At 35.5% G+C, this 111,902-nt stretch overlaps 13 protein-coding genes and 2 long non-coding RNA genes across 20 annotated transcripts; 11 read left to right on the top strand and 4 right to left on the bottom strand.

The window, feature by feature from the left end:
• Positions 1 to 566: 566 nt before the first annotated feature.
• LOC121239039 lies at positions 567 to 1,263 on the bottom strand. The gene is made up of 2 exons (XR_005935229.1): positions 1,132 to 1,263; positions 567 to 941 (listed from the first exon to the last, which is right to left on the bottom strand). It is a non-coding gene; the product is annotated as an uncharacterized LOC121239039 (long non-coding RNA).
• Positions 1,264 to 11,081: 9,818 nt separating this feature from the next.
• On the bottom strand, positions 11,082 to 12,770 carry LOC121241116 (thioredoxin-like protein HCF164, chloroplastic). Its single transcript, XM_041138738.1, has 4 exons — positions 12,471 to 12,770; positions 12,148 to 12,351; positions 11,940 to 12,043; positions 11,082 to 11,515 (listed from the first exon to the last, which is right to left on the bottom strand). The coding sequence occupies exons 1-4, from the start codon at positions 12,645 to 12,647 to the stop codon at positions 11,233 to 11,235; spliced, it is 768 nt and encodes a 255-aa protein (XP_040994672.1). The 5' UTR covers positions 12,648 to 12,770; the 3' UTR covers positions 11,082 to 11,232.
• A 252-nt stretch (positions 12,771 to 13,022) lies between these two features.
• On the top strand, positions 13,023 to 15,843 carry LOC121250189. The gene is made up of 3 exons (XR_005937727.1): positions 13,023 to 13,433; positions 14,347 to 14,356; positions 15,590 to 15,843. It is a non-coding gene; the product is annotated as an uncharacterized LOC121250189 (long non-coding RNA).
• A 3,470-nt stretch (positions 15,844 to 19,313) lies between these two features.
• Positions 19,314 to 20,067, bottom strand: LOC121265265. The gene has a single exon (XM_041168832.1). It carries the CDS (start codon positions 20,009 to 20,011, stop codon positions 19,499 to 19,501), a length of 513 nt encoding a protein of 170 aa, XP_041024766.1. The 5' UTR covers positions 20,012 to 20,067; the 3' UTR covers positions 19,314 to 19,498.
• Positions 20,068 to 20,174: 107 nt separating this feature from the next.
• On the top strand, positions 20,175 to 25,725 carry LOC121265258 (protein HGV2). Its single transcript, XM_041168822.1, has 6 exons — positions 20,175 to 21,481; positions 22,090 to 22,346; positions 23,846 to 24,046; positions 24,188 to 24,278; positions 24,460 to 24,727; positions 24,812 to 25,725. Exons 1-6 carry the CDS (start codon positions 21,165 to 21,167, stop codon positions 25,136 to 25,138), a joined length of 1,461 nt encoding a protein of 486 aa, XP_041024756.1. The 5' UTR covers positions 20,175 to 21,164; the 3' UTR covers positions 25,139 to 25,725.
• A 4,307-nt stretch (positions 25,726 to 30,032) lies between these two features.
• Positions 30,033 to 33,342, top strand: LOC121265275 (BTB/POZ domain-containing protein At5g66560). Its single transcript, XM_041168843.1, has 3 exons — positions 30,033 to 30,646; positions 30,755 to 32,077; positions 32,181 to 33,342. Exons 1-3 carry the CDS (start codon positions 30,533 to 30,535, stop codon positions 32,781 to 32,783), a joined length of 2,040 nt encoding a protein of 679 aa, XP_041024777.1. The 5' UTR covers positions 30,033 to 30,532; the 3' UTR covers positions 32,784 to 33,342.
• Positions 33,343 to 35,921: 2,579 nt separating this feature from the next.
• Positions 35,922 to 38,973, top strand: LOC121265293 (cold-regulated 413 plasma membrane protein 2-like). Its single transcript, XM_041168865.1, has 4 exons — positions 35,922 to 36,351; positions 37,807 to 37,914; positions 38,023 to 38,093; positions 38,563 to 38,973. Exons 1-4 carry the CDS (start codon positions 36,176 to 36,178, stop codon positions 38,814 to 38,816), a joined length of 609 nt encoding a protein of 202 aa, XP_041024799.1. The 5' UTR covers positions 35,922 to 36,175; the 3' UTR covers positions 38,817 to 38,973.
• A 1,656-nt stretch (positions 38,974 to 40,629) lies between these two features.
• On the top strand, positions 40,630 to 42,798 carry LOC121265285 (oxygen-evolving enhancer protein 1, chloroplastic-like). Its single transcript, XM_041168853.1, has 2 exons — positions 40,630 to 41,055; positions 41,827 to 42,798. Exons 1-2 carry the CDS (start codon positions 40,813 to 40,815, stop codon positions 42,580 to 42,582), a joined length of 999 nt encoding a protein of 332 aa, XP_041024787.1. The 5' UTR covers positions 40,630 to 40,812; the 3' UTR covers positions 42,583 to 42,798.
• Positions 42,799 to 44,594: 1,796 nt separating this feature from the next.
• Positions 44,595 to 46,444, top strand: LOC121249114 (putative nucleobase-ascorbate transporter 10). The gene has a single exon (XM_041147790.1). The coding sequence runs from the start codon at positions 44,613 to 44,615 to the stop codon at positions 46,233 to 46,235; it is 1,623 nt and encodes a 540-aa protein (XP_041003724.1). The 5' UTR covers positions 44,595 to 44,612; the 3' UTR covers positions 46,236 to 46,444.
• Positions 46,445 to 46,991: 547 nt separating this feature from the next.
• On the top strand, positions 46,992 to 50,810 carry LOC121242929 (CASP-like protein ARALYDRAFT_485429). Of its 4 annotated transcripts, none has more exons than XM_041140951.1 (4): positions 46,993 to 47,130; positions 47,227 to 47,435; positions 50,325 to 50,457; positions 50,544 to 50,810. In XM_041140951.1, exons 2-4 carry the CDS (start codon positions 47,305 to 47,307, stop codon positions 50,736 to 50,738), a joined length of 459 nt encoding a protein of 152 aa, XP_040996885.1. In that variant the 5' UTR covers positions 46,993 to 47,130; positions 47,227 to 47,304; the 3' UTR covers positions 50,739 to 50,810. The 4 variants fall into 4 exon arrangements, with proteins under 4 accessions (XP_040996876.1, XP_040996885.1, XP_040996893.1 ...); XM_041140969.1 differs by lacking the exon at positions 46,993 to 47,130 and adding an exon at positions 49,032 to 49,078 and having other exon boundaries at positions 47,297 to 47,435; XM_041140942.1 differs by having other exon boundaries at positions 46,992 to 47,435.
• Positions 50,811 to 64,689: 13,879 nt separating this feature from the next.
• On the top strand, positions 64,690 to 65,593 carry LOC121237033 (protein RGF1 INDUCIBLE TRANSCRIPTION FACTOR 1-like). The gene is made up of 3 exons (XM_041133588.1): positions 64,690 to 64,869; positions 64,984 to 65,121; positions 65,375 to 65,593. The coding sequence occupies exons 1-3, from the start codon at positions 64,690 to 64,692 to the stop codon at positions 65,591 to 65,593; spliced, it is 537 nt and encodes a 178-aa protein (XP_040989522.1).
• Positions 65,594 to 78,064: 12,471 nt separating this feature from the next.
• On the top strand, positions 78,065 to 78,827 carry LOC121246563. Its single transcript, XM_041144740.1, has one exon. It carries the CDS (start codon positions 78,199 to 78,201, stop codon positions 78,619 to 78,621), a length of 423 nt encoding a protein of 140 aa, XP_041000674.1. The 5' UTR covers positions 78,065 to 78,198; the 3' UTR covers positions 78,622 to 78,827.
• A 6,333-nt stretch (positions 78,828 to 85,160) lies between these two features.
• LOC121237114 lies at positions 85,161 to 85,577 on the top strand. The gene has a single exon (XM_041133696.1). It carries the CDS (start codon positions 85,161 to 85,163, stop codon positions 85,575 to 85,577), a length of 417 nt encoding a protein of 138 aa, XP_040989630.1.
• A 9,121-nt stretch (positions 85,578 to 94,698) lies between these two features.
• On the top strand, positions 94,699 to 95,455 carry LOC121266047 (STS14 protein). The gene has a single exon (XM_041169744.1). It carries the CDS (start codon positions 94,727 to 94,729, stop codon positions 95,342 to 95,344), a length of 618 nt encoding a protein of 205 aa, XP_041025678.1. The 5' UTR covers positions 94,699 to 94,726; the 3' UTR covers positions 95,345 to 95,455.
• Positions 95,456 to 96,395: 940 nt separating this feature from the next.
• On the bottom strand, positions 96,396 to 102,766 carry LOC121266026. 3 transcript variants are annotated; one of them, XM_041169728.1, is made up of 12 exons: positions 102,326 to 102,766; positions 102,112 to 102,187; positions 101,381 to 101,453; positions 100,657 to 100,737; positions 100,361 to 100,477; positions 99,371 to 99,787; positions 98,445 to 98,848; positions 98,201 to 98,300; positions 97,990 to 98,049; positions 97,824 to 97,910; positions 97,372 to 97,500; positions 96,396 to 96,954 (listed from the first exon to the last, which is right to left on the bottom strand). In XM_041169728.1, exons 2-12 carry the CDS (start codon positions 102,183 to 102,185, stop codon positions 96,652 to 96,654), a joined length of 1,845 nt encoding a protein of 614 aa, XP_041025662.1. In that variant the 5' UTR covers positions 102,186 to 102,187; positions 102,326 to 102,766; the 3' UTR covers positions 96,396 to 96,651. The 3 variants fall into 3 exon arrangements, with proteins under 3 accessions (XP_041025662.1, XP_041025654.1, XP_041025670.1); XM_041169720.1 differs by lacking the exon at positions 102,326 to 102,766 and having other exon boundaries at positions 102,112 to 102,313; XM_041169736.1 differs by lacking the exons at positions 100,657 to 100,737; positions 102,326 to 102,766 and having other exon boundaries at positions 102,112 to 102,313.
• Between the last annotated feature and the right edge of the window lie 9,136 nt (positions 102,767 to 111,902).

Here is a 111,902-nt window from a genome sequence, read left to right on the forward strand (position 1 = left end):
AGACCTGGCCGGGCCGACCCCATTGGTGTGCCAAACTGACCCGGCCCAGCCCATATCATTTGGGTCGGATTGGAGCAGGAGGGAGTGAGGCAAATGGAGAAGTACCACCAAGTGAAAGTGTGCAAATCTGGATGCAGGGTGGAGAAGCAACAGAGGGGAGCAGCAACAGAAGGTCAATGGAGAAGGAAGACGGAGAACATCGACGACAACGATGAATGAAGAATTATGGAGAGGGTGGCTAAGGTTTGAGGAGAAGAAAGGAAAAAGCTAATGTTATTGGTGATTGATTTTGACCGATAACGAGATGTTTAAACCCGTATTAGAGTTAGACTCGATGAACCTGACTTTATTCGGGTGGGCCATGTCGGATATCACAGACGGATCCAGTCCAGGGTTTTTTATGCACAGGCCTAAAATATAATACTTCAAAGTATCGAGCAAACAATCATACGGACTAGTTCATTTACAATTCTATATATGTCTAATTCAAATACTTGAAATTTCAAATAAATAAAACAACAATGACAAACAAGACTTCAATTTTAACCTGATCATGCATTGTTTCGGTTCTTTATTCATAGTCACTGAGACATAATATCCATGCGGTGTACATTAATATTGCAATGCAATAATTCTGATAAAGTGCTAGCTGGAGGATTGAGATCACGATGAGCTTTAAAGGGGCGGGAGGCGGCCTTTTGTAGAGACAGTAGTAGTACGACGACAAAGGTCTTCACAGGTTGCTTGAAGGACCCAGCATACGTCTTTGAACAGGCAGCACCAACAGGGTCCTATAACATGACAGTTAGAACTGTAGCAGAATGGAACATTTAATTTGCTTCCCCTAATCACGTCATGATCTCTTGCATGGACTGCATCGGCAACATCATGATTCCCAGGCGCACTACTGTTTGGAGTACCATTGTTTTGGTTGCCTGTTGCTGTTTGTGTCGTTTATTTCGAGCAGATTGGCCGGCCATCCAACATGTTCGATCGAAACAATTCAATCATGACATAAATAACTAAAGATGATATATAATATTTTTAAAATATATATGTAGAACACAACGTACGTGATAAACTGTACTGTCATGAAAGATCAGAATTTATAGGATATATAGACGTACAAACCTTCATGAAGAGCAAAGAGGGCAGCAAACACCAACGAAAGCAAAGCCAAACGAAAAACAATGGTTTTTGTGGCCATGATTCTTGAATATATTTGAGAAATCAAGGTAAGTATAATTGTATTGGGAGTTCAGAATCAATATTAGTCGTTTGACATACATATTATATATAACAATCCATCTTGTAACGTTCTTACTGGCAATTATGAAAAATATCAGCCTGTCTTTGGCAGGCTCGTGATACTTTGGATTTTGTGTGTAATGATCTATTGGATAGACTTGCTTAAATTGCATCCATTTCCTTAATTATTTTCCATTATTATTATTATTCTTAGTATTTTTTAATAAATAGAATATTGTAACCTTTTTTTTCTTTAATGTCAAATTATGGTCACTGAGTTGTACATATTAAAGTTGATTAAGTTATTTTGTTAAACAAAAAAGCTGGATACAACCGCGCGGGGGAACCGCGGCGTAACCGCATTCTACGAGGAAAAAAAAAAATGCATCACAGAGATCCAAAATCAGTGTTTTAAATTTCGTACCGTACTGGCCAGTACGGCCCAAATTTTTCGTTTCGGCCGTCCGGCCGGTACAGGTACTATATCTGTTCCGTACCGGCCAGTACCGACCTGAATTTCGGCCTGTGTTTTTTTTTTTTTTTTTCATTTTTTCAAACTACAAGCTTATTTTTTAACCCCCAATTCATATTAGACTATTTATAATTTTTATATATATATTTATATATAATTTATTTATATATAGACTATTATTTTAGAATATAATTTTTATATATATTTATATATATAATTTATTTATATATCGACTATTCCGAAACGTTATTCCGAAACGCTATCTCGAAACGGTACTGGTATCAAAATATTTCATTCCAGTGCTTTGACCGGTACGGTATTCAAAACATTGCCAAAAACCGCATCGTTTTCATTTCCCTCCTACCCAAAACCAAAAATAAGACAAAGTCTTTCGTATCCCCCAAATCACAGACCCCTTCGTCTTCCCCAACTCACAGAGCAGTCCTCCTCTCACGGTTCCGGTGAACCAGTCACTCGTCCACGCACGTCCAACGGTTTCAACCACTCCTCCACCGTGCAACGTCAAGATCATCCACAACCCCCGCCCTACACCGCCGTCGCCCAAGCCAACATTGGACGTCCAAGAGGCCCCTGTTTTTGCACCAAAAAACAGAGCACTGGGTTCTCCAATTTTGAGCCATCGTGAGCCACTGCAAACCACCATCACTGAGAGTCCAACCACATAGAAACCCCACAGAAATCGCCGACTGTTGCCACCTCAGGTCCGTTGTCCTCCTCACGGTAAGCCATTGTCATCTTCTCCATTTCTCTCCCTCACGCCATGTCCTCTCTCTCTCTCGTTATTTCTCTCTCCCTCTCATTATTCATCTCTCTCAGTGCCCAGACGCTCTCTCATCAATGAGAGAGGGCTTGGGCGACCACCATCGTGCTTTGTTTTTTGTTTATTTCGGTTCCTTCCAGTGTGCATGCGGAAGGAAAGGAAAATAAAAGAGATTGAAGCGAAATGCACGCTGGAGGGAACCGAAATTAAAAAAAGAAAAAGAAAAAGAAAGCATTCACTGGGAGAAAGATGAGAGGCTTCATTTCGGTTTTGTTAGAACAAGCTAAAGGCGAAAAGATGATTCTCCATTAATTACTTTTCTTTAGTGTACAGTTGTGTATTTATATACAATCAAAAGAGAGAAGAATGGAATATTGGTTGATACAAGATTCGTAAGAACCGTAGGGAACAATAACAGTTTTCTCTACAGTTTTATTCTAGAAGTTACTGCGTGGGATTCTGTTGTACATGGTGAGTGCTCTGTATTTGATGCTCTGAGATGGTTGTTGCTGCAGTGGTGCACGCTTTCTGTTTGTCAAAATGCACGCTTTTTGTTTGTCAAAATGCACGCTTTTTGTTTGTCAAAATGCACCAGAGGGTCAAATAGTCTAATAGGTTTTGAACATAAAAAAAAAATGAAAAGAAGCAGCAACGCACAGGACCATCCATTCTTGATGCAGAAAACCATCCATTCTTGATGCGGAAAATTAAATGTAAGGACTTTTCGGCTGGATGCAAGGCTTGGAAGGTTGACATGCAACACGGAAAATGAATAAAAACTCACGCACACAAGCTGCGGAAGATACAAAATGAGGACAAAGTTTGGAGAAGAAATTAAAAAAAAAAAAAAAGGAGAAAAGGAAGAGAGGGACAGTAACTTTGGTGGTCGTGGGTCTGATTGTGGAAGAGAGAATACGATTTGTCTTTCTCTCTCTCTTTTTTTTTAATATATCGGCTAACATGGTATTATGCCATGTCAGCCGATTCCCCAACCGTTACTCTTGCCGGTTGCATATAGAATAGCTGTTTTTTTAATCAACATTGATAGGGGACTAGTGCTTTAATTGATCTATTTCTTTCCAATCGCTATTTCTTTTGTTTTAAACGTCTAATATATATATATATATATATATATATATATTATGGAAATCCATAACTATATTCATCAGCTTAACTGGAAAAACAAAGTTACATAGCTACACATCCAAAGCCTATGTAACAAAAAACAGAAGAATAGACTACACCATTTCAGACTCAACAATTAGAGCAATAGGATCAGGAGTATGATCCTCCAAATTGCTAAAGTTTCCTGAAACCGTGCATATTTAGCCAAGCTATCTGCAGCTCCATTTGACACTCTATTAGCATGCTGTATTGAGACCTTAGGAAGAAGTTTCATTAGATACTTGATCGCATATATCAAGTTGCCCTACATTAACATAGGTTCCTCCATACTTTGAATTGCTTGAACACTTAGCAGAGAATCAGATTCCACAATTAACTCTGGAATTCCCATTGGAATGCATAGCTGCAGACCCCTCAATATGGCAAGTAGTTCGACTTCAATAGGATCTTGTACAACACACTCTCTACCACTTGCTGACAGTAGAACTTTTCCTTGATAATCTCGTAGGATCACACCAATGCCTGAAGAAGATAGGTTTGCAAAAACGCACCATCAATATTTAATTTAAAAGCTGCAACTGGAGGAGGGTGCCATCTATAGTTCATATCCAGAGCTTGAGCAGAGATTTTATAGGATTCTCCATATTCTTTATATTGGAGTAAAGCATATTCCATAGAAATAACAGGATTTTGAACAGTTTCTTCATATAAAAATAGATTCCTTCTATGCCAAAAGGCCCAAGCCATAAGAAAAAACTTTTCGAAACCACCAGTAAAACCATTCTGTAAAATCATCTGAGAGATCAGCAAAACATCCTCTTGGTCACCATCAAGATCCAAGAAACTAAATTGCTTCTTCCAATAAGGTTTCAACTATGCACAGAACCCAAGAAAATAAACTTATAAACTTGTATCCTCAATTTTATTCTAACAGAACTTGCATACATCTTCTGATATCACCTTCATTTTTTTTAGATCGTATAAAGTGGACAGCCCATCTTTAAGAGCCCTCCAAGAAAATACTTTCACTTTATTTGGAACCTGTAATTTCCACAACTTCTTCCAGAGGGAATAATGGACTTGAGCATTGGAACTTTCACCCTCATTGTTGCTATGATTCAGAGAGCAAATAAACTTATATGCACTTTTCAAAGTAAACATTCCTTTTTTCTCATAATTCCATATTAGTCTATCCTCTCGTGGATAAGACCCCAAATTTATCTGAAAAACATATGATGCTTCTTTGGGAGGCAGCAACCATCTAACAAAATCAATATTCCACCCATGAGTAGTATCATCAATTAGAGAATCCCTTGTTTCAACTTCCAAATTACTCAGAGAAAATAAAGGCCTAGGAATCGAATCCTGATTGGGCAACCATGAATCAGACCAGATATTAATGGACTTCCCATCACCTACTCTCCACTTGCAACCTCTCAACAGATAAGCTCTTGCTTCCCAAATACCTCTCCAAGCAAAAGAAGTGTTAGAATTACTCTATTTATTATATAGGAGCCAAATCTCTCTATTATCCAATGTTTAAATCTCTCTATTAGCCAAAGATCTTTGAGAATTTTATTAATTACCGATTTCTTAAAGCAAAGTGTGTGTTTAATTACTTTTGAGAATTTTCTAGACTAGAGAGATGTTTTTTCTAGTTGAGCTTTGCGCTTAACTAATTGTAGAGAGTTTATTCGAATTATATGACAATGATCAGTTGGGTTGTATTTTGGAGGAAATAAGTCAAAAGGAAGTCTGTTGTACCGGTTTATTTGAAATTTTGTTGACCACCGAAGGCTTGAATATCTACTTAAAAGGAGCGAGATCTCCGCATTTCAATATAAGCTGATTTCAATTCGTTTCAATTTTAATTTCTTTATAATTTTTTTTATTCCTATATATAATTTTCACCAACAATTATTATTTTAAAAAAGTTTCCCCAAGGATCATTAACCACATGATTCGACTTTAAATATAATTAAGATGGTCCAAAACTATATATATTCAAGCTAGCGAGGAATCCAAAAGATACACCCACATTAAGAAACATTTTCTTGCAAAATGAATTTTACGAAACCGTAGTAATTAATGACATGATATATATGACGTAGGATTTTGAGTTGTGATCTTGAAATAGTAAAGTATCGTATGATCTCCTATTAATGTCATTGCCATTCTGCATGACTTTTTGAATCACATTATTATTGAGAAATTTTCCATTTCTATGAGATTTTTAATTTATGAGCACTGAATACGTACGTTTAGTTCTTGTATTACTTCCACATGATCCATATAAACATTCAAGGATATCAACATGTATATAAGATTCTAACAAAATCAAATGCTCTCTTTTACCCTAACGGATGCATTGTTTGCATGTGTTCTTTATTCATAGTCACCGATACACACACTACAATGCAATACGTACTCAAACGCTGGAGGAATATGTAAAGAACCTTCTAGTGAATCTGTTGTAATGCTGAATGAGTTGCCGTAATGTATTAAGGAACCCAACGAGATGTAATAAAAGGTTTCAGAATGAAAATAGGAAAGGTGTTTGATAAAAGGCTTCAAAGAGCCACAAGTGTATTGACAATGGAATATTTCGAGGGATTCCAAACCTCCGTACAGGAGAGTAGCATTAACAATTTTCCAGATTCCAGATTATCCCTCCACTTTCCCCTCTGCTCTCCTATATACCCCCACCAGCTCGTACATCATAACCCATAACAGAAATAAGAACTGATAAAAATGACTGTAAAAAATAACAGTACCTAAATGACAGACAAAAATCTTCCAAAACGAACAGTTTAAACAAAACGCGTAGCTTAACTAATGACCCAAAACATTAGTAAATAACAGAATATCAAGCTAGCTTTAAGGGGGAGGGAGACCCATATTTGTAGAGACAGTATGGCAACGTCGTTCGCATTTTGCTTGGTCGAACCAGCAGCAGGGATTCGTTTTGGTTGGATGACAGATGTACATGCAACACCAACAGGTTCTGCCCCCATCACAGTGAGATCGAAAGCAGAATGGAACATTTATTTTGCTTCCGTTAATCACGTGATCACTTGATCTCTCATCTACATCGGCAACATCAATGTTCCCACTGTTGCCCATACAATTTATAAAACATCATTAATACATATTAGATCATCAGCTAAACAACCGTACGTTAATGTTTTCCAGAAGAATTCAATGACATAATTATAATCACACAAATAAAGATTGATTGAATTCACAATGAATGGTGATTTGATAAAATTTTAAGCATTTGATATCAAAGAAGAAAGAAACAGTAGTTGGGATTCACTCACCAAATCTAAGGCTGAAAGAATTTAGTTATAACATGAATTATGTATATATACAGAACAACGTGATCGATAAACTGTGACATGCATGAAAAATCAGCAGGATAGACGTAGTACGTACGCAGCTTCATGAAGAGCAAAGAGGGCAGCAAACACCAATGAGAACATAGCCAAACGAAAAGCAATGGTTTTTGTGGCCATGATTCTTGAATATTATTTGAGAAATTAAGGTAATTAGTAGGTGTGCGTATGTGTATATATATATATATATATTATATAATTCTGTTGAAGATAATTTCAAATCAATAATTTGATTTAATTTTTATAATGTTTATCTTCTCTTATCTCAATGTAATTTCCTTATAAATAGGAGATATATGTCTTGTATTCAATAACAATTGAGAAAGTAAAAATGTAGCCCTCAAAACCTCTTTCCTCTTTCTCGACTCTTCTTCATCTTATTTTATATTATATTTTATTTTCTATCAAATTGGGTATAGTGTCTAGAATCAAGAAGCTAGTCATTTATTATATTTATAACAATATTCCATTAATTAGTAACGTACGTTCTTAATGAAGCTAGCTAGGATCGACGAGTTTATTTCTAGTGCTATCACATTCAAATTTCAGTATTCTCCATATATATCATATTTAGCATCAAACTTGAATTTTAAAAATAAATTTAAATATTGACGTGGCAAACTCAATTTAAAAGCAATAACTAAGATTTTGAAGAGCCTAATAATTAATTGCCTGCAGGTAAATTAATGGAATAATATTTAATTATTTGAAAACATTTATACCACATGCCATGCTTCCATGTACGTGAGTACATAATTTATTTTGAAAGATAAATTTTAAAATTTAAATTTTATTTAACGACCTAGTATTGAAGAAAATAACATTTATAATGCGCTGATAAAGATAAACGACATCATTTTGCCAAACCCAAATGATAAAAATGAAACTTGTGTTTTCATTAATCCTAAAGGTATATACGGTTTGATTCGCAAAATGGTATAATTTTCATTCCTAAAGGAATATTGTCCATTCAATTAAATGGGAAAGAATGAGAATATTAATGGACGTTCTTTTTCTTCTGTTTCGATGACAACATACAAGTAAGAGATCCGTCATTAACATCCCAAGTACTACTCCCTCAATTCTTTGAGGAACAAAAAAACATTTTTAAGGTATTTTTAACCTTGAAATCTTAGAAAAATAGTCACGTTTTTAATTAGCGATATTCGATTAACATATTAGTTCTCAACAAATTAATTATATGATATTTTTATTAATAGTTGACTCTTTAATTTGTAATATATATCCAGATTAACTAATTTACTGATTTATATCTAGCAAGCAGATTTTTTCTCAACAGATCAGTCGTCTGATTTATATCACTCTTTCAAATGCTGCGTTGGGAAAAGTTAATCCCAACGAAAATTTTTTCACTTTGAATCATGAAATTTTATCGTTGCAAATTATATATATATATATATATATATATATATATATATATATATTATCGTCGGTATTGTGCCTATGGGTGATATATATCATGTATAATCGTTTCAACTAGTTCATTTACCAACAAAAGCATATAATAACCCTAAAAAATTATTGGAGTACGGCCATGCATGTACATTAAATGATTTGTCTCATTGATACGTACGTACATATTGTTAAGATATAAAATAATTAATAAACTTTATATCTTTTCGTTAGTTTAAATTTTTAAAATTTTTAAGATAAATAGTAATTTCACATGGTACCAGAGTAGAAATTCTAAATTCGAACCCTGACACTACACTTGACTCTATTTAATAAAATATTTTACATATTGGGTCATCCATTAAAGGGGAGTCTGACTCACACGTGAGAGTAGTGTTAAGATATAAAATAAATAATAAAATCTACATATTTCTATCAATTAAAATTTTTGGAACGTACAAGTGATGATTTCACACATATGTCTCTATTCACATATATATATATATATATGTATGCAGATCAACAACGTGATAAACTGTCGTGAAAGAGCACCATATATAGATCAACATGTACAACGTACGCACCTTCCGGAAGAGCAAAGAGGGTAGCATGTACCAGTGAAAGAATAGCCAAACGAAAAGCAATGGTTTTTGTGGTCATGATTCTTGAATTTGTGAGAAAGCACGTAAGCAAGTGTGGGTGTCCTGATCCAAGAAGTCGTTTAATATTTATAGCTTTCCATCAAGTAACGTTCTTAATTTTTTTTATAAAAAAAAAAAAGGTAACGTTCTTAATTATTACGGAAATTAGGAAAAATTAATAGCCTGTTATGGCATTATCCTGATCCTTGGGGGTTTTTAGAGTAGTCTACCCGATTGACTTTCCTAAAAATTTAACGCATTTAAATTTCAGGAAAAGCGTTAGATTGTAAATATCATTTCTCATCAATATTTACCATATTTAATTAAGACATTAAATTTGAATTTTAAAAATAAAAATAAAATATTGATGTGGAAAAATTTACGATTCATGAATTTAAAAGCAATATATCGTGTACACCCTGACAATATGTTCAAATTATTATGCAATATGACATTAGTTACATACGGCTTGCATTTCTCAAATTGCTCGGATGATCATATGGACATAATCACTACTAAGCCATGCGATCGATCGAATATATATAATATATATATATATATATATATATATCATAACTAATTTTCCATTTTATTGGCTAAAATGCTATTACTCTTGAAAGTAATTCCTCTCTGCATTCGAGAAATTCTCTCCAGCTTTATGCAGAGAGCAGCATATGAGTCGATCTGCAAAATGATCTATGTTGATTGTTCTTTGAGTATTTCGGTCTGTGGATTGTTTTTTTAAAATCTCAAGCCAACAAATTTATCGATTGCACCACACTCATGATAGAGACTGGCCTCCGTATTGACGAGTGCGAACGTCCTCGCCATCAACGTGGTCCGTCGCACACCGAGTCCCAGAACAGGATACGTGTGGTCAGTCCAACACCATCACCTGACCGAGGGGTTCGGGTTTACACCCCTCATTGCATACAAAAGGAATATGTAACTGACCAGGTACACACACAATTACAGTCATTCTCATTATTCCAAAGTTCCCTTGAGTTAACCTGACGTTCTTATAGTACTTATGGTTCGACAAGTAGAAAAAATGGGAAGTTTATAGAGATTTTGTTTTTGTTTTTCATGTCTTTTAGAAAGATCTCTAAATTAAGTAGTCTATTAATCCTAGGATTTTGAATTAGATAGTAAATAGATGCACATAGCAACTTATTTTCTCAAATAAGCCCAAATATCACACAGGACTAATAACGTGGGTGAGGCTAGCTAAAAGGGTCAATTTTTCCTGAAATTCTTCCTTCAGTTTCCAATATTCTATCTTTTCCTATTCCTACCAAAAATTCTCCCTATTAGTACTCGCTCCGCAAGGGAACTAGAGAGGCTTAAGAAAAAAAAAGGGCACTAGAGTGTTTTACTGGACAGTAACAACAGATTTCTTGTTCTTGACTGGGATATTCAAGAACTCGTAAACAGATTATCTGAGACACGGTTCAAGGAGACCAGAGAATGTTATGATTGATGAACAAATCCGATCTTTAGAGAGCTAGGAATCTGTTAAAGCAGGGCAACAACTTGCTTTAGGAAATAAACGATAGGAAATAATATTTCAAATGCGACATTTCAAGCTGCAGGTTAAAGAATAAAGAGTGTCAAGATTCAATCCCGGCCCGGATAAAATGTAGAAACAACTAAACTAGGTACCTAGACTTTTATGTTTCAACAAAAAAACAATGGCAATTCACTCTATTCCCATCAGACTTCAAAGGGGTTGCATTGCATTTAGAAGGAGGTTTAGTACAGTTCCATATCATGCAGTTACTTTTCACCAAAGATTCGGGGAAAAAAACGAATATCTAGAGATTTCTAAAGAAATATGGTTCTGGGCAGCAACAAATGAGTTCCCTCAGCTTTTAGATATTTATTAACCAGCATGGTCCAATCGGTTCAAATGGGTGCACTAGGACGCGACCCAAAGCAGCAAACCCAGGAGTTATGAATGGTGATTTCACTTCTAGGTTTCCTTGTATAAAAGACCTCTAACAGAATGCATAAAAGATTATTTTCCATAACATTACAAACTTGTTCACAATAAGTATAGAAAGTGTATAGAATGAGTAAATGGGAGACTACCTCCTACATGCATTACCAGTGATGAATTGACAGTTTGCATCCCGCAGGGGAAGGTAGCATCTGAGTCTACCCATGACTTCGAGGATCGACAACTTGGTGTGCCTTCCTTGATTCAGCACTCGAATACTGTCCCACAACACGGGCATGGGGAATGGATTCTTCCCCACGTGCTAAGGCATCCACATTCTCAAGCAGGTACCGACCTGGAAGCCTGCCAACTACATTACCCTCCTCATTCCCATTCCTATCTAGGAATGCAAAGTGAGGAATACCCTCAACGCCAAACTCGTCAAGCTCCTGTTCCCATTTCGTGTTGTCAACATTCAGCATAACAAAATTCACACGGTCCCTGCATAAGAAAAGATAAGTAGGAATTGGTTTCAGAAAAAGTGAGAAGTGATTTAAAAACCATCCATGAAAGCAATATGTAAATTTCAAGTATCATTCCCAAATCATATGTAGTAAATAAACATGCTATCCAAATATCCTAACTTTTTATAGTTATTGGAGGTTCACGTGCAATGAAAAATCCGAGAAAGAGTAGAAACAACAAAATTAGCTATTGGGTATCACATAATTAGTCTCAAATTGATTAAAAGCTTAAAGTTAAGGCTGTATATCCAATATGTAACATCAAGGCCTCATTAGCAGCCTTCTCGGTCCCAGCAATAATCTAAGCTTTTGCACAAAGATACTCGAGCAATGTATAACATGTGCTTGGTTGTTTACAGAAACAGAGGGAAAACATTCCAAGCGTTGAAGATCATTCTTACTTGAATTGTTGCTCAACTTTGTAGACATCTGGAGCTAATTCCCGGCATACTTCGCACCAATCTGCGTAAAATTCCACAACAGTGGGCTTCCCATTTGAAAGAGCCTGAAACACCAGCCAAAGATAATGTAAAGCAACACCATTCTGAACAAATACAACAGCAACAATATGACATGAAAGCCAAATAAATAAACATTACACAAAAAAACCTCTTCGTAAGGCAATGCGGCGGCAGATAGGTCCTTCAAAGAAACACCGAAATCTAGTCGGGCCGACAAGAAAAGCCCCAGCGCAGCGAGAGTAGAGACCACTGCTATCTGCTTGTTGATGCCCTTGTTTGGGAATTCCGGAGGACCATTCTCCACGGAGGAACTTGTTGCTTGGGCATCGGTATTGCCATCAACCGACTTTTCCTATATAAATCCACGAAAGCCAAACAAGTAAGGACTTTCCAAACGAGGATACGACTTGGGGTACCAGGAGGAGCGGGATTGGCAGAAGAAACTAAAGAAGGGGAAATTAAAGAACATACCGACGAGGAGGTCTCGACTGGGTCAGGCTTTGTTTGGCAGCAAGCTATGCCTCGAAGTTTATGGGTCTTGTTGGGGTAGTGAATACGGGTGGTCTTCATGAGCCGGGAAGATTGAGGTGTTCGAAAGGTGGGTCGGAATCTATGGAGGCCGACGGAGCTTGAGGCGACGCGAGCCATTGAGATAATTGGGTGCAGATTTTTGAAGTAATTAACTATTAAGAGCCCAAACCGCTAGCCGTACAGTGCTCTGTTTGTTTGGAGATAAGATATGTTTCAAAGGTTTTGTGGAGTTTTTGACCAAACGTACAGGGAAAAAAAAATTTTTACTTGTTTTAAGCTATTACGCTACTGTTTGTTTTTTCCTCAACAATTGTTAGACTAGCAAGGTTTTGATAGTCATAATAATCATATAATAAATGAGAAAAAAATATTTGTATTTTTTTTTATAGGTAATCAAAGATATTATATTTATAGAAATAGACAAAACTCAAGTACACAGGAAGTATACATGAAGAAATGTCGAGCTAGAAGTTACAATAGAAAAAAGAAAATCATGGACACTAAGTCCGTTACAAGCTATGGTCCCCGCCCATGAGAACAATAATTTAAAAAAGATAACTTTGAGCTCTTCCAGTATTTTCTCTTGATCTTCGAAACTTCTTGCATTTCTCTCCCTCCAAATACACCAACACAAACATATTGAAACCAACCTCTAAATTGCCGCTACCTGAGAATTGCCCTATAGTCCTCTCCAACTTGCGAGAAAATCCACCAATCTAAAAGGCATAACCCAAGACAATCCAACTCTTGAGAAAAAATCATCCTACATGCCCTTGGCCACCTCACAATGTAAAAGCAGATGATCAAACTGACTCTTCATGCTTCTTACAAATATAATACCAATCTAGGACAATAACCCGTCGTTTCCTCAAATTATTTATAGTAAGGATATTGTCCAACGATGTTATCTAAACAAAAAAGATTGCTTTTGGTGGGGCTTTCGTCTGCCATATACTCTTTCACGGATACATAAGCTTTCTGGAGTTCGTAAGCTTTTGGTAAAAAGAACTGACAGAGAAAATACCTTTCTTAGAATGATTCCAAAGCATCTTGTCTCCGGTGCTCCCTGAAATACCTACAGAATATAATACAGCAAAGAACTCTGTAATAGGCTCCAACTCCCAATCTTGGGCTGCCCTAATGAAGTCAATATTCCATTGTGGGGTGCCATTTGAAAAGACCAAAAGATCGACGATCGATGCCTCCTTTTCACTAGCAGCGCAAAGATAGCATGGAAGGTATCTCATAGACAATAATTACCCCGCCATTTATCAGACCAAAAGCAGACCCGCGAACCATCACCCACAACAACATGTTCATGTCCTCGAAATGTCCCCTAGAGACTCCTAATGTTTTTCCACAACCCCACTCCATGAGTGCCTCGAATCTCATTCGAGCACTATCCTCCCCAAGCTTTCCCGAACTGTAAATCTATAACAGACTTCCATAAGGCCTCTCGTTCGGTTTGGTACCTCCACAATCACTCACCCAAAAGAGCTGGATTGAATTTCAACAAGTGGTGTGTCCCCAAACCTCCCCTAGAAATTGGGGTACAAACTGTTGGCCAATTAACTAGGTGGAATTTGAACTCTTCCCCCAATCCCCTCCATAAGAAGTCCTTTGTAGTTTCTCAATGCGGTTAGCCACCTTTGTGGGAAGTGGAAATAGAGACAAAAAGTAGGTGGGTAAGTTTGAAAGAGTGTTTTTGATCAAAGTTAACCTACCACATTTCGACAAATATAGTCTCTTCCAAGTAGCCAATTTGCTCTCCACTCTTTCGACCACATCATTCCAAATCCTTATTGATTTATAGGAGGCACCCAACGGTAAGTCAAGATAATTCATAAGAAGCGAATATATCTTGCATCCCAAGGTAGTAACTAAAATCTCCACATCGGGGACAGCCCCCACTGGTACTAATTCTGACTTTGCAAGGTTAATGCTCAAACCGGATATAGCAGCAAAACAAAGGAGTAACGCTCTCAAGGCTTGAACCTGACTAAGGTGTGCACCACAAAAGATGAGCGTGTCATCAGCAAATAGCAAATGAGAAATGTTGAGGTTACCATTCCCCACCGCAAAGCCATGGAGTAACCCCTCGTCCACCAGACCCTTAATCATCTTACTAAGTGCTTCCATGACAAATAAGAAAAAAATAGGAGAAAGCGGGTCTCCTTGTCTTAGGCTGTGAGAGGAGTTGAAGAAGCCCACCGGTGTGCCATTTACCAAGTAGAGAAACGAGCTGAGGAAATGCAAAATTCTACCCATTTTTGCCATTTCCCCCCGAAACAACATCTACCAAGTAAGTAAAGTAAGAACTTTCAGTTGACATGATCATACGTTTTCTCCATGTCTAACTTACAAAGTAGCCCAGGTACTCTAGACTTCAATTGACCATCCAAAACTTCATTTGCGGTAAGTACCGAATCAAGGATTTGTCTTCCTTTGACAAACACATTTTGTGGTTTTGAGATTAGTTTTTCCACCACTGAGCTCAATCTATTTGCTAACACTTTGAAAAGAATCTTGTACACTCCATTCACAAGACTAATGGGACGATAATCTCTCACTTCCCTAGACCCCACCTTTTTAGGAATGAGGGCTAAGAAGGTGGCATTGAGACTCTTTTCAAAGCTAACATTAGTATGAAATTCAAGAAAAACTTGCATTATATCTTCCTTGACCACCTCTCAACACACTTGAAAAAATCCTATAGTAAAATCATTCAGACCAGGAGCCTTATCGCTTGCCATACCTCTGATAACCTTGCACACTTCCTCCTCTGTAAATGGCCTCTCTAACCACCTTGCACTCTGCTGGTCTAGTGTGGAAAAAGACAGACCATCCACTTTTGGTCTCCAATTGTGCTCTTCAGATAAGAGTTGTTGATAGTATTGTGCAATGTGATTTTTTATGACCAACGAATCCGAAGAAGTTGCCCCATCTATGAGAGTTGGCCATCATATGGAAGAATTTCGTGCATTTATCCCCTCCTTAAGCCAGAGCACCCAAGATTTCTGTCTCTATGAAATCTCTTCCATCAAAGTTAATCTTTCAAGATCAGCCACTACCTAATTCTGACGAGTTTTTTCAAGTTCAGAAAGAGTTCTGGCCTCCTCCTCGCCTTCCAAACCCTGTAACTCCTCCATAAGAGAGCGCCTCTGCTGAAACACATTGCCAAAAACTTGTTCATTCCATTGCTTCAGGTCCTGTTTCAGCGCTTTCAACTATTTTGCCATAATGAAGCTTGGAGAGCCTTGGAAAGTGTAAGAGGACCACCATTGTCTGACCCTGTCCACAAAACCGTTAGTTTTAAGCCACATATGCTCAATTTAAAATACCTTCTACCCCATTAGATGCCTCCGCAGTCTAAAATGATTGGGAAGTGATCAGAACATAAACGGGGTAATCTTTTTTGGACTACATCGGGAAGTGTGGCTCCCAATCGGGAGTTAGCAAGAATCTATCAATCCTCAACCAAGAAGGGCAATCCCGGTTGTTGGACCAGGTAAACGTGCCTCCTGATAGTGGAATGTCCATGAGCTCCTGTTCTGATATGAAGTCAGAAAAATCTCTCATGGCTGATGTAATGTGAGAAACCCCCGACCTTTCGCTTGGGAAGCGAGATATGTTGAAATCCCCCCCAATGCAACTTGGTATCTCTCACCAACTTAGGACTCCTGCAAGTTCTTCCTACAACAATCTTATCTCCGAGTCAATATTTGGGCCATACACACCAACAAAAGCCCATTTGAAGCCGTTTTCTATATTAACAAAAGAGCATGCAACCGTAAAATCACCCACACACTCATCCACCATTTCCACCACCCTTGTGTTAAACATAATTAGAATTCCCCCTGAAGATCCTTTTGATGGTAGGAAGGACCATTTGACATGTTGTCCTCTACATAGGCTACGAACTATTTGTCTTGTAATAGCTTCCAACTTAGTTTCTTGTAAGCATATGATATCCCCATTTCATTGGCGAAATAAATTTCTGACTTGGAGCCGCTTATTAGGATCATGCAGCCCCCTCACATTCCATGATATTATTTTTGGCTTCATGGGACAACTATTTTACCCCTCCCCTTACAACGCTCCCGATTAGAGCTCCTCTCCTTCATCCTCTTTCATTGCCCATGATAGCTTTTTGAATTCTCTTTCCTTATTTTTGGCCGAAGCCAAGGACTGATCAGATTTGGATTGAGCATTCATAGCCTCAACGGCTGTAAGAAGGGCCATAAATTTAGCTTCGAAGTCCCCGTAAGAAATTCCTACCATATGCTTAATGTCCATCACCCTCTGGATAACCCAATCTGACACGTTGGGATGAAATGAGTAGAAAGGAGTAGGTTCATCCTCCCCTTCCTTGTTCGCCACAAACAGCACCAAAGAACCAGCGTGCTCAGAAATCCTAGACTCCTCTGCCGTCTCCAACTCCTAACAACTAACTTGTTCTGACATCTGGACAACAACTTTCGCTGCCATGGAGACAGGATCTAGCTCAGAAGGAGCCAATGACGACGATTGTGCCACCACAAGCCCCGCCTGCCCAGCCAAAGTTGTGTTTACTAACTTCGAGTTGCTCTGAGCCAACGTCGAAAGACCTGACTTCACCACCAAAGACTCGGGAGGTAGGTTAGAACATGCTGGCGACCAAGTCTGTGCCACTCTTGGGATGGCGGCCCAACCGTGAGCTCCCCATGTACCATCGAGCAGATCTGCTCTTGCGAAAGGAGGGACTCCTTCACAATGGCTATCGTCGGAAGGGATGCCGACGCCGGGGTCACTGACGCATGGGTTGCAGTCGTTGGCCCAATCAAGAATGCTAGCCCACCGGGCAGGGATGAGCCCTCAACAGGCTCAGAACTTTCGACCTGGAGAGGGGCCTCAGACACGGGCCTAGAGGTCGAGCCCTTCTCATAACAAGGCCCAGTCTGTTTTCTCTTCCAGCCCATACGATTTGGGCCTCTCCAACCCATCCCCACCTTATTCTTTCCAATGACGGACCTGAGAAACTTCCGCCTAGCATGAGAGACCTGGTCTTGGCCCAGGCCCAAGCCCAGCCCCAACCCTTTATCAATATGGGAGATCAGGAGTTCTAGTTCCTTCCTAACTGTTTTTTATTCCTCCTTCACCCCAGTAACTTCCTCCTTCAAACAAAATATAGCCGTCTTCAAGTGGCTTTCCTCTGTGCAGACGTTGGACAGTGACCCACTCTCCATTTCGGGTACAAACCTGTCAACTTTTTCTGCATGTACGCGTGAGTGTACCCCTACTTTATTGTTACCAGACACTACCATGCTTCTCCCCACACCACCCAACACCGCCTCTGCATAGGACGACCCCACCTTTTCCTTCCCCTTAACATCGTCTCTGTCCAGTTGTGGAAAAGCAGGGACCTGCTTAGTTGATGCAATCCTAGGCAAAGCATTCAACAACTCTAACGAAAAAATCTTCCACCCCTTTCCTTCCACTCTTTCCGGGATCGCTAAGAGACCTCGCCCCCCTGTGCCACCACTAAAATTTGTGATTTCCAAAAAACGCCCATACGCATTGGAGCGCCTATGAACGAACATGGCTTTAGCACCATCTCGATATGTCTTATAAAAAACCTTCCTACCCCCTGAACGTAGACATTCCTCTACTATGTTTGCCAGCCAACGTGCACTGGCAAGGTTGAGGATTATCTCTTTTGGTAACATTCTTGCCCCTCTCTGTGATACGACAATGGTTTCCTCCCTCCATAGACAAACAAGACCTTTGTCTCTATTAAAAGATGCTTAAGGAAACCCATTCCAAACTCTAAAAATAGAATAATGAAAGAAAATGGACTTGATTTCGGCGATGAGTCACCGGAAATAGACTACTCAACCCAAAGTGTATGGAGAGAAGACATACCTATTTGCTTTAGATATATAATTTTCTCACATTTTTTTAAATAAGTAGATATATCTGTAATTCAAATGAAACAAATCATTCTTTTAATAATAGATCTCATATTTTTTTAAACGAAGTGAGAGCAACATACACGCCATAAAATTGTATATAATATTATTCATAATATAATGTTAGGATGATGATTTATTTAATTATATTTTTTATATCTAACCATTTAGAATTATTACATCTTTGTAGACTTTGTTAGGATCTTTTTTAGGATTGCCATGACATTATAACTCTATCTTAATAAGAAGGAAAATATACTTTCGGGAAAAAAAAAAAAAAAAAAGAAAATACTATTTTTATGACTATGAATGCAAATTTCAAGACAATAAGACAACCACTCTTAGTCATGTCGTCTCATTTCCTATGCGTTATTTTTTGTTTCCTTTTAATTATATCATGTTGCACTTGGCAAATTTTTGAATATATGTCCATCCATATAAGATAGAGCTATAAATAAACAAATTTGCATGACAAACGTTTAAAATGAACTTGATTAAATTTAAATTCGGCTCAATTGATATATTAAATAAATAAATAATATTAGATATAATTATGAAATGTTCAGATACTGCACAATTATTTTGGAAAAAAAAATTTATTATTAAAAAATTAATATTTTCATATAAACGTCATATTTATTCACTTTTTTTAAAAATGATTATACGGTATTTAGACATTCCACCACTGCAAATATCAAAGACTATTAAAAATCTGTAGATAAAGTTTATGATATAATCTATTTGTCAAAACTAAATAAGTAGTGGAATCAGACTCATTCAATATTCTTCATAAATATAAAATATAATTTGAGCAAAAAAATTAAGAAAGTAGAGATAATCAAAACAAGACTTCAAACTAGTGGAGCAGTCTCGTCGATCGAAGTACACAAATGTTGAAGATAGTTTCTTCATATACACGATGAATTTAGCACAACAAATTAACAAAAATTACAAACCACAAAAATAGTTTCAGAACTGATTGAAATTCAACCACCGATCATTCGTAGTTGCTTACATGAACTACGATTTCTGAGCCTCGGGCCCCAATATACCATTCACGATCGAAGTAGCAATAACTATCCCGACGACCTCCGCTCCCGCCACCACTCCCGCCTGCGCCAACCCTCCGAAACTCAGTGCCGTTTCGACCCCTTTCTCCGCCTTTTGGATTCCCTCCTCCGCCGTTTCTATCCCCTTCTCTGCCGTCACGATTCCTTTCTCCACCGTTTCTATTCCCTTTTCCGCCGCTTCAAATCCCTCCTTTACTATCTCCTCCGCTTCCTTCTCCGCATCTTTCAGTTTCTTCCTCAATCCAAACAGCGGAATGTCCACCGCATTCGATGGCCGCTCTATCGCCGTCAAAGCCGACGACGCAGCTAGCAGGGACAACAACTGTCTCCTTCCGGATGGAACGGTAGTTGTGCGACGTATTGGCGCGGGTTTGGAGTCTTGCGCCTTGCAGGAGATAAGGGGCGCATCGCGCAGACGGCCGTGTGAGAGGGTTTGGAGCAGCGGTGAGATTGTGGAAGCCATGGGCGCTGTGGTGGGACTATGCTGATCCTCGAGCGTTTATGTGGTCAGGCATTTTTTAAGAAGTCACCATTCCAATATTACCCTCGTTTTTCTGTGAACTAGCAGAACGAGAGTGGCGCGACATATGGCTGATATAGACATTTACATTTGTTGATTAATTATTTAAAAGAACACACAAGAAGCTTTGCTTATTTAATTCCGATCTAAAAATGAGAACTTACGAATCTATTGGAAGTTGGAACAATAGATATTGGTCGGAAAATGTTTGGAACAATTTGTTTAGATAATATGAGAAAAATAAGTAAATAAAGATTTAAAAATATTTATACAATTCAATTTTTATTTTTTATGTTCAAAAGTAATTATTTTTTATAACTAAAAAAACTACTCTCTCTTTTTAAGTATATTTATAGATCAATAACATTTGTAATTATGAGGTGTATAAGTCTCTTACACTTATTTGAAAAAGGTAAAAAAAAAAAAAATCTCAAATCTACATAAAAATAATGTTTTTTAATAATAAATTTCTTTTTTTTTTTTAATAGAGTGCTTGAAATTTATACATTTTAAGACTCATATTTATATAAGAAATAATATCAAAAAAGAACAAAATAACTATACCTTTTTATAAATGGTATTTTTAATTTACAAAATATCATTGACTAGAAAGAGCTCTCTTGTTTGTGCCTCTTGAAAATATTGATTTATAAATTTTTTTTTATAAAAATAAATTAATATTAGTCGAGACGGTATATCTACAATTATTCCAAATCTCACCTCTCATATTAATTAATAAATTTATTTTCATTTATTTTCTTTTTTGGCGTTCTAAATTTATTTTTATTAGGTGTCTATGTACTAAATAGATATAGATTTATGAAAAATTTTATTTATTATTTCTACATACTATATACTATACTTTTTTTCTTATCAAAATCTTAGACGAATAAATGATGAGTAAAAAAATTTAATTAATTTTAAAAAAAGTAAAATTAAAAAATTAAAAAAAAAAAAAAAACGTATAATGCGCGATGTGTGATGGCTGACGAGGATGAGTAGCAAACGAATTTATTTGCCCTTTTGCTTTTTCCGCTCAAAGGGTTTTTGAAGCAAAGAAAAGAACCCTCCTGTTTGCCCCGAATCAAACGTAGCAATGGCTGAAGAGGCTCCAGCATCAGAAACCTCGGTTACAATGGCAGGCCCTGAAGTGGACGAAGCCTTAGCTCCAAACGCTCAGGAGACCCGCACCTCGAACGAGGCAACCATAGAGTCCAACGCTCAGGGGGGCACCGAGTCCACTTGCAACAACAACAACAACAACAACAACAACGCAGCTGAGACTTCTTCCGAAGGAGATCGAGAAAAATCGTTGGAGTTCGCGGACCAGTTGATGGATAGGGGATCCAAGGCCATCAAGGATAACGATCTAGACGAGGCCGCCGAGTGTTTCAGCCGTGCCCTAGAGATTAGGTTTGGCTTTCAATTGTCGGTTTTCTTTTTCTTGATACCATTTGGTTGTTTCCATGGACTTTAATGGCTAAATCTACGTGAATATTAATGAAAAATTATTACTTACCAAAAAAAAAAAAAAAAAAGTGGGGGGAGGAAATAATTTGGTAGAATTTTCTGGGAAGTTTGAGGCGCGTGTTTCTTTTCCTTTAAATTATGTGAAGTTTAGTATAGGGTTTGTTTCTTTTGCTCAACGAATGGATTTAGGAAAGTTTCTTATGGGTATTGCACATGTCTTCGGTGCTTTTGTTCTGTAATTAGCGTCTTCGTTTATTTGTTGGTGAGTGCTCCTTTTGTCATGGGGTCTAATGATGTGTGATTCTTCTAGTATTGCTTGAGCTTCAAGTATGATAAAAGGTGGTATAACACATTTTGAAAGCGTTAAAGAGCTAAAATCAGTCTAAGCATAATCTCGAAGTCATATTTAATTGGATTTTAATAATAAATGCATCTTATAATGCTCCATTTCCTTTGATTCGATTTATTTGGGGGAGTTGCAAAGGAAATTTTTTCCGTCTTTATAATTCCTCTACAATAAATGGTTTACTGGCAGTTCTATTTGAAACTAGGGTCGCACACTATGGTGAACTTGCTCCTGAATGTGTCCGTGCATACTATAAATATGGATGTGCACTGCTGTACAAAGCTCAGGATGAGGCTGATCCATTGGGTGCTGTACCCAAGAAGGAGAGTGATTCTCAACAAGACTCTGCTAAAGATGGATCTGTTAAGAGTGCTATAAACAGGGAATCTACATCAGCTTCTGTTTTGGATAATGTTGATGAGGAAGCAAGTACGAATCATCAGGATGGAGCACCAGATAATGGTTGGTATCTTGCCTGTCATGTTCAATAATTTAATTTGGTTAAGATCAGATTTGTGGAAGAGTTTTCTTTTGGTTTTGGTTATAAATGAAGCAATGCACTAGCCTCAGTACATCGATGGTGCACGATTATGTGTCAAACTCATTTATGTGAAGTGATATCTAATGTATGACGTGTTGGAAGAAATTCTCATAACATATCAGCACTTGGGACAATTGGTTGTATCCATTTCTGTATTTCTGTCTGATATCTCTGTAGCTGCTTGCAAGGATTCTGGTCACCTGTTTCCCAAAGTTGAACTTGATGACAAACAATTTCTTTTAATATGGAATATTTTTTAGGGTTATCACCATGTTCACTTTCACATGTTTTTGCATGACCACAAACTAGACTGAAGGTACTGATGTGTATGTTATATAAGGTATGCTCTTATGCAAATAAATATGACTGTATCTCCAAGTTGAAGAACTTTCATCTGGCAACTGTTCTTTCTTTGTTACTTATAAGGGGAAAGAATCTGTTCTTTCTTTGTTGGAATGTGATAGCAATGTTCTTGTCTAATTTATTGCATTTATCTTACCTGATTTTTATCTGAGTCTTTTACAACATGCAACGTGCTTTGGACAAATGTGTTTCATTCAATATGATTTGAACAATAAACTTATATGTACATAATTGGAATGACTTGTTATATGTAAGGTACCATGCTATGCAAGATTATTAGCTATAACTGCATCTCAACTAGTTGTATGATGTCGATGAAGGGGTTGCACTTAGTGTTTGTATGCATGTGTGCGCACTGTTGCTTTGGTGGCTTACAGAATCTGGTTTTCATTAGTAGCTGGTGTCTGGTTAGCAACTCATCTGACAGTCATTCCCATCAGTAACATACTGAGAATATCGAGGAAAATCCACATGCTCTGTTCTGCAATTATATTGGCTAGCCAATTTGGATATTGCACCTTGAAAATACTGATCAAGTATGTGTAATGTTGAATACCATTTGACTCTCTACATCACAAAAATGTGCCTGCTTTTTTGCACCCATGGGCACACAAAAGTTACCCATGGAGAATATGTGTGACTAGCTGAAGTTTGAATGGATCTAGGTGGAGGTAGACTTAGATCCTCTAGCGCTTTTTTTTAAGGAAAATTCTCACACTCTTATCTCACTTTTGTCCTACTATGATGAGGTGACATTACTCATCATGAAAGTAAAGGATGATCCAAGGGTCATAAAAGTACCACATTTTACATAGTGGGGTGGGAGTTTGATATGTAGAATTACTCTTTTTTTAATGAGTATCTAAATTCTGTAACTAATGCTGGCTTACACAATATTTTTGTATAAGAAACTGAGATATGGCATTCATTTTTCCCATTATCATTTTCAGTTACTCTCAACAGTTTAAACTTCCCCTCATTTTTGTCACCATCGTTTGAGAGTGTCTACGGATTAGTGTTTTTTACACTCTCACAAGGTATATTTATTCTGGTGCAGTGTCAAGTGGAAAGGACCAAGAAGAAGAAGATGAGGATAGTGATGGTGAGAATCTGGCTGAAGCAGATGAGGATGAGTCTGACCTTGATTTGGCATGGAAAATGCTAGATGTTGCGAGAGCAATTGTAGAAAAACACTCAAATGACTCAATGGAAAAAGTGGACATATTATCAGCATTGGCAGAAGTGGCACTGGAAAGAGGTTTGTCTAGTATTTTAGGTTTGGGGATATCTTCATTATATTGCCTTTTTTCTTTTTGCCTCCACATTTTTTTGGTGGATTTCTCTGAAAGCCTCCTATAAGTCTTAATGATGGATTATGTCTTTGCTATGCTCCATGTAGAGGACATCGAAACTTCTCTCAGCGACTACCAGAAAGCACTATCTCTCTTAGAACAGCTGGTTGAACAAGACAGTAGACAGATAGCTGAACTGTATCCTTTTCATGATAAAAAGACTCCTTTGTTTTGAGGCATCAATTTTAGAAGTTGCTTCAGACCTTATTTTCATGCATAGATGTTTTCAATGAATGGATATATGTGGTGAGCTTAAGATTTAATAAGCACTAAAGCATATAAGTTCCCAATGAGTGACAACCTTAACTTTAGAATTCAGGAATTTCCGGATCTGTTTGTGTCTGGAGGTTGGGTCCCAACCACTGGAAGCCATTCCATATTGCCAGAAAGCTATATCGGTTTGCAAGTCTCGAGTGCAGCGTCTCATGAATGAAGTAAATGGTGCCTCGGAATCAACAATTTCCTCATCTGCTTCCGAGCTAGATCAGGGTGGCAACTCCAATGTTTCTCGTTCTGATAATTCTGCAACAGATAAAGGAGCAGAGATTGGAACACTCAATGACCTCTGTGGTGAGCTGGAGAAGAAGGTATGTTTATATTTGTGCAAGGAAGTCCATTTATAATTTCATATGTTACTTTATCCTGACTATCATCCATCCTTGGATTTGCAGCTTGAAGATCTTCAGCAACTGGCCCTTAATCCAAAGTCAATCCTTGCTGAAATTCTAGGGTTTGCATCTGTTAAGTCAAGTGGCAGTGAAAAGAGTGCATCTCCAGCAGTGTTGAGCTCCTCACAGATGGGTACTGCTAACAGCATGGGAGATTTTGACTCCCCAACCATTTCCACTGCTCACACCAATGGGTCTTCTGGAGTCACTCATCTGGGTGTGGTAGGAAGAGGAGTCAAGCGTGTGAACTCAGTCACTGCAGAATCAAGTCCAACGAAGAAACCTGCATTGGATTCATCAGAAAATAAAGGTGATAGAAAAACCTCTTGAAGGTTTTGCATTATGGTGGCCTTTGTTTGGGAAAGGTACTCCCAAAGTATGGATGATGCGGTACCTCTCGATCTTATCACAAAATGCCATGCCATTAAAATTGCTTACATAGTTATCTTTAATGATATGGCATCTTGTGACAGGATGAGAGTAGCACGTGTCCTTATTTCAAGACAACCTAATAATTAATCCTTTCTGTAGATGACTTGAATTGGTTGCAATGGCAAACTCCTTGATTCACGATAGTTAGTTGTGTGGTACGAGGGTACAATGCTTGTTTTGTAAGGTAGGATTCATGGGTGACCTTGCTGTAAGGATTTCACTATGGTGTTGAGAAGATACTCTTATTGTATCGTCCAGAAGTTTTGATGTCTTAGATTGTCAGTTGATTGTGCTAGTTATTGTTAGAAGAAAGTCTTGCAGAGCCATGACGTGCTGATCGGATGGTGCATGCTCTAACAAGCACTAAGCTTTCTTTTGTTTCAATTGCATCCTTCATCTTGACCTACTCAGTGTGATATATCCCATTAAGATATTATCATCATGTTTTGTGATCGTTTATGGGAGTTTCCATTATGTTTTTGTTTTGAGTTTTCTATTCTGAGTTCGGTACTGTTTTTTCTTTTTGTTGTTTTCCCTTCCAAAACAACTAAACCAGAAAATAGGTCGAGTTCCTGTTTTTTATTTTTGTTGTTTTCCTTTCCCAAATAAATAAACCAGGTCGAGTTCCTTAGATTTATCGCCACGCACTCGTCCATTGGATTTAGATTATGTTGCTGCTTGCATATAAGTTGTCTGCTTGAACATCCAAAGGGTAGAAGAGCATTTGTTTTTTCAATGAGATATTACCACATTGAAACAATCCAAAATAGTAGACCAAAATTGGAAGCTTTATATCGTTGTAGCCAATAGCAAAAGGGAATCAACTAGCAAGCGCTTTGGATACGAACAGATGAGTGAATTACCGTGCAGAGTGTTGCCTTCAACAGTAAGTAATCTGGTCCTCTCAGTAGGAGGACAGTGACTAGAGACAGGGAAAGGGTGAAGATGGCGGAGATCTCAAGGTATAGAGAGGGTATATATAATTCACTCAGATGGAAAAAATGAAGTGAAGCACCATTAATCCATTCCTAGAAACCTTAAAAGGTTGAAGAGTGTTCTCCCCCGTTTCAGGGTGGATTGCAAGCAATGTGGGTAATACTCCTGCAGTGGGTGTGGAAAGCACTTGACTAACCTCTATGCAAGCATCGATGAGGGTAAGCATTGCATGTGCCGCTCCTGGCCTGGAGTTGTAATCCCCTCCAAGGACAACAACACCAAGCTTCCATTGCAGGGATCTTGTTCATCCATCAAGGTATAACTATAATATCCAAGTAGAAAATGGTTGCAAATGTGACATTTAATTTGGTTATTGATTTGTAAGCGAATCAAGGGCTCTCAACCTTCTCTCCTTTTGTCATTTGATAATCAAACGATCGAGCGTAAAATATGGCATGCTTTGACATTATACTTCTAAATGTGATTATATTAGTAAGGGAAATGATCAAAACACTCCAAGATTCAACTAAATGCATACTATCATTTTCAAGTGAAATGGAGATGATTCTTATCGGTCAGATGATTCTTATCGGTCGTGGTATCAGAATGCATATGATATTAGAATACATATGATATTCTATGCCCTGAGATATGTAATACAATAGATCGTTTCTGAGTTATCGACATTCCCAGCAACATCTATGTGCACAAGAACAATACTAGGGGTAAATCTTTGTTCGAGAACGATGAAAATGTAAAGCATATTAATGAGGGAATTATCAACCACGCATCTTTAATAAATTCTAGTTTTTCATTCCATCTTACTTCTGAACCCAAAAAATAAAAGAAGCATAAATGGTAAGATGAGCTCTAAATTTGAAGACAATACTACGTTATTTTGTTGTTTGCCCTTCTACGTCGTTTAAAGTTACTGGAGTCTCCTAGAAAATTTCACGTTTCAAGATCAAGAGATCTAGATAGTTTCTCTAAGAAAATGAAGAGAGAGAGGAGAGTTTTTATCTTTTCAATATTATTTTTCACTTACTTTACGTACTCTTATTTAAAGAGTTTTCACTTTTAGAAGTTAATTAACTTTCTTAAATTTGTAAAAATTAAATAATTTTTTTAAAGTTATGATAGTGGTGAAAAATTAACAAATAACTTCTTCACCAACAAGGACACTACTTAATCATAGAATTTACCCATTACCAACGTCAAACCAGGCTATAATGTAAGCCAATAAACTCGAAGAAGTACTGCTTTGATTGGATAATCTGCATTTTGCTTTTTTCAAATATGGATTTGATAGCCCTGTAATTAGCTTGTTGATGTTGCTTTTTGCAGGAAAAGTAAAATCTGAAAGGTACCTTTGGATTCTTGGGGGGAAGTATTATAATTATTATTATTATTTATTTTCTAAAGTTAAAAGAGTCCATAGTGGGGGCTCTGCATAAATAATGCAGACAGTGGGAAGTCTCAGTTGGATGTAATCATGTCCTGCTAATAGTCTTTTTGCTAGAGTTCGGTCTCTCTCGGCTGAGATTGATATCAATAATGTAATGTGGGTATATGGTCAACAGTTGTTGACCAACTGCTAACCTGCATTTCCAAAGTGTGTATGGACTAAGTAATAAAGAATCAAAGATACTTCCTATAATCTTGTGCAGAGTGCTCAAGTGCTTCATCTTCCCGCACTAGCCATGGTTTTGGTGTTCTTTTCGATGCTTTCTCGTGGTATTTGTGCTCCCTTCCTTAATAACAGTGTCTTAGTTAATGTCTCTCTCTCTGTGAGTGTGTGTGAGAGATCAGAGATATTTTTAAAGTTAAGACATGGATTGGGTTTCTGAATTTCATCCACCACCATAAAAACAAGTGGCCTGAAATGATCTGTTGATGAGTCTGGATAAGTTCGGACTTTGATGCATGGTTTGGCTTTATATTGTGGTCTCTATTAAGAGAATAATTTTAGGTAACATCGTAAAGTATGTAAACATCATGTTATTATTTTTAAAAAAATTAAAATTTATTATTAAAAAATAATTTTTTTTATTTGACTCTCATATTTTATTTTATTTTTTTAAAATGATTACATAATAGTTACGTAACTAGGACTACTTACTCGTCTGCAACCTGTGCTTCCCTTTGCATTGTGTTTTAATGATTAGTTACCCTAACCACGTGAATACAGTGATTAATGTGGGACTTTTTTGAATCATCTCTCCATCTTTATAAATCCCATTCAAATTCAATTATGATATCAGAAGATTCAGCTTATAATGAGTGGACGTTTGTTTTCCATAACCACTGCTATTGGCATCATCATCGTCATATATAATTCTTCTAATAATGATTTGATTTAAAAATCAACAATTATCCACAGTTTTAAGATTATGAGGGAAAGTCTAACCAATCGATTATAGGAACGGATCTCTTTGATTATCCATAATATTTATAATCATGAGTTTTATATGCAATTATTTTCACGTATTTTTTACACTATTTTATTGATGCGATTAGCTAAAACAATTATTTTATATTAAAAAAAATAAATCAGTCAATCACATTAATGTAGTGCACAAAAATTATACAAAAATGACTGAACATAAAAATTTTTGTATAATCATTAAATAAACTTTAAAGGCAATATTAAGTTAAAGGTCATAGTGTGCAAATGCCGCGCGCCCTTATTGAAAAATATGGATAAATATGAGACTGACATAAAAAAAAATTATTTTTAATGGTGGACTCCACTCTTTTTAAAGTAGAGTGCGCGATGCTTGCATACTCTATGATTGTATCTAACATTATTCCCAACTTACAATTTTACATACAATATCCATTTTATCAATTTTATTTTTAAATTCAAATTTTAAATTTTAAATTTCATAATTGACACGTAGTACTATGTAAGTACAAAATTTAATAAAAAACTCCAATAATCTCAATCTATAGATGACATACCCGTTTTCTTTTCTTTTGAACTGTAAGCATATATATTAATGGTTCTAAACTTTCCAAAGAGGTATTTCACCTTATATGCATGATTTGATCTAGAGGACGTTACCCTACCTTCCATGTCACCTCATTAATATGGCTATAAATGCATTGGAAGGGCGGGGACACGGGTAGATATGTTGATATAAATGAAAGCAAACAGCTTGATTTTGTTTCAGACGGTTCAGACCAAGAAATTCAAAACCAGAGAAGAGCAATAAGAACTTATTCAGACTACAGAGCTCCCTCTTTGTTGAATCATGTGGTACATGTGACCCATCATTCACACGTCTGCTTCTTGCCTCTTACCACATATGAAGTTGTGAACATCTTTTCATCTTTTTCTAGGAGTTTTTGTTTTTAAATGTTACAATCAAATCATATAGGATATCATGCAAAAGCGGTACTAATATTTAATTGTTCTCTACTTTGTATTTAAAACTAGTTAATTCAAAAAATAATACCTATCTTGCATAAACCCAGAAACCAAGAAACCTAACAAAGCTGAAGAGAATTTGGGATCCGAGAGTCACAATCTCACAAATTACATCATCTTATTCGTTTAGCCGTGAATGGTGCCATGAGGTTTCAAATTTAAGTAGACAAAATGTGAGGTCGGTGGGTGAACAATGTGCTCAGTTGCTGAACATAAACTCTTCCTATCATATACATTTTTTTTTTTTCCCTTTTTCAATGCATTCTTGTCATCCAATACCACATGTGAACATGTAAAATGTGTTTTCTCGAGACATTGAGATGAACCCAGATCAGGCAAAATGAAATTAAAAGTAAAATATTCCATCATTTGCGCAAAAAAGCAAAGAGAGCTGGTTGGAAAGCAATTGTAATTTTGTATCAAAGGATTGTTGATGATAATAATGATGGTTCCTTTTTAGTCTCAAGAAAGCAACTCTTTCAAAGACATGACCTTTTTAAATTCCTGTTGTTTTTCTCTTCCTTTGACATCAGAGAGGCAGAAAGGAGAGAGATTGAGTGGGAGTGGGTGATATTCTAATCCGAGAGAAAGAAAGAAAAATGTTTCGAGAAAAAAAAAGGGACCATACGATACCCTTTTTCGAAGTTTGTTCAAGCTGCTCTCTTTGTCCGGTTTGAGTTTTAGGATTCCAAACTCTTTTAATTCCTCCTTCTAAATCTGCCACTTTTTACTCTTCTAAGTCCTCACCCACCTTCAGGGACTTTTGTAAATTAGGGTTCTCAAAGACATCCCAGTTTTCTGCTTTGTTTCTTTCTTCTGTCTATAAAAGACAGACAGCTAGCATTCTTGCCTTCTAGTTCTAGGTCCTTTTTTGTTACTTCCATGGATTTGGGTTTCTAGCTTCCTGTAGAATTTGAGGAAAGAAAATGGCGCCAGATGCTGAGAAGAACAGCTCCAAAGGGCAAGCATGGTTTTGTACCACTGGTTTACCTAGCGACATTGTGATCGAAGTCGACGACATGACCTTTCATCTCCACAGGGTATTGATCTCCATACCCTCTTTCTTCCTCTTGCTCATGCAGTTCTCGCAGTACATTCAGAACTGACGCAAGTTAATTATAACTTAAAATTTCTTTCTTTTCTTTCAGTTCCCTTTGATGTCCAAAAGTCAGTACCTTCACCAGCTCATAATCGAGCAAGAGATGAAGACAGAACGGCGAGAAGAGACTGACCGGAACGGTGGGGGTGAGGTTGAAGGAAATGAGATTGAGGAGGTACAGTGTTACATAACGCTCCCACCGGACTTCCCCGGTGGCTCCGAGGCGTTCGAGATGGCGGCCAAGTTCTGCTACGGCGTCAAGATCGACCTGAACGCTTCCAACGTGGCGCCCCTCCGCTGCGCCGGGGAGGTCCTGGAGATGACTGAGGAATATTCTGAGGACAACCTTATCTCCAAGACCGAGAGGCTTTTATCCCAGTCGGTGCTCAAGAGCCTCAAGGACTCTGTCAGAGCACTGAAATCCTGCGAAAAAGTAATGCCTTCGGCTGAGGCGCTGGGGATTACGCAGCGTTGCATCGATTCGATCGCTTCGAGAGCGTCGTCGGCCGATCCCTCTCTATTCGGCTGGCCGATGAGTGACGGAGCGAATACCGGGAACGAAGCTCGGGATACTTCTACTGCGAATCAACAGATCCTCTGGAACGGGATCGAGACCAGCGGGAGAAGAAAGGGTTTGCGTAGGGGCCCGAATGCTGAGTCTTGGTTGGAGGATTTGGTGCTACTCAGCCTGCCATTCTTTAAGCGTTTGATTTCCGCGATGAAAGCAGAAGATCTGAGCCCGGAGATCATCGAGAGCTGCTTGATTTTATACGCGAAGAAACACATCCCTGGCATTTCTCGTTTGAACAATCGAAGGCCGTCGTCGTCGTCTTCTTCATCTATAGCAATTTCAGAGAGTGAACAGAGGGAACTCTTAGAGACTATAATCTCCAATCTTCCATTGGAGAAGAGCTCCTCGAGGTCATCTTCCACGGCAACCAGATTCTTATTCGGATTGTTAAGGACGGTAAATATATTGAACGCGTCAGAAGACTGCAGAGCTGCTCTGGAGAAGAAGATCGGGTCCCAGCTCGAGCAAGCCTCGCTGGATGACCTCCTGATTCCGAGTTATTCGTATCTGAATGAGACGCTGTATGATGTTGATTGCGTCGAGAGGATCTTAACACACTTCCTCCATGGATTAGAGCTGCAGAGAATCCAAAGCGAGGATATAGACAATGGAGATGGAGTAGACAGAGTCAGATCTCCAGCGTTGATGCTAGTCGGAAAATTAATCGACGCTTACTTATCAGAGATCGCCTCGGACGCAAATCTCAAGCCAGAAAAATTCTATAGCCTAGCGATTTCGCTTCCAGATCAAGCTAGACTCTTCGACGATGGTCTTTACGGAGCCGTTGATGTCTATCTCAAGGTACATTAAAACATATACAACACTACATATTTGGTTAGCAATTGTGATCCATGAGAGCGTCTTTGAATGTTTAAATAATTGAATGTGTCCGTAACATCTATAGGCGCATGCATGGCTGCCGGAGGCGGAGCGAGAGAAGATAAGCGGAGTGCTGGACTGTCAGAAGCTCTCGCTAGACGCATGCACGCACGCGGCACAGAACGAGCGTCTTCCGCTCCGGGCAGTTGTGCAAGTTCTGTTCTTCGAGCAGCTTCAGCTTCGACATGCCATCGCGGGAACTCTGCTCGCCGCCGAAACGGCGGCGCCACTAGGTCCCGGAAGGCTCTCTGCCCAGCTCCGACGGCGGGAAGAGGACCAAGAGGATGAGGAAGAAGTCGACGCGGGAGATTCGGCAGTACATGCGGAGGGAGTAGAGTGCAGCGCGATCACGTGGCGGGCAACGGTGAGGGAGAATCAGGTGCTGCGGCTGGACATGGATAGCATGAAGACGCGGGTGCATCAGCTGGAGCGGGAGTGCTCCACGATGAAGAAAGTCATCGAGAAGATCGACAAGCAGGCGGTCGCGCCAGCAAATGGACGGTGGATGAGAGGCTCCTCGAAACTGACGAGGAGGTTCGGGTGTAAGTTCAAGACACAGGTGTGTGACTCACACGAAGCGACGGTCGTGGATGCTCCAAGAAGAGGACGACACCATCATCAGCAGTAAAGCCTCGGCGCATGAAACCGATTCCTCTTCGGTGGATTCCACGGTAGTCCGACGTGTAATCGCAATTGACGTAATAATGTATCGAGTCGCTGTAATAGTATGCCACGTGGAGTCAGACAAAAGCTGGGAAATAAAAATTCGACACATCTTTTGAGGAGGTGATGGGCACCACACATGAAATCATATATACACGAAACGTATGTATTTGTACGATATGATTCAGTGGGGGCACACGGAGAAGCGTTAGTGGAAACAGCTTTTTAATGACACGTGGCTGATTTTTTTTTTTTTTTTTCCCTTACATTGGACCATTGGAAGTAGGTTGGTTAAGAATAATAAGACCTGAAGATTATAATAAATATATAAAAATTTAATAATCCGTTTGGGTGTTTGTCTGTGAATGTTGGGGGGGTCGGATTTGGTGAGAAGTCGTAGTCAGACAAGGGCACATTTACTACCGATGTGTTTGTTGTGTTCATAGTTCATGCTTGCTCCATAATAATATGATTATTATATGTTATATAATCCACTTTCCTATGGCTTATTATCGAAGAGAAAAACATGTCATGGTTTTTTCTACCCTAACCAAATCATGATATAACAGTGTTTTCTAATACAAGTTTTACATTAGAAGAAAATGACTATTATAATGATTCGGTATTGACGAATATCATATTTTTCTTGAACACCTTTGACAATTGGAGTGCCAATTAAACAAATTATACATTAATTCCATAATGGATGTCTGCAACATTGGATGTCTGCATAATGTTGCGCAATAGACTATAACTAACAATACGTTTAGATGGATACCCCCTTATTAATATTCCACAATGTTTATTAGATTTTTATAGTGGCAAAGATTCAACTCTCTTAGTTTGTATTTTATTGAACAAAAATGCAGCTCTTTTTCCAATTTTGCAATCTTGCTTGAAAAGATTAGAGAGAGAGAGAGAAGCGTGAATACAAAGTATCGATGTAGAAAGCAGGAATCATTAGATAATCCTGAGACGATTCTAAAACTAAAAATTGAAACATGAATATTGTAATTGTTGGTTACAATGTAAATGTTTTGGACTGAAGGAAAATGAGCATATATATATATATATATATATATACATATAGTACTAATACAATAGGGAGTGTTTAAAACGAAGGAGAATGAGGGTACATACAATACAAGTACTGGTCCAAATTAATCTGAATTAAAAAAAAAAAAAAAGTTGGAAGTCAGACAAGAGCACATTTAAATTTTTAATGATTGTATTAGAAACATTGGGTTCATAATGATTGTATTGGAGAAAGTCCACCGCCTATGGTTTTTGGTTTTAAAAAAAAAAAAAAAAAGAGAGCAATGTTAGATAATGTCCCACAATTATTTTGAAAAAAAATGAGACTTATTATTAAAAATTTAATTTAATTTTTTTTTATATAAATTCCGTATTTACTCATATTTTTTTAAAAAAATTAAGTAGTATTTATGCACACACGACTCAAATAGAGCTATGGTACAGCACATCATGGCTAGCAATGGGTGAGATCCTTGTGATGATTCTGAACAAGTCAGGTTGTGACAAAAGTTTTGGGTGTGTAGCACGAATATTTAGTGGTCAAAAAGCTATATGACAAAAAAAATTTGTTCTTTGTATTTTATAGCCATCCGTAGGAATGAAAAAACACAAAGAGCAATGTAATGTAGTTGTTGTTTTATCATATCACAAGACACACTTGTATAAGTACTATATAACTATGAAATATCAATCGATCTAAAGCATTATTCAATTAGGAATACATATGATCGCCTTTGTTTTCGGTTTATTTTGTTACTTATTTGCATTACCAAGATTGTAATTTTGGCTGACAAAAATAAATATAAGAGAACTAGATACATAAAATTGATCTATAATATTTATTATTACATGTGTGAATTTTTTAAATAATATTAACTACTTAATAAATGATATAAGACGAACTTTATTGATTGATATCTTTAAAGTTTAAGAGAAGGTCTTGGTTTTGAAGTATTACTTCATTTAAGGTTCAAGATTCAACACCTCGTAGGTGCAAACTAGGGGTGTCAATATGTGACATGACCTGTTAACCCAATACGAACACGACACGATAATAACGGATTTGAGTTTAGTCTTAACGGGTTTGGATAAAAATGGATTAACCCATTAAGACACGATTGTTTAACGGGTTGATAACGGGTCAACCTGTTAAGAAAGTTAAACTTAAAATTATACCATTATACCTAAAAGTAAAATTTTTGAGATTTTTATTTCGATATTTTTATTTTTTGGATTGTAATTTTAGACTTGTAATTAGTTTTTTATTTTTTTTTTATAGATATTGTGATTTTAACATTTGTATAAAATAATGCTAAATTTAATAAGGCCAAACAGGTTAATTTTGGGTTTGTTCAACCCATTTACATAACGGTTTGAAACAGGTTGGGTTGGGTCGTGTCGTATTACTCTATTTCGTAGTATTCATTAATGTGTTGATATGACACGACCCGTTATGTTAATGGGTTGTGTTAGGGTTTGAGATTTTAATATGATAAGCTTAACATGTTGTGTTTGGGTTGACCTATATAGTATAATATATATACCTTAACACGACACAAACACGACTCGTTAACACAATTTGACACCAGTGCAAACAATTATTTGGGGTCACACCTTCTGGTGAAAAGTTAGCGATTTAACTAGTTCTGTGCAGAAAAACTTCTGAATGGCAGTGCACTGGATTAAAATTTATTCTGCAAGGATAGGTCTGAAGAGCCCTACCTTGAAGAGGTTCCCCAACATTTAAAAAAAAAGTTTGAGAGATTTTATAATTTATATAAGTTTTTATCCAATAAAATGTATAAATTTTTGTTGGGCTTGGAAAATCCTTTATTCGGGCATGTGATTGATCAATTGTCGTTCACTTTTGTTGCTCTTTTAAATTGGGCTAAAAACCGAGAAAACTTTTAAAAACTGGGCTGAAACTTTAACGAACCGAGCGGACTCCGTTCGACGGCGCTCTTGCATGACAACACGTAAGCAACGACATGACCGAGCAAAGAGTGTTGCGTCGGGCGTGGCGAACCGTGAATCCTCGGACCCCAACACTCGAAGCTATCTGAAATAGTTTGTGAGATCCGAAACTTCGCACAATTTTTTAACATTATTCACTTAACTGTGCTGTAAACCAAGCGCCCCAACAGTTACGATAACCAATTGATTGTACTTTGTAGAGATAGATCCAAACCACTGGTTTACAGCCACTTTTTTTCTGTACTTTATCTTCGTTTCGCTATCTTCTCTGATAATTTTTTTAAAGAAAATTATATCCCAGTTGGCTTTGCAAATTCATCTTCTTTTTCTGTTTGGACTTGAAGCGTAATGGGGAGGAAGGATAATTTGGCCATGAAAACTGATCCGGCCACGGCGGATTTGATCGACTCTGATAACAAAGAACTCAAGATCGCCGCAAAGAGGCTCATCAATCATGCCACTAAGCTTGGTGGCCTCGGCTTTGGGACTTCTTTTCTCAAATGGGTCGCTTCCTTCGCTGCGATGTGAGTGCTGTTTGTCGCCACCATGAATTCTATATCCGATCGTTCTTAACATTTGTGTTTTGGTACATCTCTAGTTGTTTGGTATTGGATAACTTTTAATGTTTCTAATGTAATGTGCATGTAATAGTTTTATATGTTATGCCTAGAAAAGGGAGAGTGATATTAAGGTCATTATCTTTGTCGTTATAGGGAATAATCCTTGTTGAAAATGATACTTATTGATTTTAAATCTCCCTTTCTTTTCCAAATAAAATTTTGCCGACGGTGTTTACCTCTGTCGATCTTCTTATTGTCAAGGTCAAAATGTGTACGGATTTGAATACTATTTTCTGCACTTTTAGGTGCCGGTTTGGTGTCATCAATCATTTAATCACTTAAATTATATTGTCTAATACAATTACCATGTGTGAGCTCATAGAAACCAACTTAGAAAAGGAATTTGACATTTTTATTTGAGATGTAGAGTAGAGTTAGGGTTCTAGTTCAGGACCCCTATTTTGGTACCATGTTGAATTACCAATTACCCAAAAAAAATGGGATAAGAAAAGGTTAATTTTATCAATTAAATAAAGTATATTGTCTAACATATCCTGTATATTCTGATGCTTTTAGATGGTTCATACTGACCCAGATGAATAAATTTGCATGCCTATAGTTTGTGAACTGGGGTACAACAAGGTTCTGATTGTTCTGCTACATATCCAGTTAATTAGTATCCATAGGTGGGATGGGATTGAGGGAGAGCTCAAGTTTGGAGTGCTATTTGCTTTCCTGAACAACCAACAATTTGAGTTGTTAGATTGTGATATTATCATTTCTCTTTCAACAGTTTGACTAATCAGATTTACCCTGACGCCATATGGCACCAAGGCTTTTAAAGTGTAACTGTTAGTAGCATTCTCTTTCAATAATCATGAGCCATGACTGGATACAAAATGTACTTTGTTTATAAATTCATCTTATGATAAAACTTTTGTTTCAAATATAGAAGTTACCTAGTTTGCTATAGACGTATGTAAAAAATCTCAAAGCTCACTTATCTCCTCCAGATTATGCTTGACAGCATCTTTCATTGAATAATATTGATACATTATCACCTCTACATTTTTTTTTTTTACGTGATGGAAGTAAATGCTTCAGTATGAACTGTAGTGTCTCTTTCACCTTGGGGGAGTATTGTATAATAATCTGGGGCCCATTTAAGAAGCAGGATATTTTCCTTTCAACTCAAATGTAGTTTTTTTAATATATTTTGTTTAGTATTGACTGAGCTAATTAAAGAATGTTGTTTTGGGGATGGCTCCCCCACCCCAAAATGTTGGTCCACCCCTGATGTAGAGCAAAATCTTTTTTTTTTCTGCATATGTGCTTCAGTTGCTTCCCCCACTTGTATATGTAACCACTACAGTTCCAAAGAGTACCATGTTTTAACATTTATTTCATTTTTTGTTGCAGTTATTTGCTGATATTGGATCGAACCAACTGGAGAACAAACATGCTGACTTCACTTTTAGTCCCTTACATATTCTTTAGCCTTCCTTCGGTGTTGTTCAATTTTTTCAGGTCATAATTCCTAATGGTGGCACATTTTTTCTTCCTTTTATTTTTCCTTTGTTTTTTAGTATATTCTGCTACTTTATTTCTTGATAAATTTTCTACAAAACTATTCAGAGGAGAGGTAGGGAGATGGATTGCTTTCATCGCAGTTATACTAAGGCTTTTCTTCCCGCGACACTTCCCAGGTATATGCTTCAGTCACCAACCATCCATCTTACATGTCACTTTTAAGCATATCTCGCTTTGCCACCCTCTTCACCATTGTCGCTTTCATCACTCGTCTTCCTAATTACTTTAAGCAGAAAAGGAAATTATTCTGACAGTTCTGGTGAAGGTGGCAAAGATGGGGTGAATGTTACCAGTACAGCCCTCCCTCCCTCTTACATGCGCGCACACATTCAGAAATATTATCATCTGAATTATGTTTCTTATAAATGTAACTCTAAATATCACAACTTGTGCGTGGGCAATATTGTTATGCCTGCTGGCTCCATGAGTTGTACACACTTTAATACTTCCTTAGACACTACTTAAGAAAACACAGGAAGATAGTGTTCAGTTGCTTGTATTTACTGTACGTGTGAATGACTCTAAACATGTCATTGTCATGGTCACTGTACTTGTTCACAAAGTTATTACTTGATATCTCTGCAGATTGGCTGGAGATGCCAGGATCTTTGATTCTTCTCTTGGTTGTGGCTCCCAGCTTCTTTGCACACACCTTGAAGGATAGCTGGGTTGGTATTGTGATATGCCTTATCATTGGTTGTTACCTACTGCAAGAGCACATCCGAGCATCTGGTGGATTCAGAAATTCCTTCACTCAAACCCATGGAATATCGAACACGGTTGGCATTATCCTTCTGTTAGTCTATCCTGTATGGGCACTTGTCATCCACTTCCTCTAGGCACAAGATTATCTATCTGAGTTGTGATTTATCTTCTTTCTTCCGCAACATCTAGCCATGATTTTATTTTCAACATTGTTTTCTCAGTTTAAAGTTGGATGGATTTTCAATATTTTCCCTTACAATTAATTTCCAATTTATTTGATTTTATTGCTTTTATGGCTTGTCAAGAAGGTATATTAGATTTTTCATGTATTTCTTGTAGCATTATTTTTTTATCCTATAGACCATTATGCTAGCCGCAAATAGGTTTTTTGAAGTTTTTCTTGTAGCATTTGTTGTCCCTCCTTTCAGTTTCTGACATCTTGAACATTTCATGGAACATCCTTTGAACCATATTTTTTTACAAGAAATTTGCGACACTTTAAATTTTAAATACGCCGGGGCAGGTTTCCTCTCGAGTCTAGAGGTCTCTAGTGAGGTGGAAAGTATCTTTCACTTTCGTGGAAGGCTAGTTTGCCAAGGGCAAGAGGTGGATGGCAATTATCAGCTGCTGGGTTAGAACTGAGACAAGAACAAGGTTGGCAATAGTGAAAGGAAGATGACAGATGTTTTAGCAAAAGTATGGAACAGATTATCATTAACAAAGGAAGAAAAGGATGAAGTTGTGATTACTAGGAAAGATATTGAACTGACTATGGAAAGAGGTAAACTATGTCTGGTGGGTAAACTAATAGCAGATAAAAAAATAAGCCGAGAGGCTTTCAAAAACACCATGTCCAAGGTCTCGAAATTCTGTGATGTTATTAAAATTATTGAAGTGGGAGAGAACCTTTATATCGGGGACTCGAGGCAAGTTGTAAATGCAGTGATGAGTGATAGAGAACAACATGGTATGTTGAGTTGTTTGCCCACTGGAATTATAGACTTAGAAAGTGTAATAGCATGTATATTGCCCCTTGTAATGGCTGAAAGCCATATAACTGCTTGATGAACGAAGTTGAATGGTTTTATTCAAAAAAAAAAATAATAAAATAAATACGCCATTTTGACAGGGTAAAGTCTTTTAGTTTATTTTATTTAAATACTAGACTTTAAAAAACACTTAATGTTAATAATTAACGTTAATTTGTCTGGAGGTTATAAATAGAAATGGATTCTCATTCTTATTTTTCTTTCCAATGTCAATACGTCTGAATCATTTTGGGCCTCTACTTTATTTTGGGCCGAATACGGCCCTGCCAGCTCGAAACTTATAGTGACAGTATATAGACAGTGAAATGGTTTTTGTCATGTTTAAACCAGGATATTATCCAGTTATTTGATGGGATTGAATAATCCAATCTATTAAATGCAAGGAAAATAATTTACTTACAATTTCCAGACTTTTTTTATAACTCTATATTAAATGAAAGATTGTTTTATAAAATTAAAATTCATTTCTAATAAAAATGGCATTCTTGCATTGATCTATAGTAAAAGATCAATCATATTCTCATGTCTGTGTATAGAATACATATAGTAAAGTATTTACAAGACATAATTTGATTTGAAAGATAAATTTTAAAATTTGAGTATTATAAATTAAATTTTATTATTTAAATAATGTAGATGATGTGTAGAAGTGATATGGATGGTGTATTTTATACACCCCGACTTGAAATAAGTCTATATCATAAGATTCACATTATCTATATTTTTAGAAATAAATCATTCAATTTTCAATTCAATTTCATTATTGTTAATGAAATTGCCTAGAACCTGTTCTCCGTCGTAGTCAGGCGAGACTGAGAATATCTTTATCCCAAACAAGAAATGTCCAGGTGGCAAACTAAAAACACAAGGGCATTAGCTTCAACCAACCAATAAGAGAGAGCCTTATCCTATCCCAGTATCTTACTCGCAGCAAGGCCACCAAATAATTCCTGTTGTCCCATTCTCCATTCTCCCACCACCACACAAAAACCTTCTCTTTTGGTTTTGCCTCTCAGAATATAGATAAAAACTAGTTTCTGAGGGTGAGTGAGAATTAAAGAGATCAGCTTTGAACACAACAATGGCAGCCTCCCTGCAAGCAGCGGCTACACTCATGCAACCCGCCAAGGTGGGTGTCGTGTCTTCTAGGAGCAGTCTACAGCTGAGGTCTTCACAGAGTGTTTCCAAGTCCTTTGGCGTGGAAACAGTTGCAGCCAGGCTGACCTGCTCTCTGCAAGCTGATTTCAAGGACTTGGCTCACAAATGTGTCGACGCTACCAAGATTGCCGGCTTTGCTCTTGCTACTTCTGCTCTCGTTGTCTCGGTATGCCTGTTTTCTTTTTGTTTACTCTTTGTTATACTGATCTTCATATAATTGTGACACAACAAATTTGAGAATGATAAATAAGGTTAATTCGAATTACGTAGAAGTTTTACAATACTTGTCTTAGATCAGCTCATATCAAGTTGTTGGATTGTACATTTACATTGCTTAGGAGGGCTATTGTCTAGAATCTCTTAAAATAATTTCACACTTCAACATCATCAAGAGCTTAACATGTTGCTCTAGAAAATTATAGAGAGAGAAGAGGCCTTTGTTGGAACACTCACTTTTTTCACACAGCACCAAACTAACGTGCGTAGAACTTTTATTTAAAGAATTTTCTAATGAATCGGTCAATTAATTGCCAGTAGCAGAGAGTAAATCAGTGGTGGGGAGTTAATTAACTCCTTAGAACTTCCATATCCATGTAGACACAACATAGACACAAAATATTCTTCGAAGAATATTTGCCGATAGATCTTTCGTGGAAGTTTGAATGTCATAAAGGACTAGGAAATTAAGGATCATATTGCATGCTAAAGATCCGCTGATTGTTTAATTGGTATTATTTCAGATCGTCTTTTGTTTTTCCTCCCTGAAGAAGGAGATGATTAAAATTGAGTCGAAACCAATGACAAGTCATATGTTCCTCTATTTTGAAAGGGAAAAATAAAATAAAAAAATAAAACAAGGTATCATGACAACTCGAGCTGTTAATTTACAATTCAAAGGAAAAGACATGAAATAAATTGGCAAATGTTAATACTTCAGGGAGCAAGTGCTGAAGGAGTTCCAAAGAGACTAACCTACGACGAAATTCAAAGCAAGACATACATGGAGGTAAAGGGAACTGGGACAGCCAACCAATGCCCAACCATTGATGGCGGGGTCGAGAAATTTCCATTCAAGGCTGGCAAGTACAATGCCAAGAAGTTGTGCCTGGAACCAACTTCATTCACTGTCAAAGCCGAGGGCGTGAACAAGAATTCCCCACCTGAGTTCCAAAACACCAAGCTCATGACCCGCTTAACCTACACCCTCGACGAAATCGAGGGACCTTTCGAGGTGTCCCCCGACGGCGCCATCAAGTTCGAGGAAAAAGATGGCATTGACTACGCAGCCGTGACTGTTCAGCTGCCTGGAGGCGAGAGGGTGCCATTCCTTTTCACCATCAAACAGTTGGTGGCATCAGGGAAACCAGATAGCTTTAGCGGAGAGTTTTTGGTGCCATCTTACCGAGGCTCCTCGTTCTTGGACCCAAAGGGCAGGGGTGGCTCAACTGGCTATGACAATGCAGTTGCATTGCCTGCTGGAGGTAGAGGAGACGAGGAAGAACTTGTGAAGGAGAACATCAAGAATACATCTTCATCAAAAGGGAAAATCACCCTGAGTGTCACCAAGAGCAAGCCTGAGACTGGGGAGGTGATTGGAGTGTTCGAGAGCGTCCAGCCTTCAGACACTGATTTGGGAGCAAAGACTCCAAAGGAAGTGAAGATCCAGGGAATCTGGTATGCTCAGCTTGATTGATCATAGGCCTTTTTTTTTTATTTTTTTTATTTTCCTGTTTTTTATTTTCTCACTTTTTTCTTTTAAAAAACATGATCATTTTCACTGTCGATTCAGATTTTGTTGTTGTAAGTTGAAGGTATTGCTAAACTGAATTCCCTGTTGTGACAAAAATGGAGAAGCAGCACTGAGATTATGATCCACTTTGTATATTAATATTATGATGGCTTGTGATAATGATGTTTTGAGTCTTCAAAACTCCATTCGAAATTAGTCGTAGGCCCCTGATCTTAAGGCTGCTACGATACTAATGTATACCAGGTAGTAAAAAGCTAGCAAATATGATCTGAATTCTTTTTCTTCTGCTACAACCGCTGGGAAAAAAACGTTCCCTTCAGTTTTTACTCGAATATGAAACTTTCATGTGTCTATTATTTCTTCTAGTTCGTGATCGGAATTGAAGGAATACACCACGATTTGAAATTAGAAGAGAGATTTCAAGAAATGACGAATATATCACCATCAATAATCGAGCTGAAACTGATGTATTATATCTTGCGAAAACTTATATTAACTTATATAATCGAGCTGTTTGAATACTGAGGTGAGATAGTTTTGGATGAAAATTAAATAAAATATTGTTAGAATATTTTTTAAAATATTATTATTATTTTAGAATTTGAAAAAATTAAATTATTTATTATATTTTGTATAAAAATTTGAGAAAGTTGTAATGATGAGATAAGATAGATTGTGAGTATTTTTCAATCCAAACGACTCCTAATATGTATTATTGTACAATGGTTTGGGACACAAGACAAAATACAAAATTTTCATCTCATCTCATTTCATCATTGTACATTTTTCAAATCTTCATACAAAATTTAATAAACAATTCAACTTTTTAAAATTTTAATTCAACTTTTTCAAATCCCAAAACAATAATAATATTAAAACATAATATTTTAAACTTTCAAACAAAATACAAAATTCTCATCTTACCCCCCAAATCTCATTAAAACACAAAACTCATTTTTTGTTTATCTATTTTTTTTACATCATTTAAATGTTATATTATTTAATATTTTGTTGGAAAAAAAGTATAAGGAGAGAAACTATTGTGGGAGACAAAGTACATGAAAAGAGAAAAAATAAATAAAATATTTTTATATTTGTGTACAGTTCACGTTACATGTAGCTGAACACTAGTAAAATAAAAAATAGATTTAAAAATACATGATCTGTTGGAGGCAGTAAGCTACTTTTATTCAAATTTTACATAAAAATAGATTTTACAAAACCAATTGGGAGTAATCTTAAAAAAGAGAGAAGAATTACCCAAAAAGGCAAAGGAAAAACAATTCTTCTACGTACAGTGTTATTATTATAGTACTCAAACAAATTATAGTGTTATTATTTATAAACTATATATAATTAGAAAAAAGATAAATACATACATATATATATATATATAATATTAGTTTGAAAGCTCTTAAATGAAAGTCCAAATAAAACATATGAAATTATTGCTAAAAAAAACGTATGAAATTAAAGAAAACGATCCATTGGGTAATAATGATACAAGGCATAATATTCAACTGTGAAAGTCAACATTTTTCTTTCATTTCGGGTAACAAAACTTGAAATCCGCTTGAAATATAACGAAGATATATGTACGTATTAAAAGATATAAATAGTAAAATCTACTTATATATATATATATTCACATATATACAGCCAAATACACATGATACATGCATTAATTCCTTACTAATTAATATATATATATATCTATTTAATTTGGTGAAATATTTTCATCATTAATTGTTATGATTCTTTCAAAGCTCAAGAAAATAAAAACGTACAAAGGAATTAGATAAAGAATTTAGTATCTCGCTCTTATTAGATTAATTATGCCATTAATGAAAATAAACTAATCTTTAATAGTGAATTTCAAAATAATTTTGCTTTATTTTCTAAAATTACTTTTGTTATTGTTGTAAATAATGTAGAAATGCACGGTACGTGAAAGTCTTATCTTTTGCAGAGACATGGCCCAAGGTGGTGGTGACGGCAATGGTATTGGAGGTGGCAACAAAATACCTGAGGAGGTGCAACCACACCCAGTGAAGGAACAGCTACCCGGCATTCAGTATTGCGTTAACAGTCCTCCCCCATGGCCGGAAGCTGTTGTGTTGGGTTTCCAGCATTATCTTTTGAGTCTGGGCATTACCACTTTGATTCCCAGCATGATCGTACCCCAAATGGGTGGTGGTGATACTGAGAAGGCAAGGGTAATTCAAACCTTGCTTTTCGTTTCAGGATTGAGCACACTCTTGCAGTCTTTGTTTGGGACCCGGCTCCCATCTGTGGTTGTGGGTTCGTACTCATATATTATACCCACAACTTCAATTGTACTAGCCCGGAGATATAATGTATACACAGATCCTCATGAGAGGTTCATAGAGACTATGAGAGGAATACAAGGTGCTCTGATTATTACTGCATGTTTCCAGATGGTTATGGGATTTTTAGGCATTTGGAGGACTGCAGTAAGGTTCCTTAGCCCCCTTTCTGTTGTTCCATACGTAACTTTTACGGGGTTTGGGCTTTATCATCTCGGTTTCCCTTTGCTGGCAACATGTGTTGAAGTTGGCCTTCCGGGGTTGATTGTTATGGTTTTCATCTCACAGTATCTTCCCCAGTTGCTGAAAGCAGAGAGGCCAATATGGGATCGATTCGCAGTGCTCTTCTCAGTTGGGATTGCCTGGTTATATGCCCAATTTCTCACTTCAAGTGGTGTGTATAGGAACAAACCTGCAAAGACTCAGATTAGTTGCCGCACAGATCGTGCTGGACTCTTGACCGCAGCTCCTTGGCTGTATATTCCTTATCCATTTCAATGGGGAAGCCCCACATTTCATGCCAGAGAAGCTTTTGCAATGATGGCTGCTTCTTTTGTTTCACTTTTTGAGTCTACTGGTACATTTTTTGCAACAGCAAGATATAGCAGCGCCACACCTGTGCCACCTTCTGTTACTAGCCGCGGTATTGGCTGGCTGGGAATAGGAGTTTTGCTCAATGGCGTGTTTGGTTCTGTAACTGGCGCTTCGGCATCAGTGGAAAATGCTGGTCTATTGGCATCAACGAGAGTTGGAAGTCGAAGGGTCATTCAAATATCAGCAGTGTTTATGATTTTCTTCTCTGTATTTGGTAAACTTGGAGCATTTTTTGCTTCTATACCCCTACCAATCATGGCAGCTTTGTACTGTGTGTTCTTCGGCTACGTTTCTTCTGCAGGTCTTGGTTTTCTCCAATTCTGTAACCTGAACAGTTTCAGAACAAAATTTATTCTGGGCTTTTCTTTCTTCATGGGCATTTCAGTACCACAATACTTCAGAGAGTATTATCGTATAGATCCAAGTTCTGGACACATTCGCACCCACTCTGGATGGTTTGATGATATAGTGACTGTCATCTTCATGTCTCATACAACGGTGGCTGCACTGGTTGCTTTGATTTTGGATTGCTCACTCTCTCGCGAAACTGACGCAGCCAGAACAGACACTGGCTTGCATTGGTGGGAGAAGTTCAGCTTATATGCTTCAGACATTAGAAATGATGAATTCTATGGACTCCCATGCCTGCTGAATAAGCTTTTCCCAGCTGTTTAAACCTACAGAAGAATATGATCTGCAACTATTACTGCTAGAGTTCTTGTTTTCCATTCACATTGCAAGAGGGAAACGAAAATGCAATGCTTTACCATTGTGTGGTTAATATAGCATGTAAGATTTGATGTGTTTTGCTACAACTTCTAATTTCATAGTCATGGGCTTCTTTTCAAAAAAATAAAAAATAAAAAAAATGCACGGAAGCAAATAAAGCGTTGTGTTTTCAGACATTATAAAAGGATATATAAGAAATTTGTTGGTAATTTGGTCGGTATATAAAATAGCAAGAATGGATAGTACAATTTCTAAATAGATAAGCAAAAGAAAATGTTAGTGGAGCTCCGTTAAAGTTATCGTTCAAAGTTACCGCTCGGGCGCGCTCAAGCATTTTAGTTTCTTTTTACTTAATAGTTAAGGAAATGATTACTGAAATTATATATATATATATATATATATATTTAATAATTAAGAATGTTAAAACAATATTAAAAAGAAAATGAAAGAAGAAAAGGCTTGAAATGCGCTGCAGTCAATTATAAAAAATAAATCTCACTAAAAAATAACTAAATTTTTTACACTTTGATTAGGGAATAATCTTACAAAAAAATTGTGGGAATTTATCTATTTGAACTTGTAGAATTCATTTTTTTAATAAACATTAATTTATATCTAATAAATAAATAACCAAATAAATATAAATATATATTAATAATCAAAATTAAGTAAACATAAATAAATTATATGGCGTGATGATGAAAAAAGCCTCGCGAGTCGCCGGTGGAAATCAAATCCCACCGAGGAATAAGATGATGCCAAGCAGCGTAGCCATTACGTTCTCACTCGCATTCCTCTCTTTTTTTCCCCCCTTCACCTGACCGATTACCATAAAATATCTGTATTTCCATTTTCATCTGCTCCGTTTTCGTTTTTTATTTTTATTTTTTAACTTTTTCCTTTTCTTTCAAAACTACTACATTCCCTGGCGTACCAGGATTCGTTCAAGGAATGGCTAAGGCCGCCGAGAATTGGGATTGACTATGACGAGGCCTTGCATGCGAGTAACCATAGCATGGACAATCTGCCAGGGGCGTTGGGAACCAGCGCCAGCTTAGCTCTGCGGTTGGGTCAGACTGTCTTCTCCTCTGCCTCCCTTCTCTTCATGTGCTTGAACGTTGATTTCTACAGCTATACTTCCTTCTGGTAAGCTCAATTTCCTTTACCTCGAACTTTAGAATTGTGTTTTGATCGAGCCATTTTGTGGGTTTTGGCTTATTCTTCAATACCCATCTCTTTTTGCTCAAATTATTATTCAATTTATTGGGTGTTACCGTGTGGGGTGGTATGAACATGGGGAAAGGAAAACTGCGATGATCATAAAGTCAATGAAGTATTTTTATTAGAGAGTTTGGTTGCTGAAAAGCATAGGAATTCAATATGAATTTTGGATTCTCTTGGTTGGAGGAATGGGAGATGTTCTTAGGTTGCGAATGCAATTGGTGGAAAATACATGAACATAAAAGACTCCTAGGAATTTATAGGAGGTGAAGATAGGAATATAGGGTATTGGCTTATAGGCTACTTCTTTTGGTTGGATGCAGCCCATTTCGAGTGAGTTTAAGTGGCTGGAGTATAAGTCAAGAGAAAGAGCAGTGAGTTAAAAAAAAATTCCAGGGTCTGCCCTGGTAGTACGTGCTCATGTTGTATGCTTGATTGTGTGCTCAATGTGCTTTTTCAATTTCAATTTTGGCATCTCCTAATGTCAATGAAAATCAACAGTTGTGACTAAGGTGCACAGTTTAGTTTAGTTAAGTTGAATTAATGGAAATTATAAGTTGAAGAGGGGAGTGGTGGTAGGAATTCTGAGGATCCATTGACCGAGCTCCAATGAGTGAAGGGATGGAAAAAAGAGTAGTTTCTAGAGTATCTACTAAAACAGATTCTTAGGAAGGTCTCGTTTGGATAGTGAGATGAGATGAGATAAGATGTTCTATGAATAATAGTGAAATGGTTTGTGGATAGTAGTGAAATGATTTGAGTTAAGATGTTTATACGGTTTTGAGAAACGAGAGAGACAGATTTGAATAAAAATATTATAAAGTTAAAATATTGTTAGAATATTATTTTTTAATATTATTATTTTTTTGGGATTTGAAAAAGTTGAATTGTTTTTTGTGTTTTATTTGGAAGTTTGGAAAAATTGTAATAATTAGGTACTGATTAGATGAAAAATTTGAAGATTCGAAATTGAAAAGTGTTTGTATTTGTGTTGTTTGGATATTGAGATGAGATGGGATGGGATGAGATAAGAGTATCTTGCTATCCAAACTAGGCCTTAAGGTTGAGAGCATTTCCTTCATAATAATATTGTGTTTTCCATTCGAAAGTGTTGGTATGGGGAGAAAGATTTCAAGGGGTCATTATTTTTGTGCATGTATTGGAGCATCGTGGAAACTTGGCTTCAATATGAAAAATGCTAAAAGGGGTGCATTTAATCAAATTGTTAGTAGTACACTGCTCTTCAGTAAATTGATGTAGGGACGTGGCATTTTATATGTAAGCAGGTATGTGATTTTAATTTTGAGTTTTAAATCTCTTGGGCATGTAAGTGCTGTTTGATTAAGAAGTGTCTTCTTTATCAATTTAACTCCAGGAAAAGTAAAATCAAAGTACTGCTCAAATGGTAAGGATATATTTTACGCGGTAAAATGTCATATTAAAATAACCCATTCCTATAATAAAGCAAATGAAGTGTCAGCATTAAAACCAGGCTGCATTAAAGATTGGTCTTTATTGCAGATGGAAGTGATGTTGATCAAGGAGGAGTGTGAAATGTTGCTTGGGAGGTAGTTCAAATCTATGATGAGTAATTGTTTAATTGTTGTGTTCTCTCTTACTGACCAAAAAAGAAATTCTTTTGTTCTGTCTTGGTGGTCCGTATTCTTGAAGCTTCATTGTGGTGTTGTTTCTGGATGCAACTATGTTGAAAAGTGCACTTGTATATGTCCTATGTACTTGGGCTATACCTATTTCTAACCATAAAACTTGCTTACTGATAAAAAAAAGTGCAAATTTCCCATGGTGGGTGGTATAGAGTCTGAATTGGTTTTGAGGTGGTACATATTGGTTTGATCTTCCTTTTAATATGCCTTCCTAGATGGAATTTGTTCTGTCCCTGATATCCTCTGGAAGTAGCATGACAATGAATTTCATGCACGTCTGTTTGAATGTTGGAATTAAGAACTAGGTAACTTGGCACATATGATTTCTGATGACTGCTTAATGCTTCATGCCTTGGGAGGGTTTAGGCTTGGGTTTGTATGCATGTTTTGACTAGGTAGATGTTGTCAACAGTTTCTTGTGCACTCATTTCCAGTTTCCTCAACTTTGAGTAAAACATTTTAAATCACTGGTTGCATCGTCATGGTACACCAATCTTATCATTTGAAACAGTTGAGAAACAAATCTGTCTGCCATCAGATTTTTATGTATACTAGTGATGCCACTCCTTGTGATAATGGAAGGTTGGCTCATTTATTTCATCTATTAACTATGCTAGGCTTGGTGACTCGATACAATGGGCAGAAACTCGTTTGCCCAAGAAATTACCTTCTCTAGATTAGATTCAGGGCAAAGTACAGTTTAACTCCAAATTACGAAAATTGGCACATTGCATCCTCAAACTATTAAAAAATCGCAAGCATATCATCTTTTAAGATTCGACTCATTTCACCAATTTTTCCTCCATCTTAATGGTCAAAATTGGACAAATGTGCTATATGTCAGTTTTTGGTAATTGGACAGTGCAATGTGTCAGTTTTTGTAGCTTGGCTGCAAAGTGTAAAACAACTGGTAGTTGTAGGGTACAGTGTGTATTTTTTTCCCAAATATGTAAGAATTTTCTTTGTCGATGACATTCTAGTTTTCTGTGTTGGTGTACCAAATCCGTTGCATTTCTTATCCATGAACTGTGAGTATTGTTTAGTGCCATTTCTAATATTTAATGACATGTTATGACATATATTGTGGCACTGTTACTTTGAATTTTCTAGCTGATTTCTTAACAATGTATTCCTTATGTTGATTTTACAGCTATTTGGTGACAGTCATGGGTTTGGCAATTCCCTGGAGCCTGACGCTGCTGGTAGTGGATGCACATTCTGTTTTCATTAGATGTTTACCTCGTCAACCAAGAATAATATTGGTCATTATTCTAGGAGATTTGGTACCTGCATTTTGAATTATTTAAGAACTCCATGATATCATCCTTGTAACTGCTTAAGAGGGATATAACGTTTTGTTTTATCTCAGGTTTTGTCGTTTCTCTTGCTAGCTGCAGCGTCTTCGACAGCTAGTGTCACAGATCTCCTGCATGATGCCGGAAGATCCTACTGCCCTGCAAACTTATGTAGTAGATATCAGTTGTCTGCTGCAATGGCATTCTTGTGTTGGTCCCTTTCATTTGCTTCATCTCTCTTCAATCTTTGGCTTCTTCCTTCTTTATGAAATTCTGAGCGGCAGTTGAAATTTGTACAAATGAAATGGGCAAATATCAACAGTCATGTTTTCCAAAATTTAATTTTGTTCAATGGTAGTATTTCTTATTCATAGAAAGAGCAAATGTTACTAACTTAGTCTCACAGCATTGGCTAGAAACTCATTTTTTTAAGGCATTAATGTTGGAGCGAAATTGTGATGAGAAAAAGACAATGGTTGTCTATGTCGATACCATGGATAAACCACTTCGAGGTCTTGAAAAATTTATTGGGAATCATACGTTCCAATGCTTTTCATACCATTCGCAAGGAAGCTTTTTGGGACAAGTGCACAAACACCCCTCAAATTTACCGTCGAATCTGCAACCACCAAAAACAATTATCAAAGTATACGTTGCTTTATTTTACTTCCTGATAATATGTATGCAAGGTGAGGTTGTTACGATCCTACATCGATTAAGTATGAGATTAGTTGGTAGTTTCTAAACCCCTAGGCATCCTTCCTTTGTAAGTCAGTTTTTAAGGGTGAATTCTATCTTGTGGGTTCATAATAAATAGTATCAGGGCCACCCCACGTATGCAGTTCATGTTGGCACAGTTGCAATCGTGTGGCACGGGGGGTGATGCCAGCATGGTAGTGTTGGTCCGGGGCTAGGAAAGACCTATAGCACAGCTAGCCTGTGCGAGCGCCTAGACTGCCATGGACATCGGCTGCGGAGCATGGTGGTTGTTACAATCCCACATCGACTTTGAGATTATTTATTTAAGAGTTAGGGTCTCATGTCCACGAGAGACCCCTCCTCAATTTTATTTATTACTCTCACTAGTGGATGAGGAAAACCGTGGTCTAGTCATGGACTCCGAGGAAATACAACCTAGACACAAATCTCGAAGACAAAATAAAGCCCAAACAAAGACCAAATTCTAAGACAAAAAACGATAAACAACAAGATATAGACGGCACTTCCGTAAAGCACCCTGAGCTTTATCAGACAACGCAAAAGGTTCCATCAAACCAACTTCTTTAATATCCCTTTCGAGGTACATAGACCTCGGATATTCCATGTCAAAGTTTATTAGGTCTGGCTAAAACCCCGAGACGATCTCCGAACCTTCTCAAAAATTTTCCAAGTACCCTTTCTTTTTTTTGGTTCATTCTCTTCATTCTCCATGGCATAATCTTTTCGAGTATCAAATATCTCAGCATCAAGTTTCGGATCAGGTTCAGAAACAGAGTTTCCAATGTGAAGAAAGCATCATCAGGCGCTAGTAAGGCATCATCATCATCAGTTGCCAACCTAACCTCTCCCACATCCTCCTGCGTATTTACAACCCTTTCAACTGAACGCTCACCCTCTTTTGATACAAACTCGTCCGCCGGTTTATCAGTCACATTATTATCCTCCACTCCGCAGTTATCCTACGTACCACCTTTGGACTCATTCACCGGATGTTTTGTGGCCACATCCACAACCTAGAGTTGCAAAATGTTACTAGTATTACCAATATCATATTCCAAAATAAACATTGCACCATTGCCTTTACCAACGTCATCCAATTTTTTTGCGTCTTGGACTTCTTTTGCAGTTTCAGTCTCTACTCCCTTCTTCCTCTCCCGGACTTTTTCGCCATTCTGTAGGATCATCATTTTACAGGTACGCACATTATGACCTTGAATTTTACACTGAGAACAGAATGCTAGTAATGTATCATAGATCACTTCCTGTTTGTGACCACTACCCGGCAGCCCTATCTAAAAATAAGGGATTGGCTCCTTCGAAGCGTCCATCTCCAGGCATAGAAGTGCACCATCTGTACGAGTTGCACAGACCGTCGGGTTATCTTTACGAATATAATGGTCTATCGGTGCAGTGAATATTTTTAAGAATGATTCTTGATAGAAATTGGGCGGGAACCTAGGCAATGCGGTCCAAACAGGAACCAATCCATAGTTGAAACCAGGTTCTTCATCTTCATTAAAATCAGGTTTCCAATGAAACAATCTGTAATGTATTCCATTCACTTCACATACTTCACGTGAAAGTGCTTTATGAGAATCTGCTTCATTTGACACACATACAAATACGTTTTTTGGACGTCTCATAGTTGAAACCACTGGTAAACAAGATAATCCCCAATGGTTGTGAATGTAAAGCCTGATAGCATCCAAAGAAGGCCTCTGCCGTAAGAATTTAAGAACAATGGAGAAACGGAAAGGCTCAAAGGATCGGACTATCTCCTCCTTAGAGAATTGAAAACATAGTTCTCCATCTACGTATTTTGGTCCTCGATAAGCCATAAAGATCTCTGGAATTGGTTGAGGTATTGCATAGACTAGATCAACATAAGAACGTCGACCTGCCTCTACATCAACAGCCATGCAGCCCCACGAACCCGAACGTCACAATCACAAGATCCAAGCAGAGTCTTTCTTGCGCTCCAAGAACCAGAGTCTTGCATCCATTAGTTGACTAAGTATGAGATTGGTTGGTAGTTTATAAGCCCTTAGGCACCTTTCCCTTGTAAGTCGATTTTCAAGGGTGAGTTCTATCTAGTGAGTTTATAACAGTGGTGCCCTTATGAAAGTAACCATGTGATCCAACTAGGCTTATCAGAGGTATGTCGATGGTGCCTGTGTTTATATAGTCCCTATGGTAATATAAAGATCAGGATGCAAACCCTAAAGCAACTTCTGGTTGTGATATGATGGTGCTAAGGGTATGGGGATATGGATGGTGGACTGAGCCATCTGTTTGCTCGTCAAACAGACAGAGTTAGGGAGTATACGGAGGTGTGGGCGGAGTACTCGGAGAAATTCTAGCCCTCCACCTTAATGGAAGCGGGTTTTGGGAGGGGTGATTGCTCACCCTATGGCAAAGAAGGTTTCGGGACTGTACATGAACATGTGGAACTAGCTAATATACATTGAAAGACATGAAATAGTATAAATTAGAAATCAAAGGCAATAATCGGTCCAGAATGCCATCCGTCCTAGCTGTACATTATGTTTCCTCTAAGCTTCATAATCATAGGACTCTAGTAATTAAACATTGGCTTTAAAAACGTATAGACCCAAATAATAAATCAGCATTAATCTCAAAGAAACTAACGAACACGACCAAAAATAAAAAAATAAAAAAAATCAATAAGACATGTGAACTTATTATTGGAAATACCTTAACATTATACAAACAAACACATCTTGCAGAATTTTAAGATAAAGTGGTACTACACATTTATCAATGAAATCCATTGAACCCAAATTAAAGAAAACATAAAGCTACATTAAAAATCTGCAAAAAATGGGAGGAATAATCGACCTACTTGTCCATGTCTATCACTACAAAAAAAAAAAAAAAGAAAGAGTTGGTTTATCGGTGTTCCATTAACACAATCAACTTGGAGCTAAACGTCGATACTATATTTACCGGCTTTTATTTGCCAATAGAACACATGGGTGGATACACATGGGACAATTACCTTGTTTAATGGCAACACATATATAATCCAAGCCTCCACCCTCAACGCTATAAGAGGTATTCTGGAAAGGGAAGTCTGGAGTTAATTTTATGAGAAGAGGGAATAGTAATGCTATTAATAGAAGGAAGGGTGAAATGGTGCGTTGTGACTTTAGTGAAAAGATGTGTTTTGCGAAGGAATGAAGGATAGCAGTAGCTGTGCAAAATGGTGTGTTGCGGCTTTAGTGAAGCGGTGCATTTTGTTAAGGCTGAGGGGCAATAATTGGTTTAATGAAAGCTAAGAATAAAGCTGAGAATCATGTGAAAGGAGATTCATTTTGGCATATTTTGAACTAAGTGGAGTTTGGAGATTACTAAAAAATCTCTTCCAAGAAATGACAGTTACATTCTTGGTTTTCTTTTGTTGAGTTTTTACATTCTTGTTTGGTTACTGGAAGGAAGTAAGCTTGTGAAAGTTGGTATTAGAGTGATCGATCCTCTCATGACAGAAGGCACATGTGCAGCAGCCTTGAAGTTACACCAAGAAGGCTCACAAAGATAGCAAGAAGCAATTCAGAAGCAGTTGGATGAACATCATCCTGCCATCCATGGAATTACCAATAGGTTAGATCAACTCACTGATATGATTAGAAAATTAGTTGAGAGTCAGCAAGTAACTCCTTCTAAGAATGGGCTCATGGGCCTAAAGTAATGAATAACGATGAGAGGGGATCCTTGCCAAGGGGAGTTAAGCTTGGATTTTCCCATTTTGATGGAAATAATCCTGTTAGATGGATTTTCAAAGCCATCCAATACTTTGAATTCCATTAAATATAAGTGAGTCGGAGACTTTTGATGGCTTTTTACCATATGAAGAGTGACACTCCGGTGTGGTATTAGGATGCTGTCATTCATGGTATCAGGATGCTATAGAATTATGGTTCTATAGCAGCCCCATTAACTAGAAAACTCATTTATTTGGATTGATAAAACTACCACATCATTTCTCCCATTGAAACAAGTTGTCACTAAACCTTTTGTTTTGAGGTTACCAGACTTTTGAAAGAATTTACCATTGAATGTGATGCTTTTGGGTTGGGTTAGAGGCTATGCTTATGTAAGAAGGCTAGCCTATTGCATTTTATAGCAAGTTTTTGAAGGGTAAAACCTTATTACTATCTACTTATTAGAATGAGCTGTTAGCTCTAATATTTGCATTTAGTAAATGGAGACCATACTTATTGAACCTTTAAGGTCAAGACTGTGCAACATGCTTTGAAATACTTGTTGGAATAGAAGGTGGGTATCGAGGCTCAGCAGAAATGGATATCAAAGTTGATGGTGGTTATGATTTCACAATTGACTATAAAATGGGCAAGGAGAATCAAGTGGTTGATGCACTTTCTAGAGGAGCTGAGGAGTAGACAACCATTATAACCTTAATTTCTTTTCCAACTCCACTTTGGATATAGGAACTTAAGCAAAGTTATTTGTTATGACCAAGACTGAGTGTATTCTAAGTTGCAACAAGGCTTTGTAGGTACAAAGCATTATTCATTGTAACAAAACTTATTGTTTAGGAAGCGAAAGTTAGTGATGGTTCCTTATTCACCATTTAAGGCCATGGTAATGCAACATATGCAACATATGCACCATAGCCCATAGGGCATGTGGGCTATCATAAGACACTTTAAAAGGCAATGATAGGTTTTTATTGGGAAGGCATGCACAAGGATATGAAGAAAATGGCCAAGGAATGTGATGTGTGCCAGTCTAGCAAGTATGAGACACTTCACCCACCTGGTTTACTACATCCACTACCAGTTCCTAATTCTCCATAGTTGGACATTTGCATAGACTTCATTGAAGGCTTTCCCTTCTCAAATGGATTTGAGTGAGGTGTTCACTGTGGTAGACACTCATAAAATTTGCCAATTTTTTCCTCTTTCATACCCCTACATAACAAGTAAAGTGGTTCAAGTGTTCTTTTCTAGAATTTTCAAACTCCATTGGTTTCCCTAAGTCCATTGTCTCGAATAGGGGCCAATCTTTCTTAGCTCATTTCAGAGGGAGTTATTTCACTTACAAGGCATATCATTGGATTTTAGTTCAACATATCACCCTTAATCCGATGGCCAAACTGAAGTATTGAACAAGTGTTTAAAAAGTTATTTGAGGTGCTATAGGAGTCATAAACCAAATGAGTGGAGCATGTGGATTCCTATGCCATAATGATGTTGTAACACCATATGTCACATGCACCTCCATTGGAATATCTCCCTTTGAGGCACTTTAAAGGTACCTTCCATCAAAGCTGCTGACCTACATTTTAGGAAAAATTTCTAATGTTGCAGTGGATCAGCAGTTGAAGTCAAGGGAGCAACTTATATTACTATTGAGAGAGAATTTGCTTAAGGCCTAGTAGAGAATGAAAATTTGTGTTGACAAAAAGAGGACATAAATAAGTTTTGAAATAGAAGAGTGGGTCTTTTTTAGGCTCTAACCTTACAAGGTGTCCTTTAGGAGGGGGGGGGGGAGAGAGAGAGAGAGAGAGAGAATTGTAAGTGCCTTCAAGTTAAGGGCCTTAAAGGGGAAGGGAATGTAAGATATGTTCTGGAAATAGAAGTCTGTAAATGATTTTATGAGAAAAGGGAAGAGTAACTGTATTAATAGAAGGAATAGTGAAATGATGCGTTGTGACTTTAGTGAAGCGGTGCGTTTTGCGAAGGAATGAAGGACAATAGTGGCTGTACAAAATGATTCGTTGCAGCTTTAGTGAAGCGGTGCATTTTGTTAAGGCTGAGGGGCAATAGTTGGGTTCAATGAAATGATGCATATTGAGTAGTTTGTAATTAAACGTTGCATTTTATTAGTAGTAGTTTGTGTTTAACGTTGAGAAGCACGAGAAATGAGATTCATTCTGAAATGAGATTCATTCTAGTATATGTTGAACTAAGTGGAGTTTGGAGATTATTGGAAAATCTCTTTCAAGAAATGACAATTTCGTTCTTGGTTTTCCTTTCTTGAGTTTTTACTCTCTTGCATTTTCTTGTTTCAACCTTGTTTGGTGACGGGAAGGAAGTAAGCTTGTGACCGACGGTTGACCTCATGTGTGTTGGGATAGTACATGCAGTTGCAAGCATATATTTTGACTATTGCCAACTCGGCAACTAAAGTTGGGTATACATCTATGCTGTTTACTATTTTTCCTACCTGATAATATGAGGCAAGAGTAATCAAGTCTCTCCATCGGCAAGTCTAGAGAAACCAAATGAAATGCTTCTCAACTTATCACAGTCTCCAATCATAACACCATAGTCTTCTAGATAGATTGTGAAAAGGAACAGTCGCCGAAGGCGGTTTTCCTTTAGCTTGTTCAATAATTCACGTGGGGATGATGATTAAGACCAACCTAGCTATTTTTCCTTGATCCATTTTTTAGTTTTATAATTTTGTAGTAGTTAGAATGACTAATAGTTGGGGATCCCAACTCTTTTCTCATGTGTCTCTAATCCTTTATGGTAAGAGAAATTCTATTTACAGTCTCCAAACGGGAACTGTATGTGTAAACTCTTCTTTAAATGGAAAAAAATGCCATATTTATAAGGATATTATTGTAATTTTAAAAAAATTTAAAGATAAAATTGACTATGCTTGCAATGCAGTTCTCAAATGAAAATTGTATATAGCATTACTCGATTAGTTAGTAATGCCTACTTAAAAAAAATAACTTTTATTATGTAATCACATTGTATTTTTTATATATGATAGCAATGTTATTGTCAGATGATTTTTGAAGACTGCTAATGACATCACGATTTTTGGAAAAGTAGATGTTTTCTTTGTATCGATGATGCCGATATAGACTCGCTGTCATTTAATAGGTCACCAATAAAAAAAATTGCATTAGAAATAAGTTCAATTAAAAATCTTAGTGACTGGTTAATTAAATTTACAACTCTCTCGTACTGTTGCAACTTTGCAAGGATATGGGAAACAATTCCACCTTGTTGGCTTCATATTCGCCTTGTGCTTTGTATGCATTTTTTCAATCTGGAAAACATAGTGACATTAACTATAAGATTCAACACGATTGTACATGATATGTGAAACTGGCCAACATGCAATTAAAGACACGTAATGATATCAAGTAATCACAGGCATCAATCAGTTCAGAATTCTAAGATGAGCACGTATGGCAAATTTATCCAAAAAATAAAAAATCCATTGACCAAATAACTATAAAGTTACATTAGAAATCATCAAAAGAACGAGAGGAGTTTCACACAATGTCATTTGGCTTGGTTTGGTTACTCAACTCACCTCAACTCATCATTATAAATTTTTTAAATTCTAATATAAAATATAATAAACAATTCAATTTTTTCAAATTTTAAAATAATAATAATATTAAAAAATAATATTCTAACAATATTTTATCATTTCAACTCAATTCAACTCAACTCAGTTCAACATCCAAACGCAACCTTAGGCTACGTTTGGATGTTGAGCTGAGCTCAGTTCTTTATGAATAGTAGTGAGTTGACTAGTGGAAGAAATTATGTAGAGCCCATCTAAACTAAGTTTAAAGTGTGCTTGGATGTTAAGATGAGTTTAGTACTTTTATAAAAATTTGAAAAAAGTTGTGGGTCCTATGTATAAAAATGTGTTAAGTTGAAAAATGTTATGGGTCCCTCGTGTGAAGAGGTTTTGAGTTGAAATGAGTTTAGTGATTTGAAAGTTGGGTGTTTGAATGTTAGACTCAGCTTAAAATTAGACTGACCTCAACTGAGTCTTGTAATCAAACGCAGCCTTAAATAGTTAGACTAGGACTCCTATATATTATGGAAATATAAGAACCCTACTTTGTCTATTTTCGACCTCCTAATCCAATTACGAGTTAAAGAACTTATAATATAAGTTCTTATAAGTAAAATGTTAACCCACAAAAGATTATTACCAACCTACTATCACAACATTGACAATGAATTCATTTTTTAAGGCATTAATGCATGAGTGAAATTCTGATGAGAAAAAGCCAAATGTTGTCTATATCGAAACCATGGATACACCACCTCGAGGTCTTGAAAAGTTTCTTAAATTTACCGTCGAATTTTCAATCACCCCAGAAATTATAAATTTTGGTCATCACTGCTTTAAACTACCAGGAGTACGTTACTTTGTTTTACTTCTTGATAACATGTATGCAAGGTGTGGTGCCCCTATGAAAGCAACCATATGATCCATTAAGTTGATCAGAGGACTGCCGATGGCGCCTGTTCTTGTAGTCCCTATGGTAATATAGAGGTCAGGAAGCAAGTCCTAAAATAGCTTTTGGTTGTCATACAATGGCGCTAAGGGTGGGGATCATTTGGATGGTGGCCGACAATGATACCCGTTCACCCGTCGTATGGACTGGACTAGGGAGTATATGGAGGCGGGGACAAGAAAGTACTAGGGGAGAAATTGACTGATCTCTGCCCAAATGGGAACCGAGTGCGGGAAAGGTAGCTGCTCACCAGTGTAGGGCGGGTAGCACCCTTAATATATATGGGAAACAAGGTTTCACGACTGTAGGTGAACATGTGGAAATGGCCAACATGCATTGAAAGGCACGTAATGATATAAATTAGTAATCACATGCATTAATGATCAGTCCCATTTGCCATCCGTGCTCGCTATGCACTAAGTAGCTCCCCAAATTGGCTTTGAAAACGTATAGAGCCAAGTAACCAACCACCATTAACCTCAAAGGAAATAATGAACAGGATCAAGAAAAAAAAACAAATGACATGTGAATTTATTATTGAAAATTATTCAAGTAAACACATTTTGTAGAATTTTAAAATAGTGGTACTGCGCATTTATCAATGAAATTCATTGAACCCAAATTAAAGAAAATATAAACGTACACTAGCAATCTGCAAAAAAATGGGAGGAGTCTCATACGGACTGTAGTTAGCATAGGACTCTTTCCTATTATGCATATTTAGTAATCAACCTACTTGTGCATGTCATATATTTTCCACCTCTTAATCCAATTAGAATTGAAGAACTTAGAATATTTCTTTTAAAGTTTTTTGGATACTTTTATCTCTTTGTCTCAAATCCATGCATTTAGAATATCTTTATTAGATATTGTACGTGAGTCATTTTAATTGAGTTTTGATCTGTTTTGACATTGTTTGAAGCTCTAAACCCATTCTTGGCATTTTGATTTTAGTCTTGTAGTTGATCAAGGCCATATGTAGCCTATTATCAGCTCAATCTTTCAGCCTATTATTAGCTCTTTGTTTGTTTTGGCTATTATTAACTCATTGTTGGTCATGACTCCGGATTTGATGTTCCAATTCATGCATGCCAGTCACTTAATCACCAATGTTATTTTTTTCATCTCATCGGCAACCAAATTAACGAATATAAAGGCTATACTCAAATTTCAAAATCAAAAATTCAAAATTCTCCACCTAAATCAGTACTTTAAGGGAGATGTCGGTGATAATATCAAGTCAATTAGAATTTGATTTGATTTTCATAATGATTAAGATCATATCTATCCTATCTTAATTTTTCTATGAATATAAATCTATGGTTTGTATTCAATAACACCTGATAACAATAAATAGGTAGCCCACAAAATCTTTCTCAATCCTCTCCTCTCTATCTCAAATTTTATTATATTTTATATTTCCTATCGGATGCCAACTTCCACGACCCGTGCAAAGAACACAATGATAAAGAATTCGTACGCTAATTTGCTTGGATTGTGATGGAAACTTCCACGACCCGGGTCGAACGCGAAGCCGGCTTGCGTTCCAAATTTTCTTTTAGATTATTATGTATGAAAATAACAAGTAATTTGAAATGAGCTATGGGCTCAAAAATTTGTTTTGGTAGAATATGGATTTTATCCGAAAAATTCCTTTAAGTGAGAATTTATCCGAAAAATTTACAAGATAAGTTGTATTATTTTTAAAGATTAAACCGAGACCGATAACTCACGGAAAGTCCAAACCACCACGTACGCTCAAAACTCAAACCAGTGAGAACAAGTCCAGACTCCACGCCATGCACGTTTCCCTCCCACAGTCCCACTGCATTCACGGCTACGGTCCTATATATATTCATGTATAAACTGGATGTTCAATTTTTCGCCAAGCTAGTGTTGCCGCACATAGTTTTTCCAGCAGGCAAACCCTAGGAAACCACCACCTTAACACACCGCTGCTCAGCCACTGTGAACCCTGACCACCACGTTGCCAGCTAGAGACGAGAGCAAACTCATCCACTTTCGCCCAGTAGCTCAGCCTCGAAGCCACGACGGAACAACTGTGAGCCTTCACCACGGACAGTCCAGTGCGACCGAAAGGGTAGTCGTTGTGATCCAAGCCACCGCCGCACGTCGTCCACACCAACGGCGTTCGTGCACCCATAATACGGAAGCAACCGCCTGCATAAAGGAAACGAACAAGCCTCTGTTTTAAGCAAGAAAAACAGAGCACTTGTTCCCCAAACCGAGAGCCAAGCCTTGTCACAGTTGAGGCCACGACGCCACAGCCAGCAGCAACAGAACACGCTGGAGAACAAGCCTCCACCGTCGGACGCCACCCAGTTGACGTCCAGCACCACTACTCGCTGCCCCCACGTTGCATGATACGTAAACTCCCTCTCCCTATCTCTCAGACTCTCTCTCTCTCTCTCTCTCTCTCTCTCACTCTCCGCCGTAACAGTTTTCTCTCTCTCTCCCTTCCACAGTGCTCTGCCACCGCTCCCAGCCACCTTGCCGTTGCTTTGTAGCTGCTCTCACGGTGAGTCCGTCGCACGGTGCTCTCCCTTGTAACTCTGTTATTCTCAGAAAACATGGATTGCTTTTTGTGTTATTTCCGTAATATAAATTTGAACCGCAAGTTTAGCGATATTACAAAAACAAATTGCCACTTATTCTATTGTGTAGCCTTCTGTAAAGCCTCAAAACATATACATCTTGTGTTTTTAAATTGCGCTGGGTTTTTGTCGCATAGAGCTTGTAGTTGAATCTATCGTGTAGCCTTCTGTAAAGCCTAAAAACATATATATACATCTTGTGTTTTTAAATAGGGCTAGGTTTTTGTCGCATGGAGCTTGTAGTTTTAAGCCCTTAGAAATTTAAATTAAGTAAATACCCCTACCAATAAGTGTTAATCGTAGATTTATATTTTACGATACGATTGATCAAGAGAAATTTGGTGTTTGAAGGTGAAAAATAATTTAGATTTTTGATGTATTATTTAGAGATATTTAGTGAATGTTGATTTATTTGAGGGTAACAAGAATTTTAAAATTGTAGAAAAATATGTTATTTTAATATTTCAGATTTAAATATCAAAAAATGGATTTAATTAGAGATTTAAATAAGTTACATGTATATTTTATAGATGACGATTGATTTTACTTGGCACAATTGTGGAAAAATTTAAAAAATTTTGAAGAATCGGGTAAGTGGGGTTCCTATACTAGAATTTGCATAAAACAAATGAATAAATGTTGATTTTGGAAATATATGCATGTTTTGTTATGAAAAGATATTTGAGACAAACTCAATTATTTGTTCTGCATTACTCATGAAATATGTATAAAAGAGAAAAATATTTTCTGTCATGACTGGTGTAGACATGAGCTATTTTGACATTCTATCTATGAACTATGCAAAAAGAGCGAATATAAACATTTGTGCATAATTATATAATGTTGATTTGATTCTGTTGTGTTCTGAATATGTTATGTTCTTTGATATGAAATGATGTGATCTCTTGAAACCTCTGGTATGATATTTTGTTTTTATTCTGTTCTAACCTTACAACGAGTGTAAAACTGTGGCCTCTGTTCCGGTTGGTACCAAGTTTTCTATTTCTGGTGCACCCACTTTGGAAGCAAAGTGGTTTTCTGCGTAATCTTTCCTATTAAACACTCGGGGCTCTGAGAATAATAAGAGAAAACTTTCACATTCTGTTTTTGCTCGGTTGGCCACCGGGGTTTGTACAACCCTACCGCTAGAGTTAAACATGGAATTATGTTATGATGTGATGCTCAGTTATGTTATGCCAAATGATATTTTTGAATAAGAATATTTTCAAATTTTCGCTCTGATATTTTGATAATATGTTCTAATTCTAGATTCTGAAAATAAAAATATTTTGTTCCGCTTTCAGAACTCTCATGTTTACATACTAGTATATGTTCTCTGCTTACTGAATTGTTGATAACTCACACCTTAACTTCACAATATTTTTTAGATAATTTTGATGGTTTAGCTGGAAATCAAGAGTAGGAAGTTTGAGGAAGATTGGATGATTGTATAGTCCTATTCAACATATTTATTATTTTATGCGATTTGAGTATTTGGAGATGTGAATATTTTTAGTCTTTTTGGAGATTTTTAATTTGTTATGTTGAGGTCTTTATTTGGTGTCCTTGTGAAGGAACATAAATGTTTGGTTGAAACTAGTATATTTATATTTTATGGAGTTTTTGGAGTATATATAATTATGTTATGGAAATGATTTTGGGTGACAGGAACTAACTCTCCAGACCTTCGGGACCGAAGCGTTACACATGCAGAGCATGTATGTACTTCAATAGGCCAATAAATTTAAGTTCCTTTTTATTCTTCTCATCAAATATATGCATGATTTTCTTGCCTAAATAATTTATATGTAGCCAATTATATATAACTATAAAAATGACTATTTTTTTACTAAAATAAGTCAATTCTCACGGTAAATTATAGTTATTTTCGTCACAAATAATTTATCTCAAATACTAATTTATCTTGTAATGATTTGTATTTAAACTCTCTGTAGTTTTTATCTTTTAGATGTACAAAGCGCGCTTCACATCGAGCTGTTCTTCGAATTGAAGACTTCGCTTTATTATTCGAAATATCCAATATCCATCCTTATAGCTAGCATTAATTCTTACCCTATATATATAGTATTTCTTCGTTCAAGAAAAATTAAAAGGACCAAATGCAACTCATGCTAATGCTAGCTGTCGCACATGACAAGTACTGCGAAATATGTAGCTTATATGAATTCCAGAAGTCAGTCTATAGGCCGTTTGTATCATGTTATATTATTATTTTACGTATTCGGGAAATAGCGAATAAAAATGTTTTTTTAATCGAATCAAACAAATTATTTATCATTTTCAAAAAGAAAGTAGCTAGAATTTTGTGTATTAAATACCATACCTCGCTAGCTAGCTAGAAGATCTATCTTGATTAATTCCTAATCCAATTAGGAGTACTTGAAGATCTAATTATAATATAACTTGGACTGATCAAGAACCAAATTAATATTTATAATATCATGTGCTACATTAATTAAGCAATTGCATTAGCAAACAGATTGAAATCTGGAAAATCTTCTTTCAAGACATCTGCATTAGTATTTTCTGTGAGTACATCGCTGTATCGGAAATTAAAAGAGATGTATTTTGAGAGCCAGGGCCGGGCTAGCTATAAGCATGGCAGCAGTCGAAGTTCCAAAGTGGTTAACATCTATATTAGACGCCAACTTCCATGATCCATGCAAAGAACATAAAGACAAAGATAATACCCAGTTCTGCTTGGATTGTAATGGCAAAGTGCTTTGTAAAACTTGTAAAACTCAGAGCAGCATGCATGCAGGTCACCAAGTTCTACAGGTAAATTTATTTATTTATTAATTATCTCAAACGATATATATTATATATATGGGGCTTATTTCTCGCCTATTTGGCCTTGTAATTAATAAATTCTTTGTGATTTTTGTGTTTTAGGTGTACAAAGCTTCGCATCGAGCTGTTCTTCGGATTCAAGACATTGGTTTACTATTCGACATCTCCGATATCCATCCTTACAGCATTAATTCTTACTCTATAGTCTTTCTTCGTCCAAGAATAAAAGAAGCAAATCATGTAAGTCATGCTAACGCTGCTCACAAGTGCAAAATATGTGGCTATCAATTCCCGAAGTCATCCAGGTCTATTTCGTTCAAGTTGAAAAGATCAAACTCTTTCAGATTTTGTTCACTCGCATGCAAAGTACGTAAGATCATCACTTTTTCTAATTATTTTTCACTGTTTTTTTTAAATATTTTAAATTGAAATTTTCAAGGAAGATTTATTGTTATTTAAGTATCTCATTCACGTAAGTAATTATTTATTGTAGGCCAAAAGCTGTATGATGGATTTAAGCACGCTGGCAGATGGATGTGCAAAAACTGAGGTATTGATGATCTCGCAAGTAGTGATAGCTAACGAAAGTGTTCCCCAATTTTGCCCAGAAAGTAAAGATCAAGAGAATATGACAGTACCGGTTGCTGAACCTCCTCAATCTTTTCGCAAAAGAAGTAGGAAAGGGATACCGAAAAGGGCTCCTTTCTTTTAGGGTCATAATATATATCATGTCATATAAATATATATATATATATATATATATATTATTTTACGTACATATTCGGAAAATACTACTACTACAGTACTGTACGCCTAAAAGAGTTTTTATTTTTTATTTTTTGTTAATCGAATTGAACAAGTTTATCATTTTCGGAAAGGAATTGAAATAGCTAGAAAGTGTATTATTATACGTAGATATATGAGTTGGGTGTTTTCCTTTTTGTATTATTAATTGACATAATTATTATTTCAAGAATTATGTGTGATTTTAGAACAGATATATATTATACAATGAAGCTTGATAGCTCATTGCATTTTGAGTTTGCCAGAAAATATTTTAATCTGAGCCATATATATTATAAATCATATGTTCATTAATGCTTCTGCATGCACATACAACCTAGCTTGCACGCAAAGCTCCAACTCCAAGAGGCCATCGATCGAGGATCAACTTTCACGGTAATGATGACGAGGATAAGCTGTTTTGAGTAATGCTATAAACATGTTTCAAATAAGAACAATTCTATTCATCATCCAAACTCCCATATCTTCTTATCATCTCATGATGTGGCATGAGATGATAGATTTACAAGTAAAATGTAATAAATAACTTTCAATCACCTAATGTCACATCATAAGATGATGAGAGGATGATAAAAATTTAGATGATGCAGAATAGCATTATTCGAAAAGCTTGGAAATCTATTATGTTTTGTTTTCTGATCCTCATCATGAGTACTGTTTGGAGGCTAATGCAAGCCCTATAATCGGCATAATAGTGATTATATATATATAATAATGCATTTTTGCCATAACCCGATCAAGTCCTTCAAGAATATGGTTATTTGGTTACTGAAAACTCTGTCGTGAATAGAGTTGTGCTATTTCTTAGACTTCAATCTTTAGAGATTAGCCATTTAGACTAGACTATGTCAATCACGAAAGTGTACTGGAATATTACTAATGTTTGTAATTGACTTGTTATTTTAAATCAACTTTATATGTCATTCAATTAATGGAATGAGATTCGTTTAAAAAAAAAACGTCCTTCAAGAATATTAATCTCTAAGAATCAAATTTATCCTTTATATGTGAAAGTTCGACGTACGGCGCAAAAGATCTCTGTCCAAGTCTCATTTTCTTTTCTTATTTATTTATTTATTTTTTGAATGTATTATCCGGTGGGAATAACTAGATAAATAGAAATGATATAGGAAGTAATTAAAGAAACATTAAACATATGAGAGCAACTACTGACCGGTCGGGTGATTAGTGTCAATTTACACTAACAAATCACAATCTATCATGCAGGAGATGCAATAAATTACAACATAGGCTCGTACACAGGTGATTTTTATTTTTATTTTACTATTATTTTTTTACAATTCTATCTTACCCCCGCCCTCTGTCACTCTCTTTCCCTCACTCCCTCCCCCCATCCCGTGACTTGCTCAAATTTTCGATTGTTGCTCCCCTCGAGACCGAGAGAGATGTGGCCATCGAGTCATCGACGGGCTCCCTAATGCTACTGCCGTTTGTGCTTGTCATGCGATGGGGTCTCTCTGTCTCCATTCTCTGCTTTTTTTTTTTTTTTTCTTGGTATTTGTTCAATTTGTGTGAGCCATTGACGGTGGAAAATGTGAGTATTGGGTGGAGAAGATCTTTATGTGTGGGCGGTATGTTTTGGGGCCGCGGTCACAAAGGTACAGACTGCAGAGAGAGTGAGGGTGACAAAATGCTCTCTGTCCTTTGCAAAATTTAACCCAATGATCGTAGGGTCAGGCTCTTTGTTCTTCTATGCTTTGCATCAGTTTCCTCCATTCTGCACAACACCAAATGATACCATGCTCCCAAGATCACATTAGTCTCATCTTTACTTAATGGCCCAGAAGCCTTCTTCTTGCTCTTGTTGAACATGGTTTAAGCATTAATGGTCCTCTGAATTTCTTCAACATGCCTGTCATGTTTGTTGCCTACGAAAATGGCTTAAGGGAGAAGAATGACTTCGATGGGAGAAGAGGAAAGAGAGAAGGGAGAGGGGGTTTAACTGGATGCACACCCATCGTAAGTACCATAACTCTACTATGTGTTGGGTTTTTACTGCTGGGAGTAAATGAAAAATACGCACCCCACCGTTTTGAAGGTTTTCCCTAAACATATTTCTAATCCACTACCAAAGAATACAAAGTAAAATTAGAAAAAAAACATTGAAAATATAAATATAAAGTAAAATTAAAAATGGAAACAACTCCTTAAAAAAAAAAAAAGTTCACCCAGAGGGATGGCCCTCGTTTGTGGCAACAAAGGGCCACCAAAATCGTAGGGTGTCCACCCGTCGTGCAGACCAATCTAGGCAGCCCAAGCCATTAGTGGCCACCCGTCCATGGGTAATTTTTTTTTTTTAAATTGATATAATATTCATTTATAAAAAAAATAAGAGTTAATGAATGATTTGTACAAGCCTAAATAGGTAAAATCGTGCAAGCCTTTATATAAAACTTGATCCCACCTTAAAAGTGCTCTGTAAAAGTTTCAAAACTCAGTGTAGCATGCATGCAGATCACGTAGTTCAACAGGTAATTAAATTTAAGTTCCTTTTTATTTTTCTCATCAAATATATGGTTTTCTCGCCTCTTCGGCCTTTGTAATTAAATTCTCTGTGGTTTTTGTACTCTTTAATTTAGGTGTACAAAGCTTCGCATCGAGCTGTTCTACGGATTGAAGACATTGGTTTAGCATTCGAAATCTCCGATATCCATCCTTACATCATTAATTCTTACCCTATAGTCTTTCTTCGTCTAAGAAAAAAGAACCAAATGCAAGTCATCCGCGCTAACGCTGTCATAAGTGTGAAGTATGTAGCTACGAATTTCAGAAGTCATCCAAGTCTGATTCGGTAAAGAAAAGAAATTCTTTCAGATTTTGTTCGCTCGCATGCAAAGTACGTACATAAGGTCATCACTTTTTAATTATTTTTCACTGATTTTTTGTTATATATTTTTAAACTGAAATTTCTAAGGAAGATTTGCTTGCTTTTGTAATCTCATTTACGTAAATAATTATTTATTGCAGGCCAAAAGTATGATGCAGGATTTAACCAAGGTGGCATATGGATGTGCAAGAACTCATGAGGTATTGATGATCTCGCAAGTAGTGACAGCTAATGGAAGTGTTCTCCATTTTTACCCAGAAAGTAGAGACCAAGAGAATATGACAGTACCGGTTGGTGAACCTCCTAAATCTTTTTGCAAAAGAAGTAGGAAAGGGATGCCGAAAAGGGCTCCTTTATTTTTGGGTCATATCTTGTTATATATATTATTGTATTAGTGAATAGGGAAATATAGGAGAATGTATATAAAAAAAAAATTGAATCAAACAAGCTAATATTTTTGGGAAAGGGAGACGTGGAAACTAGCTAGCTAGAAGATCTTTCTTTCTATGACTCGTGTGTTTCTTTTTTGGAATATTATGTGACATAATTATTCAATTATATGTATGATCTTAGAACAGATATATAATATTATAAAGCTTGCATTATCGGTTTGCAAGATAATATTTTAATCTAATTAGCATGAATTAATAATGACATCCGCCAATAATATATATGTTATAAATGTGTAATTCATTGCATCATGCGCATATATATATATATATATATATACATGATACATCCTGGCCTGCACGCAAAGTGCCGAGAAGCCATCGAGCTGGAACTTTCATGGTAATCATGACAACGGCAAACTTTTTATTACATGTCGTCCTTTTGCGTTCTGATCAACAAATTAATTAAGATAGATACCAAATAAAAAATAAAATTAGGCCCGACATAGAAAATTTTGTAAAAGCTTGTGGAAATCTAGCTATAATGTTTTGTTTTTAATTAAGATGGGATTCTCTTCATCAGGGTTTGGCTAATATAATGCACGATGTCCTATACTATTACATCGGCATAACTGTGATTATATATATATATTATATATATATAATAATCATGTGTTTTTGCCGGTTGGTGGCGTTTATTTTCTGCTTTGCCGACTGGGTGTCCTTCTTAATTCAATTCATTCAGCCATAACCCATCAAATCCTAGCTGATCAAATTATCTATAAATTAATCACAAGCTGATCATCAAATTTATCCTTTACGAAAATTCCATGTACGGCTCATCTCCTAGCTTCCTTTTTTTAAGGTATTATCCGGTGAAAATTAAGAAAATAATAAAACAAAAGAAGAAGAGAGAAATAGGATTACTTAATGACATGATGATGGGGATCACCGAACTAAAGAAACATTAAACATACTTCTTATCCATGCACTAGTACCTAATAATTATACACATGAGATGCATGCATGGAATTTTCAAATTAGAAGAAGAAGAAGCTTCAAGGAAGGACTAGCTTGGGGTGGGTCGACCTTTCCAACTTATTAATAATTTGGTATATGCAAACTAGCTAATATATATATATATATATATATATATATATATATATAAAATATAAAAGTTAAAAGTTGAGAGGATGATAAAAGTTGAGATGATGCAGAGTAGCATTATTCGAAAAGCTTGGAAATCTATTATGTTTTGTTTTCTGATCCTCATCATGAGTACTGTTTGGAGGCTAATGCAAGCCCTATAATTGGCATAATAGTGATTAAATATATATATATATATATATATATATATAATAATGCATTTTTGCCATAACCCCTGATCAAGTCCTTCAAGAATATGGTTATTTGGTTACTGAAAATTCTGTCGTGAATAAAGTTGTGCTATTTCTTAGACTTCAGTCTTTAGAGATTAGCTATTTGGACTAGATTATATCAGTCACGAAAGTATACTGAGATATTATTAATGTTTGTAATTGACTTGTTATTTTAAATCAACTTTATATGTCATTCAATTAATGGAATGAGATCCGTTGCAAAAAAAAAAAAAAAAAAAAAGTCCTTCAAGAATATTAATCTCTAAGAATCAAATTTATCCTTTATATGTGAAAGTTCGACGTACGGCTCAAAAGATCTCTGTCCAAGTCTCATTTTCTTTTCTTATTTATTTATTTATTTTTTGAATGTATTATCCGGTGGAATAACTAGATAAATAGAAATGATTAAAGAAACATTAAACATATGAGAGCAACTACTGACCGGTCGGGTGATTAGTGTCAATTTACACTAACAAATCACAATCTATCACGCAGGAGATGCAATAAATTACAACATAGGCTCGTACACGCAGGTGATTTTTATTTTATTTTTTTTATTATTTTTTTACAATTCTATCTTACCCCCGCCCTCTGTCACTCTCTTTCCCTCCCTCCCTCCCTCCACCCACTCCGTTACTTGCTCAAATTTTCGATTGTTGCTCCCCTCGAGACCGAAAGAGATGTGGCCATCGAGTCATCGACGGGCTCCCTAATGCTACTGCCGTTTGTGCTTGTCATGCGATGGGGTCTCTCTGTCTCCATTCTCTGTTTTTTTTTTTTTTTTTTTTGGTATTTGTTCAATTTGTGTGAGCCATTGACGGTGGAAAATGTGAGTATTGGGTGGGGAAGATCTTTACGTGTGGGCGGTATGTTTTGGGGCCGCGGTCGCAAAGGTACAGACTGCAGAGAGAGTGAGGGTGACAAAATGCTCTCTGTCCTTTGCAAAATTTAACCCAATGATCGTAGGGTCGGGCTCTTTGTTCTTCTATGCTTTGCATCAGTTTCCTCCATTCTGCACAACACCAAATGATACCATGCTCCCAAGATCACATAGTCTCACCTTTACTTAATGGCACAGAAGCCTTCTTCTTGCTCTTGTTGAACATGGTTTAAGCATTAATGGTCCTCTGAATTTCTTCAACATGCCTGTCATGTTTATTGCCTACGAAAATGGCTTAAGGGAGAAGAATGACTTCGATGGGAGAAGAGGAAAGAGAGAAGGGAGAGGGGGTTTAACTGGATGCACACCCATCTTAAGTACCATAACTCTACTATGTGTTGGGTTTTTACTGCTGGGAGTAAATGAAAAATACGCACCCCCCCGTTTTGATGGTTTTCCCTAAACATATTTCTAATCTACTACCAAAGAATACAAAGTAAAATTAGAAAAAAAAAACATTGAAAATATAAATATAAAGTAAAATTAAAATGGAAACAACTCCTTAAAAAAAAAAAAAGTTCACCCAGAGGGATGGTAGGGTGTCCACCCGTTGTGCAGACCAATCTAGGCAGCCCAAGCCATTAGTGGCCACCCGTGCATGGGTAAATTTTTTTTTTTAAATATTAATATAATATTCATTTATAAAAAAAAAATAAGAGTTAAGGAATGATTTATACAAGCCTAAATAGGTAAAACTCGTGCAAGCCTTTATAAAAAACTTGATCCCACCTTAAAAATTGAAAAAAAACTATTCATTTTTAGTAGAATTCACTTTTTTTAATAAATGTCTGATTTGTCTATTTAAAATTTATATTTAATATTACTCTATCTACCCTTCAGTAATTAACATTGGCTCTGAAAAGTGTGTAAACACTAGTAGTACTCAACTACCATTAATCTCACAGGAACGTTCTAATTAACTGGCCCCGGAAAAGAAAAAACAAATTATCAGCAAGACATGTGAATTAATTATTGAAAATACCTCAACATTATTCAAGAAACTAAATACATCTTGCAGAATTTTAAGATAGAGTAATGCACATTTATCAATGAAATCCATTTAACCCAAATTAAAGAAATTATACTATAAATCCGCAAAAAAATGGAGGAGTTAATCCGTAACAACTCTATTTAGCATATAGAACTTGGACTGAAGAACCCAATCAATTATATATATGATACATTTTTGCGTTAAGCAAATTTCATTTGCAAAAAGATCGATTGCAATATTTCTTTGAAGAGTACATACGCAACTCAGCATCAGATCAAAGAGAGCTTTTGATATTAGCGCAGGGGCCACTTTTGAGGGAGAAGAATCCATATCATATGCGATTATGACAGCCCAAGTTCCACAGTGGTTAATATCTATAATGGACGCCAACTTTCACAACACATGCAAAGAACACAAAGATAAAGAATATACTCTATTCTGCTTGGATTGTGATGGCAAAGTGCTCTGTAAAAGTTTCAAAACTCAGTGTAGCATGCATGCAGATCACGTAGTTCAACAGGTAATTAAATTTAAGTTCCTTTTTATTTTTCTCATCAAATATATGGTTTTCTCGCCTCTTCGGCCTTTGTAATTAAATTCTCTGTGGTTTTTGTACTCTTTAATTTAGGTGTACAAAGCTTCGCATCGAGCTGTTCTTCGGATTGAAGACATTGCATGGTTTAGCATTCGAAATCTCCGATATCATTCTTACAACATTAATTCTTACCCTATAGTCTTTCTTCGTCTAAGAAAAAAGAACCAAATGCAAGTCATCCTCGCTAACGCTGCGCTCATAAGTGTGAAGTATGTAGCTACGAATTTCAGAAGTCATCCAAGTCTGATTCGTGCAAGAAAAGAAATTCTTTCAGATTTTGTTCGCTCGCATGCAAAGTACGTACATAAGATCATCACTTTTTAATTATTTTTCACTGATTTTTTGTTATATATTTTTAAACTGAAATTTCTAAGGAAGATTTGCATGCTTTTGTAATCTCATTTACGTAAATAATTATTTATTGCAGGCCAAAAGTATGATGCAGGATTTAACCAAGGTGGCATATGGATGTGCAAGAACCCATGAGGTATTGATGATCTCGCAAGTAGTGACAGCTAACGGAAGTGTTCTCCAATTTTACCCAGAAAGTAGAGACCAAGAGAATATGACAGTACCGGTTGGTGAACCTCCTAAATCTTTTTGCAAAAGAAGTAGGAAAGGGATGCCGAAAAGGGCTCCTTTATTTTTGGGTCATATCTTGTTATATATATTATTGTATTAGTGAATAGGGAAATATAGGAGAATGTATATAAAAAAAAATCGAATCAAACAAGCTAATATTTTTGGGAAAGGGAGACGTGGAAACTAGCTAGCTAGAAGATCTTTCTTTCTATGACTCGTGTGTTTCTTTTTTGGAATATTATGTGACATAATTATTCAATTATGTATGATCTTAGAACAGATATATAATATTATAAAGCTTGCATTATCGGTTTGCAAGATAATATTTTAATCTAATTAGCATGAATTAATAATGGCATCCGCCAATAATATATATTTTAATCTAATTAGCTTGCATTATCTTATAAAATATAAAAGTTAACGTTTATTTAGGCAGACCTAGGCGGGCAAAAAAGAAAAAAGAAAAAGAATTTAAACCCTTGTATTAAATTATAATTTTACGGTCAAACTATATACTAAACTAGCTAGCTTATATCATTTCATTTTCCAATATACAACAAGAATTTTTATTTATTTGATAAAAATATGACCGTAAAATTGATGAAAAATCTGTGATATGACTTGATATTAATGGTTGGGTCTTTAAAGGATGAGAGAGACAGGTTATAAAAATAGTGTCAATTCGAGCATAAAATTACAACTTTAATATATAGTTTGGTGATCATATAAATAATACGATGATTCAAAAGAACTAAAGAGCTCTTCAAAAGGGGAAAAAAAAGTCTGAGGCATACACCATATGTACCTTTTCTTGCACAAACTTTTCGAGTATAATTTGGGTGATATAAAGCTGAAGATTCAAATGCAATGAGCAATAAAATCAAAATAATAATACCCTTACAGGTTAATATTTATTATTGTTTAATTATTTAACTATTTTTTTCATTCATTTTGCTATTTGAATTTGGATTAAAAATTTTAAAATACAATTTTTTTATATAATTTATAAGAAAATAAATTCGATCAACTAACGTAATTATGTAATTAATGAAAAATAAATTTAATTTTATAAAAATTGACTCAAAAAATAAATATATATATATATATATATTTGGATAGTAAAGTAATAGTAAACGTACTATCATCACCCATAAAACCAGGCTGATCAGTACTTATTCTGTTGGAGTTATGCCATCCGAATCTGATGGTAAATATATTTATATATTTATTAATTAAACAGTATTTGATTAGTGAATTTATAACCATTCACAAATAGTTTATTATTATTTATAAATTATTTATTATTTATTTATTATTATTCACGTATCATTTAAAATCACATCAACATTCAAATATAGCATTAGTCTTTTTATTTTTTATTTTTTTAAGATATACATTTACAAGACACACATCCAAAACATTGTTCAAAAAAAGGCGGGGGAGTCGAATAGAAAAAGAAAAGGCATTATTATGAACAGAACCTACAGGAAGGAGAACAAAAAATGGAAGACAAGACAATATAAAAAACCAGACCCAAATCCCAATACACAATAATGAATCATTAGCTTAAAATCCGAGTGTCTTATTTTATCTATCCTGGTCATGAGTTCTTTGCTTTGACTGTTGCATCGTTAGCTGGCAATTTATACAGAACACAACATTTGTCAATCTTACTAGGTCGATGCAGCTTGGAGCCCCCACCATGATGCTAACAATGCATGCACTTCTGCAGATCAGAAAAACACCAAAGCAAAAGAGGGGAAAAAAACAGGAAATTTGCATATCATTGTACATATTTCTGAATTCAGAACAGGAGAAATATCCGTACAAAGAATATGAAACGCTGATCAGAAAAAGAAAATATATATACTTTTTTGTGGGCTGACAAAATATATATACAGTAAGAAAGAGTAGCGCATGGATCAAATTCAAGCAGACGGAGAGGTAATGGGGGGTGGGCATCATCTTGGAATGGATATTTCCAAATAAAAAACAGTGTTTGGGGGCCGGAAAACGTGGAGAATGCAGGCTCTCTGCATGATCTGCAAAGGTTCGTGGTTCGTAGCTACCCAACCCCCATGGCAGACTCAGTTTAGCTTACGCCAACTATTGTCGGATTGCTGGGTGGATTCTCTACGAAGTTTTCCAATCACCTTCTCTCTCCTCGATCGGGTGGATATTCATGATATTCCTCTTTCTCATTCTTAATTGCGGCGTGGCCTAATTCCTCGTGCTTTGCAATGAATTAATGCATCCCACTATAACAAAAAAATAGAATTTTGAATTTATTATAATTATAAAATTATTTATAATTAATTAATTTTAATTATAAATAATCATTTTATTAGAATTAACTAATAGTAAATAAACAGTTTTTTTGTAAATTTTAAAATGTATTTATGGAGGTAAAGAAAGATGAAGCCAAATTCAAGCGTAATTACAAACAATTTTTTTTTTTTGAATTATTAATTTATGTTAACACAATTCATTGAGTATTAACAAAGAACGAAAATGATTTGTACAGTTTGAGAGTTTACAAATTTCACTCTTTTTTTAAAAAATGAGCAAATTTAAAATCTAACTAAAAAACCATATTTTTTAACAACAGGCCTCACGATTTTTTAAAAAAATTATACGAAACTTACACATTATAAAATTCTATCTAACATTATTCAATAAAAAAAAAGTGTTGTAGACATAAAAAAAAAATTACACAAATATAATCTCATAAACAAACTCATGTGATCTATTAGATCTATTTTATGATAAAAGTAACTTTATAATCTGATAAATCAAATCATGTCACGTCAATTTGTATGATTATTTTTGTATAATTCTCTTATAGTTAAAATATTTCTCATTAAAACAAATACATAACTATGATGATAAAACATTCCAGAATCTCACATAATTTTTCTACTTTACCATAACACAATCACTAAATCATAAAAATAGAAGATCATTCACATTAACCCAAGATAGTGGAGAGATTAGGTACACCTCCATTATAACTTCGGTCCTACGTACACAATTATTCACCCAGCTTAGACTTTCAAGAACCTCATTTTCCCGAAAAGGAAATAAATCTTTAACCCCTTTTTCTCCCACTTTCCACCACCTAATGAGATTATTAAAAAGAACATGTGTCATGATGAGGTCATTTTCACGTTAAGATCACCCCAAATTGATCTTATGTGGATTTATAGATTTTTAGTAAAAGACAAATTAAACATATAAAATAGACATTACATATATAATACTATAAAAAATTATAAATAAATAAATAATAATAAATATCATATAATAAATAAATATTACAGGACAAATGCGGAGCGGAACACATACAAATTAAAGCCCCAATAAATTAATAATATCACCTTGGAACTACCATTGAAAGACACACTAGCTAGTAGTTAATGAGCGTATTCCTTTTGGGTAACTAAATGGCTAATATCATATATAGAATGAATATTAATTATTCTCGCATATCACATATTTTATATTTTTTTATTATTTTTAAACTAATTAAATTTGCTATTCATTATTCACATATCATATATCTAGTAAGGAAAAAAATAAAAAATAAATATAATAAGACAAGCTGTCATCACCAACTCACAGCCTGGCAAGCCGTGCCCACAGATTAAAAAGCTTTTTGCCATTCATATATTTTTCTGTCCCTGAAATTTGGCATAATTCTATTTTTTGCTACTGAGATCTAAATAATTTTATTCTGATCCCCTACATGAGGACAACCTAACCAATCACAACTCAATGTTCAAAAGTGTGGTTTCTACTGGCTATTGTAATACTCCCTTTCCGACAAAATTGACCCAAACTCGATTGACATTGACGGAATTTTGATATTTATGTGAATTATTAACTATCATTGGGTTCTATCAAATAAAAAAAATATATATCATTGGGTTATTTAATGACTTTAAAAAAAATGACCCAACATCACCAACCTAGCCGGCCAAGGATAATGATAAAAATACAGTCAATTTATTTTCTCTTTCCTATCCCATAAGAATGACCAGCAGTCCTCTTATTTTCTCTTATTTTTTTATTTTTTTTTTATAAAAAATTTATTTATAAATCTTATTATATTGATGTAAAAGCATTAATTATATTAAAAAATGATTATTTTTTAATTTTTTTAATATTATAATAAGTCACTATGTAGAGCAAAACTCTATTGTTAAACTTTATTTTTCCTCAATGGCATATATATTATATACACCACAAATGAAGAGAGAGACCACAGTTACAATTTCATTATAGGTCGAAAAATACTTTAATTATAAAATAATTATATAAAAATAAATATATAAATTGATACAGTATATCAGATTATAAAATTATTTTAATGTAAAATAAATCTAACTCATCACGTAAAATTGTATCAATTTATAAATTTATTTTTATATAATCTTTTGATATTTGTAACATTTTTTTTATAAATTTTAATCTATATGGATCAGATTGAAATTGCTTTCAATTTTAGAGAATCCAATCACATTTCAGTGAACTTGCGGGGGTCTAAAAGTATATTTCAGGCTTTTGCTTCAACGAAACGACAAGTCTGACGTGGACGCATTGTACAAATTTCGAGGCAGTCCGACGGTGCCATGCGGCTATATATCTACCATCCCCACCCCTTCCATCTTCTTCAGGTCCTTTCCAAACGCCAAAAATCCTCCTTACAGGCTGACCTCTTCCGATACTCTCCGAAACTTTTTTAACTCGGCTGAGTTGAAGATATCGTAGCTGCTCTTTCGTACGTACAATGGGTATTTGCAGTTCGTCTAGTTCGACGGACGTGGCCACGGCCAAGCTCGTTTTTCAAGACGGTCGGCTTCAAGAATTCTCGTACCCGGTAAAGGTTGCTTATCTACTACAAAAGAACCCCACGTGTTTCATCTGCAACGCCGACGAGATGGACTTCGACGACGTTCTCTTGGCGGTGAACGACGACGAAGAGCTTCAAGTGGGTCAGCTATATTTCGCTTTGCCATTGAGTAAGCTAAAGCACCCACTGCAGCCTGAAGAAATGGCTGCATTGGCTGTCAAAGCAAGCTCTGCGTTGATGAAAGGAAGTGGGGGTGACAGATTTGGGTGTGGCCGGAAACCGATTTCTCCGTTGGTTTTTCAAGGAGGAGACTTGAAGTCTCAGAGAAGAGAAATCGCCGGCGATGCCGGTGGGGGTTGAGAAGGGGTAGGAATGGTGGCGGTAGCGGTGGAAAAGGAAAGTTTACGGCACTGTTGAGTGCAATACCTGAGTAGGGTTAGATTTGTAAATACCGTAGCCATTTGAGGATCAGATTTTTTGTAGCATTTGTAGTAGTAGAGCTGTTTTTCTGTGGATGTGATATTGTGATGGGTTGGGTAGCACTGCTACACCCCTCTGAACGTTTACTTTTGCCTGTCACCCACTCGAGGGTCGTGTTACAATCTTACCCACATTTAGGTTGATTGCTATATATACATAAACACAAAAAATAAAAACAAAAATTAATATTTATAGTCATAAACAAATAAAAATTAATATTTATAAAAAATTAATTTTAAAATAATAAAATCAACTCTTCTTCAAAGAATACAGGACGTTTGTACAGTCAGAATTCTATCTAACATTATTAAAAATAAATATTTTGAAATCGTGGAAAGTCTGCATTCGAAATCTTATGCCGTACGTTGTGGTCTGAAAAAAGACTTTGATATCCCTTTAAATATGATTTCACATCCTATATTAAATAATTTTTATATCAATTATTTAAACAAAAGATTATTTAAAAAACATTAATTAGAAGCCATCATAAAAAAACAATTTTTTTTATTAAAAACAATATATATTGTGTACTCTTATCCAAATTGTGTTGACATAACATCATTAAATATAGTTTCTTATTCTTTAAACTAAAAACTTCAACTAGGGTTGATAGATATCTTTATATCCATACAATAAGATAAGAATGAGATAAAATTATAAGGATTTAGATCTTTTAGAATTTTTATTCAAGGTCGAAAGTTTAAAGTAGAAGTGAGGTAGACACGTGGATAAAAACCCAAAGTTGTGTATAATTTTTAGGGCATTAATGATGTTCAAGAAATACCTAAACATGAATAATCTAAGAATGCCCCAAAAATATGGTGATAAAGAAGCAGGAATGAAAAAGGATAATTTTAATATTCAAGTTTGGGATTAAGGCGGTTTGGATTCAGAGATGAGGCGAAATAATTTTAGATGAAATTTAAAAATAATATTATTAAAATATTATTTTTTAATATTATTATTTTTTTGAGATTTGAAAAAGTTGAATTGAGATTTGAAAAAATTGAATTATTTATTATATTTTGTGTAAAAATTTAAAAAATTTATAATAATAAAATAAAATAAAATAAAATGAGATAAAATACTTTTCAAATATAAATGAGACCTAAATTAAGGATAGATAAGCATCCATCCGTGAAAGAGACATGCAGAAATGGCCTGGGATTATAAATGCGCGCGCGTCGTTAACAAGAGATCCAAGCAAGTTGCTTTCGAGGTGCGTGTGTATATATACATATATGGATCATGTATTATTAACGCGGAATGGTACAAGGTTGGAATTTGGCAGGACATGACCAAGCGATCGAGCTAAACGACACAGGACTACGTGGGGTTATTATATCATGTTGATTAAAGGCTCAGGGAGAGATTCTTTACAGCTGTGACATTAAGCCTGCATGTGAGGAGTACAATAATGCATTACCTACCTACTCTGATCTAATGGTGGCCAAATTTTCGCTTTTGACCAGAAAAAAATTTCTATTGGTATATGGGGAATTAGGAGAGATTTGGCCTTAGATTTTAATTTTAAAATTTACAGTAAATTAGAGCTAGACTCTTATAGTCGTACGAGGGAATATATATATCTTTCTCACATTTTAGATCTTATAGTATAGAGAATCTGAATTTTAGAGATTAATATTCATACTCTACCTTCGTACCTCCTTGCAATTCAACAAATTTGATTTTTTTCCACGAATATTTTTGGCACGGCACACCATTGTGGACAATATAGAGCAGATCACACAAAAGATGTCTGTAGAAAATGAATCAAGCTATTGTAGTGAGATCACCTCACAAATAAGTTGAAAAGGTCTAGAAGTATTATAGCGAAACATATTGCGGCTATATATTATCTTTTACGACGATACTTGATGGCCGCTAAAATCATGTCGTTTTATTAAACCTTTTACATTGACTATTATCGTCGCAAAAGGTCACAATTTAAAATTTTTAAAATCAGACTTATATTTCTTCTCTCCTATCCCGACATCGTTTTAAATCTCGGACATTTGTGTGGTGTATGTGTATAAAATGCATCGGTAGTTTCCTCTCTTGAGATCTCATTAGGAGTTTTTCTTGTGAACATGTTAGGACAATTTTACATATTTTTTTTGAAATTATTATAAGTGTGAATTTGGATCTATCAGGTTCAGATATATTTATTTTAGCCTATATTAATTAGACTATTTGTTATGATTATTTTTTGTTGAGTCTCATTTTTTTTTTTTATAATTTTTTTTTCTAAAATCTCTTACCATTTTGCCATGAATGTAACTCATAGCAAATATGTTTTTTGCCGTAAGTGATTTTTTCCTGCAAAAAGATTTCTTTGTAAATAAGTATTTACAACGTAGTAGTTTGTGGAAAATATTATTTGTCACGAAATTATTATATCGGAAATACTTTTTTCCCATGATTTACTACAGAAGGCCATCATATTTTTCATTGTGAAATAATTTTTTTCCCGTGACTAATCTTGTGATAAAATGTAAGTATTTTCCACGAGTTGAGCTTTTCGTAGAGAAAAATATTTTATGTCACGGGCATTCCACGACTAGATTTGTGGAAACAGAGATTTTTTCCCCGAAATGGGGGCTTTTGCGACCACAATTCCTTGTGGGAAAAACAGGTATTTGTTGTAGTGAATTGATATGCTGGATTGAAAAAATTTTAAATTTTAAACTTCACTTACAAGCCAATTAATAATCTTGTTATGACGTTAGCGATGTCGATGGTATGTGTGTATAATTCTACCGACTTATAAATAGATAATAGTCCGGATATTAATGTACGTGTTGTGACTCAAAAAGCCATGTAAAATTTGAAATTTATTATTAATAACACCATATATATTATAACTTAATTCGCTCCGTCGGTTTGAATTGCATGCCCGTGATTTCCTATATATATGAATAAATAGTCTTTAATTTGATCAGATTTGAATATTCTCCCTCTAATTCATGATATGTAAGGAGTATTAATTTGTCAAAGCTTCTCTGTGCTGTCCATGCATATTGCATTCATATAAGGTAGAATGGTAGAATGCAGCTAGCGCTGTATCATTGTGCCAAGACTGACGATGTTTAATGGGATAAAAAAATAACAGATCATGATAAATTATGAGATGACACGCCACTACAAGAAAATTGCTTATTTGCGACCAGTTAATTCTAGCAAAATGACTATTTATAACTAAAATTGATTGCGAATAATCTTTTGGTTACAATAAATTGGTCACAACAATTTATTTTTTGCATTGAAGATGATATAATGCGAAGGGTCGTGTCGTAGTTACTTTTTGGCCTAAAAAGTATGAACAAGTGGTTGGATTGGTACATGCTACTTGCATGGCTTCTTAACTCGATCTGCTTTAAGTTAGTAATTTAGAGGGAGGTTTTGGTTTGGGAATTTTGGGCAGAGAGTTGAAAGGACGATAGGTTTGAAGAATGGGTTTTGGATTTTGCATGGAATGGATATCATGTTGCAATTATACAGCTGTATGAGATCATGACGGGACGAGTTCATGATAATGTATCCAATTGGTGGGCCAAGTCTATACTTTTATCAAACACCTAATTCCATGAATTATGAACTATTCAACTTAAGCTGATCTGTACCATAAATATTTCCTACTTAGGGTGCAAATCAATCATTTTCCATCATATTATATTATTAATATATGATATGAACATAAAGCTGTTACCTTTTCTCCAATATCTTTGAATCTATTGCTATTATTCAGAGTTAATTTAAATGGGATCAAGCTGCCCTCTGCAACATGGCATGAGAAGAAAGTGAGAAAAAATTAGGGTATTGTTTCTTTATTTTTTAGTCCAAAATCTCTTTGGTTGATGGCATGCATCTCCACCGGTACAATCCAAATAGTTCTACGTCTAGAAATTAAAAAAGAAAGAAGTAGTAGTACTCAAGCAATAATGTGGTACTGCTAGAATTATATATTATTAGTTGTTCATGATCATCAGGTATTTATAAGAGATTAATCCACGAAGTAGCTAGCATTCCAATATTAATGGCATGCATGCATGTTGCAAAAGTCGAACCAAATTGACCTTAATTTTTACAGGTGTGCCATGTTGTTTTACAGATCAGGTTATAAAAGCTACGGTATCATTAAAACGTCTTAAAAGTCGTGTTGAAAACCAGCTGGCGGAATCCGATGACCTTTTTTTTTCAGCTGCATCCGAAATAATGATAAAAAAATAGCACGTGTGGCTTATATATATTTTCCATGAGCAAAAAGCATGCAGGAGAGGAGATCAGGATACTGGTGACTTTGGTATATACATCATGTGATAAACAAGTGGGAAAGAAAATTCCAACAAGCTATAGCGACCGGAAGAGAGCCAAGAGAATTGGCTGGCTCTCTGGGGGCATCAACAATCCTCACCATCATTTTGAACCATAATTAAATGTGCAAGTTGGTGCATGGTCTATATATCTTCGGCAGCTATATATATAGCTATCGTGAGTTAATGGTCCATTCAGGGTTCTTGCTGTGTTTGTGACAATGACACAACCAAAATTGTTTTTAATGATCAGAGTAGCTTCGACAATTTGCATACACCTACAATAATCTTAATTTGGAGAATGCGTAAAAGGCCAGATGATTTGTTTGCATGAAATCCTAGTACTGTACGTAATATATATATATACACACACGGGAACGGCCTGGTGTGTTAGCCCCAGGTGCGTTAGCTTCTGAATGCACTTGAGATAATAATTTAAATAAAAATAAAATAAAATAATTAGTAACTTATTTATCTGAAAAAAAAAATATAAGGTTAAAAAAATTAAAAAATCAAAATTAAAAAAAAAAAATCTAAACTTCAGCAAAATATGAATATTGGTCTGTGTCCATATTAGATTATTTATTTACTCTATATAATAATAAAATATTATTAATTTAATATTAAGGGTCTTTTGGTAAAACATGATCATTCATTAAATTCTACAATAAAACTTTACGTTAAATGATCAAGAGTTTTAAGAATTTTTTGATAAAACACGATCTTTCATTAAATTCTACAAGAGAGCTATTCGTCAAATAGTCAAAAATTTTAAGGACTTTTGGTAAAACATGACTTAACGGAAAAAAAAAAGTTACTATTTACAATTTGATAGTCATTTATTATAATAGGATATATATATATATATATATATATATATATATCTATAATATAGTACTATCATTTTCGTGCATCTTATCCTTAAGACTCCTCTAGCTCATTTTCGTGCCAGATGATAGACGTTGGTCCATCGGACTCATGTCTTTGGAACCCTTTCTTTTTATTGAAAAAGGTAAAAAAGAGGTAAGACAAAATACATGTGATCAGTGAAAAGAGAGTACTCTTTTGTCCCAATAATTTTGAGCAAGTGAAACTTCTTTTTGCCTAATTTTCGTGGTTGTGGATTCTGGCAATTGCGCGCAAGTTACACCGGAGATAACATATATACACACAAGCACACAACCAAGGGAAACTCAAACCTGTTTTGGGCCTATTCCCCGGCCTTTCATTACAGGGGATGCCATACTTTTAACCCTTAGCTCCCACTTCCTATTTACTAAAAAAACTATCCAAATGATATAAGCATTTACACTAGGCTCATCAAATAAGTATCATTTTTAAAATAATTTGATGAATTTGTATTTAAAATCAATGAATTAGATTCAACATATATTAAAATCTTTAACTTTAAGTTACAGTACATTTAAGTTCATCTTTAAATTTAAAGACTAACTGTTCATACTATATAATCATTATTTTATTTACTTAAATTATTGTTTTCCAATTTTGAGCCACAATATATTTAAGTTGAAAAATAATAATTAAGTAACAAATTAAATTATTAATTAACATATAATTAATGTAATTGTAAAATATAAAAAAAAATTAAAAATATTATTATTAAAAAAATAATATTATGTTATTATTTTGACTAATCCAATGGTTAATCTAATATTGGGTTATGGTTAGGGAGGTTTTAGATTTATGAAAAATATATACTTTTCATTAAATTTTATAGATAAATTTGATGAAATCAATACTAATAATCTAAACGGATAAACACTTCCCAAAAATTTCAATTAATAAAAAATAATTACTTAAATTATATTTGACAACCCAAAATATTAACTGGATAGGATCTAGACTTCTAGTATCCTCTAGCAGGCCATTGTTCTTCCCTTCTTTCAACAATTTCCTCGTATTGGTCAAATCCCGGATACCCTTTCAGTTTGTCAACAAACACCTACACAGAAAACTGATCTCGGGTATAAACTCCCACAGCAAAGATCACCATCATCCATCCTAGTCCGTCTGAGCTTAGAAAATTAATTCTGCCCAAACTCCAAAGCTCTCACACTCGATCGCAGGCACGCTGGAACATTCATCATGGGTGCCTGTGTTTCATCCCAGGAGACAGAGACTAGTAAATCTAGAGGTAAACTTGAAGGAAAAGGAAGAGGACAAAGACAAGCACAAGAACAAGCAGATTGGTGCAACAACAAACAGCAGTCCAAGACAACAAAGGTGATTCACATGAACTACGGTTGGCTCAATGAAATCAAGCTACCGATGCAAGCCAAGGCTGTCACCTCCCAGAACCCCAACTGCTTCCTCTGCAGCTCCGAGTCCTTGTCCATCGGCAAGCGTCCGACACAGGTACCCCCCGAGGAGGAGCAGCAACCAGGTCATATTTACTTCCTTATGCCTTTGTCTCACGACTGTTTTGAAAAGGAAGATCAGTGTTTCGAGTTCTTGTTATTAACTCAGGGTCAGGATAATTTTAATTCTGTCCAGCGTTATTAATATAAGGTATAAAAGAAGGTACTACTTTTCCTGATCAAATCAATTAGAACGTCTTCACTTCCGATCAGATGTGCTGCTGCCAATTAAGTAACAATATACCGTCACTTTCTCAGAGAAAGTAATTTTGGTAGCCTGTAGAAACGTGGAAGAAAATGAGCAAGAATGTTTGAACATTATGTGGGGGAGCTCTATCTGGTGCTTGCTCAGATGAAAAGGGGATCAAGTGAAAATGGGGGAGGGCAGCCTATTCGGTCTCCTGTTGCATGTTAATTAATAATTAGCTGTGTTTGTTATTTGATGCTGCAAGTTTAGCAAAAGCAAGGAGTCATGATCAGTTTTTATATGAAATCTTGTTATATAGTCGTATTTATTGGTGTGATGGTTTTAAATGATTTCATTTAAATGATATTTATTTAAAACGTTGTATAATATGTATGTTTAAAAATGATAAAACTTAAGATAAAAAATAATATTAAAAAAATATTCATTCTCACGGACTTACCCTAATTAACCATTGCAAATATCTTACTTCTTGACACGAGATGGAACCTTGCGGTGAGAAAGATGGTAGATTACGAGACCCTACCCATTCAACCAAACATAAATATTTGGATCTTCTAAATTAAATTATATCAGGTAAATAGTGCATGTATTGTGTAAAAGTTTTTAAATAGAATTATTTAAAAATAAAAATAGTCATCGCAGCGATTCTATATTTATCACGCGTCTATATTTATCAGCGATTCTATAACTGATCAAAGTGGATTCCCAATTCGGCAATGTTTGGAGATAAAAATAGATGAAAAATCTGTAAATAGTGAAATAATTTGTAAATAATAGTAAAATTATTTAAGTTATGATATTTATGAAATTTTTTAAAAGGAGAGAGAAAAAATTAAATAAAAATATTATAAATTTAAAATATTGTTATAATATATTTTTTAATATTACTTTTTATTTTAGGATTTAAAGAATGTTGAATTTTTTTTTATATTTTTTTTATAAATTTAAAAAAATTATAATGATTAGATAAAAAAATTAAAAATTAAAAATTATTTATATTTGAGTGATTTTGAAAAGGAAAATACAATAAAATAGAATGAGATCAAACTCTCCGATCTTCCAAACAATTCTTAGCGTGCCACGAAAATCTACCACCTTCAGAGTGTGCCACGTGGATTTCTGTTTATAAGAAAAATGTTGTCATTAGTCAATATTCCATCGTTTTCTAACTTTATTTTCGTGTAATTAAATGCCTAGAAGTCTTCAGTAGGATCCAGAATACTGAATACTCATTTGTTTTCACAATAAGTTAAGGTGTCGTTTATTTTTAGAAATTTTCTCAATTCATTTTATCTTATCTTATTTATCTCATTTTATCTAATAAAATAATTATAAAATTTTTAAATTTTCATATAAAATAAAATAAAAAATTTAATTTTTTTAAATCTCAAAATTAAAATAATATTAAAAAAATATTCTAACAATATTTTATTCAATTTTTAACTTTAATCTCAATTTAACTTATATCATTTTATCTGTAAAAATAAACGAGACCTTAATAAAAAAAAAAAATTAAAAATCCATGTGTCCATGTCTCTGCTCCTTAGATTATAGACTATTTTGAAATTTTTTTTCTAGTAAATTTGATTTAATTTCAAAGTCAAAATTTTCACCCCTCAACTGACCGTTTATATATAAAAATACTCTCAGCACGGCTCGTCTCTTTTCGTTTCGTCTTATCTCATTATTATAATTTTTTTTAAAATTTAATATAAAATATAATAAATAATTTAACTTTTTTAAACTTGAAAATAATAATAATATTAAAAAATAATATTTTAAAAATATTTTTTTTAATTCATTTAAAATTATCTCATTTCATCTTATCTCATTATCCCAACATGCACTAAAATTATTGTCATGCCACCGAGTCTACATACAGCACTTATAAGTTCAAGAAATATAATAATAGAGATTTTTTTTTTTTTTTTTTCACAATCATATAAGTTCACCCGTTAGCCTTCTAATAAGGTTTTATTTATTTTCACAATCATTCTTATATAATCTCATCTAATTATTATAAATTTTTTATATTTTCACACAAAATAAAATAAATAATTCAACTTTTTTAAATTTTAAAATAAAAATAATATTAAAAAATATATTTTAATAATTTTTTAGTCAACTTTCTATTTTTATTATCTATAAAAACAAACCGGCCTTAGATAATATTTTACTCAACAAATCTTCTTAAAAATCTTGACCTTAGATAGTATTAGCAACATTTTCTTTTCTTGTTTAACATGGGTGAGTTAGATTGGATCATTAATTCTCTTAGTATGAAATCAAGATGTTGCCAATTAATACAAATGATCTTGATGTATTAGCAACATCTTGACCTTAAGTGATTATTGCTCAATAAATCTTCTTAAAAATGACCGAACAGTTAAGTATTTTCATTATCGATCTTTCTCCTTATTAGCCTTCCCAGCATCAATCAACCCATCAAATTTGAAAAAAAAAAAAATGGTCTAAAGGTCAAATCGTGCTAATAGGTTTCTTCCCATTGCATTCACAAGATCCTTATCTCTCTCGTTGAAATTCTATGATTAGTTGCCATTAATCTTGTCTCCTGATTACATATATCTCCATCTTCTTGGGATGATAAAAAAAAATGGGGAGATTGGACGAACTATCAACTATTTTATAATGCTTGTCCTAAAAATATGAAGAGTTGTAATGTGTTTCTGGCTCGTTTGCTTTCGCAGATGAGATAAAGTAAATTGAGATTAAAGTTAAAAAATTGAATAAAAAGTTGTTAGAATATATTTTTTTAATATTATTTTTGTTTTAGAATTTGAAAAAGTTGAATTGTTTATTTTATTTTGTATTGGGAGTTGATAAAGTTGTGTAATGATGAGATGAGATGAGATGAGATGTTTTCTGAAAACAAACGAGGCCAAACTATCAATGGTTTCAATGTACAAATTTGGTTGGGAGTTCAATTTCTTCCCAGTTTGCAGGAAGATTTGGTTGGGAATTTTTTTGTTAATCGGTTGACGACTTAGAAAAATCCTGCATTGGTTGATTCTCCGACATGACTAATTTCAGTTAGGAAAGAATACAAATTTACTTTACATGATTTTCTTTTCCACAGATCCTGAGCATGTATTTGTCAACCTTTTAAATTTGCTACAAGGTGTATCTGCTCTTAATTTTCTTCTGTTTCACTGAAAGAGAAACCGTGGTAAGCCACCAAGTTGAAAGAGAAACAATTTTTGTAATCTTTCTAGTCGAGGGTTGTAGCCAAGCCACCAAGTCCCTAAACCTCACTCGTTTCAAGCCTTTAGTTCTTATGAATGCTTTATTTAGTGCCAAAATGAGAATTTGGAGATTGGTTAAAATATGCTGCTTATACTTTCAAGCATATAGTGTAATGCCAACTCTAAGGTGTACCTGATCCATTATTAAGCTTAGAAGATTGTGTCAAGCATATAATGTAATGCTAACTTTAAGCAAAGCTCTAAGATGATATGGAATATGCCAATTTGTAGATTATTTAAACTCCGTATATCCTCTCTTCTTAATTATAGTACCTATAGATATTGTAGAAACCATTTTAATTTTTGCCTCTCTTTTTGCTGTAGCTAGATAAGGTATTAGTTTTTGTCTATGTTTTTGCAGTAGCCAGAAACCATATGAATTTTTGCAAACTTCTTAATTGAGTTTGATTGAGTTGCATGATCCCAACTTATTTTGCTTTGAATGATGGATTCACAAATCATGGAGGGGGAAGAGTATTCTGCTACGCGAACCATTCTAAAAAAGTATTGTGAATTTAATGGAGTTATATGTCTGAAAAATGCACTTTAAGAAAAACATTTTATATGTTTGCTCTTTAGATTTTCTTACTCATGCTTGTTTTCATTAGTGGGGAGTTGACTTATATGTTAATCATATTTTTGTAATTGTATATGGTGTCCTCCACTTTCTTCCATTATGAGTAAAATAGTATTGATTCATCTCGTTTCTATATTATATGAGTATAGAACCTGTCCTTCATTGAAAACATATAGAAGAGGATTCAAAGTACTAGCCAAATGGGCTTGAGCACGGGGATTCCAAGTGTGAAATGTATTTTTAGATATGTATGCGATGATTATCTTATTTACCTTCGAGATATATGCAGTGGTTTGAAGGCACAAAAACTCTTCACCACCCCCAAAATCTTGTACGTTGGAATCCTTGTTTGGTTGTTTTCACATTTATAATCAAGGTATGCCATAGTTATGATAAGTTAGATAATAATGGTGCAGGTTAAACTTGCATCATTTCACAACAAATACTTGAGAAGCAAGAAGATAGAAAAGAGATTATCTATCTCACAAAAGGGAGGCTTGAGCTGGACTAACGGAGAGAGGAGATGGAATTATGAGGATGGACCAAAGTTTTGAATATCGTTTTGGTGACCGTTTCGATTAAGACATTGGAACGAAATATTTCGGTATCGATACCGTTTCAGATATCGTTTCGGGATAGTCTATATATAGATAAATTAATTATATTTGTATAAATTATATTTCAAATAATATCAATGTAAATCTTAAAAAGTTAAAATACATATTTATAAAACTCAATAATACTTGTAAGTTCTTAATCCAACTATTAAAAAAAAATAATTACTCATCTTCATCACGAACATGAGAGTAGGGATTTGATTTTCAATCCTCAAGAAAAGAGAATTAAAAGAAGTTAAGAAAATAGTCTTTAGAAAATTAGAGTGAAAATTATGAAAATACATTAAAAATATAAAAATAAAAAATTTCGGCCAGTACACCGAAAACCAGCCAGTATTGACCGAAACACACCGAAATGGCCAGTATTCAACCTGGTACAAAACCCCTATCTCACCCATATCGATTACTGTCCAGTACGGTACATACCGGCCAGTACCGATACAGTATTAAAAATATTGGGATGGACACCTCAAGTTTGTCTCCAATGCAACAAGAGTATTTCCATTGTATCCAATTGCAAATACTTGAGAAGAGAAGGTCTACGAAACCATGACTGGATTTGTCATGAGCTGCAAATGAAAGTTTTTTAATAAGGTAACAATGAAGTTCTATTTGATCTTTTTTTGTAAAGAATTCAGCACAAACCTGGAAGCCCATGTGTGAATGCATATTGACTACAACACACCACCAGTAGATAGTTATATTTTGATTCCTTTTTGTAAATAAAGCAAGGAAAGTTGACACACTAAACTGTGGGTAGTTACTAACTACATGTCAGACTGTTCATACGGGCCGGGTTTTTTCCCGGCCCGGTCCGGAACTCGGATGACCTGATTCCGGTTCCAGGTTCCGGCCCGGATCAAATTCGGGCTGGAACCCGCATTACAAAACCTGGATTATAAAACCCAAATTAATCCGGGCCGGATCCGGTTATGAAACCTGGGTTCTGGATTTAACATCCGGTACCCGGGTTATATATAAAAACAAAAACCCTCATTCTTGAATCTTCTGTGAGATGTCCTCTCTCTCGCTCAAACTCCAGCTCCAATCGTCCCTGACTCTCGGTATGTTCCTCTCTCTCTCTGTGTTTTGAGCGTTTAATGTTTTCTTAGATCTCCTATTTTTTCTTTAACATGGGTCATTTTTCACTACTGATCTACCCAGATCTTAAGTTTCTTCAGCCAAACAGATCTAGACGCTGAACCTTAACTCGGAAGATATGATGGGCTCTTAGCCCCAGCTTCAGCCTCGGTTCTTTGGGACAGTTACTGATCCAGACGCTGGTATATATACGGTTACTCTCATGTCAAGCTTTTTCCCTCGGGTACAAACAAAAGAAATTAGTTTTTACCGACTTTTTTTGTTTGTTTGTTTGTTTGTTTTCTTGCAGATACTGCTCCGAGGCTTAGGAGTAACACCTTCTATTCTCCTTAGAAGCGTAACATTCGGTCGCTGCCAGAAACAAACCATGAGATTAGGCTACCAAAGGATTGGACTTATTGATTCCCGTTTCAATCTGTGTGCTTCATATCCTTATTTTTTGGGAGTTTTAAGAAGCAAAAGAAATTTGGAAGCTTTTAGTTTGCTATAGGAATAGATATATTAAGATACAGTGTCTGAAAGAATGAAGAAAGAAATGGTGAAGAAGATGAAAGAATAGGTTTTTGGGTGTAGGTTTAGAGGTAAAAAATGTCGAATTCAATAAAGCTACAACTCTTGTCTTTCGGTTGGGCTCACACGAGGAAGTGGTGGATGGGATTTTTTTTTTTTTTGTAGTTTGGGAATAAGCTTTGGGATCGATTGGAAGAAAATCACAAGGTTAAAGAGGAGGGGTTGGAGCCCGGATTGGGAATAAGCTTTGCCCAGCATATGGATATTACAAAAAAAATTTAATTAAATAAAGGTTTTCACTAAAAAAAAAAAAAAAGGGTATAACCCAGACCCGGATTTCTGGATTTTGAAAACCCGAATCGACCCGGGTTTCGACCCGGACCAACCCAGTCTAGGTTCCAACTCGGATTTAAAACCCGAGTCCCGATCCGGGTTTACCCGGGTTCCCGGGTTGGAACCCGGATAAACACCCCTAACTACATGAAACTTGCCACTTTTGAAGCAGCCACTTTATATTTGGATCATGTGTTATCTCTTTCGAAATTATGAGGGTGGCACACTAATCTGCCTTGTATGAATATTGTGGTGTATTTTGGATGTATGAATATTAATTTCCATGAATGAATATTGTGGATGTATGTATACAAATTGTGAAGCTTCTGTTGTGCAAATGACAGGGTAGTATCAAGTATGTATGTATGGACTGTATATATGCAAATGAATAGAATGTATATAGGTTGCTGCATGTTTGACCACAATGTCTTAACATTGAGTGACATCCAGGTCTGTATATCCTCGTAGACGTACAGGAGCCCCATGTCTAACTTGAGTATTTCTTACCATATTAGACGTGCAGGAACTACTATGTAATAGGTTATGTTAAATTGAAATTGAGTCTGACATATCATTTATTTTATAAAATGACAAATGGGCCGTTTTTGAAGTTAAATAACATATCCATACTTAATTGCACATATAATTTATTGAAGTTAAGGTTACATCTTGTACAAAATAAGAATATAACATTAGGTTAAATACAGTGAAATATAAAAGAAAAGTACTTAAAATTGATTATATATTTACCATAAATGTTTGATCAAATCTAATTGGAGTTGAGAATGAAGTCTTTGATCTCGAATTTAATGATGACATTGAATGAAGTTGAGAAATTTATCTGTATGTTCATAGGACATTGGATCTTGGAATATTTCATTGTTTTGTTCATAAACAAAGTCTTCTACACAGAGATATGAATGTCGCTCATTTTTTACGTTCATATTATGTAATATACACGTCGAATGCTCGTTTGTTTTCAGAGATGAGATGAGATTAAAGTTAAAAAGTTGAATAAAATATTATTAGAATATATTTTTTAATATTATTTTTGTTTTGGGATTTAAAAAAGTTGAATTGTTTATTTTATTTTGTGTAGAGATTTGAGAAAGTTGTAATGATGAAGTGAGATGAGATGAGATGTTTCTTGAAAACAAAACGAGGTATAATTTCCTTCAGTGATTGTCGATAAAAAAAAAGTGCATGTCCACATATAATTGCAATTATCTTGAGAATATTCTTTTGCAATTATAAAAAATGAATACTCTCATAATATGCACAAGAATATCTTAAGAATATTATTTCACAATTATCGAATATGCTCATAATATATTTTGAAAATATTTTCATTCTATAATTTCTTCTTTTTATTTTTTGAATCAATTTAAATTTTAGTTTAGCTTATAAATTTGAATTAATCTAAATTGGACATAATTATATAATATTGTATATAGGGAGATATTACAAATATCAAAAGATATGAGGATATCATTGGTAGTTAGAGAAAATATTTGAAATGAATAAAAAAATATTAAAAAGTATAATATTTAAATAATATAAAAAAATAAATAAATTGATGTATGATATATTATAAAAATTAATATATAAAATAAAAAAAATGAATTTTAATAATATATTTTAAAAGATATGATGAACAACTAGTTGAAAATGCCATAAGATTATAAGCTACACAAGTCTTTGAGGTTTTGAAGGTTATCAGCTTTTTTTTTTTTTTTTTGTAAGCTTTGAAGGTTATCAGTTATGTGTGGATTAGCTTATACTTCCAATTTTTGGCCCCAATATGTACATATTCTTTCCCTTCTATCTTTGCCTTCAAAAAAAAAAGGTCAACGGTACCCAACAAAACAAGAGCAACCACGTGTACAAAGTTTGATCACCCTGTACTCACAAAATCATGAATGCACCTCACACGTGGCTGCCTAGCTTGCAGATCAGAGCCAACAATGTCACGTGCTATGCTGCAGAAAAGAAATAAGAGTACGCCCGTTTCGATTTCACTGAGCAATAAAATACACCAAAACCAATAATTTCCCCACTCGATATGGGTAGTAGCAGCCTCCCACCTCACACCATTAAAGCCCTATGGTTGCAACCTAAGAAGTAAGATACCTCAAAGTCCGGATGTAAATGTTGAAGATTCAAGTTTAAACTTTTACTAATAATAGATAGATAAATGAACACCGTACAATCTATATGAAAAAAAGTAATAAATTATGAGAACTAGATGGAAAAAAACTAATTTTTTAATACTAAATTTTATTATTTTTTAAAAAGATTGTACGACGCTTGCGCATTATCTAGTATTATTATATTATAAGACCCATCTTAATGAAATTTAGGCTACGTTTGGATGTTGAGTTGGGTTGAATTCTTTATTAATATATAATGGTGAGTTAAGATGGTAGAATGAGTTATGTGGGGTTCACTTAATATGAATTTAGATGTGTTTGAATGTTAAGATAAATTTAAATGTGTTTATAGAAAGTTAAAAAAAATTGTGGATCTCACATGTAAATATCTATTGAGTTAAAAAGGATTGTGATTCTACGTGTAAAGAGATATTGAGTTGAGATGAATTTAATTATTTAAGAGTTCAATATTTGAATATTAGAAGATGTATAAATCTGTTCGAGCTGAGCTTACTGCATAACCAAACCATCCAACATGGTCCATCCAACAGTCTATAAATTTTCAACTACCATTTGCACTGCTGATTACTGCACATCAGATAGAAAAATGGCCTCTGCCTTGCTTGTGCTCATTGCTCTAGCCATATCTCACGGTTCAGCACAAGGGGCTGCACCATCGACAAGCCCCAACACAAGCGCTGGAACCCCGGAGCCGGTGCCGCTTCCCAAAGCAGCAGAGGAATTCCTCCAAGGACACAACCAAGCAAGGGCAGCAGTTGGGGTCGGCCCACTAAGCTGGAGCTCGCAGCTAGCCAACGCCACGAGCCTGCTTGTCCGGTACCAGAGAAACAACATGGGCTGCAAATTCGCAAACTTGAGCAGCAGCAAGTACGGCGGAAACCAGTTATGGGCAGGCGGCCAGATCGTGACACCAAGCATGGCCGTCGATGTGTGGGTGAAAGAGAAGGAATACTATAACCACACAGACAACTCGTGCCTGCCGGATCATCGGTGCGGCGTCTACACTCAGGTGGTGTGGAGGAAGTCTCTGCAGTTGGGTTGTGCTCAAGCTACTTGTGTGAAGGAGGACGCCAGTCTAACGATCTGCTTCTATGATCCTCCGGGGAATGTTGTTGGGGAGAGCCCTTACTAGCTAGAGATTTGTAATTAGAGATTTCCTTTGTGAACTTAGGATCTGGTTTTAAAGCTTCTTGCATGGTTATGGAAGCTTTGATGTGAAATAAATGTTTGATGTGCAAGTTGTCATCTTTAAATTGCAATAATCCGAAGGTCTTTACTTGCAATTAGTATTGCTTTAAGCATAAGAAAGAAATGGGTAGGAAAGATCACACAAATTGTAGAGCAAAGAGAGAATGAAAAGACCAAAATGTGATTCATGTTGAGTGATTAGTGAGCTTATTATTATGGATAAAGATCCTCTCAAGTCCATATTAGAATTTGAGTATTTGAAGTATGAGAGACATATATACATGAAATGGTCACAGTCTGAGACATTTCTCGAGCATTTAATACTGTCAAGAAATTTACATATACATCAACAAAAATAGTAAGATCCACTTCACGTATATATCTATGAACATAACCTGATGCATTGATCATCTCTCTAGGGGAGAATTTCTGAAGATAAGAGCCTTGATGTCTTCAATCTCCTTATTTTAAAAAATGTGATAAGAAAACTGTTGTTAACAAACTGTTGTTAGCCAGGCCACCGTAAACGGACAGATGATAATAATTGAATCAAGAGAAAGAGAACCTTTTCCTCCATTTTCTTCTTCACAGCTTTCAGTCACAAGCATTAGTGTGTTCACGTGACTATATCCCCCATTTTAATTTTTGAAGAGATTTTGATTAAAAACTGTCTTATATATCCCACCTCCTTTCACTGTACTCTCTAATTTCACAAAACAAAACAAAACTCCTATTCAAAATGACCCAAGTCCGAGTAGAAATAACAAGAACTGGACACACTTCACAATTGCTAATAACTTTAGATCTGTTATTAATTGAGGATAAAGTTAGGTGGTGAATGAGAATCTAACTTGTATGCTTTCGACTCGGTTCCTATAAATTTGTACAATTTTATTTTTATTATCTTATAGTATCATTGTCTTAAATGAATGCATAAATATAAACTAAAAGGCGGAGGGCAAAGAGTAGTCATGGTACAGTTTAGACTAAAAAAATGCACCTTGAAACAGATTATTTACATTTCTCAATGCAAAATCTCCCTTCTTTCACAAAACTACAGCAATGAGGATAACAGGGCCAGATGGAGATCACATAAAGCGAGTAACCAAAGCCATAGATCAAACTTGTATCCTCCCTTTTCCGGCTTCACATTCTACTTTGTACAAAGATAATGGTAAATTCTCCTAGTATACAGTCTTATGAACATTGCATTCTACCCCAAGTATTAAGCAGCAGGCAATGCAAGCAAAATCACTTAATCAGGTCTTTAGAAATCAAATACCGAAAGGTGAAGTTGTGAGGAACCCACTCGATGCTCTTGCGAGATTTCCCTATCTTACATTTCTTGACACTCTTCCTCAAAGATTCGGGTAACGACTGTTGGATCATCTCTATCACTCCAGCTGGACACAAACCAGCGTCCTTCACAAATGACTCAACCATCTTTGGTAAAAGGATTTTATGATTCTTGCTTACACCAAAGGTAGCTCGAATGTACTCTTCTTTTGCAGCTTCCAGTTCTTGAACTACTCTCTTGGGCGTGTACACACGAACCTAAACGAAACAAAAAGATTAAAAGATTAAAATGATTCCCAGTTAGTAGCAAGTCGCACCGCATGATATGATCGCAGTTCTATCCTTCATCATATGTTGAATTTGTTTTAACTTTTAGATGTTTATGAGATAGAAACACTGGTGCAGAACTTGCATAGTTTCACACCAATGAATAACTTTTTTTTAGGATCCAAGCATATTTGTTCCAAGCCCTCTGAAGAATAAAATACTTCCTACATACTTTCCTCATTTTCTTGTCTTTTTCCCCGGGGGGAGGGGGGGGGGGGGGGGGGGGCGGAAATGGTTTTTTGTTTTGCAGCAGACTATACTAGGGAATAATAAGCATCTGTACAGAAGAAGCCATGAGAATGAAATTATTCATAAAACCGAAAAACCATAAAAAAAAAAAAATAGTACCGCAGGATCAGAATGGCTTCCCGAACAGAGAGCAAAGTGTAAAAGAGGCTCTGGATGCTCAATTGAATATGCTTGGCGTTCATCTCTAGATTTGAATTTCAATCTTGAAGAAAGTAACATGCGAAGCCACTACAAGCACAAGCAAGCTTTATAAGCCTCACTACAAATATGAATTTGGAAGAGGCTCCAAGGTAAATTACAAACTGAAAGGAAAATAAAGTGTAGTTGTCTTGTGGAAAATATTCATAAATTTGAGCTCCTACTGAGGTGAGCGAAAATAAATAGGAGGATAGGCTTAAGAACTGCTATGCAGCAAAAATGTTTTTATGTTTATTAAGGAGAAACTTTAAAGGCCAGCGATCGAATCTAAGACCGGATCATTCCACCAGATTCGAATGAAGAGCATTCAGAAAAGATGTTAACACTAACGAAACCAAAGTTTTGGGATCCACCTGTCCAGGACGAGACATTCGGCAACCTAGAATAGAACTCTGTATGGTGTCTGGACTGATGATGTGACCCCCAACGTTGTATGCAGCCTGTTTTGTACAAATTTGTAAGAAGACAACTAATCACACAATGGATATACTCCTACACAACCAAGGAGGCTCATCCTACCTTTAAGAGTAGAAAAACTCTCTTGACATTGTTCTGTGGAATCCCATAAGCCAAGTACGCCTATTTGGGAACAAAAAGTTATTACGTTTCACATGCATCAAATATAGAGGTATAGAAAGAAGTAATCACAATAAAGTCTTTTTTTCTTTTTTTTTTTTTTTTTGTAAGCTAACACTATGAAGTTAACATGTTTATTGATGAGAATCATTACATGCATCACCAAAGCATTGTGTATGTTAATCCAGAAGGCTAGCTTCTCTTCATGTTTCAACTTCCTAGGATCTACTACTTCTAAGCGGCAGATAAGTGACCTGCAACAGAACAACACATATTCATAACGAAAATCACAAGAGACTAGAATTCAATTGAAACACTGGTATTTTTTTCCTCTTCCAATTGAAATTTAGCACCATTGGCCTAAGATTTTTCTCGGGTAAACATGTCCAAAGCTTCACCTGAAATTCTGTATCAGGTATTCAGTATCACCCAGTTTTTTACCATCTCTGTATATCCAGGGTACTTCAACCATTGTGCTGTATGGTCCACTGAACTCTTTGAGTCCTTCCACATGGAAAGGATTATCTAACCGTACATCAAATGATGAGTTATTCCTGAAACCAGGACTCCACATCTCACACTGATCTCGTGGAGAAAATGCACTCATTGATGACATAGATGAATTGGGAGATGAGAGGCCATTATGAGTCAATGGTGGATCTGCCAGCTTGCAATACAAGGCTGACATACACTTAATCATGTCCTCAGAAAGCTTGTTAGGTGTCTCTGGAACATGATCAGAGATGCGGGTACCAAGATGCTCTGCCAGACTGACTATATTTGATGAAGTATTCTCAGCATACTGTAGAGAAGAAACTGAAAGTCATAATCCACTGAATGTCTAACCATTGCAATATATACTTATACATGGATTACATGACCTTCACATGTTTGTTGCTTCCCACATACCAAGATGATTGGAATTTAAAAACCATTTCATCTATAAAATAGATTTTTTTAGAGGATGCTACCCTGTACTTTTATTGATAACCCACAATAGTGCAAAACAAAGTTCAGTTATCTTATGTTGTAAAAATATAGAGTAGCTTGAATCCAGCCCCCATATAGTTTACTCTACTTTGTATCATAATATTGTAGCAATTGCAACAGGATAGCCAAAAATACATCTCCACATCATGTCACAATGACATTTTTCCATCATTTTATCCCTTATCAAAGGAAAATTGAAATTAATGGGATTGTCCTTCTCCGGAACCAATGCTAAGGCATATCATGATGTGATGTCACCAAAAGCAATTGGCAATATCAAGGGAGCCAAGCTCCAATTTAAGAAAGTTGGATTATGTGATTGAACTTAAGTTACCTCCATAATGGACAAAGGTTGGGAATGGCATGCACGTAATGCCTCTGCTGGAGGTGAAGTTCTAGTTGAAAACACTGAAAATTGGGATAATGAGGAGTGACAGCGATGAACATCAGAATATAATAGCTTCCCTTCTCGACCAATTCCACGGGATTCCTTGCCAGGATTGTCAAGTGATTCACAAGCAGATTGTACTGCTGAACTTTCCCTCTTTGATGTAATATCAGGCCTGGAAACTTGGGGAATCCTCCCTCTTGACGTATTTATAGATGATTTTAATCTTTCATCCTTGGAAGATGGAGGTACAGAGGATATCTGTTGATCAAATGCTTTCCGGTACAAGGAAAGAAGATATTGCTCCAAATACACGACTTCCAACTCTAAAACTGCAATTTCCTTGATTAACTCTGTGGCTGGCTGGAGACATCCAAAAGTAACGTTAAAATGCAGTCTGAGAAAAGAAAATGCAGCTATGAGGCAAAAGGAAAACCAAATCCAGAGTCAGTAAACAACACCAGAATCATACATGACTCTGGTTAAAAAAAAATAATGACTAGAATAAAACCATAAAACTAGTTAATATCAGAGTCCAAGATTCATAAATCCCAAGAACCTTTAAGAAGTTGAACAACACATGGTGTCGATTTAGATGGCAAGTGGTGTCTAACATACTTACCCGAAAGAAAATAATTCATTGAGAATTACCAGTAGATATTGACAGTTCAAAGTTTGTTTTGTTTTTCTCAGGTAAATGAAATTCCGGTTAAAACAAAGCAGCATTACAAATAGAATCCAAAATCTCAAGATATGGGAAAACCACATCTAAAATGGTGGCACTGCAATTAACTGATGTAAATAATTTGCATACTCTCTGTCTCTGTCTGTCTGTCTGTCTGTCTCTCTCTCTCTCTCTCTCTCTCTCTCTCTCTCTCTCTGTCTCACACACACACACACACACAATGCTTTTCTTGTTTGTAAGATGTAGATTACCTTGGGCATTAAGATTTCAGTTGTCTTCTCGTGAGAGGAAGACCTATAACCCAATGCCTTTTCTAAAGCATTGCGGACCTCAAATTGGTTCTTTAGTCCCTTCTCAAGTTGCAGAATCTGCATGGAAGATATTCAACAAATAAGTAATTATAAGAAACAATGACTGTGAAGCTGGAACCTATTCTCAATACACTGCTGAACTAATCCATAAGGCCCATAACCCAGAAAATGGATTAGACTAAGCTTTTTGAATCTTCTAAACATGGTTATCAAGAAGAAAAAGTTGAACTCTATACCTCTTGCCTCAAAGAATTATGAACTTCAGCCTTGGCAGATGGTTTCTTCTTGGTTTTAATATTTTTTAAGTGCCCCATATCCTGAAACCAGGCAAAATCCATAAATTAGAAATCCAAGTAGCTTGTGAAATTATATATGCAAAATTAACTGAGAAAGATCTACATGAGAGCCATACAAAATGGTAATTCCTTAGTAAAAGGTGTTAACTCAGCTCAACCAAGCCTATACAGCAACTACTGAGGGTCACTTAGGCTGGTTGGGATAGCAAAATCCTCCCATCTAATCCCATCCCATCTCATCTCAATATCCAAAGACCACAAATACAAACACTTTTCTAATTCAAATTTTCAACTTTTTCATCTACTCATTACCTAATCATTACAACTTTCTCAAACTTCCAAACAAAACATAAAAAACAATTCAACTTTTTCAAATCTCAAAATAAAAATAATATTAAAAAGTTATGTTCTAACAATATTTTAACGTTATAATATTTTTATTCAATTTTTTCTTTCTCATTTCCCAAAATCCCATAAAACATTTTAACTTAAATCATTTCACTACTATTCATAGATCATCTCATCTCATCTCATCATCAAACGAGGCCTTATGCTTTGGATGGCATTGTATTGGGGTCATTAAGATGCATAATGGCAAAAATCAAACAAACAATAAGATGAAGTGGATAATTTCTCGAAAGACAAAAATAGTAACCAATGTTACCAGCTTTATACTTTCAGAGGCCTTAAAGGAACTATCGACGCCATCTTCCTCCACGCTTCTCTTATCAGGAAAGCTGCCAGAGACAGAGCATACACAGAATTAATAGAAACTCGATATATAGCTATTATCCAATTACAAACCCAAGCAACTAAAATTTCATTGGTCTGCCACACGGAAGAACAACAACAACAACAACAACTACATCTCCAGCCCCTTCCACTGGGGTCTATTTAGAAATCATTTTCCCTAAGCTCATGTCGAAGGGCTTTCTAATTACATTCAATGCGTGATATTACTTAATAATTCACATACCTTAAAAACTTTGTCAGAAGATAAGGGGCGTGGAAAACAGGTGGGAAACAAATATACAAATTATAGGCAGCGCAATATGTGTGTGCGTGTACATACATATTTTCATGCCTAAAAGCCGAGCTTCAGTCTAAAACAACCCATTTTCACCCTTTCTCGAAGCTCTGGACCTTTGATTTCCACATCAGCCAGATAATCATCCGGCATATACCCCCTTGGGAGGAATGACTCACATGTATGGACATTAACCAAAAGAAAAAGGTGATTGGAGCTCAAATTTCCAATTTTCCTCTATAACCCATCTCAGAAGTCATTCCTGTTAATGCACCTCCGCAAGTAATATACCAAAATCTAGAAAACGTATAAGGAGAATGATAGCTAATTAACAAGAGAACTTAAAAACCCGGCAATAAGATAGCTACCTCTTTGAACGCCTGTGCTTTGGGCTCATTCTCTGTCCAAGCAGTTTAATATCTCTACTCTCCTCAAACCCCATCTCTGAAAATCACCCCAAAACAGAAATCTCAGCGAAACAAAAACATTTCATAGAAGCATACAAGGAAGAACAGAAAAACAAGAGCACCATAACTTCAGAGAGAAAAAAGAAGAAGAGAAAAAAAAGAGCAGAACAGTTACCATTACACTCCAGAACAAAATAAGCAAATGCCCAGATGGAATGAATGAGAGAAAACCGCGGCCCACTTATCCGAAAGACCAAATGACGGTTTTTAGCGACCTCCGATTACACTCAGCTTCCAATTCTCGTATTGGCTTTCAGCAACGCAGAGCTTTAAGTACCCACAAAGTGATCATTTTGCTGCTACCAGAGTCTGAACATATAGCAGAGCTGAAACGATGGCACAAAACTCACAAAAATCCGGCCAAGAAAACAAAAAGGTGCAAGCTTTTGACCAGCGAAAGCCTTCTCTTTGAAGGGTCAATCGCTATAAATCTTTAAGCTCTTGTGAGGGAGGAGTGGCTTTTTGCGTTAAAAGTAGTAAACCAGTTCGTGTGCTTTTAATTGTCAAAGCGTCCAAAAGCGGACAATTTTCACTCGAACCAAAGATCGGACAAATTGAGAGGAAAATGAATTCCGGGTATTGACTGTTGGGAGTGAAAATATATATATGTACGTTCATGGCTCTGTTGGATATAACGTTATATAACGATCCAATTTACCACATTCTCTATTTTTTTTTTGAAAGAACCACATTCTCTATTCTTGTTGTGAAGCAAGTGGGAGTTGGTGAACGCCAGGTCCAACTTTGTCCCATATTGCTATGCATAGTATCCTACATGTCGTATCTATGAGGTTCTACTTCTACTGTTTAACACCCCTAAGATACCTTTCGAGTGTACATCAAATTACATAAATTAATTGCCTCTCTTTTAGTATCAGTTTCTTGTCAGGATGCCAAGAATGTAACGATGGTTGTATTGTCTTCCTTTGGAAAAATTAATAAGACACTTACAACTATTTTTACCATTTTTATATAAGAATAATTCTTCTCATCAGCCAGTATTTACTATCTCACATCTTATGAAAAAAAATTATCAGTGTAAGATGTGGAAGTAAATAGTAATTAATATTTGATATATAACAAAATCCTTTATATAATCATGGAATTGTGTAAATAGTTATAAAAATGGTTATAGTCTATTAAATAGCGTGATCAAGAATTTTCAGCTCCTATACCTTTGATTAGGGATCTTACCCGAAATTTGTTTCATCAATTTAGCCATGATAATTAAACCCATTTAACAAAAACTCACAAGATCCCAAATCATAATTAGTCCATCAAATCCCACTACTCTTAATTGTTTATTTGCCGTACGTTTAACGTCCATATTGATGAGAATCATTGTGTTTTTCCTTTTTCCATCAATTAATGTTTTGTCAATCAACTTTTTAGGATCATGACCAATATTATATATACGAATATAGCAAAAGAGAAATATAATGATCATTTTGGGTTGATTAGGGAGTCCACTCATTGAACCATAATTCGGACTGGAGCGTGACTGAAGAGCATTATAATTATCAAACAGGTTATGAAAAAAATAAAACTGAGCGATAATCAAAACAGGGCTGAGTCCCACTGTAACTCACTAATAAAAATTTAGGGTTTAGATCTAGAAGACAAGCAGGCCGCTCACCTCAAAAGGGATGAAAGGTGACCAGGTGAGGGATAAAGGAGACATTGGATGCTTGAAAGGAAATGAGGTTTCGTGGGGTTTCTCTTTGTCGAAATCTCTTTTTGTAAAATTAGGAGATGCCCAGATTGTCTTTCAGTATCCAAGAGAGTAACGTTTGTCAAAGAATCCGCCATATAAAATATGCTTTATATATATGCCTTGACCTTTTCCAAGACCCATACAAAAGAAAAAGAAAATATGGCCTGATATGGTGGCCAGTCTCTCCTTTTGTCGCCATACTCACCTACTGATCAGAAAAGAAAAAGCTTCTTTTTCACTGCAGCGAGAGTGAAAGAGATTATCGAAAACTTCTTCTTTACCAATTGTTTATTGCGTACCTTTTTTATTGAGATTGCAGGAAAAGTCCATAGCTTTGCCTATCCACATGACTGTATAAAGCCTGTTGTACTCTAGAAAGTTTATTTTAAACCAAAAATATGGGCTTAGTTACAACTGAAATCAGGAGCATTTTTGTTAAACAAGCTACGTACAACTAGAGTGGTTGGATATAATTTTGGACATCTGATTCTTTAAAGTACTCCATCACCAGGGGTTGAAGTTCATGAAGTTTCTAGTCCTAATAAGTTAAACAAATGAAACTTCTATTTTATCTTATTATCTAATTTTTATAAAAGTCAGGTGATTAGCATTCAATGACAAAAGTTCAAGAAAAACGAGAAGATCACACTGTATATAATATATATATATATATATATATATATTTATATGGTTTAGGAGACTGCAGCGAAGTGATGATCATTTTCAAATGAACTTGACAGACATGCTTCATAGATCTATGAAATTATCGAGTCTGCAGCTGTGATATTATCGAGTTGCACTAATGATATTCTTTATTTGTAGATTTCCAAAAAATAACATTTCCTATAACAAGAATCTGATTCACAGAGTTTCATGCTGCTGAATTTTTCTCAAAATATTGCCAGTTTACAAACACAAGATCATTAGATTAGAAACTCATGATGTACGTGTCTATGATTTTAAATGACTAGATATGTGGTTTAAGCAGATATCTAGCTATATGCAGTGTTTTAAAAATATTTTGTGGATAATAAACAATGCCAAGATACCTGACATGTTTACAATCTCCATTGGAGTTTTGGCTTAGATTTGCGGATTGCCCTGCAGGAAGAGTTGAAAAACCAGGCTAAGTGACAAGTACTTGCTTGAAGGTTCCGGTGATTTGAAGAACAGTTACAACATTATTCACTTTTCAAGAAAATCGTACGCTGTGTTCAACTGAATGATAAATAAAAGACAAATTAGAAGTGAATATTTGAATTCAAAAATTTTGTTAACATTCTAAAATCATCAGACCGATTGCAAGCTGGCCAGAAGCTGCTTCTTCCACTTGACGTTACTAACACTCATACTTAAGAGTGTTCCATGAACGTTCATTTCATTAATTTTTTTTCTTTGTTTGGAAACAGCACCAAGTTTGAATGTAACCATGCATGGTGATGCTGTTTTTGACAAAAAACAAAACAAAAAAACAAATTGTTCTCTCGTACTGTAAATAAAAAAATATTATCTATTAATGTATAATCGATAATATTTCACCAAGGAAAAAAAATATATATATATTTCTCAAAGGAAATTTGGAATGAAGTGTTGCTAGTAATTGTAAGGATTATTGAGTGCCCAAATCACAAATGGTGATTCCAAAACATGAATCAGAATCTATTATATGCGAGCTGAGACGTTTGGTACTGATGCATCATTTCTCACGGGTGGGGGGGACTAAGATCGAGACAGTGCCTCGAGTTAGCAAAAACCCAAATCCATAAAACACGTCCTTTAGTTTAGGGAGACTCATGTATGCTTGGGTTTGTATGGAATGGATAGTGGTGGGCAATTGGGAAGAGGCTCATAGGGTAATTTATATATATTTGATTGCGTTGGAAAGGTGTTGAGAATCCCACAATTGGAACAGGAAAAAAGCGAACTTTCCAAAGACATTTGGACAAGTGAGTCAATGCCAATCATAACCAGCAAAAAGCATCTCTGCAGTAACTTTTGTCTCCCTCCCTCCCTAGAATAGATTAGATGGTTCAAAGACCAACGGGCCGGCAATGCATTGGCTGCATTCCTCCTGCATGGGAGGATCGAAGCTAAGCTAGCTGGGGTTCCATCCAGCATAATAACATGAAAAGTTTACAGTTTTTTTACTTGTTAGGATGCCTTCCGCTTCTGATTGTAGTAATTAAGTTGTAGCAAAATTAATAGTCCTCGTTTTGTAGTAACTCAAGGCAGGCCACCACGTTCAACAACATAGCTTGCTCATCAACTTTGTGACAACTTAGATCTTTAGATCACATGAGAAAAGTAAAAAGAAGAATGATATATTCTAATCACATAGAACACCAGATTAAAAGTGTTTTGATTTGAAGAATCTACATGATCTAGCCATTACGGGAACTGATCATGATTAATTAGTACGTACCAAAGATGGAGTGGAAAGAAAACATAACTCTACACACAGCTAGCCTCTTAACCACGAAGAAAACATTAGCGTACTCCCGGGTATTAATTAATTGTTACGGGTGTATTCTAAATTACGAGTGTCACGAGAGAAGTGTACGTAAAGTTCATGAAAATCTCCTAGAATTAAATTTACAAATTAACTTGACTTAATTTATATTTTTTTTTACAGTAAAGTAAATCTAACGCATTAATTTAATTTATGGGTGCATTCATTTCTTGCATCTTCCATCTTTATTTTTCAACTTAGCTAGCTAGTCCTCTTACTGAGCTAACCAACCTAGTTGGGTTAGGTTCCACAACCATTTTGCAAGGAAGCTGCAGGAATCTTGAGTAGTGGATACATCTCTTAATTAATTTGTATATGATGAAAGTTATTAAGAAAAGATACTTTCTAATTTTCCAGCAAATGATCAGAAGGCGGCCAGGAGGTTGACAACCTGGTACGTACACTTGCTTTACCTTTAGTAGCTCCAACCAAAATACCAACCCTCACTCAGGAAAAAAGAAGACAATTTTCTCTTCTATTTAATTGATCTCAGGTTAGTGCATAATTACAGAACTTTGTCTAACAATGACAACTACTCGCAGTAGTACCAATGCACCTGGCGGCCTCTCCCATTTTTCTAATCGGGAGCTTCTGATCTTAAGTGGTTTCGGCATGCGCATGCAGTACTGACATCATGAGATTGAATACATGAATTATAAAATTGCAAAAAAATTAAATAACAATTTCAAATTATAATTCAAGTTTCAATTTTATCCACATACTGTATATTATAAATTGTAGGTTATTGAATGTGGAGTACTGCGGTACGTAATTACAATATCATATACAACGTCAATGCATGGCATGACCACGTACAGTTGTCTGGCCAACATGTACAATTAAGGAGATATTGCAACTCCATCCTCAACTCAAAGGACACAATTACCAACTTTGAAGATCAACACTTGCATGAATTAAAGACTATATTAATTAAATAGATTATACACGAGCAATAGGCTAAAATTATTGTAATATATACTTAATGTATCATATGGTACTGGTAGACTTTGCTCGCTAATATGTCGTGATATTACTATATAATATTATTGTACGTGCATGATTTAATGAGAGCATCATCATCATGCGAATTATGATGTTCTTTGATTTGACAATCGTTGTTTTTTTTTTAAAATATTAAATTGATGTATCTAAATTAATTTGACTTGGTTATATTATATGTAATCATTTGTGGAAATGTTTACTTATAAATTAAAGTTCCTAATTAGGGTTGTTTTCAAGAGAGTTATATGCTTATAATTAATTACGTGATGCAATAACCACTGAAGTTATCACACACGTGATTTCAAGCGAATTAAGCATCACAAGGTATCGAACAATCTTCAATCATAAAATTCAGTAGTGCCCTTTCCTGTTTTATTGGTCCTTCACTGCGTCTACTCCAAATAGAAGTTTTATATAAATGTATTGCTACGCTATTAAGTATTTTGGTTTAAGTTCTTTTGTTTTCATATAAAGCATGAACACCAAACCATCTTACACCTTTCTTTGTAACAAAGGAGAGAGGTGCCTTAGTGAGCTTGCCTCTCGCCCTTTCCTTTTGGGGTGCCAGTTCGTAATGTATGGCATTACTCTAGGCGTTATGTCTGGAGTTATAGACCGTAAAGGCTAGCTTTTAAGGTCAGCTATTAGATACCATATGAGGATTGATTTAAAAACCGGCCCTCCTCCTAGATGAGTATGAATTTCAATTTTTGCAAAATTCTCTCGAAGTTCTGGTCTCTGTAGAAAAACATCTAGGTTGTGGGTATTTGAGTGTGTGTCTAGTTTATCTATGTAGCATGCTCACGCACTGGGTAGAGACTAACTCAGATTGACTAGAGACTTGTACGCTAGATTCACTTGTGAAACAACTACAAAACTTGAGGTATTTTTCGTTCCGCCATGAATATTTTCATGAAATCTAACATTGATTGATATCAGAGCAAGATCTGTTGTTCCCTGTGAAATGAGCATCTATTATGTCCATAATTTAAGCATGAATATTTTTTCTAATTATATACGTTCTCTATTTGCTAAGCAGTATGGTATATTACCATGTTTTTTTCATTTGAAATTTCTGATTAATGTGGATGGATGTTTTTATGGAGCCTCTGTTTGCGCTATGCAATATACCTCTATTTATTGAGCCTCTATTTGTTTTATTAAATATGAAGAAAGATGCAAAGATTCACAGAGCAGCCATGGTGCACTGCATGGTGTGGCTGAGTCTACACCATTGAGTGCAGTGCACATTGTGGTGTTGTGTGCACCAATTGCGACGTGCACCAATGGGTGTTGTTTGTACCAAGCGGTGCTCCTAATTTCAAAGTGTACCACCATCGTAATGGAGCAACGTCTCCTAGCGTTGTCATTTTCTTTTTGGATATGATTACTGTTCATATGAATAGTAATCCTAAATTGAGGAAAAAATGACCCTCTTGTGCCATCTGTGTTCAAAACGGGTCATGGCCCGGTTTTATATATTTCTCTATATTTAAAAAAAAAAGTATGGGCTTATTTATTTGGCCCAATCCAAGAGACTTTTAGGCCTATTTTATGTGACCCAAGTCGCGAGGCCCATTGTCTGAGCTTACACCCATTTCATACCCAACTTGTGAGGCCTAATTATTTTAAAACGGGATGAAAAACAAGGAAGTGTCTTCCATGGATTTGAACCCAATACCTAGTGCTTTCCATGGGTTTTTATCAAAGGCAGGCAAGAAAGTGTTGCTTAAATCAATGATAAAAGCAATTCCTACCTACTCTATGGAAGTCTTCAAATTGCCTAAAGAATTGATACAAGAACTTAACAAATTAATGAAAAGATACTGGTGGGGTCAGATTAATCAAGAAAGGAAGCTTAACTAGGTTAACTGGTAGCAAATGGGAAGATCAAAAGGGGATTGGGGTTTAAAGACTATGAAAACTTTAATCTTGTTTTGTTAGCTAAGCAAAGTTGGAGGATTCTTAAAAATCTTAATTCTTTAGCAGAAACTATGTTAAAAACAAATACTTTTCCAATACTAGTTTTTTCAATGCCAAGTTGGGAAGCAACCCCTCATATATTTGGAGAAGAATACCATCAGCTAGGCCACTATTACAAGAAGAGACCTCATGGAGAATTGGGAATGGTAAGTCAGTTAGAATATGGCAGAACAAATGGCTACCACAACCTACTTCATTCAAACCTCAAACTGGTGTTAATATCTTGGGGCCAGAAGCAAAAGTTGAGGCTATTATTGAAGAAGAAACAATGGTCTGGGATCTTAACCTAATCCAGGCAACATTTTCACAGGAAGAAACTGATCTTATAAGTCAAATGCCCTTATAAATTGTAACAGAAAAGACACTCTAAGATGAAGATGCACAGCCAATAGAATTTTCACAGTGAGGAGTGCATATTATCTTCAAAGGGAAATTCAAGACAGGCAAAATGGCCAGTGCTCTCAAACAACTCAAACTCAAGAAGAATGGATCAAGATTTGGAAGCTACCAATCACCCCAGCAACCAAGAATTTCATGTGGAGAGCTTGCCTCAATATTTTACCAACTAAAGCTAATCTATGCAAGAAGAAAATTTTGGAAGATCCAACATATCCAATCTGTTTAAGGGAACTAGAAACAATTGAGCATATACTATGGGAGTGTCCCTCTACTGCAGATATCTTGGGGCAATGTTCAAGGAAAATTCAAAAAACCAAGATTCATTACAACAGTTTTAAGAACCTAGTAGAAGACATGTTTAGGAAGCTTAATCAAGAGGAAATGGCAGAATTTTCTATGATCTATATAGCATGTGATGGAGAAGGAATCAATATGTCTTTAAAAACATTATGATTGATCCTAACTCTATGATACACAGGAACCAGCAGATGGTACAAGACTTAGCCTCACCAATACATAGGGCTTGCATTCAGCCAACAACATCTACTACAAATGATACCACATGGATGCCACCTCCACCAGTTTTTTGTAAAATCAACTGGGATGTAGTAGTTGATAAACAACATTGCAAGATAGGAATTGACATTAAGGGTGTCAATATGTGACACGACCCATTAACCCAATACGAACACGACACGATAATAACAGGTTTGGGGGTTCGGGTTAAAACGAGTTGACCTGTTAAGACATGATTGCTTAATAGGTTGATAATAGGTCAACTTGTTATGAACTGTTAAGAAAATTAAAGTTACAATTATACCCTTATACCTAAAAGTAAAAGTTGGGATTTTAATTTCGATATTTTTATTGTTTGGATTATAATTTTGATCTTGTAGTTAGTTGCATATTTTTTTTATAGATATTATGATTTTAACATTTATAAAAAATTATACTGAACTTAATCAAGTCAAACAGATTAATTTCGGGTCTGTTCAACTCATTTACATAAACGGGTTGAAACGGGTCGGGTCGGGTCGGGTCATGTTAACCTATTCCGTAGTATTCACTAACGGGTCAAAACAGGTTGACACGACACGACCTATATTAATAGGTCGTGTTAAGATTTTAGATTTTGACACGATAAGTTTAATGGGTCATGTTTGGATTAACCCATTATAGTATAATATACATGTCTTGACACGACACGAACACAAACTGTTAACACGATTTGACACCACTAATTTAGCATAATGGTGAGAGATGAACAAGGGAATTTCCTAGCCACTATGAGGAAGAACCAAGCATATCTCTTGAGCCACAACTAGCAAAAGCAATGACGGATCTCATAGCTATCAGGTTTGGCATTGATTTGAGAATGAGGAAGATTGTAATGTAAGGTGACTTAAAAAGAGTAGTAGAGGCAACTCAACAACTACTAGAAGATGACAGTTATTTTGGTTTGATCATATCTAAAATCAGAGCTAGGTTCACTTGTTTTGATGCTTGTAAAATTAAGCATACATTTCGAGCTACAAATGTACTAGCTCATACACTAGACAATAATGCTTTGTCGATACTAGATTGTATAGTGGATATGGAGGACCCTTTGTGTATACACTGAGGACATGCCAAAGTATGCTGTTAACTTCTATATTTTTTTTATTTATATAGAAAACAAATAAAACAAAGAGCACATGCCAAAGGGTCATCATCATTATCTAAGGAGAAATGATAATTACAGTCGCGAGTGTGCAAGCGCCGCGTAATCACTTTGAAAAAAGTGAATAAATATGGGATCCATATGAAAAGAAAATTAATTTTTTAATAGTGAACCTCACTTTAAAGCGATTGTACAACGTTTACACACTTTACAACTGCATGTAGCATTACTCTTATTTAAGGCCTTCCTTTCGACTACATACTTTCTAAAATGTCTTCCTTGGTTTATTTCAGGAAAAAATCTATACAACCTCTACGCACCATATTTTTTTTAATTTTTATTATTTTTTTCTTTTATCAAATATTTAATATATGAATAATAAATAGAAGAATTGAATTAGTTTAAAAAAAATAAACTCAAAAAAA

Source organism: Juglans microcarpa x Juglans regia, chromosome 1D (assembly GCF_004785595.1).
Source record: "Juglans microcarpa x Juglans regia isolate MS1-56 chromosome 1D, Jm3101_v1.0, whole genome shotgun sequence".
NCBI classification, from domain to species: domain Eukaryota; kingdom Viridiplantae; phylum Streptophyta; class Magnoliopsida; order Fagales; family Juglandaceae; genus Juglans; species Juglans microcarpa x Juglans regia.

Coding starts and splice junctions, on each gene's coding strand:
- LOC121249114 (XM_041147790.1), top strand. CDS start 44,613: ATGGCCCAAGGTGGTGGTGACGGCAATGGTATTGGAGGTGGCAACAAA.
- LOC121242929 (XM_041140942.1), top strand. CDS start 47,305: ATGGACAATCTGCCAGGGGCGTTGGGAACCAGCGCCAGCTTAGCTCTG. Junction 47,436..50,324: donor TACAGCTATACTTCCTTCTG/GTAAGCTCAATT, acceptor TTGATTTTACAG/CTATTTGGTGACAGTCATGG. Junction 50,458..50,543: donor TCATTATTCTAGGAGATTTG/GTACCTGCATTT, acceptor GTTTTATCTCAG/GTTTTGTCGTTTCTCTTGCT.
- LOC121237114 (XM_041133696.1), top strand. CDS start 85,161: ATGGGTGCCTGTGTTTCATCCCAGGAGACAGAGACTAGTAAATCTAGA.
- LOC121266047 (XM_041169744.1), top strand. CDS start 94,727: ATGGTCCATCCAACAGTCTATAAATTTTCAACTACCATTTGCACTGCT.
- LOC121237033 (XM_041133588.1), top strand. CDS start 64,690: ATGGCAGCAGTCGAAGTTCCAAAGTGGTTAACATCTATATTAGACGCC. Junction 64,870..64,983: donor CAGGTCACCAAGTTCTACAG/GTAAATTTATTT, acceptor TTTGTGTTTTAG/GTGTACAAAGCTTCGCATCG. Junction 65,122..65,374: donor GAATAAAAGAAGCAAATCAT/GTAAGTCATGCT, acceptor TATTTATTGTAG/GCCAAAAGCTGTATGATGGA.
- LOC121265285 (XM_041168853.1), top strand. CDS start 40,813: ATGGCAGCCTCCCTGCAAGCAGCGGCTACACTCATGCAACCCGCCAAG. Junction 41,056..41,826: donor CTTCTGCTCTCGTTGTCTCG/GTATGCCTGTTT, acceptor TTAATACTTCAG/GGAGCAAGTGCTGAAGGAGT.
- LOC121241116 (XM_041138738.1), bottom strand. CDS start 12,647: ATGGCTCGCGTCGCCTCAAGCTCCGTCGGCCTCCATAGATTCCGACCC. Junction 12,352..12,470: donor CAGTCGAGACCTCCTCGTCG/GTATGTTCTTTA, acceptor GGATTTATATAG/GAAAAGTCGGTTGATGGCAA. Junction 11,516..11,939: donor AAAGTTGAGCAACAATTCAA/GTAAGAATGATC, acceptor TTTCTTATGCAG/GGACCGTGTGAATTTTGTTA.
- LOC121265265 (XM_041168832.1), bottom strand. CDS start 20,011: ATGGCTTCCACAATCTCACCGCTGCTCCAAACCCTCTCACACGGCCGT.
- LOC121265293 (XM_041168865.1), top strand. CDS start 36,176: ATGGGGAGGAAGGATAATTTGGCCATGAAAACTGATCCGGCCACGGCG. Junction 36,352..37,806: donor GTCGCTTCCTTCGCTGCGAT/GTGAGTGCTGTT, acceptor TTTTTGTTGCAG/TTATTTGCTGATATTGGATC. Junction 37,915..38,022: donor GTGTTGTTCAATTTTTTCAG/GTCATAATTCCT, acceptor AAAACTATTCAG/AGGAGAGGTAGGGAGATGGA.
- LOC121266026 (XM_041169728.1), bottom strand. CDS start 102,185: ATGGGGTTTGAGGAGAGTAGAGATATTAAACTGCTTGGACAGAGAATG. Junction 98,301..98,444: donor TACCTGATACAGAATTTCAG/GTGAAGCTTTGG, acceptor GTTCTGTTGCAG/GTCACTTATCTGCCGCTTAG. Junction 96,955..97,371: donor GAAGCCATTCTGATCCTGCG/GTACTATTTTTT, acceptor TGTTTCGTTTAG/GTTCGTGTGTACACGCCCAA.
- LOC121265258 (XM_041168822.1), top strand. CDS start 21,165: ATGGCTGAAGAGGCTCCAGCATCAGAAACCTCGGTTACAATGGCAGGC. Junction 22,347..23,845: donor GGATGGAGCACCAGATAATG/GTTGGTATCTTG, acceptor ATTCTGGTGCAG/TGTCAAGTGGAAAGGACCAA. Junction 24,279..24,459: donor AGTAGACAGATAGCTGAACT/GTATCCTTTTCA, acceptor TTTAGAATTCAG/GAATTTCCGGATCTGTTTGT.
- LOC121246563 (XM_041144740.1), top strand. CDS start 78,199: ATGGGTATTTGCAGTTCGTCTAGTTCGACGGACGTGGCCACGGCCAAG.
- LOC121265275 (XM_041168843.1), top strand. CDS start 30,533: ATGGCGCCAGATGCTGAGAAGAACAGCTCCAAAGGGCAAGCATGGTTT. Junction 30,647..30,754: donor TGACCTTTCATCTCCACAGG/GTATTGATCTCC, acceptor CTTTTCTTTCAG/TTCCCTTTGATGTCCAAAAG. Junction 32,078..32,180: donor CCGTTGATGTCTATCTCAAG/GTACATTAAAAC, acceptor TAACATCTATAG/GCGCATGCATGGCTGCCGGA.